Source organism: Phyllostomus hastatus, unplaced genomic scaffold (assembly GCF_019186645.2).
Source record: "Phyllostomus hastatus isolate PE091 unplaced genomic scaffold, TTU_PhHast_1.1 phas_contig_551, whole genome shotgun sequence".
Taxonomy (NCBI): Eukaryota; Metazoa; Chordata; class Mammalia; order Chiroptera; family Phyllostomidae; genus Phyllostomus; species Phyllostomus hastatus.
In genome coordinates this window covers 8,517,633-8,661,811 of record NW_025333909.1, presented here as the reverse complement: position 1 = coordinate 8,661,811, position 144,179 = coordinate 8,517,633, and the positions used below count along the sequence as shown (strand labels likewise).

Below are 144,179 nucleotides of genomic sequence, written 5' to 3'. Positions count from 1 at the left end.
AAGAACTCACATGACTCCACACCAGGAAGACAAACAATGCGATTATAAAATGGGCAAAGGACCTGAACAGACACTTCTCCAAGGAGGACAGACAGAGGGTCCCAAGACATATGAAAGGATGCTCAGTATTGCTAGCAATCAGAGAGATGCAAATTAAAACCACAGTGAGATACTACTTCACACCAGTGAGAATGGCCATCATAAAAAAATCTACAAACAGCAAGTGCTGGTGAGGCTGTGGAGAAAAGGGAACCCTAGTGCACTGTTGGTGGGACTGCAGACTGGTGCAGCCACTGTGGAAAACAGCATGGAATTTCCTCAGAAAACCAAAAATGGAACTGCCTTTTGACCTGGCAATTCCACCGCTGGGATTATACACTAAGAGCCGTGAAACACCAATCCAAAAGAACCTATGCACCCCAATGTTCATAGCAACGCAATTCACAATAGCCAAGTGCTGGAAACAGGCAACTCGCCCATCAGTAAATGAGTGGGTCAAAAAACTGTGGTCCATGTACACAATGGAATTCTATGCAGCAGAGAGAAAGAAGGAGCTCCTACCCTGCATGACAGCATGGATGGAGCTGGAGAGCATTATGCTAAGTGAAGTAAGGCAGGCAGTGAAACATAAATACCATATGACCTCACTATAAGTGGAACCTAATCAACAAAACAAGCAAGGAAAATATAACCAGAGGCATTGAAATAAAGAACAAACTGACAGTTACCAGAGGGGAGAGGAGACAATGGGGAAAAGAAGGGGAGGGGCTGTCAAGGAGCATGTATAAAGGACCCATGGACAAAGCCAAAGGGGGTAGGATTGAGGGTGGGAGGTGAGGATGGGTGGGGGGAGGGAAATGGAGACAACTGTACTTGAACAACAATAAAAAATAAAAATAAAGATTCCTTGTGTGAGTACCAGCAAAGGAGACTTAAAGATCAATTGCTGCTCTTGTGTTTATGCAAATGAACAGGCAAAATTAAAACTGGACTCGGTGTAGTCTCTTTAATGACAATAAGGATGATTTTAAGAAAAAACGGTGATTCAAGGAAAATCACAATGCTCAGTGGTAGACATTAGATTAGTACAGCTGTCTTCAATGTTTGTTCTCATTTGGAAGTTAAAACTGGATTTGTAATATCATCAAAGATGCTCAATTTACAGGCACTAAGGACCTCTGAATTGCCACTGTTAAAGGTCATTCCAGCAAAGGCCTTGCAACTGGGTGTCTTCCCAAAAGGCAGTCTCACAGACTCAGAAACTAGTTTGTAGGTTTTTGTGTGAATTAACCATTTTGCACATGTTTGCTCATTGCAGGTTTGTCTATCCACTGGATGAGCCCCTGCACTTTTTCCTGCCAGGGGAGTGACTCTTATTAAAGACCTGGGAGATTCAAGACCCTGAACAGCAGCTGGCTTAACAATCACCTGGTCCCTATGAAGTCCTGTTGACAATGGATTCTTCCCTAAAGCAGATAGGAATCAAGCCCTGGATCCACCACGCAGCACCATTATTAATTATAGCAATAATGTTATTATTTGACAACTTACTAACTAAATGTATCTGTTCTAGGATGGAGACTATAAGGCTACAGATAATCATCATGAACAACTGTCAAACTCTAGGACAGGAGGCTCCAGACATCTACCATGGGCTAATGGAAGAACACTTCCTCATACCTCCTCTGACTGATAGCAAGCAAACAGAACCCAAAGAAAGCTGAACATTCCGTTTACAGCAGGAAGCAGCCAGAGCAGTTGTCAACCCCCAACCCCCCAAATTTTGGTTCCAAATGCTTCAGGGGGAATATTCAGTAGGGTGGGCAGCAAACCAAGGCAGGGACGAGGGAGACATGTCTCACCCATTGACCCAGAAGCCCTGAGCACAAAGTTTGCAAAGATTGAGGTCCCTATTACTTTAGGGGGGAATGTTACAGTGGAATGAGCAGCCAGAGGGTAAAGAAAGGCAGAGCCCTCACCATCACAATCTAGCAAAGAACTTAATCCAGGAAGCTAAAAGCAAAGGGAGACATGTCTCATCTGTAGACCCAGTAAGCCTGAGCCTGGCCCGATAAGGCTGACAGGCGTCACAAACAAGTGAAACTATGATAGTGCACAGACCTTGAAAGTCTCTGTGTATCAGCTCCCATGGCTGGAAAAGGAAACTCTGAGATGGTCTGGTCATCCCAAGGCCTGGAAGGGGGAAGGGGAGGGGCCACAATACCCAGAGAAAAAGCCCATGAAACAGCTCTGGGTAACTGCCTGCCTGCTCAAATATGCAAGATGAACAAATGGAGTCTGGAGCAAGATAAGCACCCGGGCTAACAAACCCCCTCCCACACCTACGTTTGGGTCATCATATCTCCCCTAGAGAGCTGGCACCACCTTTACCCGCCAATCAATGTGTAACTCCCTCACTCCCACCCCGCCAACCATGTAAGTCCTCAGAACAAAGGACTCCCTCTCTCAGCTTCTTCTGTTGGCCTTGTAGCTCTCTCGCAACACCCTTGGCCAGCCGGCCTCTGGCTGGTGGGAGCAGAGTGGGCCTGGCCACCCCTTTAGGCCATCCGGCTTGTAGTCAGCTGGCTCCTGACCATCCAGGTGCTGGCCACCCAGCCTCTGGCCATCCCACTTTTGCCAACCCTGCTGTAGCCACCCTTGCTTTGCTTTCCTATTAGAACTCAGTATTCATAAACTTCCCTTGAACACTATGGGTTTGGCCTGTAATTCTTTACTGCATCCATGAGAAGAACTGAGTTTCTGGGAGTTTCTCCCATAACAGCTGTATTTATGAATGAGCAGGTCTGGGAATTAGTTTCTTTCCCAAGCACAGTGTGAGAAGCAGCTTCTTAAGCCAGTAATGCTCTGTGTTTGTTGTCTTAATTCAAGCCAACCACACTCAAGTTCCCTGACTGAACAGGGCCACTAACTTGCTGTGCAGGCTATCAGCCTGCCTGTCTCTTGGCTGGATATTGTGAGTTATCTAGCCTCCAGGCGTTCTGACTAGTCCTTCTGGTCAAACGGGGCTGGGAGACACTCCCCACATTGGGTAGGGGTCTGTATCATTTCCCTTGCCTGGACTGGACTGGGAGGGGCTACTCCAGGCCTCTCCTACTTTCTTCCAAACAAATTGTCTAGTTGGAAGGTGCTCAGAGCTGTTGTCAACCTTGGCTAATGAATTAATCCCCCTGCCTGGGTATAGCAGGGAAGCCCTCCATGTCTGGTTACTGGCTTTTCTTTGGGGGCAATCCGCTCTGCTCTTTGCTCAGCTGAAGCACCATGAGGCTCTACAGCTTCCAGGTGCTCTCTCCAGCTCGTCTGACCAGATGAGGCCAGGAAACACTCTCCTTGGTGGGTAGGTCTATGACTCAGCGCCTTGACTAACTGTGCGCAAACCAGGGTCTAGGGCCACAAAAACTCCTCCTTTGAGGACCCAAATCAGGCAAATATGCCTCTCAGTGAATTCCCTGGTCATAGTGCTGGGCTCTCTTTTCCTACTGGAGGAACCAGAGACTCAGAGGAGGCCCTTCTGCATGGCGCTGCACTGGCCTGGGGTGGAGCAATGTGGCCACTGTGTAGCCACTTCTGTTAACCATCTAATGCAGTGTCTCTTGGCTTCAGCATCCCTCATGTGTCCTAGGATTGTCTCAGTTGTGTCTTGTTCATGAATGGTTGCTAGTTATTTTTCTTGCGAGGGGAGGTAAAGTCAGGAACGACCTAGGCTGCCATCTTGGTGCTATCACTCTCCCCATAGTGGACTTTTTGGGGAAAATTATTTTGTTCATGTGGTCAACTCAACTAAAAATGTCCCACCATAATAAAAACCCTTAAAATGTCAACAAACACCAGGTATTCATTCTATTTCCCTGTAATTCATTGCATTTGTCAACAAAATTCATAAAAGATAACATTTAAGTGATCATCCATTTCACTGTTTTTATCTGACTGCTATTTAAAAACTTGTACAAAGAAACACAGTTTTCACTTTACATTAATATGTCTTTTAAGTAGAGATCAGCACTTAGCTAAATGTTCACCATTAGCTTGAACAATGTATTATTTAATGTATTATTTAAGTATACTAAAATACAAAAAAAGTATTTACCGTGTTAAATTATGATAATACAATGATTATGTTAACAAGACCAGTCAGGCCTGTGAGTTAGTCTTATGGCATTTAACCAACTTTTCCTTTGATCTCTAACCTCCTTTCAAAAGATTGTAAAGTTAAGTAAGATATAAATACATTTATATGTATAGTATATTAACACATATCAAATATTATATACACTATTCCATTCATTATTCTCATATGACTCATAAATGCTTTACATAGAATTTTTATATATCATAAATATTTATACAAAAATTTCTATATACTATAATATTTAGCATATTCATTTCAATATATATACTCTATAACATTTCAATATAGAAATGTGTTATAGAGCATATACAGCATTTCAATTTATATTAATGTATATATAACATTTCAATTTGTATTATGTATATAATTATATATATAATTATATTATATAATTATATATATAATTATACACATAAGCATAAGGACATATAAGGACATATATGATTATGTATATAATTATATATATAATTATGTTACATAATTATATATATAATTATACACATAAGTATAAGGACATATAAGGACATATATGATTATGTATAATTATACACATAAGAACATATAAGGACATATATGATTATGTATATAATTATATATATAATTATGTTACATAATTATATATATATAATTATACACATAAGGACATATATAATTATGGGGAATTGTGGGTATAATTATATATACCATAAAATATTATATATACCATACCTGTGACTCATATTTCTTAATCTCATTTTACACAATGAGGTAATGATAGTGATTCTAATAAACTTAAATTTCCATATCTGTATCACAACTAATTCTGTTTTATCATTCTGTTTTAGCAAGGTCTGATCATCATGTTATCTTTACTTAAATTATTGTGATGATAACCATGTATAGAAATTGAATGCCTGATACATACCAAGAGTGGCTTCATGTACATGGTTGAGGAGTACTTGTTCCCATAATTTGCTTCAGGTTTAGCTGTCCCTGGAGAGCCATTCAAATTATAAGATGGATAGATGTTTGGATTGTCTTCTTTATGAATCATGAAGCTATTTTAAATGAAAAAAATAAACATGAAAAATTTTAGGATACTTTAAAAAATTAAACTCACAGTATTGAGTTATGATGAAATAAATTATCACTATATTTTATAGAAAACAAATAAATGAAATCATCCAAACATCCAAAAGTCACATTAGATTGCTGAAGTAGATAAAATAATAATATCCTCATAATATAAAGAAAATTATTCTCCTTTTATGCTGTTTCTCACTAAAATTAGGGGTTTTGGTAGGGGGTACTTTCTATGCTCCTTTGTGGAATATAGGAAAAATTACTATGGTAGGCAAATGAAGGAAGCACCATTTCACAAGTCTTACGCATTAATTTTCATCAGTGCTGACTTTTTCTGAGGAAATATGTTAAAGAGTTATCTTCTTTTCCACTTCATTTTTACTGCTGACACTGTCACAGATGTCTCCATTTGCCCCTTTGCCCTCCTCCTCCCAGACCCTGTCCTCCCATCGTCCAACTCTGCTGTTTGTGCCTCTGCATCATGCATATATGTTCTCTGGCTAGTCCCTTCATTCTGCTCTGGCATGAACACCAGTAAATATTTATCGTTAGAAACTGTATCCCTTCCTGCCTGCAACCCTGCCTCCTACTGAAAAAATAAATACATAAAATTCTCTACTAAAATTCTTTCTAAATAAGATCCTGTTTTTTCTCTTTTAGCATTTACAAACATTCATATTTCTTTAAGCCATAGCTTACTTGTAATCTCTTCCAGAGATTTGCTGCTGTAGAGATACAGGAGTTGTAGGAAGGCCATTCTGACGGGTTAAGCTCCAGGGATTCTGCACATAGATTTTTTTTAAAAAGAAGAGAGCACAGTGTTAGCCATGATTTTAAGGAAATTTGAGATACAACAGCCCACAGAGACTGGGTATATTAAATATCTAAATGTCCAGGTATCTCCAGGCCTGATCCTTAAAAATGACAAAGGTATTGCTAAAAGGCAAATTTTTTTACAATTTTTATTAAATATATTTTATTGATTCTGCCATTACAGTTGTCCCATTTTTTCTCCCCTTTATTCCCTTCTGCCCTGCACTCCCCTACCAGAATTTCACCCCCGCTCCTCTTAGCTTACAACCATGGGTCATACATATAAGTTCTTTGGCTTCTCTATTTCCTATATTATTCTTCACCTTCCCCTGTCTATTTTGTACCTACCATTTATGATACTCATTCCCTGTACCTTTTCTTTTTAAAAAATTTTTTTTGTTGTTCAAATACAGTTGTCTCCATTTCCCCACCACCACTCCCCACCCCAGCCATCCCCACAAATGTTTTTATATTACAATGATACCTTAGCAAATCCCTCTATTTCTATATCTATCTATCTATCTATCTATCTATCTATCTATATATATATATGTATCTATGTAGCTATCATCTATCTACTTGTCTACTTACCTACCTACAATGGAGAATGGCTTACTGAAGGGGAAATACAAATGGAAGATTCATTTTAGCTGCCAGTCTAAGCATTAAGTGGCCCTTACACCCAAAAGGATTAAATACAAATTCCACTTCCTATTGTCACTGTGTGTAAGAGACATATCCTCAGAGAAAATAGTCTACAAAAGGAACTCAGATGCAGAATACACAGGGTAAATACAGAGACCTAAATCATCAAACAGCCAGAGAGTTTTAGAGGGAAGAAAACACATATAAATCCATTGATTAAAGACTTGGTACTTAAAGACTGTACTTTGAGTAAGTGTAGAAGAAAAGAGTAAATTGTAGTCAGCAGGCACTGAAGCAAGAAATTAGCATTTTGACACAAACATGAGGCATATAACACTAGATCCAGACCATTATGTATAACCATTAGTTATAACATTGTGACATGGCCATTTCAATGGACAGTTTTACATAGCTAGTTTGACAGACATAATTTGACATGGGGAAATTTGATGCAGACTGTAAAATAATCCTTTGTACTTTGATTTAAACAATTAAGTAGTATGTGAAATAAATGCCATGACTGATTCTAAAGTATCAGCTTATATCTACAACTACCCCTGGGGGTGGCTAATTTCAGATGGATAACAATGTTAAAGATAAGATAAAGATTATTTATCATCTAAACAACAAACTAATACAAACAGGAAGAATGAGACAGACCGTTATTACTCCTCCGTTGTTTAACAATCTGTGTTCTGTTTTGGGGCTTTCTTTTTCTGCTTTCTTTTTGTAATCTTCTTTATAATGAAACAAAAAACCAAAAGAAAACATAACAAGAAAATCATTATTCCTGAAAGCTTGATTGAAAAACAACTTGGCTATGAAGTTCCCTGTGGGCCTGTAGCCAGCACCACTGGCTCTGTTCTGTGATGTCACAGTGGACAGAATCAAGGGATTCTGAACATTCTGTACATCAGGTCTTAAAGGGGCTATCTTCCCTTTTATGGAGGACTGAAGTTCATTGGTCCAGGACTTTTCCTGTAGCAAGCAAGAGACAGTAGTATACCTCATATGATGCAAAGAGGCCTATCTAAAATTTGGATTTGGGGGCCATAACCAAATTCTCTAGCTTCAGCAGCATGAATATAGTGGGGTGAAGGATCCCACAGAAAGTGGTAGGGGGATCTCAACATGTAGAGGATCTGTTGTTTATCTTTAATTTTTCTAGTTTCAGTGGAATTTAAACACATTGATCCAGACCTAGCCCTTGATTTCAACTAGGTAGATGTAGAAAAGTGTTTCATTTTAGCTGTCACTCTAACCATTAAGTGACCCTTCCAACTAAAAGGATTACCATATTTTGCCATGTATAATGCACACTTTTTTTACCAAATTTTTAAGGGAAAAATAAGGATGCACAATATACATGGGTATAATGATTACATACTGTGGATATAATGATCATATACCATGGGTATAACAACGGGCAAAAGAAAAAAAACCACACAATGTAGGTGCACACAAAATGTAGGTGCACATTACAGGTGACAAAATACGGTAAATATAAATTCTACTTCCTGTTGTCACTGAGTGCTAAACACTTATGCCCAGAGAAAATACACTCCACAAAAGTAACTCAGACACAGAATACACAGGATGAATACAGATACCTGCATCATCATACAGCTATGGCATACTGCAGAACCTCAGAGTAGGAAATTGTAAAATAGAGCCTAAATGTAGGAAATTACAGAGCAGAAGCATGGCCATGTTAACATGGTGAGATTTTTTTTTAGATAAGGTCCTAGGAGTAGTGGTGACAGTAGTGTGGCACCCTACTCTTATGAGCACATGAGTGTCCCAAAAAATAGCAGCTAGGTACTGAAGACACTTTTCTCCAGATTTAGTAGATATTTTAGACCTCTGAAGTGACCATATAATTAGTTGTCCAAACAAGAACACATATGAGTGTGACAGGGAGAACTGTTAATATTTACATTGGAACAACTGACAATAAATGGGACTATCTTGGTTAGTCCCATTTAAAACCTCCATTAAAATCACCATTGTTGGGCCCAAAGCTGAGCCTCACCATGTTTTTCAGAAATACAGTCGATGTGGCTTCCAATTTCTGTATCAAAAGAAATTCCTCTTCCATATCTTATTTCAGAAAACATTGGAACACCCTATTTGATGTTACTTAGGCACTATTATTCATTGCATTGTTCACCACCCGCAGGGAGGCTGACATTGTGGGAGTATGTGGGACAGATGTGTTCAGTATATCATTAAACCATGGTCCAGCCTGACAGTTTCAAAGGATAAAGGAAAAGCCATGTGGAGGGGCCGTTAGGACATGATCAAAGAACAAAACATCATCTGAGGGTTGGAAAAGTAAAGAAATCAAGAGAAGTTGCTGGAACTCTGATGGCATTTCAAAGACCAAAATCATAGTGTGCAAGAAGACACCCTGGTCCATCTAATCTATCAGGGATAGCCTGCCTAAATGCTCCATATATTGGAGGTCATGAAGAGGTCATCCTATTCATTCCCCTTTTCCAATGCTGCTAAAGTTGTACCAATTGGTACAGATTCAGGCTCCATCTAAGGCAACAATAACTAGTACCAGGAGTGGACTGCATCATGGAAGGCTGCATCTGAGTTTCTCAGATGCATTTCAGGTTCTAGTGTTATGAACCTGAAATTGCAGGTTCTATGAATTTTTTCTCAAAATAAATTTATGAGAAAAAAATCTCCAAAGGGTCCAACAGCATTCCCTGGCCATCCTCCAATCCCTCAATTAATTAATTTTTTTACTCTCTCAACCGTCTCTCTCCACAAACCTCCAATTTCTCTATGTTCTTTATTCCCAGTGGCTGGCCTCACTTGTTATTGCACTAAGAAAATAGGAATGATCAGAAGAGAACTATTGCATCTTTCCACAACCAAATTTACCAGCCTACCTGCATCTGGTATTCACATACTCTATTATGGATAACTGTTGTATGGAAGACCAAATCCTCCAAACGTGCTCAGGACCCTTCTTTTTCTTGCCTTCACAAGCACTTTATGAAGGTAATCAACCATTTCATATTGCAAAATCCAGTGTTGCCTTTTTGTCTTTATCTGATTTTATCTTTCAGTGGCATTTATATAGTGAACCATATCCTAATTCTTGAAATATTTTCTTTTCTCTCTTTGCTTCCATGATATTACAGTCTCCTGGTTTTTCCCCTGTTGCTCTCTATCACCCATCCCAGTTCCTTTTGCTGGCCCAGCTTCTCCTTTGCTACATGACCTCTAAATGTTGGAATACCTGAGGGCTTGTTACTTGCCTCTATCTTCCTTTATGTCTATACTCTACCCATAAATCCAGTAGCATGACCTTAAATAGCACCCATATTCTGATGACTATCAAGTTTATATCTTTAGTCCATATTTATTTCCTGATAACTGTCTATTCAAGACCTCCAATTTGATTTCTAATAGGCCACTCAAAATAACCATGTCGAAAGGAAAATTTTTGATGTCCCCTCCCCACCCCGGCAAAAGTGCTGCTCATCCTACAGTGTTTCTCACCCCCCACCCCCAGTTGCTCAAACCACAGACCTTGGAATTATCCTTGGTTCTTCTTTTCCTTGTGCTTCATTTCCAATCTCTGAGTAACTTTTGTTTGTTCTGCTTATACAATAGACCACTTCTCTTTATCTACACCATCACCACTCTAGTGCAAGACATCACTAGCTCTCTCTTGGACTGCTGTCAGATTCTGAACTCGTCCTCTTTCCAGTTGCTATCCCCTCCAAACCATTCTCTGCACAGTGCTCAGAATCATTACCATGGAGAAAGTCCTGGATAATGACTAAAGATAATTAGACATTGGGCTATTTAAGATCTGACAAATAGTGGTCACCTATCCAGGTATAAGGGAGTCAAAGAAATGGAAGAAAGGGAAAGAGGTCAATAGTCTTAAACCGCTTACTCTAGGATTATGCCAGTGATCAGAAAGGGGCTGTTTTTTTATTCCTGCTCTGCCACAAACAATAGCCTTGTTCACAAAAAAAAAAAATAGTTACTCTAGGCCACTTTTTATTTGTTTTGGATGACTTGTGAAGTGAATCTTAACTTCCTCGGTGTTCTTTAATTCATGCTAGACTGGCCTGCAAAATTCAGAGAAAAGTTTAACACCTATGACTCAAAAAAACAAACATGCATCCGCATACACACACACACATACACACACACATACACACACAGTTAAAACAGCTCATTGAAAGCACAACTTAAAAAAGATCAAGTCTGTATTAACACACAATACAATATCTTAAATGGGTTTTTAAAAATGGTATAATAGGCTCTTAGTTTCTTTTAAAAATTCACATTAATTAATACTCTCTAGGCTATGTTTCAATCCTCTCTAGCCAGAAGCACAGAAGTCTAATGAAATTAGTATGTATTGTAAAGTTTTTTCTTTTTTCTTTTTCTTTTTCAATTTAAATTATTTTATTGTCATTTAATTACACTTGTCCATATTTTCTCCCCACCTTTCCCCTACCCCCTCCAAACCCACCCCCCTCCCTTGCTTCCACCCTCCCCCTTGGTTTTGTCCATATGTCCTTTATAGTAGTTCCTGAAAGCCCTTCTCCGCACTGTCCCCTCCCCCTCCCCTCTGGTTGTTGTTAGATTGTTCTTAATTTCAATGGATTGTAAAGTTTTGACAAACACTTTTTCTTACTTTTGCTTTAAGTCACACAGAAAATACACACATGCACATACATTTATGTGTGTTGGAAGCTGCATTAAAATATCAAAATGCAGTCACCTCCCTTGGGTTCTAGCTTGTACCACAAAACAGTACCCTGAGGTGTCATAAACCAGAAAGAGTGAATGCATCTGCCAAAGGTCCACATTTTACAAGTGTTCAGTAATTTAAATCCTAGGAGAATCTGACTCATGTTACTCACAGTTTCCTTCATTGGCACTACACCTAATAGAGAGACCATATGTCTTAAATTTTTGTAGGAAAAGCACTGACTTCTTTTCACTCTTATATAAAATCTAATGAATGAAATAAATTGACAGAGAAAATAGAAATGAACTTATAGATAGACAACAGACTGACAGCTGTCAGAAGGGAGGGTGTTGGGGGCTGGATGGAAAAGGTGAAGGGATTAAGCAAAAAAAACCCCTCAGAGACACAGACAACAGTATTGTGATTACTGGAGGGAAGGGAGTGGGGGAAGGTAGAAGAGGGTGAAAGGGGAATAAATGGTGATGGAAGGAGATTCGACTTTGGGTGGTGAACACACAGTATAGGTGATGTACTATAGAATTGTACACTTGAAATCTATATAATTTTATTAAGTAATGTCACCTCAATAAATTCAATTAAAAAACAAATGAAACACTTTCAATGATGGAAATTTGTTAAATATATTACTTAAATACAATGCCATGTCTATGCAAGAAATATCCAGATTAAAAATAAATAAATAAAAGAAATGCGCAGATCAGAACCAATTGTTTCAAAGCACATTTTCTCACTTTTAGATCAGAAAATATAATTACCATTCATGCATCACAGTTCATTTTTTAAAAACTTCCTGCATGAACAAGTGATAAGGAAGAGAGCACAAAAGTTAGTGAGATGAACCTGAAGATCAAGGGCAAGTTTCTATCATTACTCCATTGTATTATTCATGAGGTCTTAATGGGTAATCACATCTACTCCTAGGGTTTGATGACCAGTTCTGCTTTATTGGAGCCTCACTTTCCTTATTTAAACATAGGAATACAAGGGGAAGGGGCAAGCAAAGGGACAGGAACAGAGGACCTCATGCGCACAGACCATGGGGAGGATGGACTGTGGAAGTGGGGGTGGGGCAGGGGTGAGCACAGGGGGAAAAGGTGGGACAACTGTAACTGAACAACAATAAATAAGTAAATACAAATGGTAATAATATTAATATTTGCCTTAGAGGTTTCTGTTATGAACATTAAATGGGACAATGCATATGAAGGGCAAGGCATATTTTTTCATTGAGTCCATCTTAAAGAAAATCTTTAATATAGGGGTTTAACTTGTTTAATTATTTATGCCATATTTTTTTTTATCGAGCATGTTCTGTGTGTCATGGAGGTAAGACATGGATATTAGAGTTTGGGGGGAAGGGACAACAGATAAGTAAACAGTTTAGCCTCCATGTCTAAACGATAATAAAAGGATTCAGTGGGAATACATGCATGAAATATTTAAAAAATTGAACAACACTATAGTAAGAGAATCCTGGTCACTTATACTTATTCAGTTTCATTTTTAAGATGTTTTATTCAGATATAATTCACATACCATAAAGTTTCTCCCCTTAAATTATACAGGTGAATGCTTTTTAGTATGTTCATGGAGTTGGGCCTCTATCACTACAATCTTAGAACATTTTCATCACACTTTAAGGAAACTCTGTATCCACCAGCACTTATTCATCATTTCCCTGAAATGCTATCTTTCCCACCCCTGCCCTAGGCCAGCATTAATCTACTTTCTCTCTCTATGGATTTGCCTACTCTAACTATTTTATATAAATGAAATCATGCAATACATAATCTCCCTTGTGACTGGCTTTTATCATTTAGCACAATGTTTTCAAGGGTCATCCATGTTGTAGTGTGTATCAGTATTTCACAGTTTTTTCATTGTTGTTCAGTTACAGTTATCCCCATTTTCCCCCATTGCTCTCCCTTTTCCTGCCCTCCCAAAGACAAACCCCACCCTGTTGTCCTTGTCCATGGGTCCTTTGTACATGTTCCTTGACTTGACCCTTCTACAGATATATCATGTTTTGTTTAACCATTCATTAATTGATGGACATTTTGAGTTGCTTCTACTTTTTGGCTATTATGAATAATGCTTCTACAAACATTCATGTACAAGATTTGATTGGACATGTTTTCAATTATCTTGGGTAAATAGCTAGAAGCAGAATTTCAAATGATATGGGAACTCTATGTTTAATTTTTTGAGAAACTGCCAAGCTGTTTTCCAGCCTGTACCATTTTACATTCCCACCAGCAGTGTAAGAGGGTTCCAATTTCTTCACATTGTTGGTAACACTTATTATTGTCTTTTTTTTTTAATATAGCAATCCTAGTGGGTGTGAAACAGAATCTTATTTTTCATTTCTCTGATAGCTAATGATGTTGAATATCTTTTTATATGCTTGTTGTCATGTATATATTTTTTAGAGAAATCTATTTGACAAATTTTTAATTACGTTATTTATCTTTTTTATTTTTGAGTTGTACAAGCTCTTTATATATTCTAGATACAAGTCCCTTATCAGATATGTGACATACCAAGAAATTTTGGGTTATCTTTTTACTTCCCTGAAGGCATCCTTTGAAGCACAAAGTTTCACTTTGGTGATTTCCAATTTACCTATTTTCTTTTATTTCATCATTTGTGCTTTTGGTGTTATATCTAATAAACCATTGCTTGAACCAAAGTCACAAAGATTTATAGCTGTTTTCTTCTTTGAAGATTTGTATGATTTCGGCTCTTACATTTAGGCCTTCGATCCATTCTGAATTAATTATTGTGTGAGATAGGTGTCCAGTTTTATTCTTTTGCATATGAACATCCAGTTATCCCAGCACATTTTTAGAAGCCTTATTATCCCCCCCATTGAATTGTAGTGGTTCCCTATTGAAAATCAGTTGATGATAATGTGATAGTTTATTTCAGATCACTTAATTCTGTTCCCTTGATCTATATGTCTATTCTTATGTCAGCACCTTACCACCATGATTATAGTAGCTTTGTTGAGAAGTATGAGTACTTTTTCTTCTTCCTTTTCAGTTTTTTCTATTCTTGTTCTATTGCATTTTCATATTTTATATGTCATATTTTAGAGTTAGGATGTCCCTTTCACCCTGACTGGTGTGGCTCAGTTGGTTGGGCATCATCCAGCAAAGTAAAAGGTCACCTGTTCAATTTCTGGCCTGGGTTTCAGGTTTGGTTCTTGACCTGGGAGCATAGGAATGGCAATTGATCAATGTTTCTCCTTCACATTGATATTTCTCTCCCTTTGTTTCTCCCTCTCTCACCTGGTCTCTAAAAATAGATAAATGAAACCTTTTTGTAAAGAAATTAATGCAATGCTAAAAAAATAGGAATGTTCCTTTCTGCCAGAAAAGTAGTTGGAAATTTGATAGAGCTTGTATTGAATTTGTAGGTTAATTCAGGGAGTATTGCCATCTTAACAAAATTAAGTCCATTCATTGTGCACACAACAGTCAGTAATATTTCTAAAATGCAATTCTGATCATGATGCACTTCTATTTAAAATTCTTCAATTATTCTCCCAAATTCCCCATCCACTACTATAGTCTTCAGGATAAAATCTGTTATCATGCCTTACACAATCTTTGAACTGGACTATGCTTTTTAACCCATGTTCTCTGTGATTTAGATATGTTGTAACATTCATGTATCATAAGCAGTTATCCAAATAAGCCACCCTTTCATTCACTACCATGCCTTTTCATGGGCTTTTGTGCCTGAACTATCTATGTTGCTTCTTTGTCTCAGTAACTCATATAAATCTCTGGGAAACATTCCTTAACAGTCCCTGGGTTAGGCACATATGAGATCACACAGCATCCTGTGAGTACTTCTCAATTACAGAAGTGATCATATTGTGTCATCATTTTTTTCTCATGAATACTATTTAAGTTTGAGTACTATTAGGCTCCTGATACTGGCATACCTTCCAGAAATATGTAACTCTCACTAAAGCTACAACCATTGCTTGCCCTTAACTAAAACTGTTTTTATTGTCTTTAGTTTAATTCTCCCACTTTTTTTAGAGTGAAAACATCAAGAATAGAGTAGAGTGGAGGTCAAACACTTAGGATTAAAAATGACTTCAAAACACCTGCATATGTGTTTTATTTGTAGTATTTTGTCTATAACTCATTTGCCTAATACCATCTATAAACATATTAACACAAATTGTCTAACATATAATTGTTGATGGCTAGGCAGTAGGTATAAAGAATATAGGTGTATATCCTTATAATTCAAAGAAAATGAGATTGGCAAAGAATTCAGGGAACCTGCCATGAAAGGCTTAATGAGTTATGCCAAGAGAGCATGGCATTTATCCTACAGGTTACTGGACACCACTAAGAAGGTTTTCATCATGGAGGTAATAGGATTTGATTTCTGTCTTGAAAAGATCATGCTGGAGCCCTGGCTGGCATAGCTCAATGGATTGAGCGCGGGCTGGGAACCAAAATGTCCCAGGTTCGATTCCCAGCCAGGGTACATTCCTGGGTTGCAGGCCATAACCCCCAGCAACCGCACATTGATATCTCTCTCTCTCTCTCTCTCTCTCTCTCTCTCTCTCTCTCTATCTCCCCCACTCCCTCCCTTCCCTCCCTAAAAATAAATAAATAAAATATTTTTTAAAAAAAAGATCATGCTGGGTCTACTGTGGAAAATGGATGGTGGAATTAGGAGTGGGGTAGGACTAGAAGATTACAGATCAGTTAGAAGGCTACGTAATAAGCCAGGTGAAAGAAGACAGGTGGTTGAATTATAACAGTAGCAATGGAAATAGAGGCAATTGATATGTTTAAGAAATAGGAGGAGCCAGCAGGTGAAACTTTGTCATTGATATGGTGAGAGAGGAAGAGGGAATAACCAAGTATCAAATCCATATTTTGGTAACATGGCTGGTTGGGTGATGGTCTATTACTGAGAGAGATTAAGCTGTCAATGGATTACACTGTTAGTTGTTTATAGTAGATATATCATATCATGAAAGATCACCGAACAAGGATTTTAAGGACAACGGAGCCATTAGCTTGTTTCAGAGAATGTAGAAGAGAAAACACAATAACGAACTTCTAAATCACCACTTTTTCATTATGTTCTCTCATATAACCTGAAGAGCCAGGGAGTTGACCTCTTGGGCAAGAGCACAGACACTGACTCTTCCTAGCTCTATCTTTGCATCGGAAGTCAGGCGGTATGTTTCATAGGGATATTTCTCACAACGTCATAACAGTCGGAGACTGACCACCCAGTGACCCCATAGCATCATGCCCAGATCCTGAGCTACATTCTGGAGAACATCATGTCTCTATTATTTGAACCTCAAGTGATTGCATTCACATTTTTAAAAGGAACAATTGACCTCAGCTGAGGCTGAAGGGATATGCCTGCTAAGGAAACAATGATAACATCACCCAGCTATGCTATAATACTGACCTTGATTCTCATTCACTTCAGTACTTTAGCAATTCCCTTATGAGCAGATGTCAACATATGTCACATAATGTACATTTGGTTTCAATTGTTTCATGGTAGTACATGCCTTATGCTAGTTGATACATCATTTTTCTTCTGGATCTACGTGCATAAGTGTTCAAGTTTTGTTAGGCTCAGAGTGACTTTCTTTTTCTCTATAATATTAGTGTCAAAGATGAAAACAGAAAGCTCAAACCAGGCACTCTATTCAGAATGAGACTGTAAGCTCTCTGTACTTACAAAATAAAGTATCACCTACATGCATTTGACATTTTAGTTTTTATATATTGATCTGGACCTTTTGCCAAGTATATTATCACAATTGATTATTGGCATATCTCTCAAAGGGTGATCCCTTAAGAACCAACTCAAGTCCTAACTTCACCATGACTAAACTATTCTAACTCACACTGATTTCTTTCTAAACTACGATGGCTGTTATTGTCAGTTTAGATTTTAACTGTAGTTGAATATCATATGTTGCTTTAGTCTTCCCAATCTTATTATAAGCTCATAGAGGCAAGGGAATACATCTTACTTCTTGATTATTTCACAGAACATTTAGCAATGAAATATTGGATTGCTTGATTGAAATACTATTTGTATAGAAGTAATATCTTCTAGGATACATGAAATTACTCAATTGACTATATAATTGACATTATTCTAACAGGCTCAGTTTTCACATTTGCATTAGCCTTTCTGCCATGGTCACAATAGGATTACAATCATAATTTAATGAGGCTGATTTTTTGTTTAGCTTATGAGAACTGGCTTCATTATTTTATAGTACAATTGTAAACTTGCTTCTCTTTGGAATGATTGATAGACTCTAGTGATAACACAACTAAGTTAAACCCCTTACTGAATAAGTTCCATTCATTTATTAATTTGATTAAACAGCACAATATTTGTTCTAACATCTAGTATGTTTTTACTGGGTATTACTTTAGATATTTTGTTATTCATGTTGATAGTTTATAGCACATTTGCTGGTGATTAATGTTGACACAGTTATTATGTTTATTCATAGAATAATGCAAGCTGGACTAAGTTCCTTGAAAAATAGGACCATCACATTTATCCAGCTGGGTTAGATGCCAACATGTGTGAATTAACCTTCTGTAAAAAATCATGACTTTTTAGTATTATTACTATTGTTGTTTTATTTTTATATCAGATGACTATGACTTTAACTTATTCAAACAAGACAGATACCATTTCACACAGATATTGGTTGTTATAACAGTATTTTCCTGATGAGACAAAAAATTTTAAACACTCATTTTTATTTCTGTTAATTCTAACTTTTTTTTTGTCAATCTTACAGGCTAGATGAGTTTGTCCTTAGCTCACAATAAAGTCACAACAATTGGCCAAATATTGCTGTTATATAGCCATAACTTCAGAATAAATATGTTTTTAAAATAATTTTATTAAATACCAACCTGAAATAACTGTAAAGGCTGAGACTGAGCATTAAATTCATAATTCAATAAAAGAACATGTTTAAGCATGAATAATTGAATGCTCAAATTTGTAAGTTTTTACATTTCTAAAAGGAGCTTGGCAATCATAGTTTTCAATTTAGTAATAGATTGGCTTGGGAATAAATTAGAACTCATCAGCAAGGAAATGATTAAAGTAGCTATAAGAGCTTGATTTCTGTGTGCATTCACTTATTAAATGCTGCTGTTAGCTATTCTGACCACGCTGTATAACTAGCAGTTGTCTGGCTCCAACTGTGCAATATCCATATTAGAGCAAATACGTACCAATTGAATATCAAATCCTGCCAAGTAGAATTCATAGTTCTGTGTTACAGATGTCTTGCTGTGCCTGATTCTGAAAACTCCATGTATGATTCAAGTGGATATTAGCATTCGTCGCATAGAGAACTTTTAGGAAAGTTCTGAAGCAATAGTTATACAAAGTGGCTCCGTTTTTTGGGTGCTCTGCAGCTGTCAGGAAATCTTATGTGATTACATTTAAGCCTTGAACTGTGGGGAAGCCAAAAACTGTTCCAAACACATTCACAATCCACCAAGTTTCAATGGCGGAATCTGAATGAAGACTTTTTGGAAAAAAACAAGCTTGACACATCAATATTTTGTATGCTTCTAGAAGGGACCCCCTTTGCAGCAGGTTTTCTGGGATGTCATGCCCATAGAACCATGGATAGCAACTTTCAAAGATACAACACTCTAGCAAAGCTAACAGAAATGAAAGTTCACAGTTTCTATGTCTGGCATTCACGTATGTGACTAGAGTAACAGGAGCATGAAAGTATTTGATATAGTTGTTTCGATCAGCCTAATGGCTGAATTATATTACTGCATGGTTGAATTAAATCACCGTATGATCAACAATTTTTTTACACACTGAAATACAAAATCCGAGAATATTGTGACTAACTTGGTAGCCACATATTGATGTAGCTTATGCTTTGCCTTTAATACAGAATGAGAGTTAGAAGGGAGAAGTGAAAAGGAACACTGTGTACTAGATATCTCTGTTTTTTTATTATCATTGAATAATATTACTTGAGCATTCACAAGGTACATAACACTCATTTAAGGAATATCAAGGAATATCAAGATGAATGTAACATCCTGTTTATTAAGAAATTTGGAATTCAGCCCTGGCTGGCGTGGCTCAGTGGATTGAGCTCGGGCTGCGAACCAAAGTGTCGCAGGTTCGATTCCCAGTCAGGGTACATGCCTGGGTTGCAGGCCATGACCCCCAGCAACCGCACATTGATGTTTCTCTCTCTCTCTTTCTCCCTCCCTTCCCTCTCTAAAAATAAATAAATAAAATCTTTAGATAAAAAAAAGAAATTTGGAATTCAAGTGGAAAAGCAATAAAGACATTTCCTACTGATATTTTACAATAGCTTCTTTTTGTAATATACTTTTGTATGTACAACATGTTTGAGAATCATATCTCTGCACAAAAAAAGGACATAGCTAATTTATTCTACCCATCACTTTCATTTAGAAATTTCCTTTCAGACCCTGGCTGGTGTGGCTCAGTGGATTGAGTGCCAGCCTGTGAACCACAGGGTCAGTTGTTTGATTCCCAGTTGGGGCACATGCCTGGGTTGTGGGCCAAATCCCCAGTAGGGGGCACGCGAGAGGCAACCACACAATGATGTTTCTCTCCCTCTCTTTCTCCTTCCCTTCCCCCTGTCTAAAAACAAATAAATAAAATCTTTTTAAAAAGAAATTCCCTTTCATAATTTTAACTATTTTTACTCATTAACCATGAAACAGACACCTGTGGGCACACACACAACTTCCCAAATTCCTCCTTAAATCTCTCCACTTCCTCACACCCCAACCAGCTCATAGACATTTAAAACAATCTTTGAACCCATACCAGGTTGAAAATTTTAATAATTATTTCATGGAAAGTAAGTGAATTTGCACCATAACTCCACCTGATTAAAACATACCTTTTGCATTGTCACGTATATGTTATGGACAAATATCTTTTGACACACTACTTTTTTGCATGCAAGGAAGGTAAAAATTTATTTCCAAAGAGATAATAAATAGTAGAATGTGTTAGAAATATACTAGAGACTTTTACAGAATATACTATGTTTTTAAATGAACAAACTAGAAACTATTTAAATTTTGTGCTATTTTTTTATTGTTATAGCATAAGGATTATAAATTTCCAGGAGAATTTAAAGGGCTTAGAACTTTTAAAAATAATGTTTTCCTTTATTTTGAGAGATATATCTTTTAAATGTAAATTTAAATGTTAAAAAAACAGAAAAATATACACATCCTTTTAGTGCTTAATGCTAAAAAAAAAACACTTTTGCTTCTTTCCCTGTAATAATATATTATTTTGTGTAACAATTTAGGGTGTTTCAAGCACTTTATTACCTTACTGAATATTCACAACAGGCTTGTGAGAGAGGCAGGGATGACGTGTATTTCCATCTTTTTTTCTACACATCATAAAACTGATAAAGAGAGCTATGATTTAACTGTGTCCACATAGCTAAACCCACAGTTCTACGTTCTATCTGAGAGATCAGGATCTTTCAAATTTGCTTTCAGAGTTCAAGGAGAGTGACTGTCAACTATGACTCATAAAAATCTGACTCTTCCTCCAAACAAGTCAGATTTGAGTCTGTTCTGAGGCAAACAAGAATGCTTCCAGAGATCTTGGTCTACACTGCATCCCCCAGTTCCCCACAAAGTGAAATGGAAATGCCACTTTGAATTGGGAACTGTCTTCAGTTTTCAGCAGTCGGCATCTTAAATTACTCTCAATTTCAGATGATCCTCTTGTTCTTCCCCAGACTGAACCAGGAATGGACTACCAAAAAGGATGAAGAGCCCCTGCTGGTGTGGCTCAGTGGACTGAGTGCTGGCCTGAGAACCAAACGGTGGCTGGTTCAATTCCCAATCAGGGCACGTGCCAGGGTTGCAGGCCAGGTCCCCAGTAGGAGGTACACAAGAGGCAACCACACACTGATGTTTCTCTCCCTCTCTTTCTCCTTCCCTTCTCCTCTCTCTAAAAATAAATAAATAAAATATTTTTTTAAAAAGGATGAAAAGGAAAGCAACCATTCCATGGGCATTTTTTCCTCAATATTTAGTTCCAGGACGGAAGTGTGTGTGTGTGTGTGTGTGTGTGTGTGTGTGCGTGCGCGTGCGCGCCCATGCATGTGTACACACACACCAGGTACTTTTCACTTATTTTTTCCAGTTGAGCTATTTTATCAAATGACAGATTTTACTCTTGTTAGATAATTTTTATGAGTTTGGTCACCGCTAGCTCTAATCTGTCCACTTAGATTATACTTAATGTCTCCTACAACAAAAACAACAAAAAGGAATTAAGTAGGGAAATCACTATAAGCCCCCCAAAATGACTACAAATACATTATTAGTATTATGATAAAAGTGAAAGATCTGAAAAGGAAACATTGAAATGCATGAGACAATGTAGAATATCTAAGTAATGAAACAATATTGGAAAAACTGGGTCATGAATTTATAAACAAGAATTAGCTTGTTAGTTCAGTAGTAATTTTGAGTCCAGTCTAACAACCAGTAAATACGTTCCATCTTGGGCCTGCCTACCTCAACATAATGAAAATATGACTTGTATCAGTAACCAAATTTGCAATAAATAAAAATTACCACTGACTGAATACCTTTTGATAAATTTCATAGAATATGAATAGGGGAGGGAAGGGAGACTGAAGAGAATAGAAAAACAAAAGATTTTGAAGGGAAAAAACTGGTTTTACTATGCTGTACATCTGAAACTAATACAAAATAATATTGAATGTAAACTATAATTGAAAAATAAAAAAACAAATATCAAAGAGGAAATTTGGCCCTGGCTAGCATAGGTCAGTGGATTGAGCACAGGCTGCGAACCAAAGTGTCGCAGGTTCGATTCCCAGTCAGGGCACATGCCTGTGTTGCAGGCCACGGCCCCCAGCAACCGCACATTGATGTTTCTCTCTCTCTCTCTCTTTCTCCCTCCCTTCCCTCTCTAAAAATAAATAAATAAAATCTTAAAAAAAAAAAGAAGAGGAACTTTGGACAAAGACACACACAGAAGGAAGACCGTGTGAGGAATCAGGGAGAAGACCATCTCTATAAGCCAAGGAGAGAGGCCTCAGAAGAAACCAACCCTGTCAACACTTTACTCTTGGACTTGTAGCCTCCAAAATTCTGAGAAAATAAACTTCTGTTGATTATACCATAAAATATCTGGTTTTATTTATCTCTACAGTCTGCCAACTCTCCCCAAGCCTAGTATAAGGCTTTGTACATTATGAACACTCAAGGTATATTGTGAAATTGAAGTGTAAAGAAAAATGAGGGTGGTAGAAGAACTGACTTTCAAACTCTCCTTGACCTTCCTGAAACATCTGACCCTGCTAACTTAAATTTATTTAGCCTGTGTTTTATAGTTACTTCTCTGTAAAATTCATAGGGTCCTTGTGAAGAGTAAAATCTGATGTATGCAAAGTATTTAGCATACTTCCTGGTACATAAGTGCTAAACAATGTGAGTTACTGTTACTGTTTTTAAAAATAATTCAGGAGGCAGCTGTCATTCAATGAAAAGAAGATTAAAGTTAGACTTCAAAGACCTGGTTTTGAATTCTGATTCTAGTACTTAGTTCTCTGATTATGTGTGAGTAGCTTATCTTATCCTTGATTTTCTCCTATTATTTTTAATTATTTGCTTTTTAATATATAGTGATTTATTTCTTTTCTTTATTTTCATTGTTGATACTGTTATGGATGCCTCCACACCCCACCCCTGGTGCCCATTCCCCTCCTTTTTAGCCATCCCCACGCTGTTGTCTATGTCTGTGGGTCATGCATATATGTTCTGTGGTTGATCTCTTCACCTTCTTCCTTATGCAGGGAAGTCATGAAGATTAAAAAAGAGATCCTAGGTTGTAGATACTTCATGATGAGGAAGATGCTTGGTATATGGTAATGGTTCAATAAGTGTTGGTTCTTCTCTACTCCAGTACCTTACTCACATCCCAGAGTACTCTGATCACAGTAAAGCCTTAATGAATACTGCTTGATGGCCATGATTCAGGCAATTCAGATTTTATTAATTCAAAGTGTAAATAATTCAAGGTCACAAAACTGTTTCTCAGACTCTGAACACATGATTCCAAACTCAGAGTTTTTTTTACACTATAACCCAAAGAGGGAAATGAGGGAACATACACAGAAGGTATTCTTAGACTTAAAAAAAAAGATTAGAAAAGAGACTGCATGAGTTATTTTCATTAGTTTTTACTGACAGAAAATAAGAATAGTGCTTGTCTGAAAGTGTTTGGTAAATCAAATAGGTCAGAGGTATCAAAGGAAATTATTTTAAATATGTAGGATGATCTATGTCTGTTCTATCCAAAATGGTAGTGATTAGCCAGATTTGTGGGTTTAAACTTAAATTAGTTAAAATAAAATAAATCCATTCCTTTGTTGCATTTCAAGTCTGCTATAGTCACATATGTTAGTGGCTGACACATTGAACATCATGGACTTATACATTTCTGTCATTGCAGAAAGTTTTATTTAAAATAACTCATCAAGATTTAATTAATGTATTAGGTGTAGAAGAATCATAAGTGCTGCAGAGCACCTCCTGAACTGTTCAAAGGAACACAAAGTTGAAATTGTGGAATAGATGACCACAAAGTATTACATTTTGTTATTAGTGAGCACAATGCCAACTCCAAGCCATAAGAATAGAATTTGAGAACTATAGATCAATGATTCTTATGCCTCCATTGTGAGTGTGGTGGTTGATTAACAAAGAGCAGTAGCAACAAATGCTTAAGAAAAAAATACAACCTTCTAGGTAAAATCAATCATAATTTCTGGAAAAGGCAATTATGACTGATGACATCAAGTAGGGTTTTTGAGCATTTTGAGTAAAAGGGTCGAAATGGTTATAATCTATTTAGACTTTCAAAAACTTCGAGAAGTTTCCACACCAAAGGCCTTTTAAATTTAGGTCACTCTAGAGCTACAGAGAGTATCTGTTATTGGACACATAGCTCTAAAATTTCTTCCAAGTAACATTTGATGCCAGCCTTCCTGAAAATGAACTGCCAATCTGACAAGGACAATGTGCATGGACATCTCCCAAGGCTGGATGAGTGGGTAGAACTCGGCAGATAAACTTCAATGAGCTAAATGTTATTTGTTAGAAATCGAGCTTCAAAGAATAACCTTGGCATTTAACGTACTGAGAACACGGAGTTGAAAGCAAAAAACAAGAGCTCCTTTGATTCTTCAAATATGAATGAAGCTGAAGCAAATCGAAAGTATGATATGCCAAAAGGGATACAGAATTTAAAAGTTGACTGCAGTAGAATGTTAGCTGTTATCTAGTCAGCTCTCCCACCCAAAGGCGTCACTCCTGTCTCATCCTAGCCTTTTCTGAAATACTTCCAGTTTCGAGGAGTGTGTTCCCTCAGTAGAACAATTCATTGTTTTTGGTTCTTCCTTTTTGAACCATACCAAATAAACATAACCCCTCTTCTATTTAAATGCCATACACATGCTTTAAGACACCTATTACATACAATACGTACATACATTTCCCTGTTCCTGTTAGAATCTAGTGGCGGAAGTAGACATTTAAAAATTAACCATCCAAATGAGTGTATAATTGCAATGTCATATGTGCTATGAAGGAAGAAACATCTCCCTACAAGAAAGTGTAGCAAAGGAATCTGAGTTACACTTGTCTGTTGTTTCGTGGATGTTTATCATATTCTTGAATACCATGTCTTCCCACATGTCACAGCAGGACTGGGGACCAAAGAGGTTTTCAAGCAATGCTTATTTTAAAATAACTATTTAGTTTGAAATAATTTTAACTTACTGACAAGTTGCAAAAATTGTACAATGAGTAACCACATTACCATGACTGAACTTTCTCTAATGTTAACATCCTACATAACTGTGGTACATTATCAAAATCAGGAAAGTAACAATGGCACAATATTACTAACTAAACTACAGACCTTAGGTGAATTTCAACAGTTTTGCCACTAATGACGTGTTCCTGGTCTAGGCTCCAATCCAGAATCCCACAGTACAATCACATGTCACGTCTCCTTAGTGTCTTCCAATCTGTGATTGACCCTTAGTTTGTCTTTGGTTTCCATGACCTAGATACTTTTGAAGAATTCTGATCAGTTATTCTGTAGAATTCCCTTTAAATAACTGTCTGATGATTTCTCATGATTACATTTAAGGCTATTCATTTTTAGCAAGAAAACCACAGAAGTGATATGCCTTTCTTAGTGCATCATACCACAGGGAACATAATGTTGATGCCTTATTACCAGTGATGTTAGCATTGATCACATGGTTAAGGTAGTGTTTGCCAGATTGTTTTTTTAATACAGTTTTATTTATTATATTTAAAAGCCAAGCACTCCTCAGGAATATTTGACGGAGTGATACTTTAAACAAAGAAGTTCTTCACACCTCTGTCCCCCAAGTACTCAGTTTCCACCCCTAACCCCCAAGCAGTAATCAGTTTTACAGTTACTTTTATATTTCACCCAGAGTTTCTTTCTATAATGTAAATACATATGAATATACATGTGTTCTCTCTTCCTCCCCTTTCTTATACAAAAGAAAGCATACTGTATACACTCTTTTGCACCTTTTTCTCACTTAACACATCTTACAGAGCTTTTTATATCAATACAGAGATAGCTTTCTTGTTTTTGTTAAATTCCATAATGTTCCATTGTATGGTTGTACTATAGATTATGTAGATAGCCTATCTCAATAGGCATGTGTGTTGTTTACAGTTCTGTTCCATTGCAATTGATGCTGCAATAACAATCTTGTAAATATACCAGTTTACACCTGTGGGAATTTATCTGTAGGATACACTCCCAGAAGTGATACTGTTGGGTCAATGATATATACACTCGTCATTGCCAAACTGCCCTTCCACCAGTTATTTTCCTCTCAACTTTATAATCTGTATTGCATTGATTTAATCTTTATTGTCTTTTTTTCCATTATCATTTAGCCCCCTTATACCTCCCTTCCCCCAGCAATCACCACACTGTTGTTTGTGTCCATGAGTCCCTTTTCCTTTTTGCTCAGCCCCTCCACCCCATAACCTCCCCTGCCCCATACCTGTAATCCTGCTCTCCATCAGAATCTGCTCCTATTTTCCTTGTTAGTTCAGCTTGTTCATTAGATTGCCGTATGAATGAAATCACATGGTATTTTTTTATCTCTACTAAAATAATAGGTAAAAATGGCATTTCACTGTACAGTCACATTTGCCTCATAATAATGAGGGAAGATGAACATCCTTTTATATGTTTAAGGAACATTTGAATTTTCTTTTCAGTGAATTGTCAGTTCATCTAATCTGTTCATATTTTATTCAATTGTGGATTATCTATTTCATGATTATGAAAAGTCCTTACCTATTAAGGAAAATTAGCCATTTGTCATATTTATGTTAGATATCTTTTTGCTTGCTTTTTTAGATTCACTCCCCACCTGTCTCCTCACTTTTCTCTTATCCAGATCATATCAATAGGCTTGAGTGCCCTGCAATATGTTTGGTCAATTGGAAGACTCATTAGGAGATTAATGGGTGGGGGGAACATGAAACTGAAGTATTTATTCCTCCAGATCCCTCCCTACCCAGTTGCCTTGGGATGACTACATTCATAGACCAATGTGATCTTCTCCAGACATGACTTTCCTGTCAGGTTCCAGTAACCATTCCCTCTCCTTGATCCTTTAAGCCTAGCAGTCACAAAAGCTCTGATGTTATTAACTCTGGGGTATTACATTATCTTTGTGGTCCTGTTATTTACCCTGTCCATGCCTTTCTAAAAAGTCTTTTTTACCAAATTCTCCTTGAATTGACCATCTGTTTCTTACTGGGACTCTGATTAATGCAATGTGAGTGGCAAATATGTTCACTTAGCTTTGTCTTTGTCTTTGCTCATGGCGATTTGACTATGTGGAAGCTTTTGTTTTGTTTTTAAAATACAGCAAAATTTCATTAGTCGCTTTTGACGATGGTTGTATTTTGAGTCATAGTTAGGAAGAACTTCCCTATTCCAATGGCATAAAGAATTTTTCTAATGTGTTCTTCTAGTAGTGACATGGTTTCAGTTCTATATGTAAATATTTTATCCTTTTTTATTTCTATTACAAATGGATTGGTTTCTTCTAAACTTGCTATTTGTACAAATGGAAGCTACTGATTCTCTGCAAAATTCTTCTTTTCTACACATATAATTTTACTCTAAATACATACAGACAGTTTAAACTCCTTTTTAATTTTTATAACTCTCATTTCATTCTTTGCCCAATTATGTTGGCTGGTACCTCAAATACTGTTAAATAATAACGATGATAGTAAGCATCCTTGTCTTGCTCCTTACTTTAAAGGGATTAATTCTATGTTTCTTATGACTGATGGGGACTTTTGGTCTAGGGGAGATATATTTTATTATATGCAGGAATTTTTATTGAGTGATTTTTTTCATGAATGAGTATTACATTTTGTCAATTGCCTTTTGAAAATTTGTGGAGATAATCATATTTTTCCTTAGTATATTAATATGATTAGTTATATACCCTTGCATTCCTGGAATAAAGCTTATCATGATGGCTTCCTTTTTAATGTGTCACTACATACTGTTTGTTACTATCTTTTTCATTTTTGTGTATGTATTCATAAAAGTAATTGGTCCATGGCTTTCTATCTTCCTTTTTCCAAAAAGAATTAATGTTTTTAAATCACAGTATAGTTAACACACAAAAGTAAATGAGTTTCAGCTGTACAACATAGTGATTCAACATTGATATACCTTAGGAAGTGGTCACAGTGATAAGACTATTAACTGTCACATTATACAGTTATTATGACACTATTGGCTACATGCTCTATGCTGCACATTATATGCCTGTGACATTTATTTTACAGCTGGAAATTTGAACTTCTCCTTCTCCTTCAGCTTTTTTGTAGCACCCTGTTGTGGTTTTCTTTTTAAATTCCATCTTTATTATTATATTTTTGGAATTTTTTTCTTGTTTACTCTTCAGAAATAGTTTAAATATCATTGGAATTCCTCAGTGAAACTGGTGGCCCTAGGGCTCTGTGTGGCAGGGTGTAGTGGTTTTCTCTCTTAGTTACAAGGAAATCAGTCTGTTTAAATTTACTATCTTTTCTGGAAATAGTTATACTTTCCTAGAAATTATTTAATTTATCTTATAAAATATATCTGTATAAGGTTAAGCAAAGTTGTCTCTTGTGATCCTTTTAATTTTTTCTGACTTTGGAGTTATTTCCCACCTTATCATTTACTTTGTACATTTGAAAAAAGCTTACTTTTTTCTTTTGTGGATTAGGTTCCTGTTAAAGGTGAGATCATAGTATAGCCAGAGACATTGAAATTAAGGACAATCTGACAGTAACCAGAGGAGAGGTGGAAGGGGATAATGGGGGGAAGGGTTTTCAGGAGCTACTGTAAAGGACACGTGTACAAAACCAAGGGCGGGGGTGGAAGCAAGGGAGGAAGGTGGGTTTGGGTGGGGGGAGGTGAGGGGGTAAATGCAGACAACTGTAATTGAGCAACAATAAATAATTTTAAGAAAAGAAAAAAGAAAACAAATAATTTTTAATTTGGAATTTTGAAAATGTAGAGAAATAAGAGAAAAAATCTCCCATCTGATGAAAAGCATGATAAGTATTTTGGAAGATGCGTTTTCATCACTTATGTGTATTTTAGAAAAAGGACAGTTGTGATCAGTGTCTGTTTGTATTTTCCTATTTTCACGTGATTGGTTCTTGCTGTACAATGCCATTAACTGTGACACAGGTCAGTTGAGGGGGTGGGGCCAGGTGGAGGCTGGCAAAAGGAAAAATAGCAACAACAGTAATAGCATAAACAATAAAATAAAAATGAGTAAGTAAATATGTATTTATGAGTTCCAAAAAAAATTTTATCAGAATCTTCGTAATTTGATACTGATGGTACAGTATTCCGAAAAATTTGCTGTTGAGTTCTTAACTACAGGTTTTATGCTTTTTTCACATTTACATAACTTTTATTAGAGCATATTATCATAATGTCTCTTTGTTTCTTTTTTTTCTTCTTCTTCCTGTTTTTGAAATTTTAGAGGAGTCTCTTTTCCATACCGGGATCGTCAACAATGTAATGGTCAGTTACTGCCATCTACTGGTCACAGTGGAAAAAGTTATGCAGTGACTTTTCCTTATAGTATGAATATTTTCTTGTGTATGAAAGCACATTTAAAAATAATTCAGAAAAATTTGGGGACACCGTAATCTTTAATAAAATTGGTATAAATATTAAAGAAGCATAGAAGTTTAGTCAAAACATAGTGTTCTTTCTCTTGGCTTTTCTTTTCAGTATAGATGTTCATCTTACAGATGTACAAAACTAGTGTAATCTTACTGCTCCCAAACCAGCTAGTAGCTCTCTAAAGCCTGGTTTTTATGTTTATCATTATCTACAGTACCGTACAGTCTTGGAAATGTAATAGTAGTGGTTTAACATAAGGTAGAGATTGAACATTGATTTTAATTACTTAGTTCTTATTGTTGATTCACATAGTAATTTTTGCTTAATACGTGGCTATATAAGCCCTAAATGAAGACAATCAGTCCAAGAGGTGCAAGAAACACAAAGAGAGATGGAAAGACAGTAATCTTTCGAGGCTTAGAATAACTGAAAGGACTGTCGTTCTGTTCTATTACACATACCATTTGAGCTCAAACAGAGGACAGACAATTTGTTTACGTAACACAATCCTGTTTTGAATAGAACATGTAGAAATTCTCACAAGAGACTTTATTGTCCATTTAAGCAGGAGAATGCTAGCCCTAATCTATTGAATGGTTTATTGCTGTATATACTTACCCCAAGGTGTGTGGGTTTTGTCGTCACTTTGTAAATGGTAAAATTGACCTTTGGTGGGGTTAAGTGACTTGCCCAAGCTCACGCAGCTAGTACATGTTGCAATTCTTTATTCTTGATCCTCTTCTCTTCTTACTGTATGTTATCTCCCTAGACAAGCTCATGGACTCTCATTTATATGCCTGTGAATTAAAGCTCTTCAGTCTGGTCTACCTCTCATCACCCGTTAGTTATAGACCAAAGCTCTTGCAGTGATTTGTTAGAAAAATATCCTGAAAAGGTCATAGTATGCAGGCCAGAATATACAGCCTGTTATTCTTGATTAGGATCATGTGATGCTCCCCAAGTTTTATTATCTGGTACAAATTTGGGGGGCTAGAGAATTTCTCAGGGTAGGACAGCCTCTGTTGGCTTTTAAAAAGTCTCCCGCATGAGACAGTGAGCCTGATTAGTGGTTTTAGCTGCCTGGTATGAACATGATAAAGAAGACTAGCTAATTCAGGATGGCGGTTCCACTTGTTTGACATGGCTGCTCTAGGTTATGGTGTTTGGAAGCATCACTACATGGCACCCAGCCCCTTCAATGCAGCCCCCAAAGCTTCAATGAAATATTGATAGCCAACAGCTTTTAACTCAGTATGGAAAAACCACTTCCTAAAGAAGTAAACATGAAGGTGACAAGCTACCACCTGGGTTATCCTGTGACAAAACAGCCTGCCTGCTCCATGGTCTTAGAGGCATTGACTGCAGCACTACCAATGTCTTGTTTGGCATTGTGGGAATTCTTTGGTTGAACAAGGAATGATACTGCAATTTCACTTCCAGAAATTCAAGTACATATCTCAGTATTGGCTCAAAAGCAGATTATAATGATTAGTGGTCAAGTATAATGATATAATGGTCAAGTATAATGATTAGATGAAGATATCATGAGGTATAGATGAAAGACCCATTGATCTACAGGGTCATTGTATCAAGTCACTTTACTCTCATCCAGTAATCATTGAAAGACAGTATGCTTGTATCATAGGTTATAAAAAAATCACTGTGTACTCAAATTGAGATATATTTGGAAGGTTCTTTCACATATACCACTGCTGTTGTCATTGTAGGTATCCTAAAGCTCCCCCTTTATTTATATTTTTTCTCAACAAATAGGAAATGATGGGGTTGTAGAATGCCAACCAGGAGAGGTTGAAGACTGAGTAGATAAGGGATATTACTAGCTTCTCCAGGCAGCCCCCTAAGTATAGCACAATAACTATTCTTTCAGAGAAAGTTACTCATTAGCAAAGATTTTGAATCAGGTCTTGTAGGATAAACTCTGGGGCATGCCAAGCCAGTTATCAGTCCACAAGACTGCCTACTGTTCCCGGGCCTATCATGGCTTGGACCTGAAAGCTGGTATCTGCCACCTTCTTTTTCATTGAGTGAGGTTGTAGGGTATCCATCCCCTGTCTTTGCAGCTGATGAAGACTATATTGGATGCAGTTCTCTCAGTTATCCAACATCAGAATGTTACTTGTTTTGCCAGCAACCAGCATGAAATTTTGTGGGCTGGATACCAGCAATCAGTGAGCCAACTTGTCAGCATGCAAAGAGTTTCTTTCTTTTATGCCCTTGCTAAGGGAACCAATAATAACAGGTACAGAGTTAGCTTTACAGGTTCATGCTCACCACAGAGGGATGAGAGAGTCTGTTGAAACAGTAAGGAGATGCCAGTGGAAAACAAATAACTTCTCTCGTGGCACAAAGATCTGGGCTATGGGAAGCCCAAAGTCTCAGTGCCTCTTGACCCATCATAGACCCTTCTGCCATTAGGTCAACAGTTTAGGATAATTTTATGATAGTTACTGAACAAAACATTGAAATGTAATGAGAATTCAGGCTACTACCCCATACCCCCTCCACTATCCTTCTGCCCACCTTTGGCATTGTTTCTTTGACTACACATCAGTGGAAAATACTGTAAGAGGTTGCTATTCAGGGTACTAGGATTACTAGATCTACACACACAGATTTCTAGAATGCCACAGTGGCATAGCACCCTGCTTGTCTTCTCCCGACAGACAGCTGACATAGAACATTCTACACTTACTTACCTACCATAAATGTCAATAACAGATATCATTTTGAGATTGTTGACTATATTCAGGCATTGTTCCAAGCTTCTTGTGTATAATATCCCATGAATCCTTTCCACAACCTTATAAGATCAATTAATTAAAATCTCAGACCCAGAATGTTTAAGTAACCATCCCAGTAGCTACTAAGTTCCAGGCTTCTGGCTCAACATCTTATGTTTTAACATTTTCATGTTGCCCCATGATATTCAAACTCTGGCTTTACCTATAAATCCATACCCTGACTTTAACTACATAATTTGGAGGCAGATGGTGTAGAGAAATTCTTTGGAAATGTTTCAGGTGCTAGAGCACCAGAAGCTTGGGGAGAAAATCAGGCAGGGGGCCATTTGTCAGTGCAGTGTCAGTGTTTCACCTCTGCAGCTCTGTGGTGAACAGCCTCCATCAGGCAAGCTCATCCGGCAGCACAGTACTGTTACCTGTATATTGAGATTCAGGTTTTGGGCATGGGCCACCAGTATAAAGTGCTAAGGAGAGAGAGGACATTTACCAGGATTGATGCTGAGGCTGGAGAGAATTCTAAACACCGTGAATGTAGATGAATAAAGTTGGGAGAGAATGATATTGTTGTGTGATAGAGAGAAGAGAACATATGAAAGGTATGACTGGAACATAAATTTTTACTTCATTTGATAAGTTTGTGGGCCATCAAGTAGATTAAGTTTTTTTTCTCTTACTAACTCAAGAGAAATGATCTAACAAAATACTTAGGAAACTGAAGATCAACATATTTTTCCTCACTGCTTTGGTTGAACATTTCCAAAGAACTGTCTTAATTAATAGACTGTTAGAACTGTCTCAGTGCCAAACTCAAGTGTTTAAATAGCAATGGAGAAATAAGCAGATCAATTTTGAGCACATATTTAAAAAGGAGAAAATGTCCAAATGGCACATGATGTGGAGCATTAACAACATGCTATTATTTTCTTTTGAAACTTCTCTTATCATTAATTTATATCTAACAATTTTTATGGTAAGCCTCAACAAAGGGTAATGTCTTTTCTAATGACCCTGTTCATTAAAGAATCTTTAATGATAACATTTCTGGGTATGAGAGACATTTTGTCTCTTCTCTTTTCAGGCTTGGAGTATTTACACTCTTCAATGTATAGGCAAGAAAACACCGACTTTCTTGTCACAGATTGAACAGAAGAGTTGGAAGGGCAAGATTTTCTCAACATGAAAACATTTGCTTAAAACCACAATGACGGCAGTCAGAAGGGAGGGGCGTTGTGGAGCTGAGTGAAGGAGGTAAAGGGATTAAGTAGAAAAAACGAGAGAGCAAGAGAAGACTCATAGGCACAGATAGGCAAGAAGGAAAGGGGGTGGAGGAGGTAGAAGAGGGTAAAGGGGGGATACATGGTCATGTGCCCTGACATTGATATAATTTTATTAATCAGTGTCACTGCAATAAATTCAACAAAACAGAAAAACCAATGAGATACCACCTCACACATGGTAGAATGGCTATTATCAACAAGACAGGTAATATAATACGTGTAGGAGAGGCTGGGGTAAAGAACATGTGGAGAAAAGGAACCCTCACTCACTGCTGGTGGGAATGTAAACTGGTGCAGCCAGATGGAGAACAGTATGGCGTGTCCTCAAAAATTAAGAATAGAGTTCCCATATGACCCAGTGATCTCTCTTGTAGGTAGCTATACCCCCAAATTGAAAACATTTATTCATAAAACAATATGTACCCCTTTGTTCATTGTGGCATTATTCAAGGTAGCCAAGATATAGAAATAATGTAAAAGTCCTTCAACAGATGATTGGATAAAGTGCTACGTCCTATATACAATGGAATACTACTCAGCCACAAAAAATGATGAAATAGTGCCATTTGTGACAACACAGATAGATCTTAAGAGAATCACATTAAGTGAAATAAGTCAGATGGAAAAAGACAAGAACCATATGATTTCACTCACATGTGGGATATAAAACAGAAAACAGCAAATGAACAAACAAACTGAATTCATACATCCAGACAACAGAGTGGTAGTTACCAGAGGGAGGAGGGTGGGGAAGATGAAAAGTGTAAAGTGTGGGTCAAATATATGGTGATGGAGGGAGACTAGACTTTGGGTGGTGAACCCACAATGCAATATATTGATGATATATCATAGAATTGTATACTTGAAAGTTATATAATATTACTGACCATATCATCCCAATAAATGTAATTAACAAAATAAAAAAAAGGTAGAGATGAGTCAGACAGGAAAAAAAGCATTTGAATGATGCTGCAGACTACAATGATTATTCATTAACAATATTTCAATAACATCCTTTAAGAAAATACAGGAATTAAGTAATAATGTGTTGATGCTTTTTATATAAATAAACAGTCGTGGTTAAGCTGTAATGTTATCTTGGATTTGATTTTTTTCTCAAATTAAACAATAAACAACAAACAATAAAAGAAATCTTTAGTCCTAATTAGATTACTAATTTCCCTTTAAATAGTGTCCTGTCTTTTGTCCTGAGATCAGAACACAAGATTGGGAAATGGGGTTACTCTGATTTATGTCAACTCTCATATTTGCTTCCCTGTAACCAGTGGCTTGCATTTACTATTTGTAACCATGAGGAGCTATTTATTATTCTATCAGTATTGTGTAGTTTCAAATCACCATGCTAGATATTCTGGACTCCAGAGGTGTCTCTTTAGTGAGCAGATCATCAACATAAGACACACATGATAATATGACAGTTTATACAAGGGTAGACTAAAACACATGGGGGAGTACTCCATGACTCGGTCATGCTCTCATTCATGTATTCAAGCACTCAGTTTCGACCATATGCCCGGTGCTTGCAGTAGGTAATGTTGACAAATAGGGTGAAAATAAAGATTCACAAATGATCCTCTGCCTAGACCTGTAACAAAAGAGATAACTTCTTTCCTTTATATATTGTTTCTTGATTAAAGACTACTACTAGTTTAACTGCACTTGCATATTTACAAATAAAACCTTTGAAATAAAAGAGAAAACAGAAGGATAATTCATCACTTTGCTAACTGTACATTTCTGCTGTGTACATTAGCCTAAGATAATAAGATACACTATATGCTTTTCTTCAGTGCATAGGATTGCTGTCAATCATCTTTTAAATCAATTAAAATAATATTTAGTGGAAATGAAATATTTCCACCATTGATTTGGAAAAAAATAACATTTAGTGTTTAATTGCTTGGATTCATTTACTGTTTCTAGCCAGCTTAATATTTTTTGTCCTAAGCAAAACATGGAATTTTGAAAGAAAATAATCACAATAAAAGATGTTATTTCTACCTTGGTGATTTCCAGTTCACTTTACATAGCTGGTTGTCTTAAACAAATTAATTTCATGAATTATATAACACTATAACTAATCATTTACTGGTAAGGTAGAGTTAATAATGTATATAATGAGTGATAATGCATACTGAGAATGTAGCAATGGTCTGTAGATTATCATATTTTGCACAGTGCCATCTGTAGCAGAGTGCTTGATAATGTCTTTCTATTCAAAAATGAATATGTATAAAGGACCCATGGACAAAGCTAAAAGGGGAGTGGATTGAGGGTAGGAGGTGGGATGGGGGTGGGTGGGTCAGGGGAAGGTAGTGGTGGGACAATGGAGACAACTGTGTTTGAATATTAATAAAAATGATAGAGAAGATGATATAAACAACTTCTAAAGAGACATTATTTAAATTATGATAATATTCTCAGGTACATTAAAATAATATCCACTCACACAATGATTGGATACTATTTTCACGTATTATCTAGGAAGAATAACTTCTTAGATTTAGTAAATGGAAACTTTTAAGCTTATCTTATCATCTTCCACTTTCAATTTATTCTATTTGAAAACACAATAAATTCAGCAATTTGGTTTGTAATTATCACTGCCAAATCTAGAAAATTTTATTGTTAGTCAAAATACCCTTTGTTTTCAGCGAGCATTTGTCATTAACTGTTGCCTCTACTGTATGGTTTATTATATGCTTTTAAGCCATATCAGTATTTATTTCTATGTCAATTCCTGGGTCTCTATGTAACAAATAAACCCCCCCATCCCCCAGTCATAGTTGGTATATATTTTCACTAGGTGAAAGTCATTCAAACATGATATATCCTGTGGAAATGGCTGAATCATGCCATCTAGGCTTGGTTTAAAAGCAGAAGAATTTCAAAAACATATTTATGATCAGAACAACAGCCAAAAATAACCAAGGCCATGGTGAATTCTTCTCACAGGACTAAACTGCAGTACACCTTCTTGCAAGAGATTCACAGAGCTCAGTGGGATTTCTAATTATACACTCCTGCTAGGACTGTAATAACTCTGAAAGTCACAAGCTACTTTGTGCTAATTGTAAAAGTGGGGGGTGGGGTGGGTAAAGAAATGGTAGCAAATATGTGGTCTTATTTCCACCCACTCAAATCTAATTGCTAACTCAATTAGAAGAGATTAGCCTTGACAATTCAAGAATGAACTCAGGCTGTGCCTATTAATTTCTGGTTCTGTGTGTGTGAGCCAGGTGAATAAAGAAAATGGTGGCGAATTTGCATGAAAAAGCATTCTTCAATTCTATGGAAACCTGAACTGGGCCTTAGCTTCTGAGAAGTCATCACATGCCAAAGTCAATATTTTAAATGCACATTTGGAGCACAGGGCATCTGGACACCTTTCAAAACAGTTTAACTCAATTGGAAAGTTTCCTAGTTCTCTATTAAATTGTTAACCCTAATTCCCCAGACTTTGGGAAACAGTCAGGAAGAGAAGAATAGGGTAGATTGAGAAAAGGCATGGTAGTTCACTTGCGGTATCCTCAGTTAAGGGAAGTTTAGGAAATGGTCACAGCACTGAGAAAACAAGGAACAGACTGACAGGGACCAGAGGGGATGGGGGAGAGAGTTAAGGGAGGAAAGAAAGGGAAGGGTGAAGGCAAAGAACATGTATGAGTGACCCATGGACATGGACAACAGGGTGTGGACTGACTATGGGAGTGTAGAGGGGAAGACAGGGCAGGGGAGAGCAAAGGGGAAAATTGGGACAACTGTAATTGAATAACAATAAAAAATATGCACAGTGGAAGCATTCACATAGATGTAACAGAACTAAAGCAGGCTTTCCTTCCAAATTTTATCCACAATTAAAGCTTGTATAGCATTAAGTAAAAAGGGATGATGAGAGAACAAGAGGAGGTCAACTAGATTTGAAATATATGTGCGTGGCCGAAGTAACTAAGGAGGCTAAAAGTAAGTGAAGTCTTAGCAAAAGAAAAGCACCTCCTACCTGTAACATTCTCTAAATCTTAGGAGTCATCTACAAAACAGCTAGTCACTTCAAGAGAAAATGTTGACAGCTAAGTGCACTCAACAACCTTAGAGTAAGCCTTTTGTAGCCATCAACATTATTTACCATGGTATATTCACACAGAGGATCTTAACCATCTACCCACAAAATAGTATATATAACACTCACACATACCTTCTTCTTCCATGGTGTGGTATAAGTCCCAACATTTAACCGCTCTGACCGAGAGTCAAACATGTTTGACCACTAGCCTTCATTCATCCGCCCTTTGTCAACTTTTTATCTTTATGCTTTTCAGTTTTAACTGGTCTTTATATTATTGACAGGGTACCACATCAGGAACATACGTAGAATTATACTGAGGACTTAATATACCATCACAAACAATGATTTTGTGGTATCTTACTAGTGATTTGTTTGATTTGAAACAATAAAAGCACATTATTGCTGCTTCTGATACTTGTGGTCTTTTTCTATATTTAGAGCTGTTCTGAAAGTACAGTGAATTAAAAAGATTCTGGGTGAACACAAATCTTATGTTTTGGAGGATCTGCACTACTGATACCATATTAGATGTTTTTAAAAAGAGATTTTTCAGCTAGTATAAAAAGAAGTCATAAGGCTCGAATTCTTGTCCTCTTATCTTTCTGGCCTGCTGCCCTGTTTTACTTACTTCCGTTCCCCTTTGTTATGTGTTTTCACTTTTCTTAAGACTGCTCTCCATAGATGTTTTAAGTTATGTTTACCTGGAAACAAATGATGGAGAGGCAAGCAGAGAGCACTCCCATTGTAATTTGACCCAGGCCTGGCCTGCACTCTCCTGATAAATAACCTGTCATTGACCATTCCTCATTTGTGCAATTCCATCTTCTGATAACACTTCATTCTGCTGTCTGTGAGTCCTTCTTTAATCTCCCAAGTTTCTTTTTGTTTTTGCAAAGCATTTCTGTCTTTGGTGTCTTTTGTACACTTAGTCTATTTGACAAATGAGTCTTGGTGTTTACCTGGCCTTCTTGAGGTTGAGAAAATCTCGCAGCATTATCGAAAGCATATGCAGATTTATGCTCAGGTTGGAGACCTGATGAACTCTTCTGTTGTCTGGCAAGTTAAATGAAAAACAACACATAGTTAGGATAGACCATTTGCTTCAGTAGTTATGAATCATTGTCCCTAATAAACTCATTTTGACCATACAGAATGAATGCTCCCATCTTAAGACTCTATTACTATATGAACTTGAGACAAGGCAATAATAAATGCTACCATTTGTTGAAAGATTTTGCCCTGGCTGGTGTAGCTCAGTGGATTGAGCGCGGACTGTGAATCAAAGTGTTGCAGGTTCGATTCCCAGCCGGGTACATGCCTGGGTTGCAGGCCATAACCCCCAGCAACCGCACATTGATGTTTCTCTCTCTATCTCCCTCCCTTTCCTCTCTAAAAATAAATAAATAAAATCTTAAAAAAAAGAAAGATTTCCATGTTAAAAGTGTTTTAACTACCTCATTTCCCCCAAAAGTTTCTTATGAAAATTTTCAAACATATAGCAAAATCTATTTTTTACAGTGAATGCCCATGTATCTATCTATAACCTCAATTTTATTGTGAATATTTTACTATACTTGCTTTAACATATATGTGCCCATGCATCCATCTCTCTATCCCTCCATTAATCCATCTTAGGTTTTGGATACAATGGAAAGTAAATTTCAAATATCAGTTTATTTCAAAATAATCATATTATAGTATGTGAATATTTAGAAAAAAGCTGCAAGATAGGTATCGTTAGCTCCATTTTTGCAGATGAAGCAAACTGATGCTGAAAAATTTTAAGGAAATTCTCCAAAGCCACACAGTCACAGGTGACATTGGTTCATAAAGTTATAAAGGTTTCAGGTGTACAATTCTATAACACATCATCTGCATATTGTATTGTGTGTTCATTATCCAAAGTCAAGTCTCCTTGCATTACCATGCTGATGAACATTGATTTTATGCATGCATACATGGTCACATTGTGATGCAACCATTGATGTGTGTGCATGTCTTTTGGTTGTACTGTAGGAATACATTGTGAAGTATTTCAGTCAAAACTTGCCTCCTTGCTAATATCTTAAAAGCAAAGATCACAATGAATTCTCTTAGAAGTGCTGTATTCCATGTACTCTGTTGCTTTGTGTCTCATGTTTAATAGAACATTAAGGGAATACAGTATTTTAATTACAACTTTGTCAGTATCTTTATCTAGGGGTCTGTTGCTATTTTTGTCCTTTATGAAGTTTTTGTCACCCACAAAGGCAGGTTTACATTTTTTTCTTCCGGATTGAGTTGGTGCAGTGTATTCTTGGTTATCAGAATACTTACTTTTGAGACTATGAAATGGTAAACATTCACAATGTGTGAAAAATCATGATTCATAACTTCATGATCTTAATTACACAAAAATGGAAGTGTAGTTGTGTGACACACAGGGAACTGAGGACATCTTAGACTGTAAACTGCTTGTGGTTATGGATGACTTCGTTCTTTGCTTCTTCTGTTTTTCAGTTTCCTATTATATGCACTTGTTAACTCTTAAAATAAATGTTATTTTTTAAAAAAACATTGATTTTATGCATTCATACATGTGTACCTCATGGTATTTTAAAGAGTATGGAATAAGGGCACAAACAAAGATTAGTAATTTGAAATGTCAGAACAGTTGGAGAGTTTATCGCATCCCTCCCAGAAGCAAATATCTAAGACTGTTCAAATTGTTGATTTATTTTTGCAATTTGCAAGTATAGTCTTAAAAGTGTGAGGCTCACATTACCAGCTACTTCCAATTTAAAAGTAATATTTCAAACTCTTCTCACACAGTATACGGGGTAACATTATCTTGTCACTGGATGCCTCAAAGTCAACACTAATTTGAATTAACTCATATAAGTTTGATGAGATTTTAACTTACTGGTATTTACCCCTCATATCTCTATGGTTCAGAGGCAGCACAAAGTATAAAGGGTATTGTTTCCTTTTAAGCAAAGAAATAAAGGGTAAGCAGCCAGGCTTTGCAGCTTTCAAAGCAGCGTTTTATCTTATGAGATTCCATTCCTATAGCATGGGGGTTAAGAGTTTAGGCCTGGGAGCCAGATTGTCTGGGTGCATACTTAGCCCTGTAACTTCAGCCAAGTTATTTGATCTGTGTCTTGGGAATCTCATCTGTACTTTATAGGGTGCTGGTGAAGATTATATGAATTGATACATATGAAACACTTCTAATTCAGCCTGACATAGACAACAAACCCTTAGTAAATGACTATGGCTTTCAGTATCATTCTCACCATCTCTGTAAGGTGGGTAGGCCCGATTATATGAATCTCAATTTTATAGGTGAGAAAATGGAAGCCCAGTAAGGAGAAGAGATTTACCCAAGATGGAGTCTTATAACAGTGAAGTCCATTGGATTCCTTTTCTCATTTCAGTGACATTGTTGCTAGGGGTTGGGGTGAATAGGAAGGACAGCAGTCCCACCCCTGCTTAGGGCAGTACACGTGGTGCACACAAATAGAAGAAAGACACTGAAATAGGACAATTCTTTAGTGAATTACGTTTGGCTGTATGGATACTTGCTGTATCCACGTTCTGACCAAAATGTATTTAGTTATGGGAATTTTCTTCCAATATAATTAAATGTTAGGAACATGGAAGAGAATATACCACATATACACATGATAAATGATATCCATTATTTCTTGACTCATTTGCTCATCTCACAAGAGATTTCCCATCATTCTTGGAGATATTTAGAAATGTCTTACCTTTGATCGTTTATATTGTTCTTTGATTTCTTGTTACAGTAGTGGATGGTCTGGATTGTTACACCAACTATTAAAGCCAGTCCTATTCCAGGCAATACTGTCACCAAAACCAGGTCCAGAGTATTCCAGAGTTGGTCACATTTGGCTCCCATATACCAGTAATTTCCCCACTGACCTCTGAAATTTGGACATCTAGATAGAGATAAAAGAAATAGGAAAAGCTCACAGATCAGAAAAAAAATGTCTCTTCCTGAATGAATCAAACCTTTCATTATTAATAAACCATAAGGTTTCCCTTTAAGGTCCTTAAGAGATTTATGCTGTCCCATTTTCCACTTGAGCAAACACTCTACAACCTACAGGTTTGAACACATTGACTCATCATGAAGAAGGCTGTCAGGATTTCCCAACCATTAGCTACTAAAGATGGGGAACTTAGTTAGAAATGGAAAAAAAAAAAAAGCCTTTCCCAGAATGGCTGTCTCAAGACTGCTGTTACAACCATCTACATTTTGCCCACTGCTCATATGTCACCTCACTTCAGCTACTTTAGTTCTGTGAGTGTTATGAAAAAAGTTCAAAGAGCCTATTCTGCCAGTTATGTAATTGCAGGCTAGGCGTTCCCCCCACCCACTCTTACAGTGATGAATGCTGGTTAGCATAGTGACTCCGCCACTCTACAGCAAGTACAAGAAGAAACATGAGAAGGTGAGACTCCACTGTCTGCCAGCGAAATCTGCCCCCATTGTTCCCATGACTCTAGATTCTCCTCCTGTATTTTAGAGAAATAAATGACTCATATAAGAATGTCTAGTGCTGTTATAAAGCTTTGACACTCCGCCAAATAATCTGAATGTGGTTTTCTGGTGCATAGAGTAAACTGGCATGCCATATGCCCCTATAGAAATGTCCATGGGTTTGTGAGGAGGAATAACATGACTTCTCACCATCTTCCATGGGAGTGACTAATGGTGAGGTTAGCTCTTGTAGTATCTTTACACACTGCTTCATTGTCTTTTGCAAAATTGATAATGAATTACCCCATTGAACAATAAATGTCAGATCCTAAATTGGCTTCTCTTGCTTTGCATTTTTCCAATATATTAACAAGTACTGTTGCTGTTGCCGGTGTGTCTCAGTGGGGTTGAGCATCAGCCTGCAAACTGGAAGGCCTCTGGTTTGATTTCCAGTCAGGGTGCTTGGGTTGTGGACCAGGTCCCTGGTAGGGGGTGTGTAAGAGGCAACCACACATTGATGTTTCTCTTCCTCTCTTTCTCCCTCCCTTCCCCTCTCTCTAGAAATGAATAAATAATATCTAAAATAAAGAAGCACTGTCATGGATAACATGAATGGATTCATTAAATGATTATCATAATCTTTTATAGTTCTTATAGTCTAGGATTCTACAAGGAAATGAATCTACCAGCTTCAAGTAAGTAATAATCTGCTCAGTTAGATAAGGCTTCTAATATGTAACATAATGTCCCTGGTCGGGTTGGTTGGAGCATTGTCTCATATACCACAAGGTGGCAGGTTCAGTTCCCTGTTGGGGTACATGTCTAGATTGCAGGTCCCATCTGATTAATGTTTCTCTCTCTCTCTCTCTCCCCCCACCACTGTCCCTCCCTTCTTCTTTCTCTAAAAATCAAAGGATATATTCTTGAGTGAGGATTGAACAAAACACAATATGTAGACATCCAGCCAAGACGGAGGCGTAAGTAGACACATTGTGCCTCCTCGCACAACCAAAAGCAGGACAACAACAATTTAAAAACAAAAAACAACCAGAACTGCCAGAAAATTGAACTGTATGGAGGTCCAACAACCAAGGAGTTAAAGTAGACACATTCATCCAGACCAGTGGGAGGGGCAGGGTTGGGCAGCTGGGCGGAAAGGGGTCACAGCAAAGCAGTGGCTGACAGGGGTGCACAAGGCGGCAGGGGCCGGATCCAGCAATGTCGGATTGTGGAGGGGTGCAGCGCACAAGGTGCCTGGTGGACCGGGGGTCCCACATTTGCACACAGACAAACCAGGCAAAACCACGGAGGGAGACAGACTGCACAAGCCAGGGCCCCGGAGCGGGGAAATAAAGCCTCAAAACACCAACTGAAAACACCTGTGAGGGTTGAGGTGCTGGGAGAGACTCCCAGCCTCACAGGAGAGTTCATTGGAGAGACCCACAGGGTCCTGGAATGTGCACAAACCCACCCACATGGGAATCAGCACCAGAAGGGCCCAATTTGCTTGGGGGAAGTGGCAGAAGTGACTGAAATCTGGCAGAGAGGGAAGCAAGTGCCATTGTTCCTTCTTGGACCCCTCCCCCACATACAGCATCACAACCCAGCAACTGGGCTGCCCCGCCCTGGTGAACACCTAAGGCTCCACCCCTCACTACATAATAGGTGCATCAAGACAGAAAAAAAAGGCCTAAATGAAAGAACAGATCAAAGCTCTGGAAAAAACACAACTAAGCGATGAAGAAGTAGCCAACCTAATCTGACACACAATTCAAAACGCTGGTAATCAGGATGCTCACAGAATTGGTTGAATTTGGTCACAAAATAGATGAAAAAATGAAGGCTATGCTGAGTGAAATAAAGGAAAATGTACAGGGAACCAACAGTGATGGGAAGGAAACTGGGACTCAAATCAATGGAGAGGGCCAGAAGGAAGAAAGAAACATCCAATCATAAAAGAATGAAGAAACAAGAATTCCAAAACATGAGGAGAGGCTTAGGAACATCCAGGACATCTTTAAATGTTCCAACATCCGAATTATAGGGGTACCAGAAGGAGAAGAGGAAGAGCAACAAGTGGACAAGTCATTTGAACAAATAATAAAGGAGAACTTTCCCAATCTGGCAAAAGAAATAGACTTTCAGGAAGTCCAAGAAGCTCAGAGAGTCCCAAAGAAGTTGGACCCAAGGAGGAACACACCAAGGCACATCATAATTACATTAGCCAAGATTAAAGAGAAGGAGAGAATCTTAAAAGCAGCAAGACCGGAGGAAAGAATTACCTACAAAGGAGTGCCCATCAGACTGTCAGCTGATTTGTCAAAAGAGACCTTACAGGCAAGAAGGGGCTGGAAAGAAGTATTCCAAGTCATGGAAGGCAAGGGCCTACATCCAAGATGACTCTATTCAGCAAGTTATTATTTAGTCTGGAAGGGCAGATAAAATGCTTCCCAGATAAGATCAAGTTACAGGAGTTCATCATCACTAAGCCCTTATTATATGAAATGTTAAAGGACTTATCTAAGAAAAAGAAGATAAAAATATGAACAGTAAAAAGACAACAAAGTCAGTTATTAACAACCACACCTAAAAACAAAAGCAAACTAAGCAAACAACTAGAACAGGAACAGAACCACAGAAATGGAGATCACATGAGGGTTAACGACAGGGGAGTGGGAGGAGAGAGTGGGAAAAGGTACAGAGAATAAGTAGCATAGATGCTAGGTAGAAAATAGACAGAGGGAGGGTAAGAATAGTATGGGAAATGTAGAAGCTAAAGAACTTATATGTACAACCCACGAACATGAACTAAAGGGGGGAATGTGGTTGGAAGGGGTGTGCAGGGTGGAGGGGAATGAAGGGAGGGTAATGGGACAAGTGTAATAGCATAATCAATAAAATAGATTTTAAAAACTGAGATACTATTCACATACCATAAAGTATACTTTTTTAAAGTTATTAAAAATAATATGTAACACAGTGTAATTCATTTATGGAAATCAAAGTATATTTTATGTTATTATTCTCATTTAAGCACATTTTTATTGCTTCTCAAGAGTGAGGTAGGGGGAGAAAGAGAAAGAGGGACAGAGGGATGTGAGAGAGAAACTTCAATGAGTTCTCCTAACTGGGGAGCAGTCCACAACCTGGGTAGGTGCTGTGATTGGGAATCATACTCACGACCTTTTGTTCTATGGGAGGGGGCTCCAATGAAATGAGCCACTCTGGGTAAGGTTTGTTGTTGGAAAAAAAAACTTTCGCAAAAGTATATTTCTTGCTTAGCTTAGGAATGAATCACAAAGGAAGTATCTATTAAATGATACCATTATATTCATTTATTGGCTGCTTACTATGTGCCAATTACTGTTCCATGCATATGAGATAGACCAGTGAATAAAGCAAAATATAAGCAGAGACATTGAAATTAAGAACAAACTGACAGTAACCAGAGAAGAGGTAGGAGGGGATAATGGGGGGAAGGGTTTTCAGGAACTACTATAAAGGACACGTGGACAAAACCAAGGGGGGTTGGAATCAGGGGAGGGAGGCGGGGAGGGCTAGGGTGGGGGAGGAGTGTGAGGGGGAATGCAGACAACTGTAATTGAACAACAATAAAAAAATTTTTTAAAAAAGAGAAAGATCCATGTCCTCAAGTAGTTTAAAATGTAACAAAGACAAACAACAAAAATCGGCATAATTACTAAAGTATGTAGAATGTTTAAAGGTGTTAGTGCTGAGGAAAAAAGAAAAAGACCAGAGTTAGGGGGGGTGGCAGTGTAGGGGGCAGAATAGTGGGACAGGTTTCAGCGATATAATAGGGTAGTAGATGGCAGGGCTCATTGAGAAGTAACATTTGAAGGAAGTTTGAGGTGGTGAGGGAGGGATATTTGGGGAGAAGAGAGCATTCCAGCCAGTGAGAACAGCAAGTACAAAAGGCTCTTAAACAAGAGGGAGAACACCTGCATGTTTGAGGAACACAAGAAAAGTGTGGCTGAAGTACAGTGAGTTAAGAGAGCATGGTAGAAGATAAGGCCAGAAAGGAACAAGACCAGATCACAAAATACCTTACAGGTCATTGTAAGGACTTTGACTTTTACAATCAGTAAAATGAAGAACGAGTACCGGTTATTGGAAACAGAGTGTACAGGGACAAAGGTAGAAGTAGGGAGAAAGGTCACAAAACTCTTTCAGTAATAAGCAAGACGTAACCAGAATAGCTTAGACCAGAATGATAACAGTGGTGGTAAGGTAGAATGGTTGGTGTGGCTCAGTGGATTGAATGCACTCTGAGAAGTAGCGCACCTGAAACCTGTATAATTTTATTAACCAGTGTCACCCTAAAATTCAATTAAAAAAAAGAGGAAAACAAAGAGCTCTGGCTGGTGTGGCTCAGTGGATTGAGCGCGGGCTGCAAACCAAAGGGTTACTGGTTTGATTCACAGTCAGGGCACATGCCTAGGTTTTGGGCCAGGTCCCCAATAGGGGGCGCACCAGAGGCAACCACACATGGATGTTTCTCTCCCTTTCTCCCTCCCTTCCCCTCTCTAAAAATAAATACATAAAATCTTAAAAATAATAAATAAGAAAATATTTTCAAAAATATAGAAATAAACAACTGAAATATTAAAACTTATATCTCAGGCAGGAGTTCTTAGTTTCTCCAATGTTATTAAATTGTCTTTAAACATTTTAAATGTGGCTTTTAATTTTCTTCATTTTTTATATGAATGAAACATTTGTAACATCTGTGTCTGTGTGTGAAAGGCTGTGGGTGGTGGTGGTGGTATGAGTATCCTTACACAATTTCAGCAATGCTGTTAAAATGTTTAAAGAATTTAAAATTATTATCATAAGCCCTGGCTGGCATAGCTCAGTGGATTCAGCATGGGCTGCAAACCAAAGGGTCGCCAGTTCGATTCCCAGTCAGGGTACATGCCTGGGTTGTGGGCTAGGTCCCCAGTGGAGGCCACATGAGAGGCAACCAGACATTAATGTTTCTCTCTCTCTTTCTCCCTCCCTCTTCCTCTGTAAAAATAATACATAAATCTTAAACAAAAATATTTATATAGCCCTGCCTGGTGTGGCTCTGTGACACATGCCTGGGTTGCAGGCCAGGACCCAGTAGGGGGTGCACAGGAGGCAACCATTGATGTTCTTTCCCTCTCTTTCCCCCTCCCTTCCCTTCTGTCTAAAAATAAATAAAAATCTAAAATTATTATTATATCATTTAGTTTTCTATGGTCAACTTTGATTTGTTAGTGCCTAACTCTGATTCACAATGTCAAAATAACTGACCCAAACCATGTGGTGCTAAATATATTTAGTAATAAAAATGCTATCATTCAAAGAAGGTGACAGATACAAATATGGCACCCAAGTCCAGTGCAGTTATGTTCCACAGTGAGATCCATCAGTAAAATAAGTTGAAGTTGTTTGAATCACCTTGGTAGAGAAAAATTTCAAAATAGGCATGATGTTAATCTGATGTGGCAATTAACACTTGTAAAGATTTGTAAAACAAATGAGGCAAATAATCACAATAAGGATTAGGAAAATAAATCAAGGGTAATTAGATTTTAGCCAAAATGTTGATTAGATGCCTTCAGAATTCCTCAAGCTACGAGTTTACAAATAACATTAAAATTGTCAAATGACAATTTCTTCATTGCTGTATTATATTTACTCCCTACTTCTTGAATGTAATTTCACCATCTGGTTTGTATTCTCATCTGAATCTTGGAATGATATTCTTAAAGGTTATCGCCAACAACTCCTAAATGCTAAGTCCAATGTTTTCTTCACTTTTCATTTTCTTCAATAGTTTTCCAATATTTTACACTGTTGAGCAACCGTTCCCATTGAATGACCAATTCATTCCAGCAATCATTTCAGAACACCTTCTATATGGCGGGCATTGTGCTAGGTGCTGGAGATAAACAAGACTAAATTCTGTCTTTTGTAGTGCTCTCAAAAAGGAAACATACCCTACACTCAAAGAAATTGCAGTAGGACAGTTTAAGTACTGTCTTAGCAGTATGATGGAGCTTAGTATTGAAGGTTAAGTAGGAATGTCTCAAGGGAAGGAGAGCTGTGGTGAGAGGAGAAGAGTAAGTAAGAAGTTACAGCATATCTGAACAGCCAAAGGTGAGAGAGGAAATAGTGCACTTGAAGAACTGAAAATATATGTTCATTCAGCATGTCAAGAGCACAATGTGAGCGTACGATGTAAGCCCAGGTTGAGTGGCTCAGCTGGTTGGAGTGTCATTCCATACACCAAAAGATTGTGGGTTGGATCTCTGGTCAGGACTCTTATGGGAGCAACCGATCGCTGTTTCTGTCACATCCATGTTTCTCTGTCTCTGTCTCTGTCTCTCTCTGTGTCTCTGTCTCTCTATCTCTCTCTCCCCTCTCCCCTCATTTCTCTCTCTCTAAAAAAATATAATAAGCATATCCTCAGGTGAGGATTAAAACAATTAATAGCATGATTAAAAAGTATTCACATTTCTGCAAACACAAAATTCTCTAAAATCTCATTGCTTTGTCCACATTGATCCCTTTGTCTACACGTGTTTTGTGTGTGTGTGTGTGTGTGTGTGTGTGTGGTTAAATTTCATTTAATGGAATTTTTGAAAGTTATATTTTGGTCAGTTGTTTTTCTAACTTCATTTTCTTTCACAAAGTAGTTTTGTTATGGTATTCTGTTTCTAATATTACATATATATATATATATTACTGTTGATACTATTACAGATTTCTCTCGTTTCTCCCCTTTGCTCTGCTCCACTCAGCCCCTCCCCCTCCCCCCACCCTGGCCTTCACCACACTGTTGACTGTGTCTATGGGCGCTGCATATATGTTCTTTGGCTACTTTCTTCTTCTTCCAGTCCCCTCACCCCTTCCTCTCTGAGATCATGGAATAAACTGACAGATCTTGGATCTATACCTGCTTTTCTTTCTATCAGTTTCAAAAATTCAGTTCAAGAGGCATGGACCCTGGAAAATGTTTTTCTCACATACACAAGTCTTCTTATTCTTATCTGTTTTTTCCTGGATCTTCTTCCAATTTTTGACCTAACTACTCTAATTTTTATGATTAGAACAAAGTAGAAAATCTCCCTAACTTTTAAAAGAAAATGTATTTATAACAGAGAAAAGAAACTTTTTTTTATAAGAAGTAAACCTGGAAACAAACAGGTCAGTGAGTATATTTTAAATATTCCTTGAATTACAAGAAAAATAATTCTATATAACAACCAGGATTATTGTCATTGCCTAACATGAGATATACCTTAATTTTTCTTCTTTAGAACAGTGAAACCATTTATTAATGAATGCATAATTTATCTCTAAAGAGTCTGTCTGGAAAAGTCTGTCTGTCTAATCTCTTAAAGTGAATATAAATTCTCCCAGTTAATCTTTTAAATTATATATGTTGTCTTTTAAATAGTACATTAAAATATTTTAGAGAATCAACAAGATCTGTATCACATTTGTAAGAGGCATTCCTGATTAAAATATTATTTTAAAGTAAGTAGCACACCTGTTGAATACAGCAAAAAAATACAAAGTGAATTATTATTCACAATATATTGTGCTTACTCTGCTTTTACAGCATGTATAACCACTTACTTGCAAAAAGGCTCTCCATCTTTGCATGCACAAACAATATCCTTTGGACAGAAGTCTGTTATGTTCCCTGGACAGTTGTCAAAGTCAGCCACAGAGGTACAATTGGCTGTAAATAACAACATGAAAACATTCCTCAACAATGTAGAACAAATGTTTCAAACTTTGCTAATATACATGTGAAAAGTTCAGCATGTTAGACAAACTATTTTTGTTCAAGCATCTTAAACTATGGAAATAAATTTGTGGTACTTTGATAATATTCAAATATCCTGTTTTCAAGTACCAGTCTCCAAAAATGAAGACAAACAACAAACATGATTTCATTCTATTATTTTGAACCTAATAGCTTTCACAGCATGGCTTTAAAAACAGTCAATATACAGTATTACAGCCCAAAGGACATCTAACATTTGAAATAAAGTTCTTTTGGACAAAATGTGCATATCACCTTTGACTAAAGGAAGACAAAATGATGTATCCGAAGACAAGAGGGTCAACATAATTCTAGTTTGCTAGGACAGTTCCAGTTTATGTCCAGTTCTGGGACTAATTATTAATACTTCTCTCTTTACCCTCAAAGTGCCCTGCTTGACACAGACAGACTAGTTGCCCCACTAGTTGGCCCCTGGGACTAGTAGGGACCTCAGTCCCAGCCCTTAATGACTATTTCTAAGGCTATCCTGAAGAGTCATTCTGCCAATGATATGGCTGAAGTATCCTTTCCAGCATTCCGGACTAAGCAAAGGTTTTCTAGATTCTGAAAATTAATGAGTAGGAAATTTTATTAGTAGTCACAGGGCCAATTAGCATGCACAGAAACTGCAGTTTCAAGAAAGGGGGAACTATTTTGACTGTCTTCCAGCTTAAACACAAAGAGATTCTATAGAGTAAGGTTTCAGATTGTCTAAATCCCAGGGTTCTGAGTGTCTGAAGGTAGAGGTGGAAAGGAAAAGCTCTTTGATAAGATCAAGCCTAAGGATCCAAAGGAAAACTGTGCTTCAGACAGATTTTCCCTAACAGAAAACACAACACACTGACTTTTTTTCACATACACATATTTGTAAAGATGAAAAAGTGACATTAGAAAACATAACATTTGTAAGTGAAAATGCAATACAGTACTTCAATAAAAGTTTCAATGACTCTATTCTTTGAATATGGAAACAACTTCAGAGATCAAAATGGTTCGGTGACTATTTAACTAACCAACATTGCAAAAATTCCACACCAGAATTGGGGGGTGGTGTCTAATGGTGCTGTTTGGAGAAATATGTCACATCTGTTTGCAACAGACAGTGTTTTGAAAAAGAAGTGTACTTCCTGGCTTGGCAAATATTTTAGGCTATGTTTTATAGGCAGATGTGATTTGAACATATTGCAGAGAGAAATTTTCCTGAAAAATAAACTATAACCTTTACATATTATAAAAAAACAAAGTGTTTTTAAATATGAGTAGTCTAATATTATCTTAATATCGACAGGAGTGAAAAATTTAGTTGGTAGTTCATGGAACTTTTTATATTTATCTCAGAGATCAGAAACTAATATGATAGCTCCAAGAGAAAACAATTATTTATCCCTTCTAAAACAGTAAGTTTTTTTAAAAAATCAGATACTTTCAAGTTTGTGAATTTTTAGCAACAGAGCCTTTGCTTGCTTGAAATATTATCTAGTCCCTTAGGCTACCTCTCATGCCCTAGACTCCCTCTTTAGTTAAAATCTAATTAATTATTTACATATCCAACCTACAGAAATAAAGCAAATTTTCTTACGTTGCACACAATGTACAGTCAGAAAACAGCAGTAGATGAACAGAACTCGAGTCCATATAAATATGTAATCCACCATGGTGAGAACAGGACAGAAACACAAGTAGTCCTAATGATTGCAATTATGAGAGGTGATCATCTGAGATTGTGAGTCGTTTATATAGAAGATAAAGGACTGTGGATTTTGAACTTTTTTCTTCCAGTCTATGTAAATTACTGGTTAATGTTTTGATCATAAACTGTTGGTTCCCCATATCTATAGTTCCTATATATAGAACATACATAACTTGTCTATGAGTTCCATACTGCTTAAGTTTAGTCACAGCTATTGGTCACGTACAAGAACTATCTGTTCATCTTTGTACTGGGTTTCATAATGTTTGATTTCCTAAAAACCCACACCTTAGGTTATGAGTGCAGTTTTCAATCCTGTTCAAAATTAGAGGTCTCTGACCTTGTAGCCATCAGGACTGCTAATGTGAGGATATAATTTGGTATCACTGGTAGAGAAGAGATGAAGAAAGAGAGAAAAAAAAAAGAAGTGGAAGAAGGCAGAAGGAAAAGAGAAGTTAGGAAAGTTGCCAGGAGAAAAAAGTAAAGAGTAGATGTGGGAAGGAAGTATTTTGCAGGGCAAGAGACACAGACATAATCTGGCTGGGACACCAGGCTTTCATTAGGATCCTCCCCCACATTCATTCATGTTTTATCCCCCACCCCCTCTCTCCCAAAGTCCACACTTACAAGGATGTCAGTTCATATATGGCTAGTATTATGTGCCATATATTTCCACCTAGGTCATTTTCATAAATTGTAAACTTTACCCCCCCGTATAAAACAGAATCTACTGTTTCTGCAGCTACTGATAACTATATTTTATGTACTATTTCCTGCCTGCATTTTATCCTTTATTTATTCTCCACTCCTTCTTTCTAACAACCAATAAAATGGCAGTTTCTTGAGAGCCGCAGGTTGAGCCTTTATGCCACCTGTTAGTACAGATAATTTTTAATGTGCTTGGTCCATCTTGATACAGTATAATTTGTTTCCAATAATTCTGCTTTTTTTATTTACACATTCTTAGAGAGGGGAAGGGAGGGAAAAAGAGAGAGAGAGAAACATCAATGTGCAGTTGCCTCTTATTTACCCCCTACTGGGGACCAGGCGGGCAACCCAAGCATTGCCCTGACTAGGAATTGAACCAGAGACCCTTTGGTTCACAGGCTGGCACTCAATCCATTGAGCCACGCCAATTATTTGTAATTGGGCAATTATTTGTAATTTTATGACATAAATGTAGTTCACAAAAAACTGAGAAGAATAAAAAAGTGGTCATTTCGGTAGATAGGACATTATATGATTTTAGCTTTCACCCTTGAGTGAGTTGGAAAGAACTCATTCAAAATCAGGCAAGAAATATATGGATTTTTAATGGGAGTAAGGGTGAACTTTAAAATTGGTTTGGATTGTGCTCACTTTGGCAGCACATATACTAAAATTGGAACAATACAAAGAAGATTAGCATGGCCCCTGTGCAAGGATGACATGCAAATTCGTGAAGTGTTCTATGTTTATAAATAAATAAATAAATAAATAGGTTTGGATTTAGGTTAAAAAAAACATATAAAACTAATAGTGGTTATCTTTAAAAGAATAGTGACTGACAGCTGGCAAGAGTGGAGCCCTGAGACACTGACAATGTTCTGGCTCTTGATCTGGGTACTAGTTACATGGGTGTGCTTACTTTGTGTAAATTTATCTAACTGTGGACTTATGATTTATGTATTTTTATGAATGTAATCCTAAATAAAAATTATTTTAAAAGAAGTAGTCGGGGCTCCTCATGGCGTATAACAATAGTAATGTAAATTAAAGCCAGATCCTTTACTCTCAGAAAGGCATTTTGACTGTTCTTTACATGTTTTATGTACAAAGTCAAATCCATAAATAATGATCCATAATAAAATGAGATTAATCCGAGAAGTTCTTCTGAGATTTTTGAGGATAGCTCAAGACACTGTAATAAGAATTTAGCTTGCTTTCTTTTCTTTGGGGACTAAACTAAGCTCAATACACCCTGAGATCATCACCAGGGCCTCGACTTAATTCTTGTTTAGAAGAGAGGAAGAATATTATGGTGGGGTTAAGTGCGTAGATGCCAAAGCCCAACAGTTGGTGTTCACAGCTTGGCTCCCCCATTTACTCACTGTGTATATCAGTTTTCCCAGTCGGTAAAATGGGAATAACAGTAGTGTCAACCTCATTGGATTATTGTGATAATAAAATGAGCCGATACATAAAAAGTGTTTATAACAGTGCTTGGCATGTGGTAGAAGCTATTAAAATACCAACTTTTATCATAAATTCTAGGCTTCCCTGCTTTTAAAAACAACATCCCATACAGCGAGGAACCCTTATTATTTAGCAGGATTAAGACTCAATTATGTTGTCCAAGCTATGATTTATTAAAGGGAAAGGCTAGTTAAAATAATGTTAGCAAAGGGCTAGAAAACTCCATATGAAACAGTAGAAACAGATTCACGTGAATCATGCAAGCCAAAGAGCATTTGAGTATTTGTACTGAAGGAATGAACATAATAATAAGAGTAACAACTATTTAATTGTGATAATTAATAACTTGTATATTGGTTCTTACTTCCCCTTGACTGTTTAAAAACTTTACTTAACAATTCTACTCTCTTCTGTGTTATAAATTTTTGTTCTCCATTGGGTCATTTCCATCAACAAACATACTGTCATTTCATGCATCTCCAAAATAAACAAAAATCCCTTGATCCCACATTTTCATCCAGCCTTTACCTTTGCTATCATTAACAGCAAAACTCCTCAAAGGAGATGTATAGACATGTTACCTCTAATTCTTCTTCCACATTCTGGCTTGAATCCACTTCAGTCAAACTTTCTTCTCAGCACTCCACTAAAATGGCTCCTGTCATACTAAATCTAATCGCCAATTCTCAGTCCTCATCTTACATGACCTGTATCAGTGACTGTATGTCCCAGTTTGCCCAGGACAGTCTTGGTTTTGCCTGTTCTTCCCACATGATTACTAATAACATTCTCTTTCATCTCAAAAGTATCCAATTTTGCACAAGGTAAGTGATCACCCGACACTACCTATTTGACATAGTTGTTCACTCTGTATTTCTTGAAACATTTCCTCTCTCTTTCTTTCTTTCTTTCTTTCTTTCTTTCTTTCTTTCTTTCTTTCTTTCTTTCTTTCTTTCTTTTTCTTTCTTTCTTCTTTCTTTCCCCTCCCTCCCTCCCTCCCTCCCTCCCTTCCTTCCTTCCTTCCTTCCTACATTTATTTTCTTACTGATTTCAGAGAGAGACAGAGGGAGACAGAGAGAGAATTGCTGTTCTACTTACTTATGCATTTATTGGTTGATTCTCATATGTGCCCTGACTGGTGGATTGAACCCACAACCTTGGTGTATCAGGACAATGCAGCAAATAACTGAGCTACCCAGCCAGGGGCTTTGAAACATTTTCTTCACTTGGGTTCTAGAACACCCTTCTCTCTTGCTTTTACTCTTACTTTACTAGCCACTCTTTAGAATCATCCCTTCTGGCTTGTTAAATTCTAATCCATGTAGTTCCCTGCTCTAAATCTAGATAGTTCCCAATAGCATGAAATACTGAAACATTAATTGCTAGATAAGTCTAAGTTTACCTCATTTTTACCTCTTATTACAAAGAAACTTAAAGATAAATTTAAATTTGTTAATGAAAATGCTTTGTGCTTTGCTAGTGAAAGAATGTGTTTTTCTAAAAGTTATAAAATGGATTCATAAATCTATCAATTTGATTACTTACATTTCAGTTGTCAGTAAATATTAAGGTTCTGAGGATTATGAATTCTAATTAATATGGAAAGAAATGATGTGTGTTTTCAGTGAAGGAAGTTATAAGGTATAGAAATAGTTATAAGGTACAGTTTTGAAGGATTTAAACAAAAGTGGCTTGTCATCACATAAGGCTGGTTATTTCTTAATGAGTAAGAAGAGACAAACTAAGAGGGACTAGGAAAGTTGTAGAAGGTTTGTGGAAAAGGAATCCTGAGAAAGGATTTTTTTTACCTATTGTGAGGCTGAATAAAATTAAGATAAATTGAATAAAGTAAGTTAATTTAAGTACTTAAAGTAAACTAATACAGAATTACTGTTTGGTTCTCTTTCACACTGTCAAAAGGACAAAGTTTTCCTATATTGTTCTGCTCCAATTAAGATATGTGAAGTTTTCTACTTAGAAAGGATTATATATTATAGTGAAATTATTTTTATGTGTTTTATACTGTCTTTTGTTTTTGTTTTTGTTTTACATTGTCTTAATCAAGTACTTGATTACTCAGGAAATGAATCTTCTCAATTTTAAAAACTAAAGTTTTGCTAATAATAGGTAACCTGTATTTACATTTGACATCTTTTACTTTGAGTAATTGGGTAATTTAATATTGTTTCATAATGATATATAATCCTTTTGGGCAAACATGTTTGACAAAATTCCCAGGGTTCAGGATGTAAAAGGAGATTTTTGTTAATCTGGAAATGACTTTAGGTTATCCCACTGGGCCCCTGGAATGTCTCAAAGATTTGTTCTGCCTTTCTTTTTAAAAGAGAAAATGTAAACTAATTAAGTCCATTTGATAGATTAAAATGACATAGGAAGCTTTGTCAAATAAAGAAATAATAGTGTTTTATTGGTATGCATATACCCTTATTACTAAAAATAAATTTTTAAGAGATAATCATCTCCAAGATTTTGCAATGTCCTCATATCTTCACCTGCAATTCTAATTAGTTTCTTAAAATGTTATGTTGCAGAGAAAACCAATTTTTTTCTCAATTTCATTATAATCAGATCTATAGCTATGCTATTTTAAGTTCTTGTCATTTATAGACAGTTATTATTTTACTTTAATACTTTTACAAATAAATATATTTTCATTTTCAGAAAGTTAGAGAGAACTTTGACTAATTCCAAAATCAGATCTCTGAGAATAAACTTTTGGATCACACCTTTAAAATGCATAAAGATTTATAGAACTCTAAAGAATAACTGTATTCATGAAATGCTGGCAAGTAATCAAGATAAACAAGAACTGATTATAACACTGAATGAATTTAGGATTTTTATAATTTTTTATACCTTTTTTGTCTAAAATAGTGCTGCTTTTTAATCTTTTATTTTCCAGATAAGAAGAAACTTGTTTCTTTTAAATTATCTATGACTTAGCAATTTGGTAAATTATACCTTTGTAAACAGAATTGCAAGAATAATTTTTTTCTCCCTACTTGATCACTCCAGAATTCAAAAACTCTTAATGAGTATTTTTATTTTCATGGCAATGTGATTATTTGCACAAGTTCACTAAAAGTCCATTCTCCTTGTAACAGGACATAATTGGAAACTGGTTTTCCTTATCAAGGCTTTGACTGGAATGTCATGTCTGTGAGAGAAATGTGTAGAATCAGATATGACCAGGCAGCTTTGAGGAATTAAGATTAACTTATGGAAGCCAATAAAAACCCTTGGAAATCTTGGCTTCTTAGCTTGCTTACATGGTTCCCAGCAGCCTTACCATGTGAATAAAACATCTTAGTTCTTGCCCTGGCTGGTGTAGCTTCATGGATTGAGTGCCAGCCTGTGAACCAAGGGGATGCTGGTTTGATTCCCAGTCAGGGCACATGCCTGGGTTGCAGGTTAGTTCCCCAGTAGGGGGTGCATGGGAGGCAACCACACATTGATGTTTTTCTCTCCCGCTGTTTCTCCCTCCTTTCCTCTCTCTCTAAAAGTAAAAATGAATAAAATCTTTTTTAAAATCTCACTTCTTGACATGTGCAGGAAACTTGCAATATTTTGAGGACCTCAAGAAGAGAGGAACTTAACAAAAACTTATAGGTACAGCAGTCAACATCTGGTGGCAAGTCCTTGCCTTGCCTTTCCTGGCCTTGAGAAGCCTTTTAATTTCAATGTGAAGATTCCTTATGAAAGATGCCACCTAAGTACATTTAAAAGTGCATAAATAGTAATTTAATATTCTTGTGGGACTTACAGAAGTAATTAGGTCATTTATTGAAACTAGACTTAGTTTGCAAATAAATTAGTCTTAATTTGGCTGTCTTTGATAAAAATAGGAGTGACTAGAGAAAGAAAAATTATGATTCAGTAGAAACTGTAATATACCTTTGTAGATATTATGTTCTAGTGACGTTATTGTCTTTTGGGTTTTGTTTTTCTTTCTATTTGTAAACTGGACTGGATCTTGAATTCTTCTAGTTTCCTCCAATGTCTGCCTATGGCTATCCAAACATATTTCCAGTTTTTCTGCCTTCCTTTTAGTGAGAACCATTAAGAACTAAAATTGCCTTTTTCCAAAGCCATGCAAGCTAAAAATGTGTGACTTGATATAAAATTCATATTCTCTCCAAGAGCTTGTGCTTAAACTGTCTCAGAGTTCACTTGAGCACCTGATGACATCATCACAGACATTTCAAACTAAGATGCTTCCAGCTTTACATCTAGAAGCCTTGACTGACAGCCTTAAAAACTCAGAAGCTGGTTTATAGTTTGCTCTGATCATGAACTTTTATTTTTATTTATAGGAATGCATTACATTGATGATCCTTATCATAGTATGTTATCTAACTTAGAGGACATATATCTTAGCCTAAATATCTCATCTTATAGGGCTAAAAGCAGGGGTCCCAGGGAAAAGAGCAAATACTATGGGAGTAGAGTATTCATAGTAAACCTGGAACTAGAGAATGTTTTCAATTGAATGTAAGAGAGTTTCCTCTCTTTAATCTTGAACTCTGCCCCTTTTCAATAGGACACTGCCAGAGCAGTCTTCATCCCCTCTCCCTCAAGACTTAGGAATGAACAAAAGAAAGGGAGGAATTGAAACTGAGGGTCCTTATGATTTTGATCTCTCTCTCTCTCTTTCTCTCTCTCTCTCTCCTTATCCCCCTCATAGACCTATCCTTTCCTCCAGATAACCAGCAACCCCTGAGAAACATTAGCTTGGACCCAACTCATGGTCACAGGGTTTGGGGCTCTAGCAGGCTACAGATAATATTTTTACCTAAGTTGTGTTTCAGTTCCTAGACCCTAAGGTTGAACAATCCCCTGGCTACTTTCTCCTGAGATGGGACTGAGGGACACCAGAAAAGACCTTAGAGTTGTCCTCAAAACTGGATGAAACCATTCATGACCTTTTTCTCACCTCTGACCAGTCTGCTTCTAGCATGACTACAATCTGCTAACACACAGGTCTTGTGATTTTGCCCTATATAATCTGAAACCTACATGTCACTGGGGCATTTGGGCTTTTGAGCTTCAGCTTCCCATTCTCCTGGACAGTGCCATTCATCAGTAAAATATCCAATATCTCTCCAGTGTAATTATTAGTGTCTAGACTTTGATTTTGCTAGCACCAGTTGAACAAACTCTTTCTGTTTTGTAACATCACCAAACCACTGATGAGGAATCTCAGAGATCCCTAAGCAAGATAAATACCTAAACCCTTACCCCTAAGTTTATTATATTCAAAGTGCAGAAAACCCAAAGACAAAGAGAACCCCTTGAAAGAAGCTGGTGGGGCAAAGGGGCAAATCTCTTACACTAATTAAATGGAGATGTTGGTGACCCAGACTAGAATAGAGTTAGAGAAAAGTGGTTGGACTTGGTGTAGATTTCGAAGATAAAGCTGACATAATTTCCTGATGCATTGGAAATGGAATGTAAGAATGGCAGAGGTGAAGAGCAGGGCATATTTATGGCCATTAGAATTAGACAAAGCAGGATTTTTTCTTAAACTTAGCCATCCCCTTCAACCATTACCTTAATAGGGTTTCATCTATACTTTTGTTTATTTCCCAAAATTGCCCTTGTAGTATACTGGAAAAATATAGCAACTTTGAAACATGAACTGATAATTAAGAAAAAATATATACTGCAAATACTTTTATACAAAAACATAATAAAGCAACTTATGGTCAAGATGGAGGCATAAGTAGGTTTGCTTGGCCTCCTTGCACAACCAAAAGAAGGATAACAACCAATATAAAAACGAAAACCAACCAGGACTGCCAGAAAATCGAACTGCATGAAAGTCCAACAATAAAGGAGTTAAAGAAGAAACATTCATCCAGACTAGTAGGAGGAGCGGAGACAGGCAGCCAGGGTGGAGGAGATGCAGGACCTGTGGCAAGGTGGCAGCTGGCACACTGGACAGGCAAGGTGGTGGCTGGCAGACCAGGCAGTCCCACATTTGTGTGTGGATAAAAACTAGGAGGAATAACTGGGGAGCAAACAATCCCAACCCAGGGAAGACTGTGCAACCCAGGGCTTGAGCACCAGAAAATAAAGCCTCATAACCTCTGGCTGTAAAAACCTGTGAAGGTTGTGGCAGCAGAAGAAACAGCCAGTCTCTCAAGAGTGTCCATTTAAGGATCACACGGGGTCCTAGAACATACACAAGACCACCCACCCAGGAACGAGCACCAGAAGGGCACAGTTTTCTTGTGGGTATCGGGGGTAAGTGACTGAAAGCCTGCCGAGAACTGAGCAAGCAGCATTGTTCTCTCTCTGACCCTTCCCCCCCCAACAGCGCCACAACACAGAAGAGTAGGTTGTCCTCCCCCCTGAAAAATACCTAAGGCTCCTTAACTTATAACATAACAGGAGCATGGAGACAAAGAAATATGGCTGAAATGAAATAACAGATCAAAACTCAAGAAAAAGAACTAAGTGACAAGGAAATAGCCAACCTATTAGATGCAGAGTTCAAAACACTGGTAATCAGGATGGTCACAGAAATGATCAAGTACTGACACAAAACAGATGAAGTGAAGGCTATGCAAAGTGAAATAAACAAAAATATACAGGAAACTAACAGTGAAGGGAAGAAAACTGGGATTCAAATCAATGATTTGGAACAAAAGGAAGAAATAAATATCCTACTGGAACAGAATAAAGAAACAAGAATTCAAAAAAATGAGGAGAGGCTGAGGAACCTCTGGGACAACTTCAAACATACCAACATCTGAATCATAGGGGTGCCAGAAGGAAAAGAAGAAGAGCAAGAAATTGAAAACTTATTTGAAAAAATAATGAAAGAAAACTTTCCTAATCTGGCAAAAGGAAGTAGACATGCAAGTACAGGAAACACAGTGAGTCCCAAACAAGTTATGATGTGTCTTGCCACACCAAGACACATCATAATTAAAATGCCAAAGGTTAAAAATAAAGAGAGAATTGCCCTGGCTGGTGTGGCTCAGTGGGTTGAGTGCGGGCTGTGAACCAAAGCATCGCAGGTTTGATTCCCAGTCGGGGCACGTGCCTGGGTTGCAGGCCAAAGTCCCCAGCAACCGCACATTGATGTTTCTCTCTCTCTCTCTCTCTTTTTGTCCCTCCCTTCCCTCTCTAAAAATAAATAAATAAAATCTTTTAAAAAATAAAATAAAGAGAGAATCTTAAAAGCAGCAAGAGAAAAGAAGAGAATTACCTACAAAAGAGTTCCTATAAGACTGTCAGCTGATTTCTCAAAAGATACCTTGCAGGCAAGAAGGGGCTGGAAATAAATATTCAAAGTGATGAACACATATACATATACACATATACATATACATATACATGTACACATACACATATATAAACATATATAAAAACAAGGACCTACATTTAAGATTACTCTATCCAGCAGTTATTATTTAGAATGGAAGGGCAGATAAAGTGCTTCTCAAATAAAGTCAAGTTAAAGGAATTCATCATCACCAAGTCCTTATTATATGAAATGTTAAAGGGACTTATCCAAGAAAAAGATGAAAATTATGAACAATAAAATTACAAATTCACAAATAACAGCAACTGAGCCTAAAACAAAACCAAAAACACACAAAAAATTAACCCAGTTAATAAGCAAAAAAGAAAAAAGACACACAAACAAACTAAGCAAATAACTAGAACAGGAACAGAATCACAAAAATGGAGATCACACGAAAGGTTATCAGCAGGGGAGTGGGAAGGAGAGAGAGGGGAAAAGGTATGGAGAATAAGTAGCATAAATGGTAGGTCAAAAATAGACAGGGGGAGGTTAAGAGTAGTATTAGAAATGTAGAAGCCAAAGAACTTATCTGTATGACCCATGGACATGAACTAAGGTGGGGGTTGCTGGCAGGAATGAGGGTACTGGGTGGAGAGGGACAAAAGGGAGAAAAGAATGGAACAATTGTAATACCACAATTAACAAAATACACTTAAAATACAGAAAGCTGATCATGTCACTGTTCTGCCTAAATTTCTTTGATGGCTCTCTGTCACTTGGTAAAGCTAAACTCCTTAGAAAAGCTGTGCCAAATTCTTCTAAAACCTGGCTCCTGCCCACCTGTTCACCTTCATTGATTGCTACTCCTTCCTTCATACTCTAAGCATTGAATGAGCTGCAGATCTCTGTAATCCTCCTTGCTTTTTGTTATCTCCTTACTTTCATAAAAACTTCTTCCACTACCTGGAACACATCCCACTCTCCTTTAAAATGCATAACTCACATTTCTCACTTATAACTCAACTCAGACTGTCACTGTCTCCAAAAAGCTTTACTTGACCCTTCAGTTTAAAATGGATGTTATTTCGGCCCATGCCTATGGCACCTTTGCCATATCTCTAGCACAGCACTTACATTGACTTGCTTATTTATCTATCTATCATTGTCTATCTGTCTATCTATCTATCTATCTATCTATCTATCTATCTATCTATCTATCTCTATCTCTCCAAAAATACTGAAACGTTTGAGAGCAGAGATTCATCTTATTCATCTTTGTTTCCTGAGAGCCTGACATAATATTTGCCTGGCACATAGACGTAGGTGATCGATACATGTTTTATGAATGAATGCATAGCTGAATGAATTATCTTCCTGTTTTTTTCAATCTAATCTCCAAATTTCTACATTCTCTTCCATTCATGCTTTCCATTTCTTATGAGTCAATCATTTCTCTTCTTTGGTTTAATGTGTCTTAAAGGCTTCTGTCTTGATGTTTTCCATTGGCAGAAAACTTAAAGAAATGCATGTGCCCCTGGCTGGCATAGCTCAGTGTATTGAGTGCAGCCTGCGAACCAAAGCATCGCAGGTTCGATTCCCAGTCAGGACACATGCCTGGGTTGCAGGCCATAGCCCCCAGCAACCGCACATTGATGTTTCTCTCTCTCTCTCTCTCTCTCTCTCTCTCTCTCTCTCTCTCTCTCTTTCTCCCTCCCTTCCCTCTCTAAAAATAAATAAATAAAATCTTAAAAAAAAAGAAATGCATGTGCATGTACACATACACATATATAAACATATATAATCTGTAAGAAGTTTTATGTCATTATTAATAGAATTGAGTACTCATTAATTGGAGTTCATATAATTTTGGAGATTCAATTCTGAGCACAGAAGAAATATTCTGTTCCTGGTGGAAAATTATTTTATTTTATTTACTTCAAGGATTTTCTAAAACATGTTTCTTTCAGTTTATTTTTGAGTAATGCATAGAGAATAATGTAATTTTTCTGTCTAAGGTAATAAGTATATCACTTGATTTATCATCATTTATAAGTACAGGACATAGGAGTAATTCAAATAATTTATTCATGCAAAAGAGTTATAAACTACTAAAGGTAATGATATAAAATAATTTACTTCATGTAATGATGATCATTTGGGTTGAAAAACTTCAGTAACAATTCAGATTGTTTTCAGTATCATATTTTTAAATTATTTTACAATAGGATATGGAGGAAATTAAGATCATTAGATCACAAAATGTAAAAACCTTTTCACAAAAAAAGAGAATGAGGTTCAGAGAAGTAAATGCCTTCAGCCAGGTCACCCGGTTTGGATTAGGGGCTAATCTAAAATCTAAACTAGTGTTTCTTTGTTCTCAGACCTGATGCTATGAATAATATTAAAACTTACATTTGTATAGTGCTTTAGAGTTTAAAAATTACTTTCAGACATATTAACTTCTTTGATCCTCAAAACCATCTTTGTGGTAAGGCAAATGCTATCCCCAATTTATAGATGAGAAAGCAGGGGTGGGGTGTGGTGAGGGAGACAGGACTCAGAGAGATTAAATAACCTCCAAGTAATACAATTTGTAAAGACTTAGAGCTGGAACTAGGATTTGAGTCTTTGGGCTCTAAATCACATACAAAATCACAACAAACTATATTAGAATCTGAATCACCAAGTTAGTCACAAACATTAAGTAGCTTTTTATTTTACTTTTATTCTCCCCTTTAAAAATATCACATTGAAGAATTATAAAATGACAGACTTTGAAGAAATTGAGTCGATAAAGTAAAATATTCCCTGAGTCAGTCTTCCAATGCTTCAATATAAGTTTGAACTTTGATTCATGAGTCACTTTAACTATGATGAATAAATTTCCTATAAGGGCCTATACTGGCTTTACCAAACAGATGACTAGAAACCTGTAATGAAAGTGATAAATGCAATCATTGGGTATTTCAACCCTTGGAGGCTTGTTCAGGTCTTGGGCATCTTATTAGGCACCCAGCCCTGTGCTAGGCATGCTGAGGGCTACAAAACTTGGAAAAGACATACCTGTTGTCCCTTGAGGATTTCACACCCATGTTGGGTTATCCAAATCACTAAGCATAAAACAATTACATAAAAAGCAAATACAAAAGTGGTATGCTTTACATGTGCTGAAAGAATTCACAGAAAAGAAGATCAGTAAGACCAGAGTACAGGAGGGAGACTCATTATACTGAGAGTAGCAGCTCAGAACAGTGGTGAAAAGTGTAGTCTGGAGTTAGGCTGTCTAAATTTAAATTCCAGTTGTACCACTTAACTAACTGTGTGACTTGGGCAAGTCATTTAGTCTCTCCTGAACTTCAGGGTCTTCACCTTTAAAATGGGGATAAAAATATTATCTATATCACAGGATTATTGGGACTATTAAGTGAATTAATATGTTTATAATGTTTTGAAAAATTTCAGGCACTTGATGTTATATATGTGAATAAAACATAAAATAATGAATAATCTAGATACATGGGAAAGGTAGACAATATGGCGAAGGCCTGAAGCTAGGGAGACCAAACGAGAAGCTGCTGCATTCATCCAGGTTGAGGTGGTGCAAGACGGGGAAGATGTAACATATAAAATTCAAAGAAATGATAGGCTCCTTTAGTGAAGGATTAGAGATAATGAAGGGGAAAGAGAACCTGAAATCAAATGCAGTCATGGATCAATCCTTAAATTAACTCATGGGAGGCTAAGTTACTTCTGGGACCTTTGACATTGCTTAGGGTTCACTGGGTCTGTACTGAAACAGACACAAAAGTTTTTCTTTGTTTTGGCTTTGGAGAGTTCTGCACCACGAGCACTGCAGGATTATGAGTGAGGCACACTTGAATGCCCTGAGCTACATCTCTACTCAAGCTGTTCTTTTCCTTTGGGATTCACTAAACACCTTGAGCAGGCAGTTTATAATTTTAAACACAAATTAGACACTGAAAATTAAGACATTGCTTAGCAATAGATCACATATTGCGTGAAGTCTTCAGTGGAATGACTCAAAGATAAATGATTTGATTATGTAAGGACAGTTTTATTATTGCAAGTTTTATGGCACTGATGCATTGTGAAGAAAACAAAGTTTGCTAATAAACAGATTTTGAAAGTATTTGAACAGTCAAGTTTTGTCTATAAATATATATAAGAAAATATATTCTGTTTGCATATTTGTAATACAAATATTTATATTATATATATTTTCTGTGAAATCTTGATAATGTGTGTTATGATACTATAGATTCTTATAGGCCCATTACAGGTAACTTTGAGATAAGTTGTTGTGTGTGCAGAGTTCAAAAGTGATATGTACTATTTAAATAAGCCAGTGGACAACTTCTCTTTCTTTTTTTCTACACACACACACACACACACACACACACACACACACACACTCCAATGTTTTTCTACCTTTAAGTGGAAGGATAAAAAAACAAGCTTCATATTTTTTAAAAATATAGGCTTCTTTTTGTTTCTGCACTCACTTTTTGCATGGCCAAAACCTACTCAATTTAATTGTCAATTCCCAAAGATGATACCCACTTTTCCACATTTAAAGCAAAGCCAACAAATTAGCTCCCTCACAGCTCCCTGTGCTTCACACCTTTTTCTCTAGGCAGATGGATATGATGTCTGTCTCCCCCACTATATTCTGACTCAATAAGGGCAAGGACCATGTTGGTTTTGTGCACTAGTGTATTCCCAGTGTAAAAACTGATGTCTGGCACAGAGGTGCTTAGTACATATTCGTTTCATGAACAAAGTGGAGAAGAAAGCTAGCACCTCAATCCCAAATATGTCAATATCACAGAGAAAGTTGTATTAAAAATAATGATCCAAATGTGTTTTTGTAGAGTAACATATTAATAAATCATTGAGTCAATAGCACAGCCCTTGATTTTTAAAAGCAATTATTTTACATTGGGTAATTTTCTTAAAAATTCAAAAGTAACATATGCTTCTAATTATTTTGGGGAAAAATCAAACAATATCAAATTATATAAAATAAAAAACAAAATTGTTTACCTTCCTTCCCAATCCCATTCTCAGGTAGTAACCAGATTTAACAATTTCTGTTGTGAACATGCCTTTTTGGTTTCTAAAAAAATTGTCTACAATTTCCATTAAAAGAATGTTATAAAACTCACAGTTGGCCGTTATTATGACACTGAACCCAGGGCTTGGTAAATATTTGACATTCAGTGTGTGTTTTCTCAAAGCACATCTCTGTAATAATTGACATGCAGGTTCCAAAGGTCCATGCAGAGTTCACATGGTTCATAACACTTTATGAAACCTGTTCTTTCCCTTCCTCTCCTCTCCCCTCCCCTTCTCTTTTCTTTTCTTTTCTTTTTTCTCTTTCTTTCTTTCTTTCATTTATCTATTTATTCCAAAATATATTGAGTGCTTCCTATGTGCCAGGCACTGGGAATTCGATTGGGAGCAAGACAGACACAGTCCCTGCTCTCATTACAGGTTAGAGGGAAGAGACATACATTTAACCAGTGACTCTTAAACTTTAGTGTACATCAGAATAAATTGTGACACTGGTTAAATTGCAGACGGGTTCTATGCCAGACCCACTAAGTCAGTACATATGAAGAGTGGTTCCTAGGAATTTGCATTTTAATAAGCTCCCAGGTGGTTCTGATATGGCTCTTTTCTTTTGGCAATATATGGAGGAAGAATGGGGGCAATGGGGAACACACATGGGAGACAAGTTTGTTTAATGAGAATCAGGGAAAAAGCAAAAGGGACCTGCAAAAAGTTGCTTAAATTGAGGTGTGAACAATAAATAAGAATTCACTAGCAAGTTGCAAGTTGTAGGTTGGGAAGAGGGTAAGAACATAAGAAGAGACAGTCATCTGAATATGACAGAGAGAAGACCTGCACTCAGAAAATGAAGAAATTCAAAATGGTTAATGAGTAGAGCTGTAGATAGGTACAGGTGTACTGTATGGATAAGAACTCCCATGGAGCCCTGGCTGGCGTAGCTCAGTGGATTGAGCACGGGCTGGTGTTGCAGGTTCGATTCCCAGTCAGGGCACATGCCTGGGTTGCAGGCCATGGCCCCCAGCAGCCGCACATTGGTGTTTCTCTCTCTCTCTCTCTTTCTCCCTCCTTTCCCTCTCTAAAAATAAATAAAATCTAAAAAAAATAAATAAAAATAAAAATAGCACAATGTTAAAAAAAAAAAAAGAACTCCCATGGAAATGGAAGATTAAGGTGATAATCCAGACTGGTACCACAGGGGTCATTAACATTTAAGGGAGGTGCTTAGAATAGGGAGGTTAAGAATATTAACAAGAACCATTCATTCAATTATTTTCTGTCATATATTTGATCAATTAGGTATTTCTCATTTTCCATGTATATACGAGGCATATTATTCTCTCTTTAAATATAATATTCCTCATAATTGTACTATCTTATACATTTTGTTTTCATTTCAATCGACCAAGAAGCACAGAGTTGATTCTTGAATTAAGTTTTTTAATGTTTGTTTTTGTTTTGATTTCAGTTTTATTGATGACAATTTCAATGTTCCTCTACTGTCTCTCACTATTTCAGGGCATTTTTAATTCTGAGCTCATTCTACAACATTCTTCACATTGTGGCCAACCAACAACAATTATAATGTTGAGACTATCATCACAAAACCAGTGATGATGGCATAGGGCCCAGGGTCAACTTAAGGTGGACTCAGTTCTTACCCCTTTCTATGATGGATAAAGAAAAATTTTTTAACACCTAAGTTGATAGAAAAGGAGGACAGTGCCTTAGAGTATTTGTTACAAAGTCCATGGTATCTGGTAAGTACTTATTCACTAAGCACAATATTCATGGCAATAGCTTTTTCCATAATAGACCAAGATATTACAAAACACAGTTTACTGTTTTTATGCAGTAAATTTATCACACATATAAAAACATATTTATCAAATAAATAGATTTTTCCAGCTCCAAAGCTCAAATGAAGCACAATTCCCTCGTCAAATGCCATTGACATAAACTCAGTTTCTAAAAATGTGCTTCAGAAAGCACCTTTGCTTCCCACTATCTTGAATGTTTCCCAATAACCCCAAAATAAACTAAATTATTCTCAATTTCATTAACTTTGTTAACCTTTCTGGTCTTATTTAATCCAAGAATCATGTTCTTATTGAGAGCTTCTAACTTTACCTCTCATTTTTTCCAAGAACATTAGTTCTTGAATGGAGGTAGAGAAAGAGACAGGCTATCATTATTATTCTTTTGGAAGTGGGATTTCCTTTTAAACTGAGACAGTTCATAAAGACAATAACTTAGTATCTAAAGTTTAGTAGCATTAGTTTACAAATAAAGAAAACAGAGCATAAAATTTTTCTAAAGCCACCTCTGCATTAGCAGTTCCAATGCTTCACCTCTACCGTGTTCTGGAGACAGAGGCTTTCTCAGGGTACTAGGGCAGGAGCAGGGATATCAGAAGAGACTAGAGAGGACTTCTGGTCAAGATGGAGTCAAGAACTCACTTCACCTCCTTACACTACCATAAGAAGGATAACAATCAATCAAAAAAAACAACCAGAACTGCCAGAAAATTGAACTGTATGGAAGTCCAACAAAGAAGGGTTTAAAGAAGAAACATTCATCCAGACTGGTAGGAAGGGCGCAGAGAATGTGGTGTGGTGTGGGGGGAGGTGACGGCAAGGCAGTGGTTGCATGGCAACGGTGGCAGCCAGCAGAACTGGCAGTCCCACATTCACATGTGGTGGATAAAAATTGGGAGGGAAAACTGGGAATCAAGTGATCCCAGCCCCAGGCCAGACTGCACAGCCCAGGGTTCCAGTGATGGGAAAATAAAGCCTCATAACCTCTGGCTATAAATCCCTGGGTATTGGCATGGTGGAAGAAACCACTGGTCTCTCAGAAGAGTCTGTTTAAAGGGCCCATGGGGTCCTAGAATCTGCACAAACCCACCCACTCTGGGAATCAGCACCAGGGCAGCAGCTAGAAGGGCACCAGTCACTTATGGGAAGTGGGGGAAGAGACTGGAAACCAGGCAAAAGCCAAGCAAGTGGCATTGTTCCCTCTCTGATAATTATTTGATATGTGGGTCCACAAATCAGCAAAGTGGGTTGTACCACCCTGGGGAATACCTAAGGCCCCATCCCTTACTATGTAACAGGTATGCCTACACGGGGAGTCAAAGCAGCTCTAGCTAATACACAAAAACACAGAGAGGTTTACAAATTGAAGAGACAAAGAAATGTGGCCCAAATGAAAGAGCAAAACAAAATCCCAGAAAAGAGCTAAATGAAATGGAGATAACCAGCTTGTCAGATGCAGAACTCAAAACACTTGTAATCAGAACATTCAGAGAAATGATTGAGTACCACCACAAAATAAAGGAAGAAGTGAAGGCTACACAAAGTGAAATAAAGGAAAATATACAGGGAACCAACAGTGAAGGGAAAGAAACTGGGACTCAAATCAATGGTTTGGAACAAAAGGAAGAAAGAAACATTCAACCAGAACAGAATGAAGAAACAAGAATTCAAAAAAAATGAGGAGAGGCTGAGGAACCTCTGGGACAACTTTAAATGTTCCAACATCTGAATCATAAGGGTGCCAGAAGGAAAAGAGGAAGAGCAAGAAATTGAAAAATCATTTGAAAAAATAACAAAAGAAAACTTTCCTAATCTGGCAAAGGGAAGTAGACATGCAAGTCCAGGAAGCACAGTGAGTCCCAAACAGGTTGGACCCAAAGAAGATCACACCCAGACACATCATAATTAAAATGCCAAAGGTTAAAGATAAAGAGAGAATCTTAAAAACAGCAAGATAGAAGAAGAGAATTACCTACAAAGGAGTTCCCATAAGACCAACAGCTGATTTCTCAAAAGAAACCTTGCAGGCAAGAAGGGGCTGGCAAGAAATATTGAAAGTGATGAAAAACAAGGACCTACACCCAAGATTGCTCTATCCAGCAAAGCTTCATTTAGAATGGAAGGGCAGATAAAGTGCTTCTCAGATAAGGTCAAGTTAAAGAAGTTCATCATCACCAAGCTCTTATTACATGAAATGTCAAAGGAACTTATCTAAGAAAAAGAAGAGGGTCAAAAATATGAACAATAAAATGACAGCAACCTCACAACTATCAAACAAGCCCCATCCCCTGGGGTCTTTCTGTAACTAGGTTCGTCTTGCCCACCGCCAGGTAGAAATTGGGCTCTCAATGCCAGAGTGTGGTGAAAAGGAAAGGAACTATTTATTCAAAAGTTATACAGGTTTAGAGTAATGGCAAAATGTTGCCATTATCCCAAAGTCCCTTTAAAACACACACACGCACACACAGTCCTGCCTCCCCTTGCTAAACCAGGCCAGTCAGGGGTACTGTATCTCAGGAAAAAGAGATAGAAGTCCATAGCTCCGCTAGGCTCCTGATTCCTCCCAGTAATCCATGCTCAGCTGGGCAGGTCTCTCAAAGTCCCCAGCACCATCAGCTGTACCACTGCGATCTCTAGTTCTTAATCCAAAACCATGTGGCACCTTCTTATGGCCCACCAGTGAGAGTCCTTTCACCCCTTTCCTTCCCACATGATCTCCCACTGTCCTCTCACATAGTCCTTGTAGGGTAAATGGAGGCAGTCTGGCTTCCTCACCCAGATGTCTGGGCAACTAATGGAAGCAGTTTCCCATAGCCTTGAGACAGGGTCTGATAAACTGTTCCTGTAGCCTTGAGTGGGTCTTATGGGTAGTATGAAGCTCTGTTGCATTAGAATCTGTTGGCACCCTGCCAGATTTGTTTGCCTGTAGTATTTAAGGGGGTAGGGAGTACCTGCTGGATGCCACACTGGGTGCCACACTGGGGGACAGGTGACATGCACAGACATACAGAGACATACAGACCCATGTGGGGGCACTGCCATTTTGGGTAAAATGGAAGATGAGTCATGTGAGTGCTCCACCATGGAGGAAGTGCTGTGCATGGCTGTTGCTATCTTGGACAACTCAGTATGTGTGGGTGCCACCATCTTGGATGACAGGTCACCTGAGAGCTCTGCCATCTTGGAACTGGGCAAGGTAGTGGGCTAAGTATGCTCTTCAGGTCACGTACTATGTGTGGCTGCTGTGTGGGCACTGCACCAGTCAGGTTCTCTGTGCAACTGGTTCTGGTAGGGATGGCTCTGGTTCTGAAGGTCATGACCTGGGGTCCAAGGGTGACAATGTTTCTATTACTTTATGCATGTGTTTGTAAAGGCAGGGACTTTTAACCACCAGGTACCAAATTTGAGTATAGTCCTCCCCACTGTGGAAAGGAAAAGGGATTAAAAGTGAGTTATGGTTAAATCTGGATGGGTGAAATTATGTATAAAGGTTGTAAAAGTTTTAAACCTGGAGGAAAGGAAACCTCAGCTACTTGTTTGCTGATTTTATGGGAGTATGGTTTCAATTTAGCTCTGGTTCTGATCAGAAGTCCTCTGTATCTGAAGATCTAGTGAAAGTCACCTATAACCGGTTGGGGAGGATGCCTTTGCCGCTCAGGACCCAGGAAGGGTCATTCAGGGCTAATGAGTGTTTCAGCCTGAGGCAAAGGAGCATGTCTCTGCCAAAAGACCCGGCCTGAAAGAACTGGTCCCTTCCTGGGCATCAGTGCATGCACTGGTGCAAGAGAATGCCTCTACCTGTGTACAGTTCTTCTAGAACTCTGTCCGTGTTTTGGATTTTGCTCTGTATCTGCTCTGAAAAGGAAATTGAGGGTTCCAGGGAAGGTTAAAATGTCACACCATGTAGGAAAGTGAACAGAGAAAGTATAAGATGTGGAAATGCAATCTTAGTGGATATCAGAAGGAAAAGGGTTTTGCTCCACACTTTGTATTTTTCTCCCTACCTGATCCTTCCAGAATTTGGCATTCGGAAGGAGTGAGTGATAACATCAGGTTTCTTTGCATAAATCCAATAAGACCAGTCACTAATGGTGGTTTCATTAACCAATATTTTGACTGGAATGTCACACCTGAAGGAGGCATGACTGGGGTCTGGATGTCACCAGAAAGCCCTGAAGAACTGGGGTTAACTTTCAAAGCTAGCGAAAGGCCACGAGAAAAAGCCTGGTACCCTGGTCGGCTGTGTGGTTCGTGGCAGTCTTTTCAGGCAAAGAACAAAGTTTGCTTTCCTGAGAGATGGTTAAAAATGAACCTGTAGGCATAGTGGAGGCCCCAAGGACTTGAGTAAAACAACTGGTACAGGTGAAGCCAGATGGCAGGTGTGTGCGTGACTCTGCCTCTGTGCCCCGAGGGGCCATCTTCATCATCACCTCCTGAGACTCAATGGTTTGACTGAACTGAGTGGTTGGGTTGGTGAAGGGTTGGGGCAGTCTGTAGGCTTCACTTTAGAACTGATTTTCCCTTTTCTGTCCTAATGGCTTGCCCAGAAAGGGCCCAGAAATCTGAAAGGGAGGAAATCCTAATTCCCCTCAGCCCGAGCTAAGTAGAGTGGGCCAAGAGGGCTTTGGACAGGTGTAGCACACCCTGTACACCATCCTCCAGATAAGCTGTTCTTTTCCTAAAGTGGGACATTGAAGAATTATTCCCTTTGTCATTTAGTGGTTATGCTTTAAGTGTGTCTTCTAACCCTCTTGCCAAATCTGTCACCCCCAGAATACGACAAGTATGCTAACTGTCTAGTAATGCCAGCCTTCGGACATCAGGCCTGCCACGCCCTGGTAACAGCCAACTGACCTGGACCCTGCAAGGCCCTGCCCCTCACAGGAAGGCCACCCTCCATGCCATCCCCCCTCTTTCAGGGACACCCTAATTTGAGGGTAAGCAGGATGACAGCCATGTCCAGCCGGAAGTAGCTACAAGAACATGAGATCTTTGCCCGTTGTCCTTTATAAGAAGGTAAAGGGGGTCTATATCTAAAAGATCGGACTGTAACAGGTTGTAGGCTTAATGGAGTATAAACTTAATGGGGCTGAGTGGCTCCAGGGCCCCCCACAAACCTAACATGGGAGCTGGGAAAAGCAGCAGCACAGGGACTGAGAGTTATTTTGCATATCAAAAACAGCAGGCTAGGTTCATAGCCTGCCCAGATCCAGGGAGAGGGGCATGACTTTGATCCCTGATGTAGCTGGAAGGCAACTCCCCGGTTACAAGGCCCGAGCAAGGGCTTGGAGATAGTTCACTTCATGCCAAGGAACCATGCCTCCCCAGAGTAACAATGGCAGCCAAAAAAAGCAGAAGAAACCAAACTACTGGCAGGTGTACCCAGTTGTGGGAGGATTCAGAAACGTTGTTACAGGGGAAGATCGCGCCAGGATTTAAACCCAGGCGTGGCAACCCTGCAGGGGCTGAATCACGCAGTTTGGGGAAGTGGAAAGGGCCCTCTCTTGACCATGCAGCATAGGAAGCAGGAAAGCAAGATGTAGCAGCCATGAGGAGCTCTCCCTTAGTGGTTTGAAAGAAAGCAGGACTCCCACTAGCCCACCATGAGGATGAGGTTCTGGATTAAGAATGGGACTCGAGCCTTCTATTTCTTTCTTTCTTTTTTAAAAACATCATTGTGTAGTTGCCTCTCACACGATCCCTACTGGGGACCAGGCCTGCAACCCAGACATGTGCCCTGACTGGGAATTGAACTGGCGACCCTTTGTTTCACAAGCTGGTGCTCAATCCACTGAGCCACACCAGCCAGGGTCCAACTTCTATTTCTTTTCCTGAGATGCTGTACCACTGACTGACCTGGTTTGGCAAGGAGAGGCAGGACTGTGTGTGTGTTTGTGGGTGTTTTAAAGGGACTTTGGGATTTAACAGTGACATTCTGCCATTACTCTAAACCTGTGTAACTTTTGAATAAATAGTTCCTTTCCTTTTTACCACACCCTGGCATTGAGAGCCATAGTTCCTAATACAGTGGTGGGCAAAGAAGAACCATAGTGAAAAAAGACCCTGGGGGAGGGGCCTTGTTTCTGTAACTGGAGGGGAGGGGGGAAAAGAGGAGGGAAAGGGACAGGGAGAATGAGAAGGAAAAGAAACTGTCCAAACTAGTCAGTTTTTCCAGTTCCTGGGTTCAGCTCCTGAAACTGCTGTCTTTGTTCAGCACTTCCGCCAAATATGTAGCATTTATCGCTCTACTTGTACTTCCCAAAACTACAACAAATACAAGGCTAGAGTGTGGTAAGTAACTTCCACTAAATTACTGGGGGGGACCTAGGCATACATCCACACAGCATCAAATAGGAAACAATTTAAAACCGAATACTGACATCTTAAAGGGAACAGTTACTGCTGTAAGTTTCAGTCTACCACCATTTTGACAAGTTTTGCTCCTCAAGCCAAGACATCTGCTTTTCCATTTAACCACTCTTTTCTTAGTTCCAAGAACAGTCAGCCTCTTTCTCTATTCAGCTCCCTGAAAATAATCCAAGTTTTTTATATATATATATACAAAGCAATTTAATTCTCAGTCCACATCCAAGACTAAGCTCTGGACCTAGCTTGCTTTTCATACAAGGTTACTGTTGGGAAATTTTTATTAAACAAAAAGCCATATAGCTCCGATCTGCATTCTCAGCTAAGCAAAGAAACAGAATAAGCAAAGGGAGTATTTTCCCTTAATTAGAAATGTGTGATACTATCTGGAAAGAAATAAAATTCAAATTAATGAGTGTGCTCATTTCCAATCAGGGCAAACTCCATAAGTTATTTTGTCTGTCTATTACAGATATTTTTAAACATTTTACAATGGGCATGAATTCCTTAATAAAATAAAATCCATCAAATCTTACAAAATATTATGTGCTGCTAACTGATGAATTCTTCCAAAGTACTTAAAATTTTTTTAAGAAAATACCCCATATGTTAGCTCTATTCCAGTCTGGTCCTTTGTCTTTTTTTTTTTTTTTTAAGATTTTATGAATTTATTTTTATAGAAAGGGAAAGGGAAGGAGAATCTCTTTTAAGATTTTATGAATTTATTTTTATAGAGAGGGAGAGAAACATCAATGTGTGGTTGCCTCTCATGTGCCCCCTACTGGGGACTTGGCCCACAACCCAGGCATGTGCTCTGACTGGGAATCGAACCAGTGACCTTTTGGTTCGTAGGCCGGCGCTCAAATCACTGAGCCACACCAGCCAGGGCTGGCTTCTTGTCTTAAGACCTCCCCCAATCTCCTGTCTTTCTCTTCTTTTGTTTTGTTTGCATTTTACAGGGCTAAAAAAAAGGCTATGAACTTAAAAGGGACAGGAAAAATATATTGGCTCTGAGGTGTAAGGAGATTCCAACACATTTAAACTCTGCTTGCTATAGATCAAAATTATACAAATAACCTTTTATGATTGTGACTACTTAGATGAAACCAGTGTGGAGTCGGACTTCAGAACACTCAAGTTTCCTCAGCATCTTCAGAAAAGGGGATCTATAATCATTAGAGTTCAAATGCATAAACATTCATATTTTCAGATCTACATAGGTGGCTTTATGTATTATATCAGGTTTGAAACATTTTGGTAGAGCTGACAACGCATGCACTTTTTGAACTGTTAGAATTTGGCAGTTCTTGGTTTACAAAAGTCACTACCTAGACTAGGTCTGTATTTAGATAGCATGTTAAGACTAAAATAATATTTTTAGAAAATTTCTGATAGTGTCTGGAAATTATGAAAACTTCAAATTCAAAGAACAGGTACAATTTTATTAAATATGAAAAAGCTGACAGTATTTATCATTTAGATTTTTGTTTTTAAACTGGATAACACTGCCACCTTCTGGCAAGGACTGATTTTAAAGCTTTCTCTTAAATATTAAAATACAAACAAATAAACAAGCAAAACCACTATTTTTTTTCCTGATGAGACATGCTGCATTAATAAGTAACTGTGAACAGGAATGTGCATTTTGGGGACATTCCCTTAAAATCACAATGTGTAATGTTGTAACCCAACATTCTTTAAAAAGAAAAGAAACTAACACCTCAATGGCCTTCAAGTCATATAAAGGGTCATGAGCCAAAATATGAAAGAAACTCATCAATAGTTCTAGATCATCAAAACTGTAATTTATATTTTTAGCCCTTTAAGTCATCCATTGGAAACCTAACACATGCCTCCTCTAAAAAAGCATAAGGGAAAAAAAACAAAAACAAACCATGTCACCCATCCTCACAAAAATTATGCAAATGGTTTGATTTAGCAAGCAAACAGCAAAAGGCCTTCATCCTGCTCCTGGAATTTCAGAAAAAAACAAAATGATGACTGAGTTATCCTTACCTGATATGGACTTTTAGTTCTGTGAGCTTTGTTACCTAATGTCTCTCAATCTCAGTTTCTTCACCTGAGAACAGGCATAAGAACATCACCTACCTAATTGGATTGTTGTGAAGAGTAAATGAATTGATACAGTAAAGTGGTCCTTAGAACCATGCCTGACACCACAGGAAGCATTCATAAAACTTCAGCTGTCATTATCATTACAAGTGGCTCGAGGTCAGAAATGTACATCCATCTCCTATGTGCCAGGTTTGGCATGATTCTGTGACAGGACTTGATTTGCCTGGTGTGCCAGGAGGGTGGGCTGTGTAAGGTCCATTCATAGCCTGCATAGGATATGTGGTAAGTGTGCTCTGTCATTCTATTGGAACCCTTCTGTTTATGGGATGCCCTTAGAGTGTGTTCCCCTTCTGGCGCTGATTACCCTTGGGAAAATTAATCTTTCTAAGTTCAGCTTCTTTTTGATAAAATGGGGAACAACCGTGCGTATTTCATAAGGCCGCTCTGATGATTAAATCAAGTAATGCACATAGAAATCCCTTTGCACACTTTGTCTTCGAACAGCCTCAACCAAGGTTATCCAGTATATTTACAAAATAACATACACTCCATTGACAACAACATTAGCACCAGTTACATAATACACATTATTGAGGAAATGAGGCCACAGATAAAATGAGATAATTCTGAGAGGGGTGATGGGGTGAAAGAACAATATACCTGCTAGCATAGATATGGCCATAGATAATAAGTATAGTGTAAGAGGCAGGATGATGTGATGATAACACTCTTGGAAATAAAATTGGATAGACCTGGGTATGAATTCTGGTCCTTTGCCATCTGGTGAGGCCTTGATTGATTCACCAAATCTTTTGAACAGGTTTCCTCAGAGTTGGGGATAGTAGGATTACTTGAGGGATTGAATGAGAAAATGTTAAGTGCTTCCCAGTGAGCCTAGGATATAAAAGAACTAAATCCATAGTAATCACAGTTATTCTGAATTATTTGTAAAGGAATATTTTCTGCTTTAAGGACTTGAGTAGCACACAAGCGCAACCCTTCTAAGCATTCCAATTTCTATGTGAAAGAGGTGGTAAAGTAGAAATTGGGACAGACATTGGAAGTGAATTATTTCAGGACTGGGGCATGGAAAACCAGGAAGGGTTAGCGCAAGTATCTTTGAATTGGTTGCTTAAAACAACAGGCACTCGGGGCGACTGCCACGCATAAGCTCTGTGACGCTTTCCAACCTCTTGCTTCACCCTCTAAGCTCTTGGAGAGGGAGAAATTAAGTGGTGGTTCAAACGGGCCCTGCCTCGCCCCGGTCTCACCACAAGGGGGAGCACTTGGGCCCTTGGATACCAGAATGCTGACGTCACAATAGCTGAGGCGGGGCCTTGCGACGAGGTGAGGCCGAGATACTGCCCCAGGGTCATTTTCTTCCTCCTCTCTCTTCAGGCCTGTCGGCGGGGAAAGGTCAGATGACAACCTAAAACTCGGCCAGCCAAGCCCACAGCTGTGATCGCTGGTGAGGTCAACTGCAGCAAGCTGGAGGCATTCATAACCTTCTTTAGGTAGCCCTCATTTGTTTTCCTCATTCTCATCTCGATAGAGGGGTATGTCCAGTGACGGGTCAAGCTGAGAACAACCAGAAACATCCTACGGCCTCCCACCACAGCACTATAGTTAATGGTGCCGATTCCATCCAAACACTTAGTCATCAGCCAACCAGTTGGCTGCCAGCTCATCATCCATCAACCAGTCCTCAGCCAGCCAGGCACGAATCAACAGACTATGAACCAATCAAGCACCAGGAAGTTAGACACTAGTATGAACCCGCTGGACATATACCAACCAGGCACAAGCCTACCTGGCATGAACCCACTAGGCATGAAACAACCGGTCGTCAGTCAACCACGCACAGGCCAACCAGGAATTACTGAAACGGAAATGAGCCAACCAGGCTCCATCCAGCCTAGTGTGAGGCAGCTATTCATAAGCAAACTATACAAAGGCCAATACAGCACAAGTGACCTAGACATGAAACAACCAGACCTGAGCGATTTCAGCATGAACCCACTGCACCTAGGCCAAAGCCAACCCATCGTGATTGAACCAGGTACGAAGCAAGCGGACCTGAGTGAATTTGGCATGAGTCAGCTGCACCTAGGCCAGAGCCAGTCCATCATGATTGAACCAGGTATGAAGCAACAAGACCTGACTGAGTCCGCCATGGGTCAACTGCAGCTACGTGGGAGACAATCCATCCGTAGTAAGCCAGGTATGAAGCAACCACAGGTAGGCCAGAGCCAATCCACCCACAATGAATCAGGTATGAAGCAAGCTGGCCCCAGCCAATCAGGTATGCGTGAACCACGCATGAAGCCACCAAACCCAACAAGCCCCAGCCCAACATGCAGGAACCAACCATGCACGAACTTTTTCCAAATAAGATCTGCAGAGGCTCGAGACTGCATCAAAATTCTGCAGCTAATTCAGGTAAGTTTTTTCTCCCTTGTTCCCTGGAGCTCTGTGGTGTTAGTTTAGGGCTTAAAGAGCAGATAGGATAGGTTCAAATCCCAGTTCTGCTCATTATGGCCTGTGTACACAACCTTTTGGAAGTTACTTTCACCTCTCTAAGCTTCATTTTCCACATTGAAAATCAATAGCATAGTACTATCTATATCAAGAGATTGTTGTAATGATTCAGTAACATAAAATGATTACACATGAATCACCTGACTTATAATAGGAGGCTCAAAAAGCCAGGCAGCCTGGCTGGTGTAGCTCAGTGGATTGAGCACAGGCCTGCAAACCAAGGCATCAAGGTTGGATTCCCAATCAGGGCACATGCCTGGATTATGGCCAGGTCCCCAGTAGGGGGCGTGTGAGAGGCAACCACACATTGATGTTTTCTCTCCCTCTTTCTCCCTCCCTCCCCTCTCTCTGAAAATAAATAAAATCTTTATAGAATCCTTTAAAAAAAAGTCAAGCAGGAACCAATTCATGTAAATTTTAGGGACCTAATATATTGTCCCTCCTGGGGAAGTTTTAACTTTAAAAAAAGGATATTAGGGAAAACGAGTGCTTAACTCAAACAAATGACGTGTTAGTAACAGAATTCAGGTATTGATGTCTAAGATTTTAGGGTAGAGAGTCTTGTTGCTTTTAAGGCCACGCCTACTTGTACAAGCTAATATTTGTCCAGAAAACAATATTCATCCCCAACAAATTTTCCATACAATTTCAGACAGTTCTTTGACTCCTGAAGTCCATGCATTGATAGTCTCAAGTGTCCAAGGAGCTAGGTTAAAATTTCCTAATTTAAAAGTTCAGCCCTGGCTTGCGTGGCTCAGTGGATTGAGCACCAGCCTGTGAACCAGAGGGTCGCTGGTTCAATTCCCGATCAGGGCACATGCCTGGGTTGCAAGCCAGGTCTCCAGTAGGGGGTGTGTGAGAGGCAACCACACATTGACGTTTCTTCTCTCCCTCTCTTTCTCCCTCCCTTCCCCTCTGTCTAAAAATAAATAAATAAAATCTTAAAAAAATAACAGTTCATTATAATGGTTTTCCTGAAAATCATTCTAGTGGGGACAGTAATGGGGACAAACTAAAAGCCACAGTCACTGTGCTGAAGTTCTGTAGCACTCAAGGCAATCCTTTATGTGATGCACAATCTACAGTATTCCATATAAAAACAGTGGCCTCGATTTTTAATACGCTAAATATGTGGCTGGAAAAATGTTTCCAGCTACTAATTTATATACTTTAAATCAGACCAAGTTTCTATTTCCATAGACAATGTGTTCTAATGGACAAAACAAACTACCGGAGGTTTCCTGGTGAAATCCATTTGTTGAAATGATGCTAGGCGCCTCCACAGATCTATCAATAATGAGTTATTTAGCGTTCTTTGCTTTCCATTCTTTTCTATCCCCACAAATTCTTACATCATTTGTCTAAGTGGTACTAATCTGCATGATTAGATCATCCATCAAAATGCTATGCCCAACAGGTTAATTATTCCAGAAGAACACTTTTTCCAGGTACAATATAATTTTAAGCCATTTTTGCTCCTTAGTATGTGACATGTGGTTGGCAACTAATAAATTTACTGTTGAATGACAGTGAATCTCTACACCTGGAAAATTCACCTTCCTGAGCTTCCCAAACAGTGCCCGTTGCTATGACCAGGAGAAAAATACGTTATTAGACCCTCTCACTTTAATGAACCTTTATCTATAATTTCCCTTTGAATTTGCCTCGAGGTCTTGAATATACATTTTGCTTTTCTTGGTAATATCTTTAATGAGTATTCACTGTAGAAAGATACTATTTTAGAAAAGATAATTACTCTGCATCATAGGCATGAATGTAATGATTAATTAGCTTTGGGCTTTATGTACCTTTCCAATACATAGATGTCCATTTACCATAAGTCCTGTATATAAGTCAAGTTTGCAAAACGTTACCTCTTTGCAAGGGAATTTACGAGAGTTTACCACCTTACTAATTCATTCCTTAGCTGAGTATTTTGCAGGTTTTATTTAATGTCCCGTCACTAAAATTCTTCCAAGTATCCTCTGTATGCACCCGTTTTATCCTATTCTTCATCTCCAACACACAGCATGACTGAGGGGTCTAGTCATTTCATGGCTCAACAGCCAGAACTTCTTGCTTTCCATTTATGTGTATGCCATTTATTTCCATAATGTACTGTATGGTGACTATACTTAAGAATACTGTATTGCATTTGTAAAAGTTGCTAAGAGACCTTAAAAGTTCTTGTGACAAGAAAAAAAATGTAACTATATGTGATGATTAATGTTAACTAAACATTTTTTAACATTTTTTATTGTTGTTCAAGTACAGTTTTCCACCTTTACCCCTCACCCCTCCTCACCTCTCCTCGCCCCTCCCCACCACCACAGCCCTCCCCACGTTTTAAAAAAGATTTTGTTTATTTATTTTTAGAGAGAGGGAGGGGAAGGGAGGCGGAAAGAGAGGGAGAGGAACATCAATGTGTGGTTGCCTCGTACACGCCCGCAACTGGGGGCCCAACCTGGCCCGCAACCCAGGCATGTGCCCTGACTGGGAATCAATTCAGCGACCCTTTGCTTCACAGGCCGGCACTCAATCCACTGAGCAACACCATCCTGTGCTGTGTTAACTAAACTTATTGTGGTAATCATTTCTTAATATATACATATATCAAATTATTATTTTGTATACCTTGGACTAACAGTGTTATATGTCAGTTATATCTCAATAAAACTGGAAAAATAAAATTTAAAAAAATTAAGACAGCAAGAGTAATTATTTCTATAATCTCAAAGTGGGGATGCCTTTCCAAGGATGAAATCCAAACCATAGATAATTAATTTGATTGTGTAAAAATGCCATTGTAAAAAGCCAGATAAACAAAGTATACAGTTAAATGGAGAAAAACACCTTTCAGGCAACGGGACAGACTTGTCTGTCAAGTGGATGAGCTTTATAATACATCGACTCTGTGATAGCCACCTTGAATGCTCAGGAAACTTTTGGGCTCCACTTCCTCATTTCTGGTTGCATTTAAGGCTAGTTACCTGGACAACTGACTTTCATACGAGTGAAGTATCAACATAGTTCATCTTCTTTCTGTATATATTCCCTTGTTGTATGTGCCATTGTAGATTTTGACTTAATAAAAGACTGGGGTTAAGCGTTACTTTTCATATACTACCCAGAACATCATATGTTAATAAACACTGGATAAAAACTTCATGATTATGATCTTAAGAATTCATTATTAAACCATCAACTAAAAGTTTTCTCTACTCTGACAGGAATCGGCTGCTTCTGAGAACATGCCGCATGTGGTCAAGCTAACAGCAGCGGGTAAGATGTTCTATGGCATTTTCAGCACTAGACTAAGAAACAAGCCATACGCGTGCACACAGTTCTACTTCCACTTATATTTACTTACATTCCATAAATTGCATGTTGTTTCATTTTCAATCATCTCGAAATGCTTTCTAATTTCCCTTGTGATTTCCTCTTTGCGCCATTGGTTAGGTGTGCACTATATGTGTGAATTTCCCAGTTTCCATCTTGTGTTTCTAGTTTCATCCCATTGACTGGAAAAGATAGTTTGTATGATTTCAGTCTTAAAACTTCCTAAGACCTGGCTGGCGTAGCTCAGTGGATTGAGCGCGGGCTGCGAACCACAGTGTCGCAGGTTTGATTCCCAGTCAGGGTACATGCCTGGGTTGCAGGCCATGACCCCCAGCAACCGCACATTGATGTTTCTCTCTCTCTCTCTCTCTTTCTCCCTCCCTTCCCTCTGTAAAAATAAAAAATAAATAAAATCTATATAAAAAAACTTACTAAGACTTGTTTTGTGGCCTAACATATGGTCTATGGTAGATAAACTTCCCTGTGCACCATTCTGTTTTGGGGAAGAATGTAATGTATATTTCTGGTATGTCCAACTGATCTATAATGTCGTTAGATAATCTATTGATTTATTTTTCTTCTGTCCAATTCCATATTGCAATTGAGGTATTGAAGTTTCCTTTTACCATTATATAATATCCTACTATTATTGTAGAGCTGCCCTTGTCCTCAATTTTGTCAATACTTGGTTCATACATTTTGGAGCAACAATGATCCTTAGTGTATAAATGTTTATAAATGTTACATCTTTTTAATTTATTTGTTATTGTTTTTCAAGTACAGTTGTCTCCATTTTCCCTCTTCCACTCACTGCTCCCCACTCATCCGCACCTCCCACCCTCGGTCCTATCTCCTTTGGCTTTGTCCATGTGTCCTTCATATGTGTTCCTTGATGGCCCTTCCCTATTATCCCTCTTACCCCCTCCCCCAGTTACTATCAGTTTGTGCTTCCAGCACTTGGCCATTGTAAATTGTGCTGTGAACATAGGAGTGTTTTTGAACTGGTGTTTCAGGGTTCTTAGGGTATAGTCCCAGCAGTGGAATTGCAGGGTCAAAAGGCAGTTCCATTTTTAGTTTTCTGAGGAAGTTCCACGCTGTTTTCCACAGTGGCTGCACCAGTCTGCATTCCCACCCACTGTGCACTAGGGTTCCCTTTCTCCACATCCTCTCCAGCACTTGTTGTTTGTTGATTTGTTTATGATGGCCATTCTGACAGGTGTGAGGTGGTATCTCATTGTGGTTTTACTTATTTTTAAAGATTTTATTTATTTATTTTTGAGAGGGGAAGGGAGAGAGAGAAACAGCAATGTGTGGTTGCCTCTCACGTGCCCCCCACTGGGGCCCTGGCCCACAACCCAGGCACATGCCCCGACCAGCAATCGAACTGGTGAGCCTTTGGTTCACAGGCTGGTGTTCTAGCCACTGAGCCACAGCAGCCAGGGTAATCTCTGTCTTTTGATTAGAGCATTTGATCCACTTACATTTTTAATTACTGATAAGGAGGGACTTGTGCTACTTGCTAGTTGTGTTTTATATGTGATATAGATTTTTGTCCCCCATCTTCTTTGTGTTTAGTTGATTTTTATAGCAAAATATTTTAATTCTCCTCTCATTTTCTTATGTGTATAATCTATAGATACCTTGTTTGTGGTTATAATGGGGATTACATTTACCATTCTAAAGTTATAACAATCCAATTTGAATTTATACCAGCATAACAGCAATTGTATGTTAAAACTTCTACACATCTCCATTCCTGCATTTTAGGTCGTGGATATCAGATTACATGCTTATAAATTCTGTGCCCATTAACATACATTAACATACATACATTAATAATTAATGTTATGCCCATGTCTTTCATATCATGTAAACAAAAATTGGAGTTACACACAATATTAAAATAACACTAGTTCTTATAATTCCCCATTCATTTACGTAAACACCTTTACCTTTATTTTTTCAAATGGCTTTGAGTAGTAACTCTGGCTTTGTTTCATTTGAACCCGAAAAACTGCTCTTAGCATTTTATGCAGGGCAGTTCTAATGATAATAAACTCCTTCAGAGTTTTTTTTGGAGGGGAGTGTGGGGAAGTCTTCATTTCACCTCCTTTGAAGACATACACCACGGTTTTGGTGTATATAGATTTCTTGGTTCACAAGTTGCCCTTGGCCTCAGCACTTTGATTATATCAATACACTGCCTATGGCCTGCAAAGTTTCTGATGAGAAATTGGATGATAATCCCATTGGGGGTCCCTTGTATGGGACCAATTCCTTCTTCCTTGTTGCTTTCAAGATTTTATCTTCAGCTTTGGCTTTCAACAGTGTGATTATAATATGTCTTGTTATTGATATGTTTTGGTTTATACTACTTGAGTTTGTTGAGTTTATTGAATTTGTACATTCATGTATTGCGTCAAAGTTGGGAAGCTTTCAGACATTATTTCTTCCGATATTCTAGTTTCCTTCTTTTCTCTCTTTCCTTCTGAGTAGAATAATGTGTATGTTCATCCACTTGATGATGTTCCACAGCTCCCCGAAGTTGTTTTCTTTTAACCCTTTTTTTGGTTGTTTCTCAGACTTGATCATTTCGACTGACCTGTGTACAAGTTCGCTGATTCTTTTTTCTGCTTGCTTGCTTTTGGTTCTGAACCACTACAATGCATTTTTTCATGTTAGTTACTATACATTTCCCCTTTAACAATGCTTAATGGGGTTAACTTTTATCATTTCTATTTCTGTACCCATAGTCTTACTTTGTTCATACAATTTTGCTGTTTGGTGCACATCTTCCTTCAGCTTTTCGAGCTGCTTTAGTTGGTAGAGGTTAGAAAAATGGTGGCCAACTTCCAAGACTCTGTGTTCAGAGCAGCAATTGACGATCAGAGCACAGAAACGCAGTATTTGGAGGGTAAGTTCCTTATGGCCTACCCTGGCTCCAGGAAACAGCTTCAGGCGTTCAGGTTGGTGTCCACAGCTGCCTACGCTGAGCTGGCCAGTGGGAGCTGGGAAGCCACCGGCGGGCGGATGGCTGTATTCCACCGAAATAAACTGCAAATGTGCCATCCAAGCTCTCCTCTGGAAGTTGCAAGTGTTCAAATAAACTCCAGAGCTCCAAAACAGTCACTTCAGACAGTTTCTCCCAGAACAACTGTTGTCTAGATGAAGAGCTGAATTTCTGGTGCTGCCTACCCCACCACCTTCTCTTTACTGTAAAACCTCTAACATATTGTATGTGAATTAATATTTCAGATTTATTAAGAGATGGCTTTGGAGACCGTCCCCTTTTCTACTGCCTGATCGCAGAAGTATTCGGTAAACAAACACCATCAGGTAAAATAAACCCTCCTCCAATTTAATCTGGCATACATTTTGTCTGTCCTGGAAACAAAATACAGTTTGGTAGAATATAGTTACCATTAAGCGGAGGAGACAAAGCATGTAAATACATAAACTCAAGGTTTTTTAAAAAAGAAAGTGTGTGGTGTGTACTCATATGTTTGTGTATTCCTAGAAAAATTTTGGAAGAACATATTCCACACTGTTAAAAGATGGCTAATCTCTTCAAGTTTGTACTCTAAGGGATTTAAACCTTCTACATGATGCAATCCTGTATTATTTGGAATTTTGTCCAGTGAACTTGTATTGCTTTAATAGTTTAAAGACACACACACAAATAGTCTCTTTTGGAGGAAAGAACATTCTAAGTCCAAAGCATTAACTTCTTTGTACCCGCGCTTCCCTCTTCCTAGGCCAAGCGACTGCTGGATTTGCTATGTACTACTTTACATACGATGGCTGGACTGGCAAGTTACTTTACATAGAGGACTTCTTCGTCACCGTACCTTTCCGAGGTCAAGCTACACTTAATATTTTATGAATTAAAATGGTGTCTTTTAATTTAAGGGGTAAAGATGGGGCTTTAGTATAAGTAGGGTGTTTAAGTTAGTGTATGGAACTTGCTTCTATTTTGTGAGCCTGATCGCTCTCTTAGTTCCCCTTGAATAAGGTAAAGACTCAATCAGATTAGAAGATTATTTTATTAGTTCCCATGCAGATTTTAATAAGCCAAGTTTTAACAGCTTTACTTTTTACCTTTACTAAATGCTTTCACATTTGGAGTTGGTTTCTCTAGAAAAGAATAAAAAATATACTCCGTGATTAGATGTTAGTGACAGGACTCATTTCCTCTTCATTGATCATTAAGATAAATTCAAACTCCTTTTTATTACCTTTGGAACTAAATTTCTATTAGGAAAAAGAGATATGAAGAACATTCAGGAGTTGAGTTTCAACATAAGTTATTAAGAATATACAGCTGGATACTGGGGTTTCACATTTTATGGCTTTTAAACTGAAGCAATAACATGTTAAATGGAATTTTCTCATTTTACATTATATCTTTAAAAGGCCTAGGTATTGGAACTGCAATGCTGAAGAGCCTTAGTCAGGTATGTATTAAAATGAATATTCATATTTTGTATGTTATCTTTACTTTATCAAGTATTTTCATTTAACAGGGCCAAATTAGGTAATTTATCTCATCATTTCAATGTAACCTGAAAATACCCTTAAATCTTGTATTGTGTTAAACTGAATTTTCATCCCTAGCTGGTGTGGCTTAGTGGACTGAGTGCCAGCCTGCGAACCAAAGGGTCGCTGGTTCGATTCCCAGTCAGGGCACATGCCTGGGTTGCAGTAGAGGGTGCGTAAGGGGCAACCACACACTGATGTTTCTCTCCCTCTCTTTCTCCCTCCCTTCCCCTCTCTCTAAAAATAAATAAATAAAATCTTTTTAAAAAGTGAGTTTTCAACTCAGATACTCATAGAGTATATTTGAGTTATATTTAATTAAACATTGATTTCTGTATAAACCACAACCACATTATACAGCTTTTTTTGGCCATAAAGAGGAAATAAGCAAAAGGGAGATTAGAAGGTGATTTTATCCATAAAATAGGTCCACCATATGAATATAAGAATAGTATAAAAACAACATCCTTTTGTACTTTGAAAATATACTTTTAGGTAAACTTTTCCTACAGAAGAAAGAAAGAAATACAGTGCAATTGTATTTATGGCAGAACCAATGAGAGGACCTTGCAAATCCACTTCGGACTTTGAAAGGGTGTTTTAAAGCCGAACAGTAGGACTTTGTACAGAACTTCAGTAAGATAAATGTGTTAACGAAGACTATGCTTTCAAGTAAGAGTAATCTCTGTTTTCCAACAGATAGCCCTGAGGAGCGAGTGTAACGGCATGCGCTTCTATGCCGTCCTCTGGAACGGGGCTTCTACTGACTGTGCCACTCCTCAGGGGGCCACGGGCCTTTTCTCCAGGGAGGGCCGCTACCTGTTGAGGATCAACAAAGAAAAACTCCTGTACCTGGCAGGGGAACAGTGAAAGAGCCCTCCTCATTGAGCTTGTGCCAACATCTCAATGTCTCCTGACTCTAAGAGCAGGTTGACTTTGAGTGTTGTTCAATAAAGCAAGGGATTAAACTCCGGTTGGTGTGGACCTTTTACTTTGAAGCAGGTTTTGCAGATAGAGTCACCTCTCCGTTATCCAAACGGACGCACTGATGGCACAGCTGCTGATCCAAAAGAGCACATCATTCACAAATCACTTACACTTGGCTTTAGGATATTGATTTGTTTACCTACCATAATCTCACTGAATGTCAGAGGCCTGTATTTTCACATTTTAACCTATCTGAAATTGGGATATTTCTAACAACTGACAGCATGTTTTTCTTAGAGGTAAATAATGTGTCTTAGATTTCATGTATATGAATGTGCTTGATTATAAATCAATGTGAGGGACAAAAATAATTTAAAATCATGTTGCTAAATTTTAAAGAGCTCCCTTAGGAAAAGGTGCTAAGTGAACCGCTTCCCCACTTTGAGATGATCAGGTAGCACCGAGTCTGTGATATCACATTCACAGCAAAACTGCATTTCATCTTTGAGCTCTATAGCGCTTTGCTTATACTTAGGGCAGATAATACATAAACTGCTGTATTTGTATATGTTTCCATCCTTTCTAGAATATAAGCCCTTTGACAGAATTCTGATTATTTTTGCATCCTGTCTTATGACCAGCATGATAGACTACGTGAGTTTGTACGATGTACCAGGGTATGTTATGGGCATAAAAGCTACACAAAGATGATTCAGTCATACCCATTAGTAGGTACCAAGTGGAGCCCTGTGTGTAAAAAAAATACTAGTTTTAGTTTTCTAATAAATTGTATGGACTATCACAGCTATAAGTCCCAAGTGTCTGAGAATGTAGAAGAGACAGCATCTGAATCCTACCTTCCAGAACAGTGACACTGGAATTGGGATTGAAGGAAAAGGAAGTTAGAATATGGGACAGGTTGAGACAGAAAAATATTCTAAGAAAACATCCCGGCATAGGCAGCGATGGGAATAGGAGAGCAAAGCATGTTCAAGAAGCAAGTGGTGTGTTAAAGATAAAATATAACGTATATTGGCAGTAGGGTACTGGAGAGAAGAAAGATAGGATTAAAGTCTAGCTGGTATCATACATGAAGGACCTTGTCTGCATGCTAAGGAGTCCTTGGTTCTGTAGGCAATGGTGAATGACTGAAGACTTCAGAAAGAAAATTTGTTTAGAGACAACTATGTCACAATAATATGGCACATGGGTTATAACAGGTGGCAAACACAAGGCCCGCGGGCCGAATCCGGCCCTCCACCTTGTTTTATCCGGCCCAGCACCACGTTTCTACCCAGCGGCAGTGCCGAGCTCTCTCTTAACTGTTAGGGAGTAGTTACATGTATCCAGTCTTAAAACTACATTCTGCCCTTTGAAAGCAACTGCGAGGCCGATGTGGCCCCCGGTGAAAATGAGTTTGACACCCCTGGGTTAGAAGAACAGGGTAGCAGACACTGTATGTTAGCTCAAATTCAATAGCCATTCGAAACCCCTTACCAATTGCCTTCCTTATCGTAGAAAACATGATTTGCCAATCTTCCTTGAGCTACCTGTGGCTATATAAGCTCTAGTCAAGATATACACAGATAACCAGAGAAGGGCTCTAAAAAAGCACTTAGTTTTCTAATAAATGGGGGTTGGAAGCATCTGGTAGACATTTTGTGCTAACTCTTCTTACTTTGAGTGTCTATGTGTTTTCCAGAAGTGCAGTAGCCATTCTGTGAATACAGGGTGACAAATCAACATGCTAAAGACTAGAGTGAAGCCCTGGCTGGTGTGGCTCAGTGAATTGAGCACCAGCCTGTGAACCAAAGGGTTGCCGGTTCGATTCCCAGTCAGGGCACATGCCTGGGTTGTGGGCCAGGTCCCCAGTAGGGGGCACACAAGAGGCAGCCACACACTGATGTTTCTCTCCCTGTCTTTCTTGCTCCCTTCTTGTCTCTCTAAAAATAAATAAATAAGATCTGTAAATAAATAAAAAATAAATAAATAAAATCTTTAAAGAAGACAAAAAGACTAGAGTGGAGGGAAGAAATGTCTTGGGGCTTCCTGGCACCAATGAGATTCCGTCCCAACACTGCACTGCCCAACTGCAGACTTGAAAGAGGCTCTTATTTACTTAAGCTGCTGCTAACGGGCTTCCTGTTACTTGCAAGAAGACATTCGGAAGTGACGGAGAGCAAGATTTAGGGCAAGCAGATTAACCGGAAGGTTGCCGTAGTAATCATTCAGGAAAGTGATGAAGACTTGAATGAGGGCAAGAAGAGAAGGTAGAACAGATATGAGGAACTGAAATAAGGAGAGAGAGGTAGAGACAACCTAGTTTTAGGCATATTGACACTGGGGCTATCTATGGCATGTATGATGGATACAACTGTTGCGCGTGGGTCACCGGCCAGCAGTGACCACGGAACGCTGTGGATGGCTCGACGATAAAGACGTGAGAAAAAACGACACATGCACAGAGACAGACTAGTTTCTGTGGGGAAGTAGGGACGAAATGGCCACCCCCCCTAGTGGGGAGCGTGCTGATTTACCGTCCATACCTGCTTTTATTGGGCTCATTTTGCATAATAATTCAGGTAAAGCACAGTACTCATTAGGAGGAAGTAAGGAACTATAGAAAACAAAGAACTCTGCCGGTCTATTGAGTTGGGGGTCAAAGAGCTGTAAGACTGAGGAACAAACTAACTTCCTCCTAAGACCCTTCTCATTCAACTGAGAGCATTCTAAACAAAGAAGGTTTCACAGTAATTTATATGTTCTTTCTTAGGCCTGATCACCCCGGGATCCGCACTTCCCAGTACCGAGCTGTACTACCCTGTCATTGTTTCAGGCTTAGGTGGAGCAAGGGAACTAAGGCCACCGAGAGATAAGGAGATTTTCTTCCGGACACTGAGAACTCAGACTTTGTCAAAGCCGAGGAGTGAGGGTCCATCACCCCCTTTTGCTGCAGCCCCCCAAGTCCTTCTTTTGGGAGGCCTCCCAAAGTGATCGTGCCTGGCTTAGGTCGTTCCCCCCGTGGGGAATCTTACCTGTCTTTGGCTAACCAACCAAGCTTTTTGGGGTTCAGCAGCAGAAGCAGCATTCCTGCCAGGGAGATAAGCTTTTGTCTCCTTGCTGGCTCACGGTTCCAAGGGCGTTCCCTTAGCTTTAGCCTAGGCAGGGGTTTCAGCCTCTGATACCAGTCAGGGCGGTTCCCAACATACGACTAATAAATACCCAGAAAGGAAGCTCTGCAGCTCTGGAGAAATATGGCAGCTGGACATACAAGTAATGAGAACACAGAAATGGTGCCTGCAGCCAGGGAACTATGTTGAAGGGAAACGAAAGGGCATACTGAACGAGGAGAAAAGACTAGGAAATAGAACCTGAATAGCCTAGGCGTGAAAGGCTTCAGAGCAGGAGAAGCAGAAATAACAGAGCAAAGGAGGAGTGCATTTCGAGGAGGGAGCAGCCAAGAGTGAGTCACTGCAGGAAATTCAAGTACACGTATAAAAGCCAGGGTGTCACAAGTCAGGAATTGCAAGTGAGGAAGAAAGTGGCATTCATTGCTTTTGTATGCGGCATGACAATTATAGCGTACAGAAAAGGTAGCTCGAGAGGAAGAGGCAGGCTTAGGGAAAGGTTTTTGTTATTGCTGTTTTTAGAGAAAGATCAGAAGCTATTCAGACGCTGAGGAAAGGAAATGAGTGAAAGAAACACCAAGGATTGAAGGTACGGTACTGGACAATATGGAAGGAGAGCAAGCTGGAAACCAACCAGAAGCACTGGCCTTAGAAAAGGGGCCAGTAAAGACGCAAGTCTTAAAGGCACATGTGCAGAAGTTGTGAGTGATTACAACTAATAGCTGATGTTTTTTCTCTAAGTAACGGGAGACGCAACCATCTCTGGCAGGTATAGGAGGCCTGGGACTGAAAGGAAACCCCCCAGGAACCAGTCTAAGGCCTGCTCAGCAGCACTGGAGGCCCCATGGAGCATATGGTCCCCTGAAATGGTTACAGGCGTTTCTGGACCTTTAAGACGAGTCAACATTAATAAAACAAAGAGACAAAGTCACCCCCGAGTGTCATAAAATATGTATAGTTTATTCCAGCTCTGGGAAATGAAAAAATAGGATAGGGAAGATATCCTTCCACACACCATTGTAATTTAGCCGCCATTAATTAGAAAAAGCTAAAGCAAATATATATGTGTATATGGATTTATATATACACATACATATTCTTTTCAGGTTTCAGTATCATCAGTACTCACATAGTCACTCTATTTTTTTATAAATACCCCTAAAATTCATCAAATGCATCCTAATAGTACTACTTCTGCCTCTTCACCAATCATTGAATATTGTTTGGATTGCATTTCCTGTTTGTGTGTAATCGTTTACGTGATTGGTCAACCTATACATTAGAAAGTGTAAAGAATACATTTGCTTCAAAGTAATGCTTTATGCGTCAATTACCCACGACATGATTTTTTGCATCATTATTTGGAACGTCACACATCTGTAGCTCTCTGTGCAGACTGCTTCAGCTTCTAGTGCTGTACATATCTGCGTCTTCTGGGTGGGACTGCCCGTGATCCATGAGCTTGGGGTCAGGCACAGAGTGTGTAGCACCTGATAAAGTATTGAAACGAAAAAAAAAAAAATCAGTCACTCGTTTAACAAATTGATTGCACGTCCTAGGAATACAGCAGTGAAAAACATCAAAAATCTCTGCTAACGTGGACATAACATTCAAGTCGGGTGAGACGGAAAATAAAAGAAATAATGTATCAGATAGTGGTAAGTGCAGTGCAGAAAAATAAAACTGGGAGGGGCATGTGCAGTGCTGGGGTGACTTGCGATGTGACATGGGGGGCCGGGGAAAGCCTTCTAGAAAAGTGACGATTGAAGCGCATGAGGATGTCAGCCCTGTAGGTGTCTCAGCAAAATGCCTTCAAGGAGAGAGCAAATGTAACAGACCTCAGGCATGTTTTCCAAAGGAGGGGATTTCCAAAATAGATTGGAGATGTTTTCTGAGAGAGATTTTTAAACGTGAGAAACTACAAGAATGGAGTTGATGTTTACTGAGACAGGGAAAAATGTGAGAGAAGCAAATTTGGGGGAAGGCTAATGAAGTGTTAGGTTTTAAACTTAAGTGTTAAGAAATAGGCATCTGGCCCTGGCTGGCGTAGCTCAGTGGATTGAGCGTGGGCTGCGAACCCAAGTGTCACAGGTTCGATTCCCAGTCAGGGTACATGCCTGGGTTGCAGGCCACGGCCCCCAGCAACCGCACATTGATGTTTCTCTCTCTTTCTCTCCCTCCCTTCCCTCTCTAAAAATAAATAAATAAAATCTTTTTTTAAAAAAAGAAAAGAAATAGGCATCTGAGTACAAATGTTATTTGTACTCAGCTAACAATGTGAATCTGCAGACTTCAGGAGAGACCTGGGCTGGTTTATACATTTTAGTCTTAACCTATACATGGCATTTAAAACTATGGGGACTACATGAGATCATCTAGGGCCTCAGAGAAGAGGTGTAAAGACTGAACCTGTTGGACACTCCAACTGTTTGAAATTAAGATGAGGAGACTGTAGCAGACAAGACTGAAAATGAAGAGCTAGTTTGTGAAGTAAGTGAACCAAGAGCGAGTAGTGTCCCAATGGCCAGGTGAAGAGACTGTTGCAAGGAGGAGGGAGTAATCACCTGTGTTTAAAGCTACGGATGGACCGCATGAGGCGGACATTGACAATGGATCCCTGCATTTAGCAACGTGTGTGTCACGGGTAATCTTCATAAACTGGCTGTGTGCCAGGCAAGATGCTATGTTATTTTCATGCATTATCTCAGAATACCACCCTGAGATAGATGATGCTCTTATATTATCCTTGTTTTATAGATAGGAACATTTTAAATTAGAGAGGATTAGAAACGGCCAATGTCACTCAGCTGATAAGTGGTAGAGCCAGGAATGAATCCTGGTTTACCTGGTCCCCAACACAATAACCCCCCCAGCTTTTCAGTAAAATGGGGGCTAGAGTGGTAACAATGCCATATAATTATGTTTAGTATTCGGTATAATAATGTGCACAAAGTTCTGCATATCATACCTTGTGCATGGCAAGTAGGCAAAAACAACTATTTTTACACTTCCTTTGTGACATCAGAAACAAATATTTTTCAGAAATTTATTTTTATTTTCATTATGTTTTTCAAAATTGGACTCTTTTTAGATGATTTTGTTACTTTTAGGAAACACACCTTTTTCTATAGAAAAGTTTAATTTCCAGTTTTATGAAGAAAACAAAGAGGAGAAACAGATTAATATATAATGATTTATTCAACACCTATCATTTCACAAACATTTTGTATTTTATAAAGTGTGATGAACCTATATGCAACTTAACCAGCAAATATATTGCAAACAACCAGATCATTAGTACTCACTACCCATGGAACTAATACAGCTTTCCACAGGATACAGATGTTTAGTTTTAGGGGGTCTGCAGATAGAATTCATGTGATTTATGAAATTGCATGGGAGAAATTGTCTTTATTTTCATTAACGTCTGGCTAAAAATAGATCTTTCCTTCAATAATGACTGTAGGAAACAAATCACAATAGTATTAACAGCACTGCAGATTTTATCATTAATAGAGATCACAGGTATTTTCATATTACACTGCTGTTGCAGTTATCTTGAAATATTTACACTGACCACTACTTTAAAACTATGGCCTAAATTAGATCTTTTGTTAGATATTGTTGTTTAAAACATTGAAGGAAGCTCACATATTACTATGTATTTTATTTTATGCATTTAAGAACATTGTTGTCCCCCTGGCTGGTGTGGGTCAGTGGATTCACTGCCAGCCTGTGAACCGAAGGGTCAGCAGTTCGATTCCCAGTCAGGGCACATGCCTGGGTTGCAGGCCAGGTCCCCAGTAGGGGGCACGCAAGAGGCAACCACACATGGATGTTTCTCTCCTTCTCCTTCTCCCTCCCTTCCCCTCTCTAAAAATCAATAAGTTAACTCTTTAAAAAATAAATAAAAGCACTGTTCTGAGAAGGGGTCCATAGCAGACAAAAAAGGTTAAGTGATTCTGTTTGCTCCTTTCGCAAATGTATCTTTACTGCCACCTTGTGACAGCCTTTGGTCAGTGCAAGTAAGAAGTGTACTGAGAAATGCATGTCATTTTCTTTTTTATCAGACACACTATAAACACTTTTAACATATAGATCACCTGTGGGTCTGCTGTTATTATTTTTAACATCTTGACTGTCAGACACATCTTCCTGCCTCTTTACATGACTGGTATTTTGTTTGTTGGCACGGCGGATGCTGTATAAAAGAATTGCAGAAGCTGCACGTGATAATCTACCTGTCAGGGAACCCTTTCCCTATTTGAGGAAGGGTGAAGGGATTATCGTCTCAATCCGATCAGGCATTGAACTGAGTTGCAGTTCCAGTAACTCAGCCAACTGATTCCTCTCTATTCCTCAGGGATGGCACTTGCAAGCTGTATCACAGCCCGAGAAATTTCCATCTCGCTCGCACTAAAAATAGGTAGGAAATTTGATTTTTGCCCTTCAGAGGTTTCGACATTGCTATTTAGTCTCTTGATCAATACAAAAGTGGGCAATATCATAAGGAGGGAGATGAGTCATGTATTGTTGGCACAGGTCACCCCTCTAAATCAGGAATCAGCCAACGTTTTCTACAAAGGACCGACCAGAGTCGCCGTTTCCAACTTCGTAAACCAGAGGGTGCCCGCCGAACCACTCAAGTCTGCCTCCGCAGTGCGAAAGCGGCCAGATAACACATAAACGGGCAAGTGTGGCTGTGTTCCAATACAATTTTATTCGTGTACACTGAGGTCTGAATGTCATAGAATTTTCACTTGTCAAGAAGTATTTTTCTTTTCATTTTTTCAACTACTTAAATCATGTTAAAATGACCTTCTTCCGAAGGATATTAACCCTGGGAGACTATGACAGATCTCACCTTGCTTTCATCGGGTTTTGAAGAGGTCCGTGTGACCAATTTTCCAAAATAACATCATTTTCACCATAAGTGTATGTGGGTGATAGAAAAGAAGCAAACTCATATCCGGAGCTGTGAAATACACAGAGAGCGCTCACCCAATCTATCCTGTAAGCTGGCAGGTGGTGGCCGTGGCTACGTTCCCCAGCTAAGTACCACGCTCCCAAAGTGTGCTCGATGAGAATAAACGTGTTTATTGGCAAATGGCTATTACTCTAATCAAACGACAATGATACCTTCTACCACTCGTGGAGAGATTAAAACGTCCTCGATAGTGCAGTTTGTGCTTTACATGTAATACTGCATTTAATCCTCCAAACAACTATGTGATCAAAACACTGTATAGTGGACCCTATTTGATGGACGAAGAGACTGAGGCCTGAGGATTTCTGATCTGTGTATTATTCTAAAATCTGTGCTCAGAAGCACTCCTGTTCCTCAGGTTGTGCACCTTTAGGACTCCATGTGAAAAGCAGGAAGGTAGAGATGGCCGACCCCAAAGGTCTACTGTATAATCCACTCTGAATGGTATGAAACAAGGGTGAATGGGAGTGGCATGTCTTTTTCCTCTACAGGTCTCCTTACAATGCTTTCCAGATACCACATGACCCACGACAGGCAGGCCAAGGGCTCCAGAATGTCGATATATTCTTAAAAGCAGCAGTCATCTGCTACAGACGCTTTGGTCCCACTGCTCAACTGTCACACATTTTATCTCCACAGAGATGACTCTGGAATCGACAAGCATTTAGAACAGTGAGTGGATGTGTTATATACTTTTCAGAATATGGTCAACTGTGCATTACTCAGGGAGAGTGTAAAAACTGTATAATTTACATTGATTAAGAAGGAGAAGTGACGAGGTATAGAGGAAAAGAGTAAAACTCAAATTGGGTTTGTTACTCTCTGACAGCTTTTATGAAGATTACAGTATACAGATGCTGCACTCTACCATGGTACCCCTGAAACCTGTATAATTTTATTAACCAATGTCACCCCAATGAACTCAATAAAAAATAAATGTAAAAATACCAATGAGAGAGGAGGTGGCTGAAATTGGGGACTAAAACTCTGGTTTTAAGTTAGCTACTTTGTACAGAAAGGAAAGGGCTTGGACTTTGGTATCAGGAACATGTAGGCTGGAAACACACCTCTGCCGCTCACAGGCTGTATGGTTTTGGGCAACTTACTTAGGTTCCCCGAGTCTCGGTCTCTTCATCATAAAGTTATTATAATTATATATACATCAGAGTTTTGTTTTTTTTTTTAGGGTGAGGAGGGGCTCAATAAAGGGCATCTGAATAATGAGATATTATCATTATTTCCTCATTCTTTTTTGTAAAGATTTTATTTATTTATTTTTAGAGAGAGAAGGGAGTGAGAGACGGAGAGAAACATCCATGTGTGGTTGCCTCTCGTGCGCCCCCTACTGGGGACCTGGGCTGCAACCCAGGCGTGTGCCCTGACTGGGAATTGAACTGGCGACCCTTTGGTTCGCAGGTCGGCACTCAATCCACTGAGCCACACCAGCCAGGGCTGTTTCCTAATTCTTTAACTCTGAGTTGGTCCTGTTTACTTTGCAGCAAGACAACTTAATGGCAGTATCATTAACACTGTACAGATAGACAGACCTATGTAAGGCAGTGACGGGGAATTTTATGTGAATACATACTGAAATGGCATTAAACACTGTGTCACCTTCTTAGTGATCACAGTGAAACCATTGCAGTATTTGTCTACCAGGCATGATTATCATCCATTGCTCCCCAAAAGTACTCATTGCCATGACCTTACAAGAGCAAAGTTCTTCGTATTCTAATTGTTGTTATTTTTACTATTTGATGTTGAAACTTCTCCCAGCATCTAAACTAAACAAAACTGATGGTGGAAGCCAAAACTGACAGGGGTTAAAAGCATGAGAAACAGAAGCTGATATTTCTTCCATGTAGATGTGACTCATATTTACAGCCTATAAATTGACAGAATGCAGAAAAGCACACTTTCCTCACATTTATAAAGTGATATTAAGCCCTTCATTCACCCAACTAGCCAGTGCGACTCTACACTCCCCCGTGAAAAGATCTCCATTATGAACAATGTCGCAATTAGAGAAGTCCCAGGTACCGGAATACCTCAAAACCTAAACATATATACAAACCACAGATATGAGAAAGAAAAAATCATGAAAACAACACACAAGTAAGTTCAAGCTAATAATATCATGAACTTTTTAAGGGAAGGATGAAAACGAAATTGAAGGATCCAAACAAACCTGAGACGGATTCTGATTTGGCCTTCGTTTTAGATAGTTCTGTTGGCGGAGCCAACGAGTGCTTCAGGTCGCCAGCTGTCTTTGCAGGCATTTCTATTTCAGCAGGGCTTCCGAGCTGTTTACCAAAAAAGATTTTTTCCTTCATAAATAGATGATTTTACCACAAGAATAAAATACCTTATAAAATTATCGCATGCACATGGCTGGCATAGCTCAGTGGATTGAGCGTGGGCTGCGAACCAAAGTGTCGCAGGTTCGATTCCCAGTCAGGGCACATGCCTGGGTTGCAGGCCACGGCCCCCAGCCACCGCACATTGATGTTTCTCTCTCTCTTTCTCCCTCCCTTCCCTCTCTAAAAATAAATAAATAAAATCTTTTAAAAAATTATAGCATGCAAAGTTATTTTGTCTCTTTATCTTTTTCTCATTCTGTTCTTGTAAATCCCATTACAAACCACCCAAACAAAATGTTCACTCTTTCGGTCCATTGAAACTCAACCTTAGTTTTTTCTTTAGGTTCAGGAAGTGACTCTTTTTTGTTTTCTTTCGTCCACAATGATTTAACCGCTTCATAAATTTGCTGGCTTGTTGCGTATGCCTTTTTTCCAGTTACCTGATTAAAACAAAAAGTGAGACAAATAACCTATTTTTAAGAGTTAAAAGATCAAATGTTCAAAACTTATGTTAGGTGTTTGATGTTAACATCCAAGTCAGAATCAACAGTAAAGAAGTGAATTTCTCGATGACGTAACACAAAGCCCCATTTTCTAAATCTTATTTGAAATATGAATAGCCTCGCATAAAAGGCTAAAAAAGGTATAGTTGGTACAACACCAAGAATACACCCTAATGCAAACCGTGAACTCGGGGTGCTAATGACATGTCAGTGTAGGTTCATCAATTGTAACAACTGTTGTGAACCAAAAACTGCTCTAAATTAAAAAAGTCTTAAAATTGTATAATTAGCATTCACGCCGTGACTTCAAAGCTACGTCATTTAAGAGGAGTTCGAGAAAGACAGTTGACAGCGAAAAGAAGACTAAGATGCTTTAAAGTGAATGCTTCTGCTTCAAGTTTTATGTTGCTTTCCCCGGTCATAATGAAAAAGAAAATCAACGTATCTCTACAGGAAGTAATACTCTCTTTTTTGTAGAAAAAAGAAAAAGGAACTACAAGCGCTAGAGCAGAGGCTAGGTTGCTGAATTCCTGCAGCCACTGTTAAACCTGCATTCCTATCTCTTCCTGTTTGAAAATCTTCTGATTCCCTGCTTCTATTCTTCTCTCTCCTTCTGTGCAGCTTGAAAACGGGGGCCATTCTCCCCAGCAGAGTCCTCCCTTCACACGGCCAAATCTTGGTCTGCGTGGGCCTGACAAACTCTGCTGGCTTCACTGACAAGCCCCCCTGAGACCCTACCCCACCACAGAGGTCTGCGGGCACCAGGTGGGTGGTAGCAGGAGTTGGGGTACCTTGGGACTTCTGCTGAGTGGCGTCAGCCCAGGCACTGGCACAGATTTTGAACCTGTTATCAATCTGGTGAACACTACTCGCCCCTACCTAGTGACTCAGCTTGGTGTTTCCAATGAACATCCGGGCCCAGCAGAGGCAGCTAAAAACAGTGGACCACTCTGTAGCTCCAAAGAGGTTGCTCAGGGCCAGACACAGACAGCATCTGACATTGGCTCGCACCAGACCCCTCCCACGAGGCCCCCCAAACCAACACACCCAGTGGCAAACTTCAGACAACATCAGAGCAGGATGCAATTAGCCTCGCGAGTGGCATATCCAAAGGGAGGTCTCGGCAGGCGCCAAATCCTGCTGAAGTTGATTCTGCCTCATGTGGTCAGCACCTGCGCAGCAGCTCATACAGGGTGGTCAAGGTCCGCCCTCACAGCCAGCCAGCCTGACAGTCTATCCCACACAGGACTGAGCCAACAGCAATCAAGACTCAATCATAACAGGAGGGCTAGCATAACCCACACAAGGGACACTGTTTGATCACCCAGCTGACACAGTCAGGACAAGGTGCTCACATGGGAATCAAACCGGTGACCCTCTGGTTCACAGGCCAGCACTCAATCCACTGAGCCACACCAGCCAGGGCTAAGATATTTGGTTTTAAATATTCTCTTTTGTTCTATTGGTCTATTTCGTTGTCTGTGCTGTAGCTGGGTATGGTTACCAAAACACAGCAGATAGACAAAAAATTCTGGTTGAAGGAATTTCATATTCACTCCAAATGCAGAAATGTTTTAAGAACTGTATTAAATTTAAAAATGTAGGAACATGTGTCATATTCTAACATTGAGGCATTTCCTCCAGAAACAAGACATACTTCTAAATGTATTCAAGTTAAAAATATGGCCTTCAGTAAAGTTTGATAGTTTTTAAAAACAGGTCTTAAAACATTATTTAAGTTTATTCCTAAGTGCTTCACAGTTTTAAGAAACACATTATATATTACTCATTAGATGAAAATGAAAATATTGTGAGGAAAAATATAAAAAGCAAAGAGTAATCCCATCTTGAAGTGTATTTCTACATAGTGAATACGTGGAGTGTTACTTTTATTTCTCAAAGGACTTCCTATATATTGTTTTGTACCGTTTTCAACATCATAGATCCCTCGGAGAATGTCTTGAAAGGTAAGGGACCTTTCCTTCAGAAAAATACACATACAGTAGAAGGGGGTCCTCTCACCTGTCTTTCTTGTAAAACACTTATCTCATTAAAGATGTCTTAAGAATTTATAATAAATGATGTTTCACAGAGTGCTGAATATTCATTGCTGTTGGATATTCTGCAATATGCCCAAGTACTGTCTTTCACAAGTGATAGACCTAAGTTTTGTTTCCAAGTGTCTACATCAGTTTTACTGTAATTAAACAATTTAAATGTAAGAAGAGAGGATGAAATACGAGTGTGCAAGAACTGTTGCTGTGTATAGGAAAATTAAGCTAAATACTTTGTAAAGAGTCATACGGTGTATTCCTTTCCATTGTATAACCCACATGAGTGAATTCCTATGGTTCTTGACTTTTTCTATCTGACTTCTTTTGCTTAGCACAATATTCTCAAGGTCCATCCACGTTGTCACAAATGGCAGTACTTAATCGTTTCTTATGGCCGAGTAGTATTCATTGTGTATATATATATACAACTTCTTCTTTCTCCAATCATCTAACAAAGGACACTCGGGTTGTTCTCATGTCATGGCCAAAGTAATTAATACTGCAATAAACATCGGGGTACATGTTTTTTCACAAATGAATGTTTAAAAATTTCTCAGATAGATACCCAGAAGAGAATTTTCTGAGTCATATGGTTAACTCTACTGTTAATTTTTAGAGTAACCTGCATCCTGTTTTCCATGGTGGCCGAACCATTTTCCATTCTCACCATCAGCCAATGAGCGTTCCTTTTCCTCCACAACCTTTTCAACACTTGTTAATGTTATTACTTGTCTTCCAGATAACGGCCATTCTAACAGATGTGAGGTAGTGTCTCATTGCAGTTTTGATTTGCATTTCCCTAACAGAGAGTGAAGTTGAGCATCTTTTCAAATATCTGTTGGCCATTTGTATGTCTTCTTGGGATACGTGTCTATGAGGTCCTCTGTCCATTTTTAATTGGATCATTTGTTGTATTTGTTATTACATTGTATGAGTTTTTTATATATTTTGGATGTTTTTGGAGACACTGTTTACAAATATCTTTTCCCGTTTGGTTGGTTGCGTTGTTGTTTTCTTGACAGTTTCTTTTGCAGTGTGGAAGCTTTGGAGTTTGATATAGTCCCATTCATTTATTTTTGCTTTTGCTTCCCTTGCTTTAGAGGTCAAATACATGGAATATAAAACTGAAAGCAAAAAATGAGCAAAGACAAACAAACAAATAAACAAACAAACACTCAGAGACAGAGAACAGTGTGGCATTTATCAGAGGAAAAGAGAGTTAGGGGTTATTAAAAGGATAAAGAAGGTCAAACGTCATGGAAGGAGAACTGACTGTGGGTGGTAAACATACAAGATGTATTATAGAATTATACACTTGAAACCTATATAATTTTACTAAGCAATGTCACCTAATAAATCTAATTTAAATTTTTTTAAAACTGAAATAACTACTATCAAATTAGAGACAATAAACAAGACAACTGTAAAATTCTAGGGGAAATAATACAAATCTAGGAGGAGCCTACCCTTATATTATTTACTTATGTACTCATTCTATTGATTAAAAATCTAAACTGAAAATAGTAGAAGACATAGATATGGCTAACTATAAGAAAGATGCTATGGGCCCCGGCTGGTGTGGCTCAGTGGATTGAGTGCTGGCCTGTGAACCAAAGGGTTGCCAGTTCGATTCCCAGTCAGGGCACATGCCTGGGTTGTGGGCCAGGTCCCCAGTGGGGGGCGCACAAGAGGCAACCACCCATTGATGTTTCTCTCCTCTTTCTCTGTCCCTTCCTTTCTGTAGAAGTAATTTAAAACAATCTTTAAAAGAAAAAAAAGATGCTATGGATCTTCAGCCAGGAGACCCATGCTCATAGAATAGTCCTATTTCAAAAGAGAAAAATGAACACACAGTTATGTTTTAAATTGATAAACATATTCAGGATTTAAAAAAAATTTGATTTCTACTTTCATACTACTGTGGTTGTAAATGATGCTTGATATTGCTTTAGTATTCTTAAAATTTTTAAGATTTGTTTTGTGGCCTAATACATGATCTGTCCTAGTGAATGTTCCATGTGCACTTGAAAGGAACATGTATTCTGTTGCTTTATCATGGAATGTTCTGTGTATCTTAGTTAACACCGTCTTGCCATCTCATTTAATATGTGGTTTAAAGCCTATGTTTTCTTACTGATATTCTGTCTGGACAATCTATCCATTGAATAAGTGAGGTATTAAAGTCTATTGTTATTTAAATAAATAAATAAATAAATAAATAAATAAATAAATAAATAAATAAATAAATAAAAAATGCCCTCTTGTAACATTTTTGATTAATTGCTGACTACTGATTTACTGATTCTGATAACATCAAATTAGAATGTATGTACTTTATACATACATTTTTTCATTTGGTTTTGGGTAGGCAAGTCACATTGTCATATGTAGCATTGGGTGTATTCTAATATCGGAAATAGTCATGGCTAATATACAGGGTCCGGCAGAAGTAACACCTGCTTGAGTAATGGTAGGGTCATAATATGGGCGTAATCATTTATAGTTTTAATTTGAACATTTCACCTAAAGTGTCATATGGTGTGCTTGAGTGTGATAGTGTTATGTTACAGAATCACGTGCCTATGATTTTGTGATAAAACAGAGGCATTATTTGTGCTAGACCCGACCCTGTATAATAATTTGTGCATAATGTTAGACTCCACCGAATGGTACATATGGCACTGTGACAATGGTATATGATGTTAAAGGAAAAGCAAGGGTCCCAACTCTAGAAATTTAAGTAACAATTATTATTGAACCACAGAAGAACTTTTAGGAACTCATACCTATAACAATTTTACCATAGTAATTTTAATTTAAATATCAGCAATTGTTTTTATTTCTTTCTGTCAGAGTAACATTTAATACTTTAAAAAATTAAGAAAATAATTAAAATTGAATTTTAATGCTTTTAATACTTTTTAATTAAAAATAAGATGTCTAACATGCATGTATGATCCTGTTCTTATGAAACTGTATCTGCCTAGTCTGCCACCTATTTTTCTATCTGTATGTAGGCATGAAGAAATGAGTAGAATAACATTCTATCAAATGTTAACACTGGTATTTTTCTCAGTGGAAGAATTTCAGTGGCTTAGGTTTTTTTTTCTATGCATTTTTTTGGCAATGCTTAAATTATTTAAGGATGAGTGGGTGTCAGTTTTACAAAAAAAAATATGAGGTCATTGCTGTAAACTAACCAAAAGAATCAGGGGCCGTTATCATGGCCAGGGGAGAGAAAAAAGAGCCCGAGCCGAGTCAGTCACTGTGAACCTTCTGTGGGCCACAGTTTCTTTGCTGGTAAATGAGAAAATGAGAAAGTTGAATGTAATGAGCTCAAAGGTTTCTTGCAGCACTAATATTAAATGATTTTAAGTGGCTAACTCCTGCATACATTTTGGAAAACATTTAAAAATAAAAGTCTCGTTTCATCAACCATCTCAAGTATAACCAGATTGCATGAATAATATTCTTTTCATTTGGTATAAGCTTTCACAATTTGATTGTATTACAAATTGCACACGGCCCCATGACCTTGACATTCTCAAAACACTGAACAGGCAGCTTCATCTACATCAGCATTGGAAGGGATGCCATAATGTTAATAAAAAGACAGAAAGTCCTTTTGGTAACATCACACACTGCTTCCAGTGTGAGGGGAAATGCTAAATGTCGGTAATTAAGGGAAAAGGGAAAGGAAGCAAAAACTGTATATCCCAAAGCTCTCCTTCTCACTACCGAATATGCATTAAAAATAAAATAAAATACTGACAGGAGCTGTTCAAATCCCTAGGAAAATATCTGGATTGGTAGGTAAGCTCACAAGAAAATGACAAAACAACTATCATATGGATTTTCATGGATAGTGTTACTTAATTCCAGATGGTTTCAAAACCTAGTTTGTATATGCATCTGTATTTTTTTCCACTTTCCATAGCCTCCGTTATCTTGTCTGCGTACCTACCAAGTGGCTGGTCCTTACATTATGTTAATTTGCTGAACTGAGAGCTACCAGCAGCTGGAATTTTCTGTTAATGAAAAATGTAATTTTACATGGCTCTAGGATACAGCGGTATTTATCCCCATAAATTGTAATTCAGTCTCTCGGAACTTAATGCTCAAACCAGCATTTATAATGTTGAATTATATTGAAACAAAGTCATCCTATTTATTGGTGATCATCATATGTCACGAGTGGCACAACCATGCTGAGATGCTAATGGAATTTTGCCAATATAAGAGTTGATAAGTATATGTCTCTGGAAATTAAATGTTACAGATACCATATGATATTTAAATGTTGCCACAAACCAAGAGTTTAAACAAATACTAAAATGCAGCTTTCACTTAGAAAGAACTTACCTTTGCAATTATTACGGACTGAACTGGGTAACAAACAGTTGCTCCTAAAGTGGCCAGTCCCAGTGGATACGCAATTTTCTTAAATCTAGAACCTAAGAAATTGAAACAAACTGTTAAATTCTTAACACATGCTACCAGAAACTTGATGCCTCTATAATTTTAATATTCTCTTTGCTCCCATTAAAGCCATCATCTTGTTAAATTACTCTTTCGGTAATAATACCAATCGAGATGCCAGCTACATGTCATTAAGGATCACAATTGAATTAATACCCGTAGCTGTCATATCCAATTTAGGAGAAATATTCTCAGTCTAACACGATAATTACCTGCACAAAGGGCACTGATGATTTTTTCCTTTTTTAAAACTAGGTATTATTTCATCTCTTCAACCATGTTAAAACTTAAATGGACCTTTTTTGATTAAGTGTTTCAGAAGGTGAAAGATCCAACTAGCTAATCAGCAGAGGGCTGTGAAAAGTACAGAGGTCCTTCATGTCACTGATGTAGAATACTGAAGCAATAATTTCGTAATTGCAAGTGACGTTGAGATGATCGTTTGATTTCTAAGTGTCTCAGCTAAGCATCTGAGGGTCATTTTCAAACTTTTTTGGATGGCACGATCCTTTTCAAAATAAGTCTGAAGCACAGAATGTCATCAGGAACATCATTTGTACAACTATTATACCTTGACACCACTCTGGTTAGCCTGGTGCTGAATCCTCCGTGCACAGCTTGTCCCTGTCCCTTGTACCACTCCCACGGGACCCCGGGTTCTGTGCAATAGTGTGGCACCCAGCACTCCAAGCCATAGCTTAGTTCCAACAGAGTGTTGGTGCAAAACAAAATCTATCTCTAAATGCTTGGACTCTGGTTATCTTGGACTCTGCAAATATGATCTAAGCAATCACAGGACAGAATTTCTAACTGAGGGTCAGTACTTTTATTCTCTGGTACAACTCTTACAGTCCGTAACTGAAAAATGAAACAAGCTACCTGGTATATGAGTAAAGACTAAGGTGGAAAATACTTGGCAACGTTTCAACGTTTGCAGGCTACTCTACAGGTTAGGGAGAGCAAAAACCAAGGGGTATTCCCCTGTCTGGCTTCCACGTGAGTGGGGGGCCTGTCTACAGTCTTGTCTACAGTAGACTGAGCTCAGAGGAAGCGTGTAGGCGCACCGCTTCTACCTCCAGTACAGCTTTTCTTTAGAGAGAGACAGGGTTTTGTGGTATTGAATAAAAGGGTCTAGGTGTATTACAATAGGTCCTAAGTTGCTCCATTACTGTAGTCTTGCTCACTAGTATTCTAGGACCTACAGTTTGCTTCTGATTGCGCTGACCCGACGTCTCCTAATGCAGCTTTCCCTGGCGCAGCCAGGCTGCCGTAATGCACTGCTCCTAAACTGGGACAGTCACAGTTTTACCTGATGTGTCACTGTAGGTATTAAAAAGACTTGCATTCATCCTCTCTTTACTTGATATGGAAGGCCAGTCTACAGTAAAATAAACTTCATTTTGGGTTCAACAGCTCTAAATACATAAGCAAGAAATAACTCTAGATATAGCCGCTAACTAGCTATTTATTATTTATCTGGGACTGTGGCGGGATTCCCTTCCCCTGGACTTCCATGTGTAATCTGTAGCATAGCAGGGTTGGACTAAACCAACAGCTTTCAAACTTTTTTAACCATGACTCATATTAAAGAAAAAAATGTACATTGACCTACGACCCATCTCACATGCGCGCACACACACACACACACACATACACACATACACATTCATTCTCATTCTCTCTGTTCCCCCTCCACTATTTACCCATAATAAGTACTAAACAGTCTGATGTTTGCAATTCTCTTCTATTTTATTTTTAACAAATGCTTCATGAGATGAACATGTTGACTTCACTACCTAGTAAGTTAAGGTCTGCACTTTGAAAAACACTGGTTCTATTATTCTGGCTTTGACACTGGTTGGGAGATATTGTGAACACCCTAAGGAACACGGTACCTTACAAGTAGGTTATCAGTTCCTCAATGAAAACTGAGTACTGTGTTTTGACAAATTTCCTTCAAAATTTAATTTTTTGAGTCCTATTGTTACATATGGTAATCTGAGTTTCAATTTTTGCCCTAATAAATACTTTATAATATATATCCAATTAGAAGCTGTTCATAGAATTAGAATAAAAGTAGGGTATAATATTAATATTAATTATAAGGAGAGCGTAAGGTCTATTAGGATACAATATATATATCCTAGAGTTAGAATGTTGTAATATTCTTGTCATTCACATAGGTTTTGTATCTGAGTACATGTAACTAAACTGATACCTGATTCCAGATTGGTTCCGAGTTGTGACGTCCCACCCCATGTAATTTAGTTGCGGGATAGCATCTGGCATCTGAGTTGGGGACAGAGGGTGAACGCAAGATGACCAAAGTGGCTCCTCGTCAGAGAACTGCATCGGCTTAGTAAGGGCCTGACTGAGGAGAGGAAGCAGGAATGCGTGGGGGGATGTGAGAGGGTTTCTAGAACCCGAGGCGGAAGGTGGGCAAACACAAAAGGTCTGACTCCTTCCATTCGGACTCAACAAAATTGTTGCACGTATCAAGGGTTCCTTCCTTTTGCTGCCCGAGCGGTATACCTTTGTACGGATGTGCCACACTTTAGTTTGTTGTCGAAAGACACTGAGGTTGTTTCCAACTTTTGGAGATCATGGACAGAGTTGCTCTTAACATTTGTGTCCAGCTTTTTCATTTTTCTAGGATAAATCCCCAGCACTGGGATTACTGGATCTCATGTAAGTGTATGTTTAACTTCATGACAAGCTTTTTGTTAAACTATTTTCCAGAGTGACTGCACCGTTTTGTTTTCCCCAGCAGTGTAAGAGAGTTTTATTGCTCTACATTCTCAAATATACTTGCCACGGTCACCCTTTTTAATTTTAGACATTCTAATAGGTCTGTAGTGCTAGCTCATTGTGTTTTCCATTTGCATTTCTAGTAACGAATGATGTTGCACATCTTCTGAAGTAGCTATATTCTTGAAAACAAAAAAAAATAAAAGTAACCATGCTGTACTATAGAACCTAAATATTTTAAGGTAGCCTATCCTAATAATATTCAGTAAAGGAGAAGAGGTTTTCCTGTGACAGTAAAAACCAGAAATTAATATAATAGATTTGGAAAAGAGAATATTTATATGTTTAACCCCTACCTTTTCTTGCTGACAGCAAGCCTGCCAATCCAGAAACAGTAATCACTCCCATTTTGGGCAGAAAATCTCGAGGTGGATTCTTCAGGTAAACATATGCATCTCAAGAAATCAGTTAAAAATGAATATAAGTCACTTATTGCAACGGGGACGATACACAAACGTTAGAGAGAGGTAAGAGCAGATGGTTTAAATACTCTTCAAAAGAGCAACACCAAATAATGACTCTGAGTACCAACGTACAGAGCTAGTTACAACAGTTCCTTGTTACAGAATTAAATCTTCCTTCCACAGCTGATATTTCGTGAGATTTGTTCTCTGAATAATACAGGTTGTTACTACCCTTGAATGAAATGTGACGCTAGAGTCCAGGCCTTAATATGGATTACTCTGAAGCGAATTCCTGATTGTCTAAGTATTATACACCTATAAGAGAAATGCCTCTGGCCTTATTCGCTCAAACACTGGTACGACCCAGTCACCTTAGAGCCACTGTTGCTCTTGGTTAAGACCAAGACGGTCAGGACGAGAAGTGGCCTAAACAAAAAGCAGATGGGAAGTGGGCAGAAGTCCGGATTTCCTGTTTTTTTACATATTTAAATTGTATGGGTTCTATATAGTTCAAAACTGCGCTCTCCTATCGTAGGCTCATTACTGGGCTGGCCAAAAAGATTGTTCAGTTTTTTTCCGTAATATAAAAGACTCATTTTTCATTTTTACCAATAACTTTATTGATTTGGATATTCTGAGTATGCCGGCTCTCTCTCACTATTGGCTTTGAGTGGGTAGACCCAGGGCTGCTGCTGAACATCTTCTAATGCATAAGACAGCCCCACAGCAAGGAATCGTTTGGCCAAAATGTCAATAGTAAGAAAAACTTCACAAACCGGTTTTGACACATTCGAACAATCACAGCGCCTTCTCCATACTCTGCACAAACCTGATTTTCCCCTTGCAGTTGTGTTTTTACCTTTCTCGAAATAATAATTATAATACACCAACATTTTTGTGTATGATCTTCCATATTCAACATTAAAGTGGCTGCACAAAACCTCACCAATTTTGATCACTTTTTAAAAAAATGCATGCTGATATGACAGCTATCACAACACAATATAACAAAATTGTTGCAAATGGAGTTAAAGACAACTAGAGCCACTGCACAGAAAAAAGCTAAATGAACTTTTTGGCCAACCTAATATTTAATGGCAATCAGTAATTTAATTAGATTCCTCAAGACTGGTGAGGAATATAATTTGGAATTAATTCCCACATACATTAAATAATGAAAATACATATACAGGTTATCAATCTGCACAGACTTAAAATTTTGGTTGCTCTTTGGGTGCTGTATACATTCATTTTGACAACTGGCTTACACCAAAACTATTGGGAAGCTATATCTGCAGCCAAACACCACTATCAAACTAAAGACTCAAATACAACTGCTTTCCAACATTAACTCGAATATCCTACGATGACTGATTGGTACAGGGCTTCCTAACAATCAAGAGCAAAATACTATATATTTTAACAACAAACAGCACTTATTTAAAATGAGTGATGACAATGGAGATATGTTTCTAATTTCTGCTTTATGAGTATATAATTTAAAACAGACCTCAGTTTGAGTACAGGCGGAGCCACTTACTAGCTATGTGGTCTTGGTAATCTATTTAATCTTTCTAAAGCACAGTTTCCTCATCTGTAAAAGGGGAATAATCATGATACCAACAGTCACAAAATTGCTACCAAAAGCAAATCAGATAAATTATGTAAAACGCTTATCATAGTGACTTAGCACATAATAATAGCCAAATAAATTACAAATACAATTGCTCTGTTACCGTTATCATAAACTGCCATGCACAGTATCTTTACAGTTGCTAAAACATGATAAGAGATAATACACCATGTTTATTTTTCTCACTTTTAAACCTTGCAAGTTAAAAAGACAACAGAACATTCCTAATTACAAATTCACTCACATACCTTTTCCAAATTGTACTGTATCCATTATCCCATTTTTCACAAAGACATAAACACCCTAGGCAAAAAGGGATAAAAAAGATATCTGCATTACTAAAAATGTTGATAATTAAATAACATTTCTGAGATTTTATCAAAATGTTGATTCAGCATTGCACCCAAATCTAAATCTAACTTTCTTATTTATTCACTATGAGGCTATTTGTTGAACTTAGCTTCTCTTTATTTCTTACTTTTCATTCTATTTAACATGCATAATATTTGTGCACTATTTTTCCCAAATAAACAAGTACAGTACTGCCTATGAAATCATCAGAGCAGTGCATATTAAACTTACGGCAAAAATACAAAGATTTATCATCTGATTTTATAATGGCCTAGAAAACTGAATGGAATTCAATAAAGCATAAAGAGAAACATATTTCAGCTTGGAAGCAACATCTGATTAATAAAGATGCGGCAGCAACAGCATAATGATTTGTGGAGAAAACAACAACAAAAAGCCTAAAGAAAAGTTCACCTTCTGTCTTTTTTAAGCGTGCACTGGAGTGAGGAAAAAACCTAACCATGACATTTATCTCAGGATAGAAATCATGCTACAGAAGCTAGTGTCCATACTGTTTTTAAGTAGCAACATAAATTCTCTACGAATCAAGATTAATTAACCCATGGAGGGATTAAAGCTTTCAATCAAATGTTTCCTTTTACCTGTTTCCAACTAATTCATTTTTATGCAAGAAATATTGTTACACACATTTATTAAGTGATAAGTGCTATTTCAATTACATGAGAAGAAAAATGAAGGCATGAGCCCTGGCCGGTGTGGCTCAGTGGATTGAGCACAGGCCTGTGAACCAAAAGGTCACTGGTTCGATTCCCAGTCAGGGCACATGCCTGGGTTGTGGGCCAGGTCCCCAGTAGGGGGCGCCCAAGAGGCAACCACACAATGCCGTTTCTCTCCCTCTCTTTCTCCCCCCTTCCCCTCTCTCTACAAATAAATCCTTTTAAAAAATGGAGGCATGCAATGATTTACCCCTATTAATTGCCCATGGTCATGCTGTATTCCATTTTGAAGGAACCAGAAACCACAATCTAAGTATATGGTCTTCTTCTCTAAAATAGCTGCGCTCAAGCCATGGGAATAAAATCAAAAACGAGATTTTCCCTGGCTGGCGTAGCTCAGTGGATTGAACGCGGGCTGCGAACCAAGGTGTCGCAGGTTCAATTCCCAGTCAGGGTATATGCCTGGGTTGCAGGCCATGACCCCTAGCAACTGCAAATTGATGTTTCTCTCTCTCTCTCTCTCTCTCTCTCTCTCTCTCTCTCTCTCTCTCTCTCTCTCTCTCTCTCTCTCTCCCTCCCTCCCTCCCTCCCTCCCTCCCTCTCTCTCTCTCTCCCTCCCTTCCCTCTCAAAAAATAAATAAATAAAACCTTTAAAAAAATCAAAAACGAGATTTTCAAAGCAAAGAAAATAGATAGAAATGAGTATATTAGATGTGAAAGGAATGAGTTACTGCTGTTGACGTATCTTGGTATTACTAACTTTGTCTCACATATTTCCATGGTGTTCAGAGATGCGTAGGTTCATTCTGTTCATCATGTTCAGGCTGTACAAACACAAACTGGACAAAGTCCCCACTGAACTACTTCTCTTTAGGGACTGTGTCGTGAGAAAATGTTCATCTTCATGTCATACCTATTGACTAATTGATTGAGAGATCATACTGTCAAAGAAACAAACTAGTCACTTCTCTGGGAAAATTTTCCTTAGCTGAGTTTAGGAATTCGCTTTTTACCACTGGGGGTCACTGCTACCTCAATTTCAAAACATCAAGGAGTAGGAGTAGAAATTGAATTTTCCCTGAATGACTCTAAGTGTAATGCAGAATATAATTTGAGTCAGAAATAATTTTTTAAGAATATATTACATCTTTAGAGAAAAATTAGAGAGCAAACACTGTTTACATTGAAGATGAAACGCATTAAAAGTGCCCTTCTTCAACCTAATTGTTTCAGGATATTAAAGATTATAAAGGTCTTTCAGTCTTTTTGTTTTAATTGGGTGATAGTTATAATAGCAATTTAAGTATCTCTCAGGGACAATTTGCCTCACTGAAAATAACTTTGACAACACTATAGAAAATTAGGTCTCAGGAGACTAAAGTGTGAATCATCCAGCTGCTGAAATGATTCACATCTTAATTAGTTAAGATATTTCCCTCTGAGATTAAACTATTAAGAGTATGTCGTATAACTAGTATTATCAGAATTATCTAACAGGCAAAAATTTTTAGAAATAACACCATATATTCATCAGATGTCTTAAATATACTTTGGAATGACCAGAGTTCACAGATTTCAATCAGATCATTAGAATTTTCGGTCTTTTTAAAAAATTTTTAAAAAGATGTTATTTATTTATTTTTATAGAGGGGAAGGGAGGGAGAAAGACAGGGAGAGAAACATCAATGTGTGGTTGCTACTCACACGCCCCCTACTGGGGATTTGGCCCACAGCCCAGGCATATGCCCTGACTGGGAATCGAACCAGTGACCCTTTGGTTCACAAACTGGTGCTCAATCCACTGAGCCACACCAACCAGGGCTAGAATTTTCTTTCTAAAAAGAATGGATTAGAAATAAAAAGCACAAGGGGTTGCAATTGGATAGGCTAGATTTGAAGTAAATCTGTACAGCTAATGGCTCAGTATGATGAAAACAATGGTACCAACATTATCCCGATGACACTGACATTGGACATGTTGATGCTAATACAACTATGTTGACGTGATGATAATGAAACATCAATACTGTCCACTGCTGGGAATGCTGATCAAAGGCTAAGTATTAAAATCAGGTGAATTCTGTTTTGGCCAATAACTGACTATAGTCAAAATGGTCTTATGAGCTAAACAAAACAAATGAAAATGTTGCTTAGTCAAATAAGAAAACATTCCGAAGTAATCTCAGAACTTCATGTAACAGGCCAAACATGTTTCATACATGCTAGGTAACATAAATGCTTGCTAAACTACTTTAATCTATGAAGTAGTGGCACAGTGAATTAAATACAGCCACAAATTATTTGCTGTTACTTGTATTGAGGAGTGGCATCCCCCCCGCCCACCGGCCCTGCTTTAAAACCGGATTTGCCTTAGTGACTTAACAATAGCAACCTTTAGAAGTGACTTTCTTGGACATCTGAGGACAGGTAAGAAACCTGGTGACTTCTGCCTAGGGCCTCTTGTAACATTTTCTATAGCAGCTCTGAACTGCCCATGTAAGGTATCTGGCCTCCTGGCCTGAGAGGCCATGTCTCGGTGCTTTGGTCAACATCCCCAGCTGAGCCCAGCCCTCTAGCACCTGTGACAAGTTGTTCGCGATGAGAATGAAGCTGTCTTGGGCCCTCTGGATCAGCCTGTTCACCTCATGAATACCTCTGTGAATGACCTTTGTGAACAGCGCATACAACAAAAGAATCACCTGTCTGAACTCTGATCAAATTCCTGACTTGCCGAATTATGAAATATCATACAATGGTAGTTGTTTTAAACCACTACTTTGAGGGTAGTTTGCTACAGATCGATGGGGAACTGGAACGACTGGTACGTAATACAAAGCAGAAACCTGCAATATTGAACGATTAGAATAGACTTACCTTGCACCAGCCAATGTAACGACCAGTGGTGGTACGGATGGAGGCAAAGCCCATTTGTAAATGACCAGGCTGTTCTTCAACATATTTAGACTGGAGAGGTGGTGAAGTGTATATGGGCAGCTGGAGGCAAAAAACAAAAGCCCAAAACACTTCATTTCAAACATCTAAAGTAGCTGCAATTACTTTTCCAATAATATGGCAGAATAGGAATCCTCATCAATATTCCTGCTAAAAACAACTAAAAATACTGATTATATGAGGTCTGTTCAGAAGGTATCCAGTCATGTAGTATGTAAAATGGAGATATTTGTTGAAAATACAAGAAACACTGTCCATAGGACAAGGATGCCTCAGTCCCCTCCAACGTAGGCACCTTGGGCCCTCACACAGTTCTCCCAGTCGCCATCAGCTGCCCCGTCGTATTTTCCTGAATCTCATCAATGGTCTGAAATCTCTTCCCTCTCAAAGGTGATTTTCGCTTTGGGAAAAGCCAGAAGTCATAGGGGCCAAATCTGGGCTGTAAGTGGGCTAAGTTCCCTTGGTGATTTGATGTTTTGCCAAAAACCTCTGCATGAGACATGATGCCTAAGTGGGCATACTGTCGTGATGAAGCTGTCAATCACCAGTGGTCCATAGTTGTGGCCTTCTGAATCATCTGAACAGCTTCCACAGAGGAATGTTCAAGCTTTATGCAAAATTGGACGCAGATTCGTTGTTCTACTCACTTAGTCATTGTGAATGCGACAGCCACACAGTACACACGGTCACTCAATGGCATGCACCGCCCCCACTGACTAGTACAGTGAAGTTGTCATTGTTCACGCATGTGCATTCCAGTCCACTCTCCTTGGCTGCCAGGTTACATGATGTTGAACAAACCGTTCTCATTATATTAACAATGGTTGGACTTTTTCGGGGCAGACCTAATATATATCTATATATATAAAATCAATTTATTGAGGTGACATTGGTTAATAAAATTATATAGGTTTCAGGTGCACAGTTCTATGACACATCGCCTGTATAGTGTGCTGTGTGTTCACCACCCCAAGTCGAGTCTCCTTCCGTCACCATGGATCCCCCATACCCTCTCCTACCTCCCCCACCCCATTTCCCTCTGGTAGTCACCATACCGATTATCTGTCTCTATGAGTTTTGGGTTTTTTGTTTTTTGTTTTTTTTTTGCAATCCCGCTCTACTTTTTCACAAATTCCTGCAACTCCTCTCCCTCTGACAGCTGTCAGTCTCTTTTCTACCTATGAGTCTGTTTCCATTTTGTTTGTTAGAAAGTAGGATTCAATTCAGTAAACTGTAAAACCACATTTAAATTAAAGTGAATGAGAGTAAATATAACTCCCAAATCAGTATTTTCCTGTGTTATTTTTTTGTGGTGAAAATAAGCCAACAACAAGAAAATGAGTCAAACTCACATCATAGCAATATTATAAAAAGAAAAATCCAGTGATAGCTGACCACGTATACACACAGCCCACTGCCAGCCATTGTACAGGTCAGAGTCCTTCAAATTTCATCATTTCAAAAAAAAAAACAATCACCTCATGGCTCTCCAGAGTTTTCTAATAAAGAGATATTCAGTTATATTTACCAGATGGTATTTAATAAGGCAGGGGCATATTAATATTTTTAAATGTTTAACAAGAAGAATTGAACTAAAAAAAAAAAAAAAAGACATTCGGGTTAGCCCCAAGTTTACCAGCAGATTCAATTAAGCAGAACACCTCATTTATACAGTGTTTTACTTACGAGAGGCTTTATTGTAAATGGATGTAAACAGACTCATAATTCATTTCACACGATAAAAGTACCTCAGAAATTCACATCTTAAAATTCAGAAATATGCAAATTTAGCTGCTAGGGACAAATGCAAGTTACTAATCTTCCTACCTATATTTTGAGCTTTCCAAAGATGAGAGTGTCAAGGTGGGCTTAAAAACATCATCCCTCTAAGACTAAAAGAGGAGAAAGAATACTGAGAGACAGCAAGTTAGCAGGGAAGTGAACCTATCCTGGACTGTTCATAAAAATGATTAAAACTTTACATTATTATTATTATAATACAGTGCTTGGAACAGTGCCTGACATGCATGCAATGGGAGCTCTGGAAATAATTTTTGTTAAATGTTATGCATGTCAGTTTGACAATGTTTTGATACTTTTCATGTATTCTGACCTATAATTCCATTCTGAGAAATTTATTCTACAGAAATAGTTATAGATGTACATACAGACTTACGTGGAAAGTGCCTTGATAAAGCACTATTACAGTGAACAAATTACTGGACATATGCTACGCTTTCTGAAGTTATACAAGTTGTACATCTGATAATGGTAAATGCATACAAAAGAATATTTGAGCCACCAGTAAAAATTATTTCCAGTGTCATCCAAACAGTCAGTGGTGGCGTCAAGATTCTGATTCAAACCTGTGTGACTCAAGTGTACATTTCTAAGTATGCAGATAAATCTTAGTGTGACCTAAGGCTGGAAAAGAAAAACACAGAAACAACTGAATCAGTAATCACAGTTAGATAACAACAGGCTTGCATGATAAATTAGATCACCAAGATGAAAGTTAAACAGGCATATATGTACTTGCAATTGAATCCAAAACGTCTGTATGCATAAATACATATTGAGAAAAGACAGAGCTTACCAGTAGCCCACAGTAAAATGTTTAATACATTTTAAGAACTGCAAGTTCACTATGTCATGCTCGAAGGTCATAAGCAAGACTCATTGTGAGGACACAAAACAAAAATACATATAAAAGTGAACATGGTCCTAGGCAGTTTCAATACAAATATATTATGTAAAGAGGAGAAGTCAGAGCCTGACTCTATCGAGCAGTGGTCAAAATACTTACAACTGAAGAAAATACTAATCATCCTGAATACTTTGGCAGAGAATGATGATGATAATGATGGAACTCAAAGCTACGGACACATGAAGAATGGCTAAAGCTACTAATGTACTTATTCGGGAAGCAAAAGTTCTTAAAGTATAACTCACATCTGAAGAGTTGTTTGGTGGAAGAGGGAATTTTTCTGGAAGGTACCAATGCAAGAGGTACAAGGTAAATGCTCAGATCTTATTATGACACAGATTTGTCTGACCTAAGGAAGGACCTTAAATTCAATGAGAGCTGTCAGCAGATGGGATGGGCTGCCTATCAAAACTGTGGGTTCCTCTATCCATAGCTTTAATCATGTAGAAGAGAAATGGCCATTTAGTGTACCTATGGTAGAGGGCATCACAGTAACATACAGACGGCTGAAGTAGAGAACATCTAAAGTCACTTTCAAAAATGAGATCTTAATGAATTTTTTAAACTAAAGCTTCCAAATATCAGGTGTCCCTGCATAAACTTTCAAGAAAGAAAAATCTGACTGCTTAACAGTTCTACAGTTATAATTCATTATTCATTTAGAAAAAGCACTAATTGTTTTTCCTTAGAGGGAGGGCGTTAGAGATCTGGGTGAAATATAATACACTGCTTATTTTAAGATACCTTGAAACTATTTCTCTCAAATTACAAAATTTGCCTAACAAATATTTTAAAGACATTCTTGATGAATAGACCTCACAACAGCATAATAAAAACTCATTTTATCATACCTAATTATTAAAATATTCGCAAACATTTGTAGGCAAATTACCTGCTCTGGTTTCACGAGCTGCTTTTTGGATTCCTCTTCTTTGGCTGCATGCACACGTATAGACGCAAACGTCAGACCTGCAGGTGTGGTTGTGAGCTTTGCCATCTGAGAAAGATATATCAAAAATATTTTAAAATAAAAAGTTCCCCATCTTCCACTTCCCAATAAATGTTTGGGGCATCTGAGGAACTCTACGGCTTTCACTTAAACTTATTAAAAGCCCAAGTCACTTCTTCAGGGGTGGGGGCTGGGTGGAGTTGGGCAAAGCGGGGGGAACATCTGTAATAGCGTCAACAAGAAACACATGTTCACCCAAAATAAAAAAAAACACAATTTTATAATATAAACCTAAACTTCTCTTCTCATGCTAAATGATAGAGTCTTTTTTTTTTTGAGGCACATAGCTTCATTATTATTCTTTTTTTTTAGTTAACTACCTACTTCACATGGAATACAGCAATATAACCATTCCCAGGAAGAAGTGAATATAAGATTTGGAGGATGAGGCAGGATTGACTGATCCTGGTACTCACTGAGTCCACAAACACTGACTGAGCAATTACTGTATCCCAGACCCTGCTCTCAGGGCTTAGGATATGTCACAGAATAAAACAATGATTCTTGCCCTCGTGGAGGTGACATTCTAGTGGAGCTGACAGGGACAATAAACACAATGAATAAATGATATGGTATAGTGCAAAATTGATCAATACTACAAAAAAACTAAAGGGTGATTTTGAAGTACTGAGTGAATGAGGTTAAATCTGGAAATACAAATGTACACTATTTATTTATTATTTATTTACAATGATTTTATTTATTCATTTTCAGAGAGAGGGGAAGGGAAGGAGAAAGAGAGAGAGGGAGAGCAACATCAATGTGTGGTTGCCTCTCACATGCCCCCGACTGGGGACCTGGCCTGCAACCCATGCATGTGCCCTGACTGGGAATCGAACTACCACCCCTTGGTTCACAGGCCCATGCTGAATCCACTGAGCCATACCAGCCAGGGCTCCAATGTACACTGTTTATAAAAATAATTTCCTACACTACAAATTCTTTGCTCCTAACTTTCCCAATGCATTTCCTTTTTCCCTGTTTCATGCTTAGTGTAAAGCCAAAGTGGCCTGTATTTTGGGTATATCTTGATTTGAATTAAAAAGCAGGAAAATTACTGTCTCTAAGAAGTATTTCAATGTTTATTCGCGTACCAACGTAATCCCCAAAGATTATCTATTCAACAGACCAAATGAAATGCTTTCCAGGGAATATATATTGTAAGAGCCTGATTCCCTAGAGGGGAAAGGAGATAAATAAATAAAATCTTTTAAAAAATATGCAGGGTAAAATGAAAACTCAATACTAATCAGAGGATGTGTTTCCTAGTTTTCCCTTCTCAAGCCTCTCTCTAGTACAGATTAGCATCAGAGAATGATTTCTCTGGGCATGACCTCCCCAAATACGCTACTTTTGATTTCTTATACACAGTAGGTATCCACTAATGAAATAACAAGATTTCCGCTCCATACCTATGTCAGGGGTCAATAAAAAACACATTAAAACGATGCCAGCAAGAATGCTCCCCCATGTTCCTGAGATACTCTGATACTAAAGCTCTGAAGTGATTATATGAAGGATGCCAATTCTTACAACATTTAAAAGCTATTTATAAAACCCCTTATTTGATCTTACTCCTAGATATAAAATACTTTTCAAGTATATTAATGCCTGAAAACTTTTCTCTTTTTTTATTCTTTTTTTTAAGATTTTATTTATTTATTTTTAGAGAGGGAAGGGAGGGAGAAAGAGAGAGAGAAACATCCATGTGCGGTTGCTGGGGGTCATGGCCTGCAACCCAAGCATGTACCCTGACTGGGAATCGAACCTGCGATGCTTTGGTTCGCAGCCCACGCTCAATCCACTGAGCTACGCCAGCCAGGGATGAAAACTTTTCAATACCCCAAAGTTCTCAACATAATCATCTTACTTTGATTAATAAAATAAGTAATAAATGTAGACTACAAAATAAATTCATAGATACTGCTTGAGTCTTGGCTGACTAAATAAACTGGAGCCTAAAACAATAACATAGCTTAAAAAACTCAGTAGCACAGGGTGCATTCACTTTGATGGTTTTTTTTTCTGATACATTTGTTTTTACCTTAAATGTATTGGGGTGACACTGGTTACTAAAATTATAGAGGTTTGATGTGTACGTTTCTGTAACACATGATCTGTATATTGCACTGTGTGCTCACCACCCACAGTCAAATCTGTCACCACGTATTTGATCTTTATCCTTTAGTACCCGCTTCTCTCCTCTCTGCTAACAGCATGTTGTTGTCTGAGTCCATGAATTTTTATTTTTTTGTTACTTTCAATTATCCCACATGAGTGAAATAATACGGTTACTGACTTTTTCTGCCTTGAACTATTTTGCTTAGCGTAATATTCTCAAGGTCTATGCATGTTGTTGCAAATGGCAGTATTTTGTGTTTTCCTACGGCTGAGGAGTGTTTCATTGTATACAACATGTATCACATCTACTGTATCCAATCCGCTATCAAAGGGCACTTCCGTTGCTCATACAACCTTCCTAGACTGAATCACAAAGAACTGCAAAGTCTGAGTAGACAGATCAACAGTGAGGAAACTGAAACTAGCACCAACCCCCGCACCCCCCAAAAAAAGTAAAAGCGCAGGAACAGATGGCTTCACTAGTGCATTCTACTGAACATTCAAAGATGATTTGATACCTGTCCTTCTCAAAGTCTTCCAAACAATTGAAGAGGCAATACTTCCTAACACATGGGATGGGACCAACGAGACCAGCATAACACTGATACCAAAACCTGGCAAGGATAACACACAAAAAAGAAAACTGCAGACCGATGTCTCTGATAAATACAGATGCAAAAACCCTAAACTAAATACTAGCAAATCAAATACAACCACACACTAAATTAATACATAACAATCAAGTGGGGTTCATTCCAGGGGCAACATACGCAAAGAGAACAACGTAATAGACCACATTAACAAAAAAAGAATAAACACCATATGATCTTATCAATATGCAGAAAAGATAAAAGATACAATATCCATTTATGATTAAAACAGTCAATAAGCCCTTCCTTGTTCATGGACTGAAAGAATCAAATGTAGTTAAAATGGCCATATTAATTACCCAAAGCAATATACAGACTTAATGCAATCCTTATTAAAATGCCAATGACGTTTTTTAAAGAAATAGTATAAAAACTTATGAGATACGTGTTATGCTCTCTTACATTTCCCTCAATCCCTCCCTTTGGCAATGACCACACTGCTGTCCATGTCCATGACATTTTTCTCTTTTTTTGCTTTTTGCTCAATCCTTCCACCCACGCCTACCCAACAACCCCCCACCCTGTCCGGGACAGACAGCTGTCATCCTGCTCCGTATCTACGAGTCTGTCTCTATTGTGGTTGTTAGTTCAGTTTGTTCATTAGATTCCACACATGAGTGAGATCATGTGCTATTTGTCTGTCACTAGCTGACTTCATGTAGCATAATGCTCCCCGGGGCCATCCATACTGCCACAAAGGGGAATGGTTCCTTCTTTTGGATGGCCAAGTAGTACTCCATTGTGTAAACGCCCCATAGTTGTTTTTATCCACTCAGCTACTCCTGGATACTTGGGCTGCTTCCATATCTTGGCGACTGTAGAGAACGCTGCAATGAACACAGGGGTACTTATGTTCTTTCAAATTAGGGTTTTGGCTTCCTTTGGAAATATTCCCAGAAGTGGGATTGCTGGGTTGAAAGGCAGACCCATTTATGATTTCTTGAGGTATCTCTACACTGCTTTGCACAGTGGCTGCCCCAGTCTGCATTCCCACCAACAGTGCACAAGGGTTCCCCTTTCTCCACAGCCTCACCAGCACTGGTTGTTTGTTGATTTATTGATCATAGTGATTCTGACCAGTATGTGACATCTCATTGTGGCTGTACTTTGCATTTCTCTGATGCTTTTTCATATGTCTATTAGCCCTCTGCATATCCTCGTTGGAGAAGTGTCTATTCAGGTCCTTTGCCCACTTTTTAAGGGGATTATTTTTTGGTGTTGACTTGTGTTAAGTTCTTTATACACTTTTGATATCAATCCCTTATAAGATACATTGTTGGCAAATATAAGTGGGTTGTCTTTCCATTTTGTTGATTTTTTTCCTTTACTGGGAAAAAACATTTTAGTTTAATGTTGTCCCATTTATATATTTTTTCTTTTCTTTCCCTTACCTGAGGAGATAAATCAGAAAAAATACTGCTATAAGAAATGTCTGAGATTTTACTACCTATGTTTCCTCCTATGACTTTCATGAGTTTGAGTTCAACATTTAAGTATTTAATCCACTCTGAATTTATTTTTGTGTATGATGTAAGAAGGTGATGCTCACCATCGCTAGCAATCAGAGAGATGCAAATTAAAACCACAATGAGATACCACTTCACACTACTCAGAATGGCCATCATAAACAAATCAACAAACAACAAGTGTTGGAGAGGATGTGGGGAAAAGAGAACCCTAGAGCACTGTTGGTGGGAATGCAGACTGGGGCAGCCACTATGGAAAACAGCATGGAATTTCCTCAGAAAACTGTAAATGGGACTACCTTTTGACCCAGCAATTCCACTGCTGGGACTATACCCCAAGAATCCTGAAACACCAATCCAAAAGAACCTATGCACCCCAATGTTCATAGCAGCACAATTTACAATAGGCAAGAGCTGGAAGCAACCTAAGTGCCCATCAGTAAATGAATGGATCAAAAAACTGCAGTACATTTACACAATGGAATACTACACAGCAGAGAGAAAGGAGCTCCTACCCTTTGCAACAGCATGGATGGAACTGGAGAGCTTTATGCTAAGCGAAATAAGCCAGGAGATGAGGGACAAATACCATATGAACTCACCTTTAACTGGAACATAATCAACACAAGGAAAAAGCAAACAAAATATAACCAGAGACACTGAAATTAAGAACAATCTAACAACAGCCAGAGGGGAGGGGGGAGGGGCCAGTGGGGGAAGGGCTCTCAGGAACTACTACAAAGGACACGTGGACAAAACCAAGGGGGAGGGTGGAAGCAAGGGAGGGAGGTGGGTTTGGCTGGGGTGGAGGGGAGTGGTGGGGGGAAATGCAGACAACTGTAATTGAGCAACAATAAAGTAATTGAAAAAAGAAAAATTTGCTTTAAATTAAAAAACGAGATTTCTGTGGTTATTTGGCATCTTCTGTGGTTCCATATCAATTTTTGGAATATTTGTTCTAGTCCTGGGAAACATGCTATTGGTATCTCGATAGGAAGCGTGATGAATATATAGATTACTTTGTGTATTATGGACATTTTAATGATGTTAATTCTTATCCATTAACACAGTATAGGCTTCCATTTATTTGTACCTTCCTCAATTTCTTATAATTTTCCAAGTACAGGTTTTACATCCTTTGTTAAGTTTATTGCTAGGTATTTCAATGTTTTTGAAGCATATGTGAATGGGATTGTTTCCTTAATTTCCCTTCCTGATAGATTATTATTGGTATATAAAAATGCAACTGATTTCTGGATATTTATTTTATATCCTGCTCGTTTATTTAATTCACTTATCAGTTCTTGTCGTTTTTTGGTGGAATCTCTAGGGTTCTCTATAGAGAATATAATGTCACCTGCAAATAATGACAGTTTTACTTCTTCTTTGTCAATTTGGATGCCTTTTATTTCTTCTTCTTGTCTGATTGCTGTGGCTACAACACCAGTACTACATTAAGTAAGAGAGGTAAAACTGGACATTGTTGTCTTGTTCCCAATCTTAAGGGAAACACTTGTAGTTTTTGCCTATTGAGTAAGTTGTTGGCTGTGGGGTTGTTATATATGGCTTTTATTATGTTGACATATGTTCCCTATTGCCTGGTTGCTCAGACTTTTTATCAAAAATTGTTGATGGATTTTATCAAATACTTTTTCTGTATCTATTGATATGATCATGTGATTTTTATCCTTCATTATGTTTATGTGGCGTATCACATTTACTGATTTGTGGATATTGTGCCAACCTAGTATCCCTAGACTAAATCCTACTTGATCATGGTGTATGATCTTTTTAGTGGATCTGGTTTTCTAATATTTTGTTGAGGATTTTAGCATCTAATTTCATCAGGAATACTGGCCTATAATTTTGTTTGTTTGTAGTGCTTCTTTTGGTTTACATTACAGATAATGGTGGCCTCATAAAATGAGCTTGGGAATCTTCCCTACTCTTGAATTTTCTGGAATAGTTTGAGAAAGGTAAGTGTTAGGTCTTTGAATGTTTGGTAAAATTCACCTGTGAACCCATTCAGTCCAGGACGTTTATTTGTTGCAAGTTTTTTGATTACTGTTTCAATTTCACTAGCTGTAATATGTCTATTCAGATTCTCTGATTCTTCGTGATTTAGTTTTGGAAGATTATACGTTTCTAAGAATTTAATCATTTTATCCAGGTTGTCCAGCACAGATCATCAGATTTCTATGAAACCACAAAAGACCCTGAATAGCCAAAACAATCCTGAGAAAAAATGAAGCTGGAGGCATCACACTGTCTTGACTTCAAATTATATTGCAAAGTGATGACAACCACAGCAGCATGGTGTTCACAGAAAAACAGACACACAGACCAATGGAACCAAATTGTTAGCCCAGAAGTAAACCGACGTTTATGGGCAAATCATTTTAGACAAAGGAGCCAAAAACATACAATGGAGAAAAGAAAGCCTCTTTAGCAAATGGTGCTATGAAAATTGGAAAGCCACGTGCAAAAGAATGAAACTAGATTACAGATTGTCCCCATGTCCAAAAATTAAATCTAAATGGATCAAAGACTGATATATAAGACGTGAAACATTATATTACATAGAGGAAAACATAGGTACTAAGTTTGTGGACCCTGTCCTTAGAGAGGATTTTATGAATGACTCCAAATGCAAGGGAAGTAAAGACAAAAATAAATGAGTGGGACTACATCAAACCAAAAGTCTCCTACACAGTGAAAGAAACTCCTGACAAACAAAAGGCAACCAACCAAATAGGAGATAATATTTGCAAACAATAGCTCTGGTAAGGGATAATCTCCAAAACGTATAAAGAATCCACAGAACTCAACACCAAACAAATAAACAGTAAAATTAAAAATGGGCAGAGGACCTGAACAGACATTTCTCCCAAGAAGAGATAAAAGTGGCCAAGAGATACATGAAATGATTAGCAAACTATGGCTCAGTGCTAAATCTAGGCCGGACTCTGGGCTAAAAAATTGTTTTTAATATTTACATACTTGTAAAAACAAAAATAAACAAGTAAAAAAGAACATGTGACCTTATGTGCCCTGCAAAGTCCAAAATATTTACTATCTGGTCCTATGGAAAAAAAGTGCCAACTCTTGATTTAGAAAATCAAATCAGATATTTGACAAGTATCAGACTGAGAGTATTAAAAAAGCTCAAGTCTCCTAAGTCTGATAAGTTAAATAGCATTAAATTTTACCCGAGATGATTGTAGGTTTACAAAGTAAAACCTCAAATTAAAACTACCGGTATTTGTAACTTCAAAATAATGACTTGTCAATTCAAAATTAGAAATGACTTATTTAAAATCACTGGCACATGAAAACTGGCTTCAGACTCACTGATATACAGAACAGAGTGAAGGTTGCCAGAGGGGAGGGGGTTGGATGCTGGGTAAAAAGGTAAAGGGATTACGTACAAATTGGCAGTTACAAAATAGTCTTGGGGGATGTAAAGTACAGCTTTGGAAATACAGTCTATAATGTTGTAATAACTGTGTTTGGTGCCAGGTAGGCACTGGAAATATCTGGGGGAACACTTTGTAAAATACGATTGTCTAACAATTATGCTACACACCTGAAATACAAAATAAAATTGAATGTATACTGTAAAAAAAAATTGCCTTCCTCCAAAATATAACAGGTTCTAGAATAGAATTCTATCATACAGAGATTTACAAATAACAAGATTGAAGTTCAGCCACCAACCTAGACCAGGCCCTCACTATCTGTTTGGTAAAGTAGTGGAAAGAGGACAGGATTCGGAGTTTGACCTACATACAAATTCTAGCTGCATTACTTACTAGTGGTATGGCTTTGGACAAATGATTAGATTTGGTATTAATCTCCACATATGTAATATTACCTGTCTCACAGGGACAAGCACAGAAAAAGGGCTCACATCATTAACTATCATCATCATCATTACCATCATCATCATCATCATCATCATCAACCTCCCAGCCAATGGCCACCACTCTAATCCCATCTGATTCCAACCAACTCTAATTACCATTGTCAAAGCAAAATAATAATTCTGTTGTCAGTCAGATTACTGCCCTGCAAGTAAATACATTGCCCTGGCTTTCCTAGCACACTATTTAAACCCCCTTCCCTTTGGTCACCACCATACTGTTGTCCGTGTCTATGAGTTTCAGTTTTATATCCCACATATGGGTGGAATCATATGGTTCTTACTTTGTTTCTGAGTGACTCATTTTGCTTAGCATAACATTCTCCAGGTCCATCCATACTGTCGCAAATGGCAGTATTACGTCTTTTCTTACGACTGAGTACTACTCTATTGTATATATGTACCACATCTTCTCTATCCAATCATCTGTCGAGGGTTATTTTCATTGTTTCCGTGCCTTGGTAACCGTGAATAATGTTGCAATGAACATAGGGGTGCATATCTCTTTGCAAATATACTTTTTCAAACTTGGGGGGTAGTTAACCAGAAGAGGGGTTGCTGGGTCACTTGGCAATCAATTCTTAATTTTTGGAGGAACCTCCAGACTGTCTTCCATAGTGGCTGCACCGGTTTACACTCCCATCAGCAGTTTGTGATGGTTCCCATCTCTCCACAGCCTCCCTGACACTTGTTAGCTTTTGTCTCAACAGGTGTGAGGTGTGACCTAGCAATCCCTCTTCTGTGAATCTACCCCACTCCCCTCAATATTTTTCCTAACATATTAATGATTATTTTTTATTTTTCAATTACAGCCGACATTCAATATTATATCAGTTGCACGTGTATAGTACAGTGGTTAGACATTTATATAACTTACAAAATGGTCCCCATGATATTTCTAGTACCTACCTGGAACCATACACAATCATTAAAATATTAGTCACTATATTCCCTAAGCTGTACTGTACATCACCGTGACTACTTGGTAGCTAGCAATCTGTACTTCTTAATCTCTTTGCCTACTCTAAAAATTTTAAAACACACATGTATAATGGAATACTACTCAGCCATAAAAAGATAAAATCTTGTTATTTGTGACAGCATAGGTAACTCTTGAGAGTATTATCCTAAGTAAAATAAGCCAGACAAAAAGAGTAAGAACAGTTACAAACTCTTTCACTCATACGCAGGATATAAATCACAAAGCAACAGATGAACGAAGAAAACAAATATAAAAATGAGAAAACAAACTGATAGACACAGACAACGGAATGGTGGTTCCTAGAGGGCAGGAGGTTCGGGATGGACAAAGAGAAAAAAGGGCGTCAAATACACAGTGACGGAAGGAGTCTAGGTGGCGAGCACACAATAAAGATGTCACAATACAAAGCTGTACATGTGAAATTGATATAGTGTTATTAACCAGTGTTACTTATTAAATTCCGTAAAAGAAAATTCTAGTGTAATCTGATAAGACAATAAAAAAGCCAGCAGAAGAGATCAGTGAGGAACACCCTTGTTCCTTAAGGGTGATTGTGTATCAGTGTTCTGCCATCCTATCTGTTCAACAAGCTCTTGTATGTCAAGCTGTATGTGAGTTTTTTGCAGAGTTAACTAGCAGCCTTCAGGAAGCATCTCTACCTTACTCTTTGCATTGAACTCTGGGGCTTCGAAGGTAACACAGACCATGCTTTGGGTACCTCAGCTCACAGATGCTTCCTCAAGCCTAAGTCCCATGATCTGGACTCAGATCACTCAATTTCGGACGCAGGTCTACTGCACAGTACTGTGTGGGCAAGTTACTCAAGCTTTGTAAAAGCTCCGTTTCCGTACGTGTGAGATGTTGATAATCATGGAACCTGCTCACAGGGCCACTGTGAAACGTAAATGAGAAACTTCACATAAAATGTTTAACAAAATGCTCAGCTCAGTAAACATTCAATAACATAATAGCTGTGATTAGTCTTACTATTTTTTCTGTATGCTAGTTCCTGGTACATTTCCCCTTATGTGCAAATACGCTTCAGTCTCCTTCTTCCCCCAGTTTAATTGAGACATAACGGACATACAGTATCTTGACTTTTTTAAACGAAAAATTTACTACCCCTTCCTAAGATTTTTTTCTTTTCTTTCACCACATTACTTCTGTAAAGACTAATGTACACCATTCTTTCAGAAGGAGGTAATATTAGTGGAGAGATCATGGATTTTGGAGACAAGTATATGTGTGTTGGAACCTGCTTGTTTCACTTATGATGTAAAGCAATGACGTAAAGCAAGGCTATTTTCTAAGCCTAAGTTTTTCCATATGTAAAATGAGGACACTATCCATTTCTTAGGGTCACCAAGAGCATTAAACTGAAGATACGTAAAGCAGCTGCCCGAAGTAGGTGATAAATCAATGCCAGTTTTCCACCCCTAATTGTTTTCTGAACCCCGTACAATCTAGGCTGTCCGTGTACCATTTCACTTCGATCTGTTCATCTCACTGCAGCTCCTGTTAGCATTATAAGTTGAGACAATTTCCTTACATTTTGTAAACCTTCATTTTTCATTTGTAGACTGATCATATACCAGAACATGAAGTTGTCTTGAGAATTAAGTAAAATAATGGATGGGAAGAACTTGAACATAGTGTCTGGCTTTGTGGTAAGCACATGACAAATGGTTGCTGATAGTGACTTATTAGTGGCCAAATCAAAGGAGTGTTCAACTCTCTCCTTTTCTAAGCTTCAGTGACAAGATAGTGTTCTGGTTTGCTCCTGAGGCAAGCCTCTTACCTTGCTGCAAATGACAGTTGTTTGCGTTACATGTTGCATCTTCACTGTTTAATTTAATGTCTTTTATCCTCATTGTCTGGTAGTTATTTATGTGGAACTTATTGAGTACCTGATACAAGTCATACTTGTGTTATGTACTAAGGATGGAAACAATGTTATAATTAGTGTCCTCAAGTAGCTTATAGTCTAGAATGGTTGAACAGACAAGGAAATCATCTATGACTTGTAACGTGGTAAGTTGTATGGTAAGAGTATGTCCAGGGTCTTCTTGGAGCACAAAGTAAAGTTATTTAAATTAGATTGAAGAGGTTCAGGACACTATGTTGTTTTTTTTTATTGTATGTATCAATTTCATAGCGGGGGGGGGGGAGATAGACAGACAGACAGACACTGACTTGTTGTTCCACTTATGTATGCATTCACTGCTTACTTCTTGTATGTGCCCTGATCAGGGAACCGAACCTGCAACCTTGTTGCATTTGAGGACGATGCTCTAACCAACTGAGCTACCTGGCCAGGACCTAGGGTACTACGTTGAAAAAGGCATGTTGTGGTTAGTATATGTATAGGCAAGACAACTTTATCTGTTAAATGAACTGTGAACAGGAACTCTGTAGATGAGAAAGGAAAATAGCACTTCAGGGCCAGAGAAAGTGAGGGGGAGAGGGCCTGGAGTATAGATGTTATGAGTGTTTCTCAGAAACAGGACATGGAATTGTAAAGCCGGGGCAGGGTGTTGTAGACACAGGAGTCTGATGTGACACCAGATGGCAGATAATGAAGTGCTAATAACAGTTTTTATACAGGGGAGGGGCATAATCAGATGTGTGTATTAAGTACCAGCGTGGCACTGCACGGGAAAATAGACTGTTTGAGATTCAAGCTGCAGACAGTGACTCCAGTTAAAAAGGTGTCGTTATAAGCCAGGTAAATTGTTACAGCAGGAATTGCAGAAATGGAGTGAGAATGGCGAATCAAGGCGGATACGGAGGCGATTTAAAACCTGAATGAACGGAATTACTCATATTTGTATCTCCTGAAAGCAGTGTATGTAACAACTAAAATCCCGCGTTACATATAGATATTTCATGACTACTGTTATTGAAATCTACTTAGGCAAGTGCAGCTAGCAGCCAGCGTAGTCGCTTCCAGTATGCAAACTGCTCAGGAGTCACTCAAAACCAAAAGGCTTGTTATTCCATCGCAGATGAATGACAGAATGCAAACCCCGCGACCTGCACAGACATTGTGAGACGTGTCTATCTTGGTGTATTTCAACGGAAATAAAGTTTGAACGAAGTCCTTCAAAGGGTCATGAGGCCGGGCCCTGCACACCCAGGCAGATGCTCAGCACACTCTCCTCTTGCAGTTCAGCACCCAGACGCCCGCTGCCGCTGGTCGCCCACTCTGCAGTGTGTCGCTGTGCAAACAGCCAGTCGTGGGCAATGCAAGACAGACTACACTCCCAGGCTGAGAAAACTCGCCACGGGAGCGGCGGGTGTGCTCAGGTTTCCAACACTCAGGATCCCCTGGCCCTGCTAGCTCGGTTGCAAGCTCACACCCACCCCGCCGACTGCTGTGGGTGCCTTTCCGGCAGCTCTGGGGCTCCCTTCCATAGATACTACAATGCTATCCGCCCCCTGGAAAAGTAAGCAAGCTTTTTCCCACCAACTTACCCTTACGGCCGCCATGTCTGTGACCCTCTCCGCCAAAGTTTTCGTACGGAGAGCACAGGCGGACAAAAGAGTCCGGCGTAGCTCCGCTCGCTGCAGCTCCGCCTGGTTACGCCCCCTGTTTGCCGGTTCCCGCCCTTCCTCCGCCCTCCCACGGCTTCCCCGGGAAGCTGCTACAATGTGCATCAGCTGGCTTTTAGAGGAAGGGCTCATCCTTCTGCTTGGCTGTCTCGATTCCCTATAAAGCCTTTGAAAATATTCCCCATAGTCCAGGTGAAAGTTACTTTGGTCGGTGCAGAATATTTCATTGTTTTCGTTGTGTCAGGCACATGCGATTGGGCTAAAGATTTCACACTAAAGTCCGACCGCCTTAATAAATAACTAGATCGTCACAAAGCAAACGTTACTTCTGAGATAAACGGACAAGGTCACGCATTCTAAAACTATGTAACTAACCACCTACTATATGCTAAGCACCTGTCAAAGTTACAGAACGAAACATACTACCTACACCAATGGATCGTATGTTTCCAAGAGGAAAACAGACACAAATAAATGTTACAAAGTACTAGATACTATGAAGGAAAAACAACGTGGGTTTACACAGGTTAAGAAAAGTCTTTCTAGTAAGCTAACATTTCCGAAAAGTCCAGAAGGAACTTAGGGAACAGGGTTCCAAGCAGAAGGAAGAGCAGTGACATTACATTTGATTCTGAATGACAAATCAAAGAATGGTTTTCAGCAAAAAATGTGGCATGACCTACGCTAGACTTTATAAGGATCATCTCGGTACTGCAAGGAAAATATATTGTGCATAGATGCAATATTCCTAACATAAGCAACATCCACACTACGCCTCCAGTGAATGATTCTAAGGAAAGATGCTCATAATCTGCCCACCGACATATCCAACATCAACTCACTTACTCATTCAACAAATATTTAACTACAAACTATATATATATATATATATATATATATATATAGTTTGTATATCAGGCATCATTGACACAGCCAGCATATTTGACAGCTGAAGCAGATAATTTCCATTATATTTTATTGTTTACACTATTACAGTTATCCCTACTTGTTTCCCCATTGCACACCTCCATCCAGCACCCGCAGACAAGTCCTACACTAGTCATTTTTTAACAGCCTCCTCCTCTATATGACATAATTATTTTAAGAAATAATGGTGAAGTTAAACAATTAATGAAGGCCACAAAAGAAACAGAGTGATCTTTTATTTTATGGATCTCTCTCTCCCTCCTATCATGCCAGCATAAAAATAAAATAGAAAATAAATAGTACAGTAAAAAAAGTAATATGCAATGTCCTAACATAAAAAAAAACCAAATTTTGATGTGTTCTACTTTTATTAATGTATTTTTAAAGGAGGAAGAACTCACACCTACATATTGGTCTAATGTGATAATGAATAATACTAGTACAGTTTCTGAGGTGAGCTTTAACATTTGGATATTTGTCAATGACTTCATAAAAATGTAATATTTTTACAGATTTCATAGATGATCTAGGTAACTTTGTGAAGCTTTGCTCATAGTTAATAGCAGAATACTCTTCATCAATTTTAGCATTACTAAATTTTATTTCATATTAAAACAGATATACAAATATGAAAGATCTTAACATTGTGAATAAGTTTGGAAGAGAATCACAAAAATCTGATTTCATAAGTTTCATGAATTACAGTACCTTCCATGTCTGTTTGTCCAGGATTAAATCTGCAGGCATTCACATTTTTCACACTTCAAAATTTCAACTAAAATATCTTTCTTAAAAAGATTTTATTGATTTATTTTTAGAGAGAGGGGAAGGGAAGGAGAGAGGGAAAGAAACAGCAACGTGTGATTGCCTCTCAAGCACCCCCTACTGGGGGTCTGGCCTGCAACGCAAGCATGTACGTTGACCAGGAATCAAACCAGCGATCCTTAAATTCACAGGTCGGCACTCAATCCACTGATCCACACCCTCCAGGGCGATACTAAAATATCTCCACCAGAAAACTTATCATAGATTTCTATAATAGTTGAAAAAACTTCACAAGTTTTTCTTTTTGTGTGTGAAAATGTCTGAATGAAAGGAAACTTTGACATCATTTTATCCATTTCTTTAGAACAGGAGTTCACTGTTTAGTGCAAATTATCAAGGTATTGAGAAACTGCCTTTTGGTTTCTTCTGAAAAGGTCAGACCAGCATTTTCTGTTGTTTCTCTTGCTTTGGGTTTTTTCCCCACATATGAATATTCTGTGTACGTAGGTATTCATTCCCTTACATTGTATTGTTGTTGCTAAGGAAATGTCTTTTCCCACAATTTTGTGACCCAATCTTCAATGAACAATTTAACACTCAGTTTTTTACTTTGCATCACTCAAGATTAATTTGGGCTGGTAGCGCATATTTTTAAGTCTGATTAATAGCCTTGTCTAAAGTTTCACACCAGAGAAATTCAAACTTAGTAAAACATGTCATGTATAAACTGAAAGTTGTATTTTCATAACAAGAAATTACACCTGGAATTTTGCACTGTTTTAGTGTTTGACATTTTAAACACAAATAGAAACATGAAGCAGTCACACAGATGGCAGAATTTAGAGTAACCCAGGTTCTGTTTCTGTCTTTGAGACTCATTGTGCTGTCATTATTCATTTCTAATCTACTTTTTAAGTGCAGTGACACCACAGGGAATGGAGAGAAACTGCACCAAAACTGAGATGCAATCAATTTGTTAACTCTGCAAACTTATTCTCTAAAGAAATATGTGCAGTTCAGTTAACATGTTTTGGGGGACCAACTGTATAAGCATGAAATCTTCAAAATAACTTTCAGGAAGCAAACAAGATTTGTTAAAGAATAAGTTACCAAAACGTACTAGTTTGAAAGATTAAATGTGTATTATGAAAACTCAAGAATACCACAAAATTTGTTTAGAGCTTAGATAAATAAAAAGATACATGCACCCTTATGTTCATTGCAGCATTATTTACAATAGCCAGGGTATGAAAGCAACTGAGGTGTCCATCAATAAATGAATGTGTAACTGGAAAAGACACCAGCGTTCGGGCTGCCTGTCACTACCAAATCCAATAAGCAATGACAGTGATTGAATCTTTTATGGGCGCTTTATTCAGATGGGCTGCGATCTACCCTAACAAACCATCTTGCTCTCTCTTTCCCAGCCAGATCTTTTATAAGGGGGCTGGGGGAGGGCAAACAAGGTGTCAGCGAAAGCCTTTGAAATTCAACAGTTGCCTCCAAGGGGGAAGGGTAGTCGCTTGCTTCTTCCTGGTACAGATGTCTCCAGGAGGTCAGCTGCTTATTCTCAGGCGCCAGGATGGGCCGTATCTGTAGTTGCTGAAACAAAAACTTAACGAACACATTACTTGCTAGATTTAGGACTATTTACCTTAAGCTAAATTTTCCCAAGTCTTAAGCCCCTATCAAATGGATAAATAAAAGGTGACACACAAACTGTATTCTTCATTATAGGAAACATAATATTCCTATATTGTTACATAACAGACCCAGGAGGGATGATATACTATTATCTAATGGACCCACCCTTGGGCTTCAGGCCGCTGCCCCTGCCCATGGTACTAGGTTTGCCTTCCCTGCCGCCGTGAAAAGACGTCTCTCAATGCCAGAGATTGGTGAAAAGGAAGGGGATTATTTATTTAAAGAGTTATACGAACTTAGGAGTAATGACTTAACGTCTTCATTGAGATCCCAAAGTCCTTTAGAATAGCCACAAACACACAGTCCTTCCTTCCCCCTCTGCCCAGTCCAGGCTACGGTATCTCAGGAAAAGAAGTACAAGTCTGTGGTTCTTCTATGCCCAAGCTGCGTGGTTCAAAAATACACTGCATGGCTGCAGCGCCTGGGTTTAAATCCCAGCACCAATCTTCCTCTGCCATACCATTTCCAGCTCCTCCCACTATTGGCCACAGCTGCCAGCATTCCCATAGTTTTCCAGCTTTCCGGGGGTGCCATAGTAACTCTGGGCAGGTGTGGCCCTGTGGTGTGGAGCCAATCATCCCCACACGCTTATGTGGGCTCTGTAACCAGAGGGAGTTGCCTCCCACTTATGTCATGGGTTGAAGTCACTCCCATCTCCCTTGGCTCAAAGCAAGGCCACAGCTGTTTAACAGATCTGTGAAACCAGTTAAAGGTTATAGATGTGTTAAATGACCGTTCTAGAGGTTAGCTGCAAAACTGTTGCTATTCAAAACAACTCTCAATGGCCCTGCTCCATGCATCCCATTCTCCAGCTCAGACTTGTGGGAGTGAGGACATCCTGTATATGTGTATTTTTCTAATATTTCCTGGACACCAAGTTCTAGACCCCATTACAAATCCTTATTTGGGGCTCCCCTTTGGCTACACCCTGTTACAATATTACTCAGCAATAAAAAAAAGAATAAAATCTTGCCATTTGAGACAACTTATGCCAAGTGAGATAAGCAGTGAAAGACAAATACCAAATGGTTTTACTCATATGGGGAATATAAAAACAAAACAAACACATGAGTAAAACAAAACAAAAACAGACTCACAGAAACAGATTAAACTGATGGTTGCCAGATGGGAGAAAGGGGTAGTATTGGTAGAAAAGGTAAAGGGACATATAATCCATGACATTGTGATAAGTTTGCATGGTGACAGATGATTACTAGATTTTGTGTGATCACATTTTAAAATATATAAACATCGAATTACTATATTGTACACGTGAAACTAATATAATGTACACCAAATATACTCTAATTAAAAAAAATGTTATAGCTGGGCATCCACGCACGATAGAATCCTGGCACGTAATAGAAGTTTGTGTTTCTCAGAAACCCCAAGGTTGTTTAATAAGGTTTTATTAATTTTACACACAACTAGGTTGAACAATCAACTACTCAATATTTAAAGTAGTATCATCAAATTTGCCTGACATTTTTTTAAAGGATGGGATTATTTTGTGTGGGGTATGGTTTACATTTTAGAGCAATCAAGTAGTTAACTCTTTTAATCTGCCTTACATTAAAGGTATCTGAATTAAGGGTGCTTGTAACACTATGAAAAGTGTTTCTCTTTTTTTAATTTTATTTTAATCATTGTTCAAGTACAGTTTTCTGTCTTTTACTCCCATGCCAATGTTGCGCGTGGGTCACCGGCCAGCAGTGACCATGGAACGCTGTGGATGGCTCGACAATAAACACTCGAGAAATAACAACATGCACAGAGACAAACTAGTTTCTGTGGGGAAGTAGGGATGAAATGGCCACCCCCCCTAGTGGGGAGCGCGCTGATTTACCGTCCATACCTGCTTTTATTAGGCTCATTTTGCATAATAATTCAGGTAAAGTATAGTACTCATTAGGGGGAAGTAAGGAACCATAGAAAACAAAGAACTCTGCCGGTCTATTGAGTTGGGGTCAAAGAGCTGTAAGACTGAGGAACAAACTAACTTCCTCCTAAGACCCTTCTCATTCAACTGAGAGCATTCTAAACAAAGAAGGTTTCACAGTAATTTACATATTCTTTCTTAGGCCTGATCACCCGGGGAAATCCGCACTTCTCAGTACCGAGCTGCAACACCCTGTCATTGTTTCAGGCTTAGGTGGAGCAAGGGAACTAGGTAACCAAGAGATAAGGAGATTTTCTTCCAGACGCTGAGAACTCAGACTTTGTCAAAGCCGAGGAGCGAGGGTCCATCACCCCCTTTTGCTGCAGCCCCCCCAAGTCCTTCTTTTGGGGGGCCTCCCAAAGTGATCGTGCCTGTCTTAGGTCATTCCCCCCATGGGGAATCTTACCCGTCTTTGGCTAACTGACCAAGCTTTTTGGGGTTCAGTTATGAATAAAGCAGCAGAAGCAGCATTCCTGCCAGAGAGATAAGCTTTTGTCTCCTTGCTGGCTCACGGTTCCAAGGGCGTTCCCTTAGCCTTAGCTAGGCGGGGGTTTCAGCCTCTGATACCAGTCAGGGCGGTTCCCAACATCCCAACCCACCCCCAGCCCTCCCCACCTCCCTCCCATTTCCACCCTCCCCTAGTTTTTGAAAAGTGTTTCTAAAAGAAACAAAAAAGAAAACTCAATATTTGAATGCAGATGACACTATTTATTGGAATCTAAATTTACTAATGAAGTTCATAAAGCAAAACACAGATTTCAATTTAGGAAGAAATATATTCCTTTCACTATTGTGCCAAATATATATCTACTAAGCAAGTTAACGTGTTAGAAATAATTAACATTTTTGCAGTGCACCTTACACATCATTGCAATGTATTTGAAAATATATGCATAATGAGGATAATACAGTTAACCACCAATTAATTTTAGCAGACACAAAATATTAACAAGACAATGTGGCAGAAATATGATAGGAACAATGGCACCAATTACAATCAGTATCACAATTTACTTGAGGAGATAGAAGAGAAAAAAACATAAATCAGCTCATATAACGTAGTGTACAAGTCTCACCATGGTATAAATACAAAACTGAAAATATTTAGGAGAAACAATATTATCCAGGAGTTGAAATTTGGTCTTAAATATATAAGAGGGGAAGGTAATTAATTTCTATTTCTGTAGCACCAAACCTTTCCAGTGTTGTAGTTTATAAAGTTTCTAATCAAGCTTGCATTTGTATAAAGGGTTAACTATCTGAGAAAAGAAAAACTGAACTTTTGATGAGATTTTGCATATAAATTAAGGACATGAAACACATGAAACCAACCAAGATTTTCAATGAATAAGTCTGCAGATGAGACATACTTTTTATTTTTATTCATAGTTGATTAGGATACAAAAGTCAACATTTGAAATATCTCTTCCCCTGCTTGCCAACATAGCAGACCAAAATTAAGAAACACAAGTTTATATTATGAATGCAGATGAAGTGATATAAGAAGTTAAATAATTTGGGGGCAGTTATTCTCTCATAAAATATAAAATAATGCTTTTTAAAGGTGTTAAGAAAAATACATTGTGTTGTCAATACAGTCAATGATTAAACAAAGGACTAATAAAAGTGTATACATTTCTCTCCAAATCTGGTTTCTCTGTGACTCACACATGTGTGTGCATGCACACACACTCACAGAGAAAAATCCAAAAATTGAAAATGTCCGCATCATGGCACTACTCTTGGACACATGAGCATAGAATAAAAGCAGCAGGTGTAGCACTGAGCATGTGCGGAAGTAATTTTGGTTTTGTCTGCTTTTGAAAACAACCGTAATGAATGTTTGGTGAATTTTGCTACAGAAATAAGATTAATTTAGTAACTAAGCTTTTAAATTGTCATAACCCCTCCATAATATTCTTTATTAGAATGTTACCTTAGTAATGTTGTAAGCTTTGCAAGCTTAGGATAATCTCATAGACTCTGCACCAGCAATTCTAGGTACTAGTGCTGTGGTCATTCAACCCCTGAATAAATAAATACATCACATCAATTACACCACACTTTATTTAAAGAGGCAATATAGGTCAAGACGCACATCACGTATACATTAAAATGCCCCTTTGAATGGTACAGGGTTTATACATATTACAGTAGATACTTCATAAATGAGACAGAATTCAACAATGGCCAGCAATTAATGGCAATACACATTTTTAACTGTAATAAAGCATAAGCGTCAAATGGTAAGTGTTTCACACTACCAATGTGCTTTCCTTTGCTTTGAAAACAAAACCAAGTCTGATGCTCCATTTTCAGAAGGTGGAAGTTTTTAATCCATGATGAATATTTAAAGCATAAAAGCTTTGCATCAGCTCTCGCTGATTTTCTTGGAGCAGTTGAGGGCTGTTATCTTTTTCCCCAAGTACAGACAGATTTGTTCTCTAATCACTGGTGACAAATGTAGCAAAGGAGAAATAAGGAATTTCTTGAACATACTGGACATAGTCACAACAAACTGAAACACTTCGTTTGAGAACTTCATGAGTTTAAAGGTTTGAGAAGGTGTAATGTGTAGAGGTGTTATTACCAAATTTTTTACAATAATAGGTGTTTCCAAATCAACAACACGTTTAATTAGTTTTTCTTCTTCATAAACTTTTAAATGCCTCCAAGTACTACACATGTATTAGCAATAACTCTTATTACATAGTACTTAAATGTTAGGTTTAAAGAAAAAGCTTTAGCCATTATAATTCTACAACTTTAAAATTATCCAATTTATGTGTATTTTATTTTTGAATGACTAGATAAACTTCTGAAGAAATTATGAAAGTTTGTGAATATCTTTAAGATTGTTAGGCTTTTGGAATAAATCAATAATAATAACTACTGATATTTCTAACACTGTTTAGTATTGTATTACCTATAGTTTTGCATGTCACTGCATTTTTAAAATGAATTTCTGAAGATAACTTTTTGTTTTATTCTAATATATGTATAAGAATAGGAAATTTGGTTTCTAGATAGATATTGGTTGCATAAAATAATAACATTTATTAGAGGTGAGTCAGCTTAAAAAATAAACTTTTTAAAATATTACTTTTTAATAGCAAAAATACGCTCTAGCTAAATCCATAAAGTGTATATTTTATCTTTTTTCATTGATGTATTTTACAATATAAATTAAGAAATTGGTGATATATTTTGGTTCATTTACTCAAAGAGTCTAAAATGAGTACTTCTTTAGGTGAGAGGTATTGTATAATAGCATATAAAAAATGGAAAAATCTGCAAATCTTTTAAAAGTTATTTAAATTTTTTTTCAAAATAAAGCAAAACAGGTCTTCAAATCACATTTACATGTTTTTTAATAATCTTTGAAAGGCTGGCATAACCCAGTCGATTATCTTTATTAAGTTTCTTTGGGGGCTAAATGGTAATCACTCTCCCATATTTTGATATTATGAATGTTATAATTTTGGATATTTTGATACATTCTTGAAAGATACAACTTTGGAATTTGCTTTTAATAATTAATAAACATGAAATAGATAGCCTTACTTTATTCTCGGTCCTCACATTAGCATTTATTCTACCCTTTTCTCTCAAGGTCAAGATTGAGGGTTTAAAATTAGTGGTGAGGGGTGAAGTTGAAAGGTCAAAGATGGGGTGAGGCTTGAAATGAGTATGGTCAAAGTTTGAGTGAGGGTTAGGATGAGTCTCAAGAATAGGCTCAAGTAAATGGTGGTAATTAGGAATGCATAAGTGGGTAGAGATTAGGGATAGGGTGTGAGTTCAGGATGAGATGGAAAGAGGAAAAAAGTGGGGAATGGAGTGAGGGTAAGAGGTGGAGAAGATACCCAGAATAAAGTAAGGTAGGGTAAAGGCAAGGGAAGGATAGAGTATGAATGAGATATGAATGGTATGGAGAAGAGGTCAAGGATGGGATAGAGGTAGGGGGTTGAAAATAAGGCGAAGGATGGATTCAAGTAAGAGTTGTAATGAAAAACATGCATAAGGGGTGAAAATTAATTAGGAGATCAAGAAGAGTATAAAATTGAGAATAGTAAATGGGAAATTTGAAAAATTTTAAGGCTTATTTATTCATATTAATAAAGAAGAAAATGACAAATGTCAAAAAAAACAACAAAAAAGGAAACAATTTCCTTCAAAATAATATTTTTAAGGAAACATCATTTACTTTAAATGCTACAGTTTTATTTTGGTGTTTGTGTTTCTCTTTTCTTCCTCTCACTTTTCGCTAGATTGTCACTCACATTGTCACTCTCTGCTCTTAAAATATGAACAAGGCACATGTACTTTATACCTTATGACCTATTAAAAGCACTTTGTCATGTTTTGAATTTTCATTTCTAAAACATACTTAAAATATAGTCATTAGATAGAAAAATAACATGCAATTAATGAAACTTTCTTATCAATTAATGGATTTTAGAATCAATATTACATATTGTATATATTTGCTTCATTCTTAAACAGAGATACCATTATACGTTCATCTCCTATTAGACTCGGCATCAAAAAGGATTCCCTTGCCTGGCTTTTCTCTGGCTTAAATATTTTTCTATAGTTGTATGTTTGAATTTCATAATGACTCCTGATACTTGGTTTTCTAGTATAAAAATTTCAATACATGTACTTCTACATTTACTCTTAAATTCTCCATGTTAATTTTTACTTATGGACACTGTAGTTTAAGGTAATTTTTCATTGTTAGTCAAAATTCAGTTTTCTTAGTTCTTAATATAAAACTGATTTTATTTCTCAGTCAGCTCATTTTTGTGCACAAGATGGCCACACTGCTGTGTTAGTTGGAAGCAGTAATTTTCTTATATACTATGTCTCACTTTTAGTAAACTTCAACTTTAAATAATAGAAGGTCAATCAATGTGAAAGTGAATATTTCTACTTTATATGAGCTTCATTATTTTCTTTTTTCTTTTTTAAAGATTTTAGTTATTTATTTTCAGACAGAGGGGAAAGGATGGAGAAAGAGCTGGAGAGAAACATCCATGTGTGGTTGCTTCTGGCATGCCCACTACTGGGGACCTGGCCCACAACCCAGGCAGGTGCCCTGACTGGGAATCCAACTAGCAACCCTTTGGTTTGCAGGCCAGAGCTCAATCCACTGACATACCAGCCAGGGCTAAATTTTCAATGTATTGTGTTTTTTTTTTCAGTAAAAATGAAATTAGTTGTTAAAGTTATTACCACTTTTAACTATAGACAGACCACTTCAAAGATTTTTTTAAGACATATTTTACAAACTATAGAAGTTCCTTTGGTCTAAGGTTCTGGTTCTGGTTCTGGAGGGATGAACTGTCCACTTGGAATCATTCAAAAATACTTTGTTAAAAATGTGACAAATATTTTTCTAGCATGAAACAGTGCAATGGAGGTGACAGTTATATGATTTCAAATATCATATCATTGGTGGTTGTTAGAGGGGTGTTTTTATAATTTTGCCCTTAGTTTCACCCTATTAATTGTTGAAAATATTTTTTTGTTTAGTTAATTTTAAAAAGAGTTTAACAGAGGTGAGTGAAACCTTATTTACTAAGAAAAACTGAAAAAAATCGTTTCAAGTCAGAATCGCTAAGTGATTTGTGAACTAAAAATCATTTGGACTTGTCTGGATACACATTGTGCAATTTAATTTAAAAATAAAAGTCAATTTGGTGTAATTCCATAATTAGGGGATTCAATATAAAAACAATGGGTAAAGTTACAAGAAATTAATCTACTCACACTTTATAGTTTTCCAGAACCTTGAAAGGAAATGATTTGGCCAACCAGGGTTGTTAAATTAATTCTGTGTTATCATTGTTTTCTGATTAACTGTTCTTTCTTGCATAGTACAATATGCAGGAAAATTTTAAAGTTATTTCTCCCACTTTAAGCCACTATTGATTTTAGCTAGTAATTTTCTTATTTTATAGGGAATATATGTTAATATATAGAATTACATGTAGGTAAATTCAATCTTTTATTTGCTAAGAATAAGAGAATTGGAAGTGAGTCACCATTTCATCACTATGCATTTAGATTTGCAATTTCAACTTGTTTAATAAAAACCTTAGATCCAATTTGTGTGAAATTGTGATGAAGTTTTCTTATTCAATACATTCAATGCTCTGCTCATTACTTTCTTTTCTATAGAACTGTGATGATTACTGAGTGGCTTTAGATAATTTACTTGACAAAAATGACCCTAAGACAAGGCACAATCTTTGCAGGTAGATAACTATGTGTCACTGGACTAACACTATTTAGAAGAATAAAAGCAATGTTATAAGTAACTTCCTTTACAAGATTGATAATTATTTTCTGAGACCATCTTCACAGTTGATTTTTTTTTCACCAAACTTAGTTTCATTCAACTTTTCAAAATTTTACAATGAAGAAGTGGCTGGCCATTTTACATATAATTTTCACATTTAAATTTTAAGTCACTAAGCACTATATCAAAAGTTATGTGATTCATAAGCATGAAGAAAAACATTCACAAAGCAGGATTGGGTTGTTTTTTTTATTATTATTCTTAATGATGGTGTTTGGTTTTAGTAACCATCTTTAATTATATGTCAGTGTTATATATAGTTGAGTATAGTTTTGTTTGCTGTCTTTTGTTTCCTTGCTGTGTAGTAAATATTAGTTCTTAGTAAGTCATCTCTCAGTTTCCACCATAATTTACTCTTTTTGCACTCACAAGGTGATCCCCTTGGAAGGGTAGAAATGTTAGTAGTTCTGTTTCACAAAGTCACTGTTTCAGTAGAGTGTATAGTGTAGACTGTCCGTTAAACAAGGTAAGCTGTCAGTTGTTTGTTTCTCATCCAGGGGTTGCAGTAACTGAAGTATGTATGACAGCCTATATTTTTCCACGACCTCTGTGGTTTTGCCACCCCATACAAGATTCAGGTTACTGTAGTCTGAAATGGTGCCCCACCTTCTACCCTGGTAAAAAGCAGGAGAAAGAAATTTCTCTGCATTTCTTTTCTTCTGAGGCTAAGGTCTTGGTTCAGTAACAACTCTGAACCAGAGGAGAGTGAAAGAGGGAGGCTACGTAGCCTCTTTACCTCCTTTCTCATAGGTCAAATAGAACGTGTGAATGGGCAAGTGTTTTCACTCAGACCACAGATGATGACCCCTTGCACTATGTGGTAAGGCACACAATAAGGGGTTAAGTGGTACTCATAATTTAAGTTGCCCTTGATTTTGTAAAAATGGCAGCTACCATATTCAGGAAAGTTGAAAATTTAAATGTACAAATTGATTAGTAGTCCATATGCCCTAAAACTTTGCACATAATTTATATTACATATGAACATAAAATAATGAGATTATTTTGCCATGTAGTTTATAGAGTATATCTCAGTACCTTATAGTCATACCTCATCAATGTTAACAAATTTGTGAAATAATTGTTTTCAACAACCAAATTTTATAGATACCTATGATCTGGGATTTGAATACTTTACTAATCACTTGGGACAATGAAAAGTGGTCTTTTCTCTAATAAAGGCATCCTATTCCATAATTTCGTAAAAAGATTTCAATATTTTCTCCCTTCTATCTTGTATCTTTTCATGCCAAACTATTTTAGAAGTTGGGAAGAATAAACACAATTAATTTCTTAAAGAAAAATATTGTTTAGCATGCAATATTTTAAGTATTCTGTGGTACTGTTTGTTTTTTCCTACCTATATAATTTTTGCATCACAACCACATATGCTATTTACAGTTCTACAGTTGTTGTCTCCTTGTATTTTTAAGGCTTCCAGTAAATATTTATAATTTTGTCAGATATATGTCACAAAAAAATATGTATCTTTTGTTAGTGAGCTTTCTTCAGATGTCCTCTCTGGACATTTCACAGTATTATATTCAGCAATCTTCTGCTAAATCTTTTGGATTCATAACTTAAGTCAATAAATTTCTTGAACACTAAGTTGGACTCTTGCAGTTAAGTTAATGACTATAACATTGCTTTCATTTGTCCACAAATATATCCAAAGAAGCCTGAATGAAGTCTTTGAAACTATGAGATGTAC

General features: G+C 38.0%; 3 protein-coding genes and 1 non-coding gene across 4 annotated transcripts in view; 2 read left to right on the top strand and 2 right to left on the bottom strand.

Moving 5' to 3' along the window:
* Positions 1-51,911, bottom strand: part of LOC123824370 — a 53,956-nt gene extending 2,045 nt beyond the window's left edge. Inside the window, exons 1-6 of the mRNA XM_045847515.1 lie at positions 51,773-51,911; positions 50,001-50,106; positions 41,635-41,826; positions 38,842-38,935; positions 5,909-5,991; positions 5,052-5,184 (exon numbers count right to left, since the gene is read on the bottom strand). Of these exons, the coding sequence (XP_045703471.1) occupies positions 5,052-5,184; positions 5,909-5,991; positions 38,842-38,935; positions 41,635-41,826; positions 50,001-50,106; positions 51,773-51,848 (684 nt within the window). The 5' untranslated portion in view covers positions 51,849-51,911. The remainder of the gene's footprint in view (positions 1-5,051; positions 5,185-5,908; positions 5,992-38,841; positions 38,936-41,634; positions 41,827-50,000; positions 50,107-51,772) is intronic.
* Positions 51,912-53,234: 1,323 nt separating this feature from the next.
* Positions 53,235-53,341, top strand: LOC123824408. Its single transcript, XR_006786687.1, has one exon. It is a non-coding gene; the product is annotated as a U6 spliceosomal RNA (small nuclear RNA).
* A 24,972-nt stretch (positions 53,342-78,313) lies between these two features.
* Positions 78,314-87,967, top strand: SATL1 (spermidine/spermine N1-acetyl transferase like 1). The gene is made up of 6 exons (XM_045847389.1): positions 78,314-79,123; positions 82,453-82,504; positions 85,817-85,897; positions 86,317-86,418; positions 86,975-87,015; positions 87,797-87,967. Exons 1-6 carry the CDS (start codon positions 78,314-78,316, stop codon positions 87,965-87,967), a joined length of 1,257 nt encoding a protein of 418 aa, XP_045703345.1.
* A 4,124-nt stretch (positions 87,968-92,091) lies between these two features.
* On the bottom strand, positions 92,092-130,786 carry APOOL (apolipoprotein O like). Its single transcript, XM_045847453.1, has 9 exons — positions 130,692-130,786; positions 117,960-118,064; positions 114,283-114,402; positions 110,629-110,683; positions 108,640-108,738; positions 105,419-105,510; positions 98,826-98,939; positions 98,328-98,442; positions 92,092-92,642 (listed from the first exon to the last, which is right to left on the bottom strand). Exons 1-9 carry the CDS (start codon positions 130,704-130,706, stop codon positions 92,554-92,556), a joined length of 804 nt encoding a protein of 267 aa, XP_045703409.1. The 5' UTR covers positions 130,707-130,786; the 3' UTR covers positions 92,092-92,553.
* Between the last annotated feature and the right edge of the window lie 13,393 nt (positions 130,787-144,179).

Coding starts and splice junctions, on each gene's coding strand:
- SATL1 (XM_045847389.1), top strand. CDS start 78,314: ATGGTGCCGATTCCATCCAAACACTTAGTCATCAGCCAACCAGTTGGC. Junction 86,419..86,974: donor CGTCACCGTACCTTTCCGAG/GTCAAGCTACAC, acceptor TATCTTTAAAAG/GCCTAGGTATTGGAACTGCA. Junction 87,016..87,796: donor TGCTGAAGAGCCTTAGTCAG/GTATGTATTAAA, acceptor GTTTTCCAACAG/ATAGCCCTGAGGAGCGAGTG.
- APOOL (XM_045847453.1), bottom strand. Junction 105,511..108,639: donor CTTGCTGTCAGCAAGAAAAG/GTAGGGGTTAAA, acceptor TCAATTTCTTAG/GTTCTAGATTTAAGAAAATT. Junction 98,443..98,825: donor AACCTAAAGAAAAAACTAAG/GTTGAGTTTCAA, acceptor TTTGGTAAACAG/CTCGGAAGCCCTGCTGAAAT.